Source organism: Corvus hawaiiensis, chromosome 3, assembly GCF_020740725.1.
Source record: "Corvus hawaiiensis isolate bCorHaw1 chromosome 3, bCorHaw1.pri.cur, whole genome shotgun sequence".
Classification (NCBI taxonomy): Eukaryota; Metazoa; Chordata; class Aves; order Passeriformes; family Corvidae; genus Corvus; species Corvus hawaiiensis.
In genome coordinates, this window is record NC_063215.1 from 78,904,812 (window position 1) to 79,048,990 (window position 144,179).

General features: G+C 41.8%; 2 long non-coding RNA genes across 2 annotated transcripts; one reads left to right on the plus strand and one right to left on the minus strand.

The window, feature by feature from the left end:
• The first annotated feature begins 18,475 nt into the window (after positions 1-18,475).
• Positions 18,476-24,994, plus strand: LOC125323968. Its single transcript, XR_007202731.1, has 3 exons — positions 18,476-18,806; positions 20,460-21,216; positions 22,384-24,994. It is a non-coding gene; the product is annotated as an uncharacterized LOC125323968 (long non-coding RNA).
• A 25,847-nt stretch (positions 24,995-50,841) lies between these two features.
• Positions 50,842-86,790, minus strand: LOC125323817. The gene is made up of 3 exons (XR_007202655.1): positions 86,696-86,790; positions 60,142-60,260; positions 50,842-51,658 (listed from the first exon to the last, which is right to left on the minus strand). It is a non-coding gene; the product is annotated as an uncharacterized LOC125323817 (long non-coding RNA).
• Positions 86,791-144,179: the final 57,389 nt, after the last annotated feature.

Genomic DNA, 144,179 nt, shown 5'->3' on the forward strand with positions numbered 1-144,179 from the left:
GTAAGATCAGCCCTGTACCAGCTATGAGGCTCACTTCAGTAAATTTACATCTGGCAAAATTTACAATCCTTGTCCACACTGTGTTTTTATTGTGGAATAATTCTTGTGTATGGTATAAAAACCACAGCTTTTTATGTTTAAAATAGAAAGGTCCGTGGCTATCTCATACTAAACACAGGCTCCCTATTTCAAGACAGGATTTAGCAGGGAGGTATTTTCACCACATTAGCTGTCTTCTGGATAAAACCAAATCAAACCTTTATGCCATAGCTTACAAGGGTAAAGACAAACCCTACCTTTTTAAAAACTATCAACACGTGCAGAACCACGTGCAGTCAGCCTCAAAATACAAAACTCTCTTTTTGACCTCATGAGGCTCCTCAGCTCCTGAGGTACTTCTGAAAGTTCCTGTCACAAAGACGGTCCACAAAGCATATTTCTAACCAGTCTTATCAGATAAGGTGAGGGATGTTTATTTCCCTGAGACAATTTTTCCACCTCCTTCTTTTCTGTAAAAAGGCTCCAATGCCATATCTTTTTCTGCTTCCCTTTAGCAGGGGACCTCAGGTCTCAGATCTTGTCCGTCTAGTAAAACTGAAAGAAAATTTTAGAAGGCTGTGATTTCTTGAGTCGTTTAGGCCAGTCTGTGGTTAAACTGCCACCAAAGGGGCACACAGCCCTGGACACAAGTTGTGCCTTTGCTCATGGAGGGTAAGCTTATGATTCCTGATGGCAAGACAGTCTCCAATGAGCCTCCACTGACTGTGAACTCCTCCCTTAGCCATCCTTTGCTTCCTGGGCTGGTGCAGGCTGGTGCGAATAACGTTAGTACGAACATTCCAGCTCATTATAAACCAATCCACTGGCTTCAATAAACTTACGCAGTGCCATCAGAAAAGTTCCTTTACACACATTTCAGCCAAAATAAAAACCAGCAGGACTTATACGGGTGTTATACGGGTGTTTCAATATCATCAATCGGGTGGACATGCCCACTGAGAACTTATGTGGTCTCTGTGTCTCCACAACTGCAGGGACTGAGATGGTAATTCTTTGATCCTGGTACCATTAACCTAAATTCTTAATCCACTGGAGATAAATAGGTGTTAAGAAAAGCACCACTGGAATTTTAAACTGCCTGCCTGAGGTGTTTCTGTCCTCAGCTTCCCTCCACTTGGGTCTTCTGTCTTCACCATTTCATTAGTTCTCTTCTGATCTACAATATGTTTCAATGAACAATTTAAAAAAGATTTGTCAATTTAAATAGTTGAAAAATGAAATTACTTTTCAGGCCTTTTTCTATAGAGTAAAGAAAAAAAAAGAAAAAACTAAAGGGCGCAGCTATTTTCTTGGTCACCTCTAATTTCCTACTCTGGCTCTATGTATAATGGACCAGGTGCTTCTAAGGCCTCTGGAGCCCCAAGGACCCTCGTGCAAGGCCCTCCTCTGCCTCCCAGCCCTAGCTGAAGTGAGCTGAGCCCGCACAGGAAGAGATGCTCTTTCTTGGGTAGAAACGTCTCTGAGGTGAAGCTAGATCTAGGTGATCTTTCCTCAGAGAAGGATAGATCACCTAGAAAAAACACTGTTTCCACAAACCCCTACAGAAAACTATTTTGCTATGTTTAGAAGGCCCTTCTCTGTTCGAACAGCCTTGGGTTTTCCGCATAACTGCTGCGATGTACCAAAAATTCCCTACCATGGCACTTAGGAAAACCTCTACTCTGAACCTGTGAGGTGTCATCTGCACCAGATACACTGCTGTGCCTCAAAGGCTCCAGAGACATTCATTCAGTTTTGGAGGTGTGAATAAGTAGAGGTTAATTTTTGAAAATTTGAGTTACAACAAAAATTTTCACAGAACTTTACTGCTACATGAAGTTTCAAATTTTATATTCTTTTTTTAAGTCTTGATTTTAGATGAAAAAACATGTGGAGCTGTTTCAAAAGCCTGGACAGAAGGTCCCACCTGCTGTCAGCTCTGTTTGAAGGTTGTCTGTAGGTTGGACTGTCTTGTCTGACACCAGGCATTTAGTAAGCAACCAGCATCACCATTTTCTTTCACTTATCACAGAAAGGTTCATACCACTATGGAGTTCCAGTCATTTAAGATATTGGTCTAAGAAAAATGGAATGTCTCAGCTAAATTTTAAACAGCTCAGTGAAATAGCCCCCAAAGTTTGAGTTGGATAAAAGTCATAGGAAATAAATAGTTATGAAGGCAGAAGGCCAAAACAAGATTTAAAAGGCTTTTGAACTCTATCCAGACAAGATATGGGGAAATTAAAATGATTTTCTAAGAGCTGGATCCTGGCAGGTATATTTTAAAGTACTGTCTCCTGAAACATTCCTTCTATGCTTCGATCTCTCACAGCTTTGTTATGAATATGGTTAATGAAGTTTTGGAAAGAAAATCTTTAGGATTATAACCTACCTTCTTTCCTAATGTAACATTTCTATCACTTTGTATCTAAATTCTTCACAGACACTGTTAAGTTTATTCTGTCTCTCTTCCTTTCTTTACCCTCTGGGAGCTGAAGAAGTAGACTTTCCCAATTTTCCATTAAGAGCTATGAAAATCTCCTTCTGGCAAAGATTAAGTCTCTGTCTGTTGTTTGTGGTCATCTTCACTTACAGAAGGCTTTTCTCCTCTCCCCTTCCTGGTTTTGGCTGTGGTGGAAAAGTTTGACTTCCCCTCTACGTCTTTCCTCCTTCCCTTTCCCATTCTTTATCCTCTACACAACACTGTAGCTGATACTTCTTTTCACCTCAACCCTTCTTGCCATCTCTTATCCCTGCAATTCCTCTCCACCAGCCTTGCCCTCTAATTTTAGCTCTGGATTATCTTGGTTCTTTTCATCTCAATCTTTCATCTGAGACATCAGCCTCAGTATCAACGAGCTTTCTTGGTTTGCAGCTTCCTGTGTTGTTCCCTCATGTTTTTACTAGATTTGTAGCTCTTTCATAACTTCTCTTGCCCATGGAAAGGACCATCCACTTTACTTCCTCTTAGCCAAACACAGTTCTCAGCCAAACACTGATGCTTCCCCTGCTCTTACAGCCCATCTACCTGCTGCAGATGTTTCACTTCATGACATAAACTCTTGTATGACCTTTCTCAGCAACTTAGTCTCTTCTGACTCCTCTTTCACAGTAATTCTTAGGACAAAAAAAAAAAGAAAAAATAATCTTGACTCTGCTTCTCCAACCCCTGCTTTCTCATTACCCTCCCTCTCCTTTTCCCCTTCAGCTTTATTGAATATACTTCTTGCAGTCAACATAAGAAGTCCTTTCCTCCATTTCTGCTCTAGACTCTTTCCAATACCTCCTCTGTCAGGTCACTAAAAAAAAAAAAAAAAAAGGATTTTAGTAATCTCATAATTGTCAAATATTTCACCCTTTTGGCTCTCTCAGGTGACTGCAACATACCTAAAATCCTATTCTCCCTTGGCTTTTATATCCCTCATCTTCTCAGTCTTCTACTTTTTTCTCTAGAAACTTCTCATTTTTGATAAACTTCAAATCTCTGATATTATTCCTCAGATCACATTCTTTCCTGCTTCTTCCGAGTATACTTGGGTAATCCCAGCTACATCAAATTTTACAGTATTTTATGTTGTTTCTCAAAACAATCTGAGATGCAGATTTGTACTGTTATTGTCATTGGTGCTGCTGTGTTGGTGCTTTAATGTAAGTTAAACTCTTTGGATAATCCACATTCAGATCAATTTTCTGTGGTAATGCAAGAATGATATAATTGAACTAAACCAGAAGTAATGTTTCTCTTGATTTCTCTTGTTCTCATTCTTCTTCTAATCTTTGTCCACACAGACAGTACTCTCGATGCACAGAATTCCTTCATTAAGTCCAAAATCTAGTTTAAGGCTCTTTGCTTTCTATGCGTCTATTTTTCTACCTTGTATGTGTCTTGGTCTCTGGAAATACCTCATTCCTTGTACAAATATCTCACTACCAGGTTAAGGTCTTGCTCCTCTTTGATCTTTCCATGGCACTAGGAGTACTCCTGAAATGCTTGGCAGTTAATAGCTGATCATTGATTTAAGTGGGAAGTGAGAAACCTGAATATTTTATCGGATCTGGGCCATGGTCCCCCCTTAGGGAGCTTTTATCCACATAAACTCTGAGCATCTGTGTAGAATGCAAAGGTATCTGGCTGTGCTTGAGAGATCTACAATACAAATACTGACAGACAATGTCTAGTTTCATATTATATGAATAGACAAGGAGAAGTCAAGTCAATTCTGCTCTCTTAAGAGCTTCACTTCATCTTTGGAGTAGAGCAAACACCAGACTTCCTCCCTTGCCCCAGGGTGACACAGAGTGATGCAGTCCCTCTGACTCTGGAAAACCCCTAACCAGTCAGCACTGTCACTCCATGCAGCAGTCTCCCATGGCTCCTACTTTGGAGCCTACTCATGTCCAGGGCAGGGTGTGCAGATTAGAGCAGCCAAGGGCTTACTTCTCAGGCACAGTGGAGCTGGGTGATAAGATTTCACACTGTACCTGTTAGAAACCCTAAATTCATCTGAAAACACACCATCTCCAGCAGTACAAAATACTACTTGCATGCTGGGTGAGAGGCTGGAAGATGATGAGATTTCACTCTGCAGTTTGCTGGAGAGTGCCCTGACAACCAGGCTGTAGCCTAGCTTTGACTATGTGGGTATGAAAGCACTGCCCACCGTTGCTCAAAATCAAGTTGTGTCACTGTGCAAAAAGTAACTTAAGGTATTTAAAACTTAAAGCCTTGCTCACAAGTAAATAGCCATGAAAATAACAGGAAAGAAAGATCTTGACTTGGTAGGCCACCGAAAATGCAGGGATTAAGGGAAAGGAAAGTTTTGTTTACCGTGTGTGCTGGTTTGGGCAAATTTGGAAATATATCCTCTGAGAGAAGGCAGGTTACAGCCACCCCTCCCCCCACCAGGTTCGGGAGAAAATAAATTTTCCTCAAAGGAAAGTGAAAAAGATAAAAACCATTTATTTGAAAAGCACACAGGAAAGGGATATTAATGCTAAAAAATGAAACCTCTCGCTCTGCTGAGAGAAACCTGGGAAAATTTTGGAGTCCTTCCTTAGTCTCTCTCTCCCCCTCCTTGGAGCTGTGACGGGGTGGTGGGCCCACCTCCAGGGCCTCCACCTTGGTGGAAAGTACTCCCAATGTATTCTGATGTTGAAACAGTCCAGCAGAGAAGAAGGGAAAAATCAGAGTCCCAGGAAAACAAAGTTCAACTCTCCAGAGGAAAAGGAGCTGAAAAACTAGCTGAAAGCTGGCTGGAAAGAAAGCAAGCCGGGTGCTTCCTCCTGCTCCCACCGCTGCTGCTAGAAGCAAGAGGAGTCTGTATCTCTGTCTCCTTGAAACATGAAAACAAAACTGCAAAACTGCTTTGAAGGGTTTGCTCGTTTTTTCCTCTCCCCCCTCTTGGGCTCAGTTTAAAAGACATAGAAAGGCACAAAATTAATTTCTGGGCATAGGGCAGTGATATGGGATACACATCATAAAGTCACCTCAAGACACCATGTAATGGCCTCAGGCAAAAAGCCCAAGCTGAAATACTGTAAGTCTTTCAGTCCTTCATGAGGACATGAAGACGTAAAGGCATGGTACCAATAGGTACTTTTGGTTGAAGGGTCAGGGCTGAAGGATGTTTCTGTCTGGGGAAGCTTGTGAACAGAAGGCAATTCACAGCACCCAGGGGACCCAGTGCTCACTTCCCTTGGGAACACCCACCCCAAAATAAGGAAAGCCAGCTTACTCTGATGCTGAAGCAAGCTATCAAGCACATGGTACTCTCTCTACATAGGACTGTGCTACAACAATGGAGTGCAGTGCAGGGACACCCAGGACAGTAGCAGGACTAGACTGACCAAATTGAAGTAATTGCAAAAAAACCCGTTCCAGTAGACATGCTCTGAAGGTGGAAACTGCATGGACAAATCTTCAAGAAGAATCAGTTAATACAAGACAAGCAACAGTTTTTCAGCTGCCTTGGCTGTTTCTCTGTTTTTCTTTTACAGCTGGAGACATCGTTGATAAAATCCCTTCTCACAACATACACCAGATTTCCAGCATCCTATACGTATGATTAGTTCTGGCAGGATGTCAGGGCTAATAATTTCACATAAAAACAAAAAGAGTGATCCAATGTGTTAATATAATATTTGTCACACTATTTAGAGATTACCATGACATTTCACCAAATCCAGATTTATATTTATCATGTTTTCTCTTTGTCATTTAGGAATGGTATTCCCCAATTTAGTTCTACCACTAAAAAAAACCCAAACCCCGTGAGCCACTCCCCTCCCAACTTCAGAGGGAGAAAAAAGGCAGAAATCCTGAGTTGAAACACGAAAAATTTACTGGAAACAGCAATGAGATAAGAAAATGAACAATAACAGCAACATACTAGTAACAAAAATATACGAAGAGAGGGTGAGTTACATGCAAAATGCTCACCAAGCCTGGGGTGATGGAAAAAAATGGTGGACAGACCCTTTGCCTGCCACGCTTTCCCATGACCGTAAAGGAATGGTCATGGGAAAGTTTAAAAAAAAAGTTTAAACATTAAAGAAAATCAGGCAAACCCTTACTCCATGTTTCAGTGCTGAGAGTGGATTTTTGAAGTGGTAAATGCATTAGAAGCATCTAGAGAAAGCACTTTTTCTCATTCTCTATGTATTGGAGTTTCTGTAATTCTGTGTGATGTGGTGAAACTTTGCTGATGACCTGGAAACACCAAGAGCTAAGGTTTCAAATGTGTGTGCCTTCAGTTACACATTTCAAGACTTAGGTGGCTATCTCAGTTAGTTTGGTCCCTTGAGCATGGGAAATGTAAATGAAGCCAGTAAGATTTTTTGATGGTCATCACCTTTGGAATCCTTGCATCGTTTCAACGTCAAATGTCATGTTGCAGTCTAATTTTAAAAAAAGCTTAGAAACAAAACTTAGTCTTGTGACACAATCATATTCATCCTCAGGGAATCTTCCCAGAGAAAGATTCAGAGTTCATAAACCATGGTTTCAAAAGGGATGAATGAGATCCCAAATTCCCTTTACATATGCAGAGGAGAAACCACTTTATTCCATTCTTATGTTTAAAAAAATTGAGATTTTTTCTTCATCTCAGAAAGTGTGGTCACCCGTCTCTTTCTCTCCATGTCCTTTGTACTCCTGCAAAAATCTGAGAAAAGGAACAGGAGAAGCAGAGACTAGAAAGAATCTGTCCCGAGAGGGGGACAGAAGGGTGGGAGGTAAGACCAGGCAGGTATGACTTGTTTACTCTCTGGTATACTAATAAGCTGCAAATCCAAGAAGACACACAGAAGTGAAAAATCTTAGTGAAAATGCTATCAACAGATAAATTTAGAACTGTTTTCAATAAGCAGGGCCATGAAGTTTCAAATATATGGGACTTCATTGGGCAATGCAGAGAAGGCTAAGCATGCACATTCTACAAAGCAATGCACGCTACCAACCACATTTGACTGACAAACCCTCTCAGTAGAGTGAGAATATGGTGTCACTTAAATGCTCATAGCAACCTTTTCAAACAGGGCAATATAAATAATTGTGGAAAAGAATAGATGGATGGATAGACAGATTAATGTCTCATGGCTATAGAATTAATTACAAATTTGGATAAAAAAGCATTGCTTGTACAGGTAACTTCAAGCAATCCAAGCCAGCCTGTCAGATGGAGAAAACTTTTCCTTACTGCTTGCTAAAATACCCTCACCAAACCAATTATCCAAACAAACAGAAAAAAACCACTTTTTCGTTATTCTTTCAGGAACACATAAAACCAGCTTCTGATTAGAGGCAAGCCAAATGCAGTTAAACAATGTGTATAATATGAAGAAAAAAATGTACCTCTCTTTATGCTGACATAATTAACATTGCCTATTAACTAGGACAACAATATATTCAGGAAAAAATGAGGCAAAATCTCTTATACAACAAACAATAACTTATGAAAATGAGCCACAGGTGAGATAGGAGAAAAAAAATCCGAGCAGTGAATATAATATTTAATGCTCAAATTTACAGTGTTGGAGAAACCATTACAGTTATTAGCGTGAGAAGCCCAAGGAAGGCAATGACAGCAAGATGACACATGATCCTCATGAGTCCCATACTGAGGTTTGCATTTTAATGCTGCAGAACACACGCTTGAGACCCAAGGAATCTATGCACTGGGAATGGAGTTTTATGTGATGCAAGACAAGTAGACTAGTGATGGTTTTTGAAGAAGTTCAGGGAGCAGAAAGGCTTTTAGTGAGATCTGATAAAAGCCTCCAATTTAAATCCTTCAGATTCAATGGAGCAGAGAAAGTCCCTTGGCTGGTGTCAGCAAAGAACTGGTGGTGCTGAGGAAGTCAAGTAGCCATTCATAACTGTGGCACGGGAGAAGTTGTATGAAGGATGAGAAAAGCCCTCCCAAGCAGCCCGAACCCAGGCAGTAATTACATCAGGCATTCGACCCACTGAAACCACTATTAGCCTCTAACAGAGGCACAGTTGTACAGCCAAACATTCACAATCTTAGTCATGTTTAAATAGCTTCCAGTAAAGATGACACGGGTCTATTAGAGGAATTTGCACATTCCCTCCAGAATTGATGGGATTCTTTCAAGTCTTTGTCCTCAAACCTTAGCTGCCAACTTCATCTTTATAGTTCTTATCCCTTATTTCCCCTGAGAACCTAATAAATGGAGTATTGTCCCCAGAGATGTGATTTTTCCTACTAGGGGAAATATGGCTTGGTGAGGGTTGACTGGCTTATGCTATGAGTTTTCTAAATGGTTGATTTAAATATGTATATTTAAAAACTTGTCCATGAACCTTAGTTTGGGGTAGAAAGGAAACACTGTTCTCCAGTTTTTCCTTTAAGAAAAATAGTAAATGTCATACAAAATGCATCACTAATCCCGAAGAGCTGATGCTTCACCTTCTCTTTCGTTTAGCATTTCTTTGTGCAACTCCTTATATATGATCCAGGGATGCTGGGAGAATAAAATCATCCTTCCTCACACAGGAACCAATCCTGTCAGGCCAGGCATTCTCTCTGGCTCTGAAGCTGCCTGATGCCACTGAAATCAATAGAGTTATCATCACTTGCAGCAATGGCAGGCAGTGTCAGGTCTTTCCCTTCCTTGGCAGTCTGCAGCTCTGGCTCAAAACCATAAATAAAGTGGCTTATCCTATGGGCAGCAAACTAGCACTGCTGCTGGACCATTGAGCAGTGGGACCAGCTGGAACCCAGACAGGCTGGAAAGAGATAATGCAGGGACTTCCCCACCCTGTCCCCTCCCTCTCTCACACACACAGAGACCAGAAAAAGGTGACAAAAGCATTGTTGTCAATTTGTTGATTGGATCATTTTAATTCTTAAGAGCCAAAACCACTAAAATGAACTATTTAAAACCAAAAAGGATCCATAAGATTTTTACAAGAGGTTTTTTGTTTTTTTTTTTTTTTAATTACTACTCTATCATCACCAAATAACTTCACTGTATTTAGCTGAAATCAGTGGAATTATGGCAGTATGAAGTGGAATTTATCTGGTGGTGAATCAAGTCTTTCAGGAATAAAGCTCAAAACCAGGGGTACAGGAGATACCACATATCTGACTTAACAGGAGTGGGCCAGAGACAGAAGTAAACACAGTCCTTGTAATTTCCTAGCTGAAGGCGCAATGATAACTGTAGCAGCAGTTTGTCCTTCTCCACTTCATACTCTGGTATTTTATAGCAAAATGAAACTGATAAATTAGTCATTAACTATGTTCCTACGATTTTTCAGAAGTTCTGTTTACAACATTTACCTGACATCAGAGACCTTTTAAGGTGTTTCAAACAAGATTTCAGGTAGACTGATTTTGCTCCTTCCCCTATTATTCTGGCAGCATCTTTTTATTTTCTAGTAGAAGTCAAGCAAACACTGCTCACAAAAGCATACTGGAAATTAACACTCCTTATGTATATTTTCATGAAACCAAGCTCACTCTATATCATCTATTCAATCCTATAAGTTTTGGTTAATCTTTATTGGTCCCCTGAATTGTGCCCTGGGTACACACAAGTAGACAAGAGTCACATTTTTCCTGCAATACTGCATTGCTTTCAGAATAATCTTGTGTCCAGTTCCCCAAAGACATCTTTATGATGTTTTAATTAAATCCTGACCCCGCAGCCGTGAGGTGTTGATGAGGAGTACTGTTATGCAACAGAAGAAGAGTTATGACTGTGGCACTGTGGGAGCAACAGCACCAGTACACCAGCTGTACCTTGGCAGCCAAATGCAGGTTCTACAGGAAAAAATTGTTGAAAGGCTATCACATAAGAACTCCACTTTTAAAATGACCAGCCCATGCAGCCATGGTGTGTCGGCTTCTCCTAAGCATTCTCCTGAGAGTGGGCATTTAACCTAACCATTGCCAATCCAACCTCTTCCTCTAGCAGGGTCAGTTTTTCTGCTCCTACAGTTTCCTTCATACAAGCTGAGAGGTACCACTGACCATCTCAAGAGTCAGGGGAAAATTGAAGTCTTACATCAATTCCTTAGCTCAATGCTTAACCAGAGCCTGCTACTATCCCTGTCCCCACTCCTTCTCTGTAGCTGTACAGCACTCATACAGGCAGAGCTGCACTAGTTTAAACCAGACAGCTTGTGTACCCCTAATGGTTGAAGCTGATACAGCATGGATCTGTGTGAGTTACTTCAGCCTAAGGTGCAATCCATGCCTTGCTGTATTCTGCTGCAGCTGCACTGAGCATCACTAGAGCTTGGTATTGTGAAGCTAGTGTATCTGTGCTACCTACAGTAGTAAGGTAAATGACTACTAATGAACATGGTGTGCTTTCCTAGGGACATGGTTTAGGGGTGGACTTGGCAGTGTTTGGTTTATGTTTGGACTCAATGTTCCAACATAAATTACTCTATCTTATGATTCTATATTGCACAGAAGTCACTGAGGCATAAACTGGTCTTCACATTTCCCTGTATGCCCCTTATCACCACCATCAAAAAGCCTATTGCTCACTGTGTCTTGTGGTGCTGAAGCATCCTCAGCAACTCATCTGCCCTGGAAGATGTGGGATTTGCATGCAATGGCAAGCAGACCCCAGCTAGAGACTAATGGAAGATCTGAGTTCAGCAACAAGATCTTCTGAATGAGGAAAGAGGGTCCTGATATCACGGGCTGGAATTTTACAAAAGGCCCTGAGCAATTTATGAATGCTAAATTTCATTGTGTCCTGTGAGAAAAGCACCAGGAGGGAAAGAACTTGGTAAAATGTCAAGCATGAGTAGAGACCTGATAAGACTCCTTCTATAAAATTAATTTGGAATAACTTTGGGTTTCATTTCAGTGCAGAGAGAAGATTAGGGTCAGGGGTTTTTTTTATCTTCTTCTAAAGTGATGCTGTTATTCCTTCTTACATTTCTATAATAAACTTCTATGAATTGCAATAAAATAATCACCTGCAGGATTCAGTTTTATTGCCTAAGCCAAATGCATCATCTTTACTCCAATTTAGGAGAGCATTACAGCCATGTGTAGCAGTTCAGATCCTCTAAAAAAAAAAAAAAGGCAGTAATTTAATTTAACAGCAAGGCTTTTTTCCATCAAAAGGCTAGATAAATCACCATTATCAAGGTTAGTCCTAATCACAGTATATGACATGAAAAATTCTATAAATACTAATGCATATGCTGATGTTTGGAAGTTGCTATCTCCCACTGGATATATGTACCTCAAAAAATAATCTAGTAGTAACTCTGGAAAAGGAACTGAAGCATTATCACACCTCAGGCACAGTCCTTTCCCATCACCTTAGGACCCTTATACAGGCAATGAGCTCCAGTTTGATATTTATACCTAAAAGGGTTCAACTTCACAGCTCCCACTTCTGAGGGAAGACATTTAGCCATCTTCTCTAATATTAAGTTTATGAGCAGGCCTATGTTATGGAGGCCACCAGAATGTCACTTAGGTACAAAGTGACTTTTGAGATGAAGCTGCACTCATGAACTGCGCCATTGACACTGACATAGCCAGTATCCTCCTCATGGACAGAGTAGAGAAAATAGGGAGAAAAATGAATGGAAAAAATGAATGAGGTTTAATTTTTATCCCTGCTGGAAAGTTTTCTCCCTTGATTTTCCATCACACATATCAAGACAGTTTCGCAGGAAGAAACACAAAGTAATGTTTTGTATCACCATGTAAGATAAAAGCCCTTAAGAGGTAGTTTGAAGAGGTGAGGCAGTGTGCAGTTCCCTTGCTTCCAGCTCTCAGGCTCAAATCAAGTTTACAGTGGCCAGAGTTTGTGCCCTTGTGAGGTGCTCTAAGTGAAGGTCCTGACTACCTCTAGGTCTAGCTGGGAAGGCCTGCGGGGCCACCTTTTGCATGTCAGAAAAGTATACTGTAACATCTGGGCCATTCACTTAAGAGCTGGACTTGATGATCCTTGTTTGTCCCTTCCAACTCAGAACGTTCTGCGATCCTAATCCCTTCTGGGATCTGTGCATTGATCAGGTGGCTCCTCCACTCTGGCACACAGATGTAATAGTTTCCTGAGAGTGTCAACAAAGACTCCACAAGTGTTTGGCAGCACCAAGACTAAATGCCCAACTCCTTTCATCCCTGTTCTGTTTGACATTGGGTGCGACAGGCTCTTTGTCTTGTTTAAGCCCCCAAATACAGTGCAGCGTGCTTAGACCACAGTCATTCACTTGATGCACACACTTTATGTGATAACAGCCTATTGCATTGGGAATGGAAGAAGTCTGACCCAAAAACCCCCTTTCCACTCTGTAGGAGAAGGATTTTAAGACTTCCATGTACTGAAATCTGAAATGCTCACAGAGCCCTGAGGACAAAGCATCAGATGTCATCAAGAGGAATGTAGGCTGCCATGCTTTATGCAGTATCCTGGCTTTACTAAATCTGCCAATAATGCCTCTGGCACCACTGTAGAAATTCCCTCTGCAGACAGAAAGCCCATGTTATATTGGCCATCCTGAGCTCGTAACTTTCAAGATTTGTCCATGTTTCCAGGACTGGACAGGGGGACATAACTTGCTTATATATCATTCAGTTCAAATGTTCATGAGGCTTTTCTTTTTGTACTGCTTCTGTTCAGAATGAATTTGGTGCTTTCAAAGTTGGGCATTAATTGTTTCTTAATAAGATATCATCATAAAACATGCAATTTAGTGCTTCGTTTCTTCCAATTTTGATATCGGAATGCGACTCTGCTAAATTCGATCTTTAATCCCCCTGGCCCTTCATGTAACTGGTGCTATAGACTATGAAAGGTTACCGACCCATAGCAAATAAATTAATAAGCTTGCGTAATTATATTTGGGTCATTTTATTTCAAACCATGAAATCAAATGCTCTGTTCACATTAGTGCAGGAATTGCTCTAACTAGCCATTGGGGCTCCCTTGATATACCATCTGCAAATGAAGCAGACTGACACATGCTGGACTAAAGAATCCACGCTCATAAATTGCATACATGTTTTTTTCCATTACCTTTGCTGGGCATCAGCTTTGAATCCTATTTCTATCAATTTCCTGTCTCAAAAGAGTAATTCTGCCTTACAGCATGATCTTTGTCTTTTGCAGTGAATAAATTGCTGTCTCACATCACTACGAGGTAGGTCAGATTATTTATCCTCCATCTGTCTTGGGGTGCAGTGCAGAGTGTATTGGCACAGACACCAAAAGAGGACTCCTAGAAAGCCTGGAAAGCAGGGCTCTGCTTCTCATGGCAAAATGTGTCGTAGCACTGTCACTTATCCCATTTCTGTTGGCCTCCTGTGCATCCTCTGCTGGAAGTACATGCTCTTAATGACACCTGGAGTCTTAATGACACCTTGGCTCTTCTGGGCTCCATTTCACCTCATGATCACCCTAAATTGGAGGCCTGTGAAAGTTCTGCAGCTTGAATTGCTGCAGTCCCCAGGAACCTAACTGAGCTTGAAAAGTAGTTCTAACTTCTATACCTTGTCATGTGGTCACAGGATAAGGCTGGTAAGGTTAACTTCTAGGTTACTGTGAGCATCGCAATAGCCACCTTGGCATCCATCATGGAGAGATGTCCATTACACACAGCACGGAGCCATGAAGAGGGATCTTCCTGCTCCTGCTGTATGCTCAAAGGGCCAAAGCAGGACCGTCACTCCATGCATTTCCCCACTGCAGAGACTCACTGAATACTATTTCTGCCCATAACTAACAACAATACGGACAGCCTGTGAATTGATTGACCACCTGACATCTCTTGAAAAAACAGCTGCACACAGCTGTCTTGTGAGGTAGGCCAGCTGCCATCCATAGCTGCATGTGCATTGCTCACACATACCATAGTGAAGAAGAAGAGGAGCATGATAGGATCTTAGTTGAGAAAATAGAATTGGAATTTCCTCCAGAATGGGAGATTAGTTCACAGCATTGCTTGTGATATATTAGTCAAATAATGGTAGAGACAAGCATCTACAGCTGCATGGAGTTCACAAAGTTAGCAGGTCTACAGGTGAATATGTATGAGTAACAGGGCAGCTTTTAGACACTGTGTTAGTTCATTGGTGGCTATAAAAGTGACAGACCTTATCCAGCCTCTCCATAGCAAGTCTCAAATATGGTGGCTTCTGGATAGTAAGAGGATGCACCAAAGGAAAGATCATGCTGTATGTGCCTTGTGCTTATATACTTTCCCTAAGCATCTGCTAGGAGCCCTGTCAGCCTAGTATACTGAGATGGATGGCCCTCTAATCTAGGAGGAGAGTTCTCATGTCCTTCTAAAGGAGGATCTCTGGGGAGACACGTTATGGTAGTAGAAAAAATGGCACATCTTTCCCAGCTGCTTTACAGCAGAAATGCCTCAATTCTGCCCTCAGTATGGTTGTTGAAGTTCCCGCCCACCACAGTGCAACTTGTATTTGAATAGCTGAGGGTAGAACTTCTGAAATTCACATTTCTGTATGTTTGATACAACCTGAGAACAGTTTACCTGTCTGGAATTTTGAATGCAGCTATTTCATACAAGGGCAATTTTTAGCAGATGTAGCCATTTTATACTTATAAAGTTAGCAATGATTTTAGCACAAGAGGTTTTGTGTGCAAGAAAGCCACTGAAAGAAAATATGAATCAGAAATGAATGTAAATCTAAGCAGAATGAAAGCAGCTGCCTGCTTCCAGCACAGCACTCCAAAAGTTTAATTGTGTAGTCATCACCCTTTTAAACTTAAACCATACAGAGTTTGGCAAGAGAAAAAACAGAAACAGAAAAAGGAGACCCGCAATACTTTATGTCACATTAAGGGACACACAAAAAGAGGATTCTGTAATTTAAGTGATGACGTCCTTTGAACATCCATTTCATTTGTCCCCAGGCCTTCCAAGTACTGCACATGGGGGATGCCAGGTCCATGCTGACAGATGGGGTGGACCAGCCAACAGGGGGCAGCCAGAGGACAGGAATGAGCATCAGAGGCTGGCACCCCTTCACTGGAGAGCCCAGAAAAGCAACAATCACCCCACCAGCAGCCTGCTAGCTGGTGTCTAGACCGATTCATTAGACAGACACCTCCCTCCCTGGCTCATCATTTCGTTATGACACAGGAAGATGTCAGCCTTTCATGGGACAAAAGGACATTCTTAGGAATGCAAAGGACTGAAATATCATCTCATACCCTGGCATGCTTCCAGGAGACCAAGGATGTGCGGTCCCCTTAATCACAAGTCCTTTTTTGGTCCTGCTGCATTTTAAGAGACTAGTCTGACTCAAAGATGATATCAAGTTTGCCTGAAGTAGCCTGGAGGATTTGCATTTGAAAGCCATCCAGCCCAAGCTTTACCAAACTAGCCTTTCTGAAATTAAAAGCAGAAAGAAGGGTCTTCCTTGACAGTGATTTTTTTTCATTCTGAGCTTTGTCCTTAGGAGAGCACACTGCTTTCTGCCTCCATTATAATATTTTTGGATGGTATGCTCCTTTTATTTGGGCAAGGTTGTTAAGCAGACCGCCAAAAGGACAGACACAAGCTATTTCAGAAGGCTGTGCTTTCACTCTGCAGATGTAGTCATACAAGTGCACCTCTGCTTCATAGCACTGTTCCTACACCGAAAGCCAGTGTTCATGGAAGATCAAATTAAACTGGGCAGCTTGGCATTGCAACTGGGTTGGTCGCTGGGTCTTAAGGGAGATTATTGCTATGGCATAATGTTGTCAGAGCATAAAATTAGAGGCCTGACAAATAAGGATTTCTCACAGGATCCTATATCTGTGGTGGACTCTGGAGCCAAACATAACCAGCTCTGACTTTCATCTCACACGTGGGAAACTTAAAAATAAATGAGAGATTACCCTCCTCCCTGTGAAACATGAGAAGTGAGGAAAGGAATGTTACCCAATGAAATCACTACAGCCTAATCTTTTCAGAACACTGCTACTGAACTCACACTATTGTCATTTCTTCTTGGCTGCCTCAACTTTCTAGAGCCCTTTTTCAATTATTTCCTACTCTTGAATTTTAAACTCAAGTCTTCTACCTCTGTTTATGAGGTACAGTGAAGTTTCTCCCACATCCACAGGACCTCCCTCCCTCAACTTTTGCATCCACCCCCGTTGTTCCTTTCAAGGCACTTTATCTATTCATCTATTCTTGTCTATTTCTCTTTTATCAGCCCCAATTTTCATGCAATTTTATATTCTTAAGTAAAAAGATTTTTCCACTTCTTTTTTCTTAGACTCAGTGTCAAAAGCTCACTCCTACCCCATAATACTCTCCACTGCTGCACATTTCTTGTCATCTTCTAGCTCCGATATTTACTAGCAGACATGACAAAGAGTGGGAGCCATGGGCACATTCAGAAACACAGTAACTGGAAAAGAACATTTTAAGATAGTGGCATTTCAACATGGATGTTACTTCAGTTCTGTCTTCATCATTAATTCTAAAGGAGTCTTTCATCTCTATGTTATTGTATTTTCAAGCTCTATAAAGGAAGTTTCTCAAAATTCTTAAGCAATTCAGAGCACATATTCTAGTCAAAAAGCAATCATGTCTTTTTTAAAAAAAAGCTGGTGGATAAATCATATTTACAGGGTGGTTTCCTACATTCATTGTTCAAATTGCTACATGCTAGCTGGGCCATGGAGAGATGTCAGCTTCTCAGAAACTTTCTTTGTAAGCAAGTCCCATTGCCTGCCTAAAAACTGTTCAATCGGTTAGCAAAAGCCTTTGTTCCACTTCCTTTCTTTCTCGAAGTGACACAGCTGGCCCCCTCCTATGCTCCCTCAAACACTTTGGATTTGTGAATGGCTACAAAGAGGCATGCTCACTAGATTCTAGAGGCATTTGTTAGCAACATTAAGCAAGCAAGAACAAGATACTGAAGGTCTGCCAACACATGTGAAAGACTGAGATGGCTCTAGCCCCAGATGAGCAAAATACATGTTTCTTTACACATTATTTTTCCTAGTCAGCCCCAATTCATTGTCCATTAAAGACAAAGACTGCCTATCCAACTCAACGGGTCCGCACTGCACCCCAGATAACATATTTCAGAAATTCTCCTGAGAAAGAGCAGGAGTGTTAGCAAAGCAGCACATGAATTAAAGCAGGCTTGATCCTCTTTAATGTATGCTCTGAGCTTGGGGCCCACTAAGAACCTTCTGATCACTTAATCTGCCTATCTGGAGGATCTGTATATATATGAGATAATCCCGGTAATCAAGAGTGTAGATAATAGCATTATTATTTTATTCCCATAAACATTTGAAAATAAATGTTTTCTTCTCCAGTGCATCTGATAGGCAAAATTCACACACTCTGAAAAGGAAAACAGACCTGCCAGAAAACTGTGGAAATGTAATAGGAAAAAAACAAGGATAAAATATCTCAGAAGGCAAAACACATTAAGTGTAAACATTTTGACTGGGTACACATTTTCCAGTCTTCAGTTGTAATCAGAAATTACTGATAAACAACATACAGCTGATCTGTTTTATGAGAGGTGTCAGAAAACATAACCATATTTACATACTGTAGTTGTGTACCTGGAACCCTTGGACCATGACAGGCAGGAGCAGAAGGCAAAAGGAGGCTGAGGTATGGCTAAGACAGAAACTGACAACTCCCTCTATCCAAGGGATGGGGATCTGGGAATATTGGGGCAGTGGCGGACAGGAGAGAAAGTCCGCAGCCAGAGAAGGGCAGTCCAGGTCTGGCATGCTGATGAGTGATCACAGCAGTTGCAGTCCTATTCTGGTGCCCCCCTAGAAATGCAGTATCTGCTTGAGCCCTACTTAGCCCATTATGTCACTACTAAAGCCAAATAAAAATTTTGACAACTCAAAGACGGGACTGAAGGATGGAGTGTTACTGATATAGTTCAGCTGGTAAGAGTGGAAAGTCCAGTCCTCCCACAGTGCTGTAACAACAGCAAAGCAGGAGCATTAACTCCTGTTAATGGGGTGAACTGTTTCTCCTAGCCTTTGCATCTCTGAAGAAATGGACTCTTCATCTCTCCTGGCAGAATTTCCTTCTGATCAGAATTTCCTTCTGATCCTAAGGGAATTGTAGCAAGGACTAGAGGTCACTGCTATGACAAAGCATAGGTTTGGGAACAGCAGTTATTGACAAGCTTCTATCCAGTGAGCACCAGAATAATCCCCTGAATCATCAAGGGAAACTCAGGTCACCTTCCATTCCACACATCTCTAACTGTGGTTTATTAATAGACTGAATACATTTGCTATTTCTACATAAGGTTAGTCTGTTCTATTGAATTTGTTTTGGGTTTATTTTGTTGGGGTTTTTGGGTTGTTTTTTTTTTTTTTTTTTTTGGTTTTTTTTTTTGGGGGAGGCAGGTATTGTAAGATGAATTATGCTTATTTTGTATCACTCTCCCTGAGAAAAACCTCTGCAGTCTAACCAATTTCCCAAACTTTTGCAACCTTGACTCACATGGTGTAGATGGGGCTTGGAAGGGAAGAACTTCCTCTACAGCCAGGCAATCCTGTTTCTCATTGGTTTTAAATTGAAAATCTATAATGAGGGATACACCTAGGAAGTGACTGGATTTATTTGAAAATTAACAGTGTAAACTGGCTTCTCAGAGTTCTTGCCATTAGACTACAGCAAAACATTTTGTGATAAACCACAGCACTACAGTTTGAATTGGAATTGAAAAATCATCTACATCATATGCCATCTGGAGAGCAGGAATTACTCACCAGGAGCTCTTGAGCTACAACAAAATAAATGTATGCATTTCTGCCAGAAGGATTGTGCCAAAAAGAGCAGACTAACCAAGAAATACTTTTTGCTACACAGTACTTACACAATTGTTATCACTGTAGACCCCCAAGTGACTCAGTTTGCCTATCGTCTGGAAAAATATTCCGGATACCAATATGATTCCTTATTCTTATTTCATTCATGATAAAGTTTTTGGGATTTTTTATTTTATGGTTTTGGTTTGATCCACAATAAAGACAAGAGACTGTTTGCAAAATCTGGATTTTGCTTTTCAAATTCTCATGACATTCAGTGAAATCTTAATCCAGCACTATTGAAGTCAGTGGAAGTTTTGCCAATGACTTAACTGGGAACAAGAATTTAATTATGCACTAGTGAGAGCTGTCAGCATTTGATTCCAGTACCTGTAAATACAAAATATGGGCCTAAACAGATTACAGTTGGTCCACAAATGGAAGTACCATGGACTAAACCCAACTCAGGGGTCTTTTTTTTTTTGAAAGAGGAAATTTTTTCTAGAATCCCAACCCCAGGAGTTTGCCTTCCGTTTCCAAACTATTTCCTTGATCTGCAGGAGACTAATACCCATCCTCCTTTTTCTGTAGGAGCATTTTTTGTGAATAAATTTTTTACAGATTCACAGACTATTCTGAGTTGGAAGGGACCCCCAAGAATCATCAAGCCCAACTCCTAAGTAAATGGCCCATACAGGGATTGAACACAAAACCTTGGTGTTATTAGAACCATGCTCTCATAACTGAGATAAATCCAGGCCACTGACTTCATAGGATGAAATAAAAAGTTATCATTGTTCTTCTGTCTGATTCCTCCAGGTTGACTTCCCAAGCCTGCAGTCCCTTCCTCCCCAGCACCACAGGAGGATTGCTCTTATGCATGGTCTTCCTTCCCTGGGGAATCCCCACAAGCACTGTTCAGATATGGCAGGTCTTCTTTAGCATTTATTTCATTAGGAGATCAAGTCTTCCTTAAATGTCAAGTGATTGTCTGGTTTTTTTTTTGTTTTCCCAAGACAAGATGTTTACATTCCTGGCTTTCACCTGGTTTTCCAGGTTATCAAAATTTCTGTCAGGTAGGATATTACTTTTTGCTGCTCCCTTGTCTCCACACAATTATCTAAAGTGCTTTGTGTTTTCCCACACAGGGCCCACTTCTGATCTCCTCCAAAGAAGGTTTTAATCTGCCTGATTTAAATGGAGTTACTTCTAATTTAGTTCACTTCAGTGAGGAATCACTCCATGATCCTCTGCAGAGCTCTTCTGGGCTTCAACTTTTTAATTGTGCTGCATAATGCTTTTATCTTCCTTATGGGGCCTCCTAGCCCCAAATCCACACCTCAGCAAAAGTCCCACCGTAAGTCAGTCTTCATATCACAGCGTGAAGGGGGCAAAGAAACAGAGCATCAGGATCACAGGAAGAGGATACAGCATGGGCTCTTACCTTCCACTCTATTTTTCCTGTTGTCTGGCTTTCCTCTGCTGTAAGAATAAGAAGACAAAGGAGTTTTGCCCCAAACCCATTTCTGCTGATGCTTACACTAAGTTGAGACATTTTAATCTGTCCTGTCCACAATAACTCTGCTCATCCCATCTGGGTCTTTCACCGAAAGACTAATCTCACCTGCTCTAGAGGTATTTGTTGGTTTGTTAGAGAACAATCAAATCTACTAAAGAGATTAAAGAGGTAGTTCCAGAGACAGATGAGATACATGGAATGGTTTCTCCTGGATCCATCAATCTTGCATCTAGTTACAGTAAATCAGCACCACAGTGAACTCAATCCATTTCATGAACACATGGGCTAAGGGTTCATTTTTACAGCCAAGAGTAGTTTATTCCCAGAAGTTAACACCCTACAAAAGAAGAAGAAGCAGATGAGAGATACCAAGCTGGAAGTCAAATGTCTGTGTGCATGTTCTGTATTAAAGAAGTTTTCAATATTTGCATTTTGCAAGCCTTAAGTTAGAATAGATATTGTGGCTAAATAAATTAAGATTTAAACAGAGACACCCTATTACTAAAATCTGCATGCTTAATATCTGAGACAACCACTGAGGCTTCTTCTTTTTGTTGATTTACAAGCTAGTTTTACAATCCAGTCTCTAAAACAATACACACATTTTACTAGTAGGATAAAATGCTCCTGATATTAGTATAATAAAATATTTTACTTGCAAATAATCATATAAAAGTTTTCCCAAAGCAAGAGCAAAATGTGGCACACATGTAGTGCAACTTCAACTAGAATTTCTCTACATAACCATTCCTGGTTCAATCCACCACCCAAACAATGATTACATCTTAGAGGAGAGATTTGACAAAATAATAGTGAATGTTTTTGAGAGGAAGAATAACAGGATAAACTGTCTGAAAATACATTCAGATAATGTAGCAAATTAAGTATTCCAGAGCTGTCTTTAAAAACATCTTGTCTAAGAAATGTTGCTGAAACTTCTTAATGAGAAATTACTAATGAAGGTGTTCTCTCTACAGGGCAGCTGAGATAAGGTCCATGAAGAGAAATATTCAGAGCCCTCCTCTGGAGGCAGGGCAATTCACTTTGAAGCCAATTTCTGCTTCTGAGTAGACAGAGGCAGATCAGTATTTTGTTCATAGGCTCTCAATAACTGACTCCACATTCATCTGTGTAATCAGTATAAACAGCTTCATTGACAATATCCAAGTGAAAACTCAGGTTAACTTTCCCACTCTACGAAAAAAACCCTGTACGTATCTTTTAGCGCAGGAGGCTTGGAATCAGTATCATCCATTATTGACTTTGTAGCTAACTAATGGCTTTGCACAATGTTAGCATTACTAGTATGAATATAGCTAATGGATATTTACATGATGTGAAAAAGTGGTCGTTAAAACACTGTAAAATGCATTGGGTTAATAATTAGCAACTCTAAAAGCTTAACTTCTTAACTAATGCATTTATTTCACATATTTATAATTGCAAAATTATATGTACTCACTTTTATAAATTATAGTGTCAAAAGAAATGTGCTCAGTATAATTCAAATATACATTTTTATGCTTCCTTTCTTTCTGTTTTGCATTTTATAGAAAGTGCAAAGGAAGAGTTCAGCAGAAACTCAGTGATGGCAAGTAAGCAGATGGAGCTCCTGGAAAAAAGAATTCCCCAAACAGGAAAAGCAAAATGCCACATGGAAATGTTGTGTTCTAGAATGGACTCCAAGGCACCCAGTCCTCTCTGTCCCAAGCGTTTTCTCTTGGAGAAGCCACTCAATTTACTGATGTGCTCAGGATCTGCTGGATGAGCATCATGCATCGATAATGAGCTTCATCAAAAGTTTAGCTTCAACACAGAGGCTTTTACTTAAAAAAAAAAAAGTGCTTCCATTCTCAAACACCATCATGGTGGAGATCCAGTTTCCTGCTACAGGGAATCTCCAAGGAAGTGGTTGAATTTATCATGTCCTACAGGGGAAAACACTCAAACTAATAACAACCGGAATAGCCGTCAAAATAAACAACAACAGAAATCTAGATGAGATAAGCATAAAAAACAGAACTGAAAGAGTGTTAGAAGAGATTAAGGAGATGAAATCCCCTTAGCAAGGCCTTGGCTGGGGAAAAAGGAAAAAATTTCAACAAATATCTGCTACACCTTCATATTGATTTTTGATTTTGACCAAACTAGAAATGTAGTTACTTTTTTTTAGTTTATGAGTGGGACACGTGAGACCCCCTGAGAACACTCTGCCAGCTGCAGTAACACTCTTGAGGACCTCAAGCAGAGGTCTACTGACTCCCTGGATGGTTTCTGTCCAAGTTACACGACCCCTTGGTAAGGGATGGTCAGCCCAGGCACAGTAAGGCCTGGCAGTTGTGGCCGCTTGACTCGAACTGCCCAAGAAGAGAGGTTTCAGCTTGGCTCATCTAATCCACTGTGCCTCTGACACTGCCTTCACCCCAGCATAGAGAGGCTGCGGCTGTGTTGGCTGGGGCAGAGTGTGCTCCTGAGCTGCTCCATGGCATGTCAAGGCTGCTTATATTTGTATATCATGAGCACAGAGACCCCCTAAGTGGAGGTTTTCCCCTGTTTTTCACAACACCCTTTACGCAACTCTTTGGGTTCCTGTGGAAAAAAATCTCCTCAATGCCTTATTGAGCTCATTTGAAATTCCAAAACTAATGAGGCTTTTGTCTCCCTCTTAACCTAAGAGCTATTGTTACCTCTAAAAATAAAAGAGATAATCTGTCAAAGAGCTAAAAATACTGAGCTCTGAGAGCCTTTTCAGACCTTTACATAGAAGATGATTGACACCCTTGCACCTTTAATCTTCACAAAGAAAATGGTGAGGCAGGAGCTCCTATGCCCACCTCACCTCTTTCATCAGCTGTCTGCCAGTTGTTCTTCCACAGCTTGAATTGATCTAGCACAATCTGGGTAGAAGGTTTGTGCTCAGAAAGCGGTATTCATGAAGAATCTACAGCAATCACCCAAGGGTGCTTGGGCAACACTGTTTTAGGAAAGAGCTCTGTCTTTTTTTTAGTAGGAAAAGCAGGGAATGCTTTCAGATAGGTATGCCAAGAAGTCCAGCTATGTGCCACCTGCCCAAATCCCCATGGCTCCAGCACAAACAAAAGCTTTCCTGGAACACAGTAGGACGAGGGGTGCAGGCTGGGTAAGTCATTGCATGCTTTGAATTGAACAGGACAGTAAAAACAATTAGACCTAGTTACCAGTAGCAAAAAAAAAGCTCTCCTGTTTATCATGAAGAAGTCTTGAATAGTCACAATGCAGTGAGCAAAACTGTCCATTTTCCAAAGCTTACTGGTCAGAACAGACGAACATTTGCTTCACTTTCCTAACTGCAAAGTTGTGTTGCATGGCCACAGCAAGTTGTTGGCAGAGGCAGGACTACAGGGGTGAGTCTGAGCGAAGAGATAAGGAGTTGCCCCGTGGCAAACACAGCACACTCCAGCTGGCTCCACCAGACCCACTGCAGGACACAGACTGAGCCCATCAGGTGATGCCTCTATGATAAGGTAACACAGAGAGAGAGGAGAACTAAAAGGAATGAGAAACAGCAGAGAGAACATCAAGGTCAGAGGAGGAGCAGGTACACCTGAAAGAACTGCAGCCCATGGAGTGCCCAGGAAGCAATAGATATTTCCTGAGGGACTGCAGACTGTAAGGAGAATCCACATCAGAGCACAGGGAAAGTGCGAGAGGAAAAGAGTAGGAGAGAGAAATCACTAAACCTCTATGTTCTGACCATAACTGCCCCCCTGCCCCTGCACCACCGGGGGAGCATGTACAGGAGTCTGGAGAGGAGAAGAGAGGGGAGAGAAGGGAAGGGGATGGGAGGATATATCTTTGTATTTCTTTGTGTCTTACAGCCAGATTCTATTCTAATTGGCAATAAATTAAATTAATTTTCTCCAAGTCAAGACTGTATTACCTACAACAGTAATTGGTGAGAAATCTCCCTGTCTTTATATTGACTTATGAGCTTTCTCATCCTATTTTCTCCCCATGCCCCACTGAAAGGGGTTATGAGTGAGAAGCTGGATGGAAATTTGGGTGTTTGCCAAAGCTAACCCACCACAAAAGTGAACCCATCACAATGTGCCAAAAACTCAGCAGTACATGGACTTTCTTGGCCTGGAGCCTCTGCAAGAGGATGTATTTGGTTCAATCAAAGGAAGTACTGTGTTGGGGTCCCTCCCCCGCCGTGTAGCCCTGGGAGAGGGGCCCTGAGGGCACAGACACGGGGCTTCCCTGCCCCTGCTCAGCCTCGTTCCCATTGGTTGGTTTGTGTCCCCTGCGCGGGCAGAAGGACCCTTGGGCCCGTGACTGGAACAGTTCCTGGGCAGAGCCCCGGCCATGCGGCTGGAGAAATAAACATCTCTGAAACAGCTATCAAGAATCTGTCTGTCCGTATATATTTCCTTTCCACGGGACTCCTGGTTTGATATATGCGTGTTGCAGGATCCCCACTGCAACAAATGGTGGAGATTTGTGAGCAGAACGATCCCCAATCCCTAAGCGACTGATTTGTGTGAGTAAACCCTGGAAACTTTGGATTCCTCTTCTTGGTTTTGCTTTGCTATTCCATATCTAAACTATGGAGGAACCGTGGGAAGACTCTTGGCTCTCAGAGCCGCATATGGACATTTATCTTAAACTTAAAATGATTCTTGAACAACGATTTGTAAATTTTAGCTTGATTCAAGCTCAAAAAGAACTGAAACACTTCCTGGCATGGTTGTTTAAGAACTTTTTCTATGTTTCTTGGGATTTAATTATTACCAAGGGCTTTTGGAAAACCGTTTGGACACAGTTAATACTGGAGTCAAGATATATGCCGATGGAAGAATATTTTCGTGAATATTATTTAGTTACCGAGACTGTTGAGCAGTGTCAGCTGTGTCCTGGCGAAGGGAAGCGTGGCGCAGGGACCGTGCGGCCCAGGCCACGTGCACCGAGCGCTCTGAGAGCAGCAGCGAGGCAGTTCCCGCGCGCGGGCGGAGCCACGCGAGCCGCAGTGTCGGTGGCGGAGCGAGGCGCGGTGGGAGCGGCGGGACCCGGCGGTGCCTGCCCGGTCCTGTGCAGCGCGTGGTGGAGCGAGCCCCGGGAACGCCCGACCGAGAGGGGCGGCGCGCGGGTGGCGGCTGGCGGCGATGGCGGTGGAACGGAGCCGCGCCCGGCCGAGACGCGCGCTGGAGCGGGGCGCGGGGGAGTCCTCGCTCGGGGGCCCGGCCGAGACGTGGGTGCAGCGCCCGGCAGCGGCAGCGAAGCTGCGACCAGAGGAGGCGACGCACGGAGAACTGAGCGGCGTGGCCCGGCCCGGCCCGCGCAGCCCCGAACGCGACCCCGGGAAGAGCGCGCAGGCACGAGCAGCTCCGACAATTCCAACACGGGAGCGACCGAAGGAGAGAGCAAAGACGCAGCGAGACAGAAAACAGCAGCCACTCGGAAAAAGGAAAAGATCATAGCAACTAAGACCTTAGGGATAGTAAAATGGTATAATGTTAAGCAAAATTATGGTTTTATAACAAGGTATGACAACCAGCAAGACATATTTGTGCATAGAACTGCTATTAAAAAGAATAACCCTGAAAAATGGATCCCAAGCTTGGGAGATGGAGAAGTGGTGGAATTTAATATTGTACTAGGGAGAAAAGGGTTACAAGCATCGCAGGTCACTGGGCCTGATGGTGTTCCTGTAAAAGGCAGTATATATGCAAAAAATCGTAGTCATGTTAGACAGTATCTCTATTGTAAGTCCCCCCTACAGTCTCCCTTTCCTAATCCCACCTTTCCCTTTTACCCTATGTCCTATTACCCCCAGTGTATTCCCAATCCGTTTTTTCATCCATGGTTTCCCTCACAAAACCATGCTTTTGCCAATTGTTTCCCCAAAAATCCCTTTCCAATGCCGAGTGGGGGATGAAAAGGGGGAGGGAAGAAGTTAAACCCTCTCCTGCCTCAGTTTCCCCACAAAGCATGCTCAGAGAATTCTGTCTCCCTTCTGTCAGCCCTAAGATGTTCCAGAGAATCTGTTTGGACATTTAAAGACTCAGGAGGGTGGCTTGTTTTGTTTTGAAACTGTTCTTGTTATGTTTATCCAGTTGTTTTCATTCTCCTTTTATTAAAATAAAACGGGTGAGGTGTTGGGGTCCCTCCCCCGCCGTGTAGCCCTGGGAGAGGGGCCCTGAGGGCACAGACACGGGGCTTCCCTGCCCCTGCTCAGCCTCGTTCCCATTGGTTGGTTTGTGTTCCCTGCGCGGGCAGAAGGACCCTTGGTCCCGTGACTGGAACAGTTCCTGGGCAGAGCCCCGGCCATGCGGCTGGAGAAATAAACATCTCTGAAACAGCTATCAAGAATCTGTCTGTCCGTATATATTTCCTTTCCACGGGACTCCTGGTTTGATATATGCGTGTTGCAGGATCCCCACTGCAACAGTACTGGGAAAGGTAAGAGCTACTTCAGAGTTCATCTACAGACATAATAACAAATACACAAATAAAAAGATTATTGCCTAGGGGAAATACCAGTTTCAGCTCTTGCTAACCATTTGGAGGAAGAGAAGGTATCTGAATAATCCCTGAATCCTCAGTCCTGCTGTCCTTTCTGTTAGAAACAAAAGGGAGAGTGGAGGACTCTTGAAGATTCTCCAGCAATGACACCTTATAGAGGTTCTTTTTGATTCTAAAAATATTTTGTTTACTGCAAGTTGTTCTTTCAAGCAAAAGATGCAAACCTGCTTCCAAGTCCTGATTTAATTTCAGTGGGCATCTAAAGATATAGCAAGCTTTCCTGGCTCTAACTACAATAGGGCATTTTGGTAATTTTGCTCCCAGCAGATGCATAATGCTGAACCCTCTTTATATGGCCAGCTGCATTAAGCTACTTTTAGTCTGCAGTCTTTGAAATGTGAACAAGTCTTTTTCCAGGGTTCTGAATTCTTATTATGACACGTTTTCCATAACTTGCAGTACACAGAGGAATGTCCTTCAACTTCTTCAACCTCTTTGACAACAAAAAGGCTGCAATGGAGAGGACAGCGAAGGAAGAAAGATTCCTTCCCCTAAACACTCATTCTGGGGAGTGAGGAGAGACTGAGAGGACATTTCTATTGTCCAGCAGACTGCTTGTGCTGCGGAACTATTTCCAACACATAGAATTCCCCAAGCCTGTACAAGGTGCCATGAATTAATCTCTAACTCATTTGTACTCTAAAATGTTTCCATCCATTTAGGCTATCAAGGGATTCACTATGCTACCAGTGTGTCATTATAAAGTCCTTTAAAATATTTCAATCCTGTTTTAAACTTAGACTCCTCAAAGATCTTTAACTGTGTGGTATAAATTTATGAAGACCATATGAAAGATGTCAAGCTCATGATAAAATTCAGAGATAATCTAGAAAAAAAAAACAGAGTTCTTTTTGGACTACAAATTAATCTCCAGTGTTTCTGTCTGTTCCCACTAGAAGAAATATCTCCAGCAGTGCCCCCAGGACAAATCTCCTGACAGAATCAGGCAACCTACCTCACGTGTCTGTGAATATTCTGAAGTCAATGGTCACTTCCACAAAATCCAGCATTAAAGCCTCTTCAACATGATCCTGTCAAGTTTTACAAGATGCACAGGGTTTGGTCAAAGACCAAACTGTCTTTGAAAAATCTGGGTTGTTTCTGCAGGTCATGTTCTAACTGGAGGAGCTCTGCCTTTTTGACCAACACCAACTCAATGGCAAATCTTGTCTAAGGCTGAGCACCAGAGCTGTGCCTTTTTGCAACAGAAATTCAAATCAAGTTTTGGTTGTTCACAGTTGACAGACTGTGTAGCACTTATGCAGGAGTTGTAACATACCAGCTATGACCTCCTGTTTAAACCTACTTTGGGTAGTTGTACTCCAGCTAGTCATGCTCCCTACCATCTCAAACCAACAAAATAATCTCCATACTTGGGGACACTGCTGTGGGTTGACAAAACAATCGTTCTGGCTATTACCAGTATGGCTACCTGACATACATGGAAAAGAACATTTATAAATGTTTTGAAAGTGCAGGATATTGGTCAGTGTATAATTATTTCCAAATCTAGGATCAACACTATTTCTGTTTCTATTTCTATTGTGCTATCAGAATTGTAATAAAGATTAAATCACTCACTGAAGTTGCACTTCACTAACATTGTAACCTGGGCTTTGTAATCAAACGAAAAAAATAATTCTGGCTTGCTTCTCGTATCCTCAATCTGATGATGATTTAGGAAAAAAACTTCAGTTCTACAGAATGGGAATGCATTTCCTCAAACTCGTTACTTATCTCCCAAATCAAATATTTGTTCTCGTTCTCGTACATGAATCATGCAAATCCCTTGTTTTCCTGATTCATTCCCTGTGGACTTCTCTCCATTAAAGGAAGCTTAGATGGGGTGGACAGGACACCTACAGTACTTCTAGAGCAGCAGAGCAGGAGTCTTTCCTCAACTGGTTACTGAAATTTCCATGAGCCTGTCCTCTAATAGCAGGTCTGTTGAACATGAGTTGACATGTGTCCTGTAGTGTCACCCTTTACAGCTGTCCTGAGTCTTTTAGGACGTTCTTTGCTGGCCTTCAGGTCCTCTTTAGACCAACTTCCAGGCTCACATCAGAGGAATGCTGTTCTTTCTCTTTCTCTCTCCAACTTATGATTTTTAAGGCCATCCATTTCACTTTGCATTTGACAGGAAGGCAAGGAAGTACATTTTAAAAAACACCTATTGGGAAAGTAATAAAAGCCTTGAGCCATTAAATTCATAAACGTTTTTCCTTAGCCTTTGCCAAGTTATGTGCAATAAAACAATTTGACTGTCCTTGACCACACTTGATTGTTGACTATCAGAGTAGCATACGATATCCCTCAGACAGTCTGATTACATTATGCAGTGAGATTATATTAAATGTGTCCTACATTTTTGGCTCGGACGATGGCTAACCGTGAAGATAGTGAAGCCTTTGATTGTGAGATATTTCCTTTCTCCACCCTATTTAAGAGTAAGATCTTCTGCAAATTCTTAATAAGATCTCCTGACAGCTCACATTTATTGTTTTCTTTAGCCTACATTTGTGTGCAGCTTATGTGAGCAAACCTGCCCCAGAGTGACCCATGCTCCAAAACAAACTGTTTAAAACATCATGCTGCTGGCTCTGTGAAACAGAGTCATTTCAATGGGCTTGCTCAGTGACAAAAATCCATTTCACATCTTCCCTGGCCCAAGTAATTTTCATTTAATCACTCAACAGAGTGCAAAGGGCTTATATGATGCATCCCGAGGAAAGGAGCGCATACTTACACCCTTCTTGATTTTTATTTTTTAGATGCTTTTATAAAAATAAGCCAAGCCAGCTATAACAAAAAGATCTTTCATTTGACATTCATCATTCACATTCATTTGTCATTAAGTTAGTGACATTGAGAACAATCTCTGGCTCACAAAATAAAGTAAAATTCACCTTAATAACATCCGCAAAAAAAATTGTTTCCCTACTACAAGGTCTACATGCACGTTCAACTGTGGGACCCAAACCATAGAAGATGTAGACATACTTCTGATTTTGAAAGACAGGAAAACAAAATTATCTTCTTGTGCTGATGAAAAACTCAGTGAATTTTTTTTTAATTTTTTTAATTTTTCTTTTTTTTTTTTTTTTTTTTTTTTTTTTGAGATATGGCCTTCAGGGAATCTGGGAATCTTCATTCATGACCAGCAAAGAAAAATAGCAGTAATGCTGAAGATGCACACAGAAATTTGAAAAGGCCAAGCCAGATTCGCCTTGGAGTTTGCTGGAGATATTCTCTGATAAAGACCATCATAGAGGAATTATGAGAAAGAATTTATGAGGGCAAAAAGTAGCTCTTCCCCTACCACTGCCACATACACCTTCCTCAAGTCATACTTACAGACATCTAAAAGGGCCAAGACATTCTGGAAAGTGGGCAGTGTCTGCTGAAGAAAGAGTTCTAAGGGAAAAACAATGTATAGAGCATATAAATTCAGTACATAAATTCAGCACATTCCTCTATAGAAACTTCCCATAAAACCTTGAAAGTCATTGCAACTGAGAAGATGTGACAGGACAACCACCTCTGGCTTCCCAGAGAATGTCCCAAGTAATCCATCGGTCTCCTTTGGACAAGAAAACTTACTTTACAGCTTCCCATACTGACATTATGACCTGACCTACTGGAATGACTGAAAATTTTCCTGTTGACCCCAGTGTTTACCAAAGGGCCTCCTATCTTCATTGACATATTCCTGTTAATAAATCCTGCAAGCACAGTGTTTCTTTCATTTTACCAAGGAAGAAGTCAAAGTAAGGTTTTTGGTCAAAGGTATAGAGAGTGTCCTTGCCAGGGCTGGATTTTGGAAGCTTAGTCACTCTTCATCTCATCTTCAAGTGAGCCGAAGCTCTTTTCTTAACAAATTTTCTAAAATCAGTGCAATATTAAAAGCAAAAGGTAGCAGAAGACATCTCTCTTGACAGCATCCACTTCAGTAATGGATGTATTGATAACCTAAAAAAACCAATTTTTAAAAAAAATCCCTCTAGGTCCATTCATCTCTGGTGTGTCTTCCTTACTTTCTTGCCTGGAGTTCAGTCATATAAAAGTAAGTGGAAATTAAACTAATAAGTTTAACAAATCCAGAATAAATGGTGGCTTGGCTGTTCACATTTTGACTGGAAGTGATCAGTCTTTAATGCCATAATGTCTGAGAATCAGCTGGAAAGAGAGGGAGGGTTTTCTGCCCACTGATACCTGACCTTGCAGTTTTGGATTGCCAAGTAGGAGCTGAAACCTGACAGTTCATACATTCCCAATGCCCAAATTGTATAAAGAAAGGACTTTGCAGTAAGAGTGGGGTTGACAGGCAAATTGTACATGTGGAGCATTACACTGAAAGGGCATGCAGCTCATAAAATAACAGTCTCTTGGTGAAGTAGCAGACAACATGTATCTCTGCTCTATTTTACACGTGCACATTTTAAATGAGATTGTACCATTTTGAGCACTTTTTTTTCTCTCAAAGACTCATTATTACCACCATATCCTTATAATTTGTTCCAAAATGAAATCAAATATTCACTAATGTTCTTCATGTCAGAGTGACAGGGGGGAATAGTACTTAACACCACAGCAAATTCCATTAAGTAGAAGAAGAGTTTAAAGTCTTGTTGTGTTTCTCAAGCTCCCATTTTTCATTAGATCTCTTGTATCCTTATTTTCCATGGGTGGTGGGAACCCTTAAGAGCCCAACATATCAGGAAAAAGCACAAACTTACTCAGAGCCTATGGCTTTACTTCATTAATACAGAATAGTTACATATCATTGCAGATATAATGCAGCATCTGGACAGTTTTTCAGTTTCTTTCACTGTTGTTTCTCCCCTTAGCATTAAGAAATAGCATTTTCCTTTTTAATTCTTCATCTAAAATGTTGTGTACATCCATATACCAGCTTCTCCTCCTCCCCAAGCACTCTAAAATGAGGCTGCTTTTGAACTGCAGGCCCAGCACATGGAAGCGAGCATTTTTAATTTTATTTCTGTTCTACTGGTGATGGGGGCTGCATTTATCAAAGCTGAAATATACAAAAAATACCTTTCAGAGATGATATTATATAAATTCGGATTACAAAAATAAAAAGAGGGTATTATTTTGCCTTGCAGAAGGAGAGTGAAAAGGCAAGCTAGAGTAACTACTGAGAGATTGCAGTGCTGCAGAAGCTTTTATGTAATGTCTTGAATCAGCAATGCTTTTTGCGGCAAAGGCCAAGATACTTAGCATGCCTTTGCATTTAACCATTACGCTGTCCATCACATCTTCTTTCAAAATTGTATTTTAAAGAGATAGTTGAGCTTAATCAAAAGCTCAATAATTTAAAACAAATTAAAAAAAAATACCAAAAATCCCCAATGCAAATACGTAGGACTTTCATCAGTACTTTAATTTCAGTTGTTGTGTGAATTCAGATTAATCACCTTGGCATTTTGGAGAAGATGATGCTAATGACAAAGTGACTAGATCTTGCACTGTGCAGTGCTAATGCTTCAGTGACCTCAGGACGCAAGCTAAGCCAACACAGCACCATGCTGTATCTGAGATGTATTGCAGTGCCTCAGGAATCACTGAGTCATCATCACTGCATGGAGCAAGCATGCTTCTGGACATGGAGAACAATGGAGACTGCAGGGATGAAGCACAAGCCAAGCAGAAAGCCATCTAAGTCAATAGAAATAGCCAGAAACAGCAAAGTAACTGTGAGCCCTGCTTTGCCTACACCCAGGAAATTCATGCTCCTGGTGTGAACAGAAGGGAAGGCCAGAATGCCTATGATGGCAACTGCTACCGTGTTGGCTGGGCAGGAAGAATCAACTCTTTCCTTCTGCTGCCCTCAGCTGTAGTAGCATCACCAAAGCAGTTTCAGAAAGGTTGCCTGGCTCTCGGTTTTTCACCGCTCTTGCTCTCAATCTGTCTCCTTAGAACAGAAGAAGATAGCCCAGGCCACATTCCCTACTAGAGAAAGATGATAGCTGAGTTTTTCCCAGACAGCAGAACTTGAGCAGAACACAACCAACTAGCTCAGTCCATCACTTTTCAAATCCTGTTTCTGCCATGGGAGATACTACTTTGGCCCACCTGGAATAGGAGACACAGAATTCTGCTCCAGGAAGGCACAGATGTTGGTCAGTTCATGCATGTGGAAATTGGAACTTGGCGGTTGTGTCCTTTGTAGGCATTATCTTGATTAAAACAACTGAGGTAGAAACAGAGTGAGGAAGATGGCTGAGGAAGACCCAAAATGTCTGCACAGTAATTTTTCAAAATATAAAAGTTATACAAGTTCCAAATAACTAGGATCAAGTCTGAGGGAATAAAGGGATCAGAATCACAACCAGAAGATTCCTGACTGTGAGGATCCGCAATCCAGACATCCTCTCTTTTCATTGGACACATATGTTAAGGAGACTTGCAGTGCTGCAGTCTCTTGAGCCTCTCTGTGCTGCACATAATTACAAACTAATATGATTTTTTTTCTTATTTTATTGTACGGACTGGCTAAGTGCTGTTTTGTGTAATGCAGGGAACCAGGGGTCTAGTTAAGCATGTGTAGCCATTCACTCTTACAATAAAGATCTGATCCCCTCAGTCTGCCATATATGAACTTAAATGACTAAAAAGAAATCTGCCTTCAGCTCAATTGCTCCAAATTACAATTTGTTTTGCATTATCGAGGAACACGCTGAGGATCACCTGGAAAGAATAATAATTACCTCACTGTAAGCAGTGCTCTCAGAGCTCTCTACCATGTGGTTATTTTGTCTTATTTGGTATGCATCATTTTGATCTAAAATAATTTCTAAAAATACAGTCATTGCCTTTGGCTTTCATTCCACTTAAACTATCACATAATGCTGCACATGGACTGTTTTCTTTCATTATCCCCGGCCACCCTGAGCTAGAGAGCATGCATTAACACTACACCTCCTATAGTGTAACACATCTAAGCCAAGGACTAGAACACAGGACTCAGAGTGCCAGCAAATGAGCCATATTTGCATTTGTATGCTTGGCCACAGTGATGCAGGGGGACGGGGTAAACAGAAGCTGCCACTTGACTCAGTCTCTCTAAATAAATGGAGGCAAAAATACTTGATAAATGCATGATCAACGCAACTGTATAGTGCAAGAATTATGGCAGGGAGGATAAGGAGGAAACAGACATGTCTATTTGTAAAATGCCATCCTAACAAGGAGAGAGCAAGAGTTATAAGATCACTCACCTAAATACCTCCCAGGATGTCTTCTCTGATTAAGGATTTGTGAGAGTTATTGAGTTTTGAATTAGATGCACTTTAATAAAACAGTAGAATGTTCTTATGTGATTGCACCTGTATTGATTGTGTTAAAGAGGTCTATCCTCAGATCAAGGTAAATGATTTTACATAAACTCACTAGCTAGATGGAATTGCTAGCAGTATTTAGGACTCCCATAGTATGTCCACCCTTTCGACATATGATACCTACCTGTGAAACCTAGAACTGGAATGAACTTAACACTCTTTCCGTATTCTTTCTGTCTTCTAGCAGGACAGTACTTACTCTAATTAAAGTGTAAAACTAATTTGGAAAAGACCACTCATGCTAGTAAACTCTCTAGCAACTCTTACCAGCTAGAATAGGAAATTTTACACATATATTTAAACAATGTTTCATAGACTTTAAAGCACCCTTGACCATTTTGAAATGCTGAACTTCATGTAAATATCCTTCTTTAGCCAAGTAAAATGGCACATTAATCTGATTCATTGTTCCATTGGCTTCAGTAGAGCTGATCCAGCTTTGTACTGCGGTGTTATAATTTGGATGGTTTCTGAGTGATACACTCGTAGTTCTCCTCAGTAACTGTCCATAAATATTTTATGTATGTATGTATGTAACTATATGTAGAGAGAGATAGATATAAAGTGTAGTACATATAATTATGAGCATGTATAAAACTTAAAATTGCACATACCCACCTACCCACTTTTAGTCTGCTGGCTTACCCTGCTTGGGACCTGTGTGACGATCTAGGAAGGAGTACAGCTGGTAAAGACTTCCTGCCAGTCCCCAGCTTGATTTTGAAGCAGAAAACAAGCCTTCAGAGCTTAACTAGACCAGGCAACTACCACAGTGAGTGAAGGCCCTAGCAGGTTGTTCAGGTTAGCTGTTAGTAGTGCATGACTGTGCAGCTGTACTTCGTGGGGTTACCTCAGCTCCACCATCATTCCTGAGAAGAGATCAGCAATGCTCTTCCAGAGGTGGCAGAGGAACTTCCTCCTAGCCACTCTCACCTAACCTCGCAGAGGATGAAGTGGAGGAAGAGGGTTGTTCAACAGGCTGCTTGGTGCTAATGGAGACGCACAGCAAAGCAGAGGTGATCCTGTGCCTTTGTATGGGCATAGTGAGGCTGCACTGTAGCTGGGAAAGGAAAGAGGCAGCCCTAAGCTGCCCCCTTCAAAACTCAGACTGAAGAAGTACTTGTCATGTGAGTTTTGAAAGATAAGGGATGTCTTGCTCCCTATGAACAGGTGGGGAGACTTCCAGGTATATCTGTATCTCCTCAAATGTTGCAGGAACATTCCTCACTTTGTGCCAAGTAATGGAAACTGAGCAAATAGAGAAGTCTCCTGTCACATTTATAGGCTGGAAAAAGGACTGGCCATGATCCGAAAGCTGGTTTCTGTTGGTGAAGCTGCTGACAGACTGAGGCAGAGAGTCTGAAGGGAACAGCTGCAGGGGAAGAGATGGGCTTACTGTCGAGAGAGACAAGGGTGCGTCAGTGGTGCAGGTGTTGAGGCTGCTGGAGGCCCAGATGGCGAGAGATTTCCTGAGTAATATTTCCAAATGTCACAATTGAAACACATGAAGGGGAAAGGGATCCCAATACCCATGAAAAGCAAGTTTTGCTCGTGACAACATGAAGTCTGTCAGCAAGGCAAGGAAAAGCTGCCACCCCAGCTCCAGATGGAAATACATCTTGTCCACATAAAATACCGCTCAAGAGCCTGTTATTTTTTTTCTTAACTACCCTACTAGTTTTTCTGTGAAAATTTCAGTCCCAGCCACAGACACAGCAGGAAAGCAGGATTTAGGAGAAACAAGTTTGCCAAGGGCATCTGGAGCTTTCTCTAGAAAGTCTCATGCTTCTGCATGTCCCAAGCTTCAAAGACCACCTGGCCAAGATGACAGGCACCCAAAGGAGGAAAAAAGCAAAGCACTCGCTGCTGTCTTTGAGCCAAAAAAATCACATTTGCTATCTATGGCTAAGGACACCAATAAGGATCCTGTCTCCTCTTCAGCTGGCACATTTTCATGAAGGGTGGGATTTCATTTGGATGATACACTGACTCCCATCTGTTTGCCTTATTTTCCTGGTGCTGCTAAGTGCTGGGGAGGAGTGAGTGTGTTCATTTTTGAGTTTCCTACTCCCTGTATCAGCCAGTTAGAGTGAGAGCAGAAGGGAATTAGATGGTGCTTCTCAGCCAGTAGGAAGTGGTTCAGACAGGACTGTGCTCGAGCACTAACTGGTCACACAAATTTCCCTGGATTCTGTTATCACGTTTGCCTCAGCAGCTGAATGTTCTCTGTCCATCAGCAGGTAAAACACACTGAATTTTGCTCAAAATTGAAACAGGGAGAAAACACTTATTTCTTATCATTGACAAGTCAAATCCCTTCTCCTTGCAATTCCACTGAGCTACTAAGATACAAGATACCTAATCCTTTTCTTTCATGCACTTGCTACTTGTTTCATTTCTCACTAATTAACTTAATGCACGAAAGAATTCATAGGTTTTTGAACAGGCTCTGCTACTTGTTTCACTGCTGTAGCACTTGCACGGTCTAATAAGGAAGGAGCTCCTGATGCAATTCCAGGCACCAACATTGCTCTTTTACTGCTGCTCAGCACAGACTTTGATTTTCTCTCATTTGGCAGGAATGAGCAGAGATCTCCTTCCAACAGCAGGTAGTTTGACGAGAAAGGTCTAAATTCTGGGGCTTAGAGGGAGGAAGGAAAACTAAATGAGCAAGAGAGGCAGTGGCTTCACAGGAGCACAAGCCATGAGATCAATTCATTAAATGAAATAGAGCAAGCATGTTGCTTTAAAAGATTTGTACTCTGGCAACCCCAAATTTTTAAGGTTTGGAGTATGATGTTTGCCATTTCTCCTAGCCTCATTTTCACTTCTAGAAGCTGTAGGAAAGAGGTAAAAAAAGGTGAAGACTCACTGTCTTCTCATCCTATGAGACAGAGACCTTCATTTGTGGGAATCATCAATTATTTTGAGAACTTGGACATGCTGGCTTTAAATGAGGAGGCATGGGGCAATACCTAGGAGACCCCCACAAACGCTTAGGCAACGTACAACAGAGAGGCAAGAGGTAAATTCCTGAGCTACTCACCGGTGCCAAGTGTCCTGTTACAGGAGTTGCACTGCCGCTGCTACCCATCCTCGAGGATTTTACTCTGGCCCACTTTTACCTGTACAAGCTGCCTTCATTTTCAGAGCAGTCAAACCCTGCAGTGCCCTAAAGGAAAGTCAGAGCAGCAGCCCAGGTGTGTCAGGCAAGAGAATGCAATGCTGGAGAACTAAAGCAGGCTCTTTGATTGAGTTTCTATAATGACAGAAGCAAGGTCTTTAGTGCCAGCAGATAATCACACTTGTCCTTCTCCCCTGCACTACTCAGACAATAGGATATGGTCAGGGCCTTTCTCTACTAAGAACAACATCTGGGCTGCCAGAGAAACTCCCTGGGACTCCAGTGCTCTAGAGATGCAAATATAAACCAAATTTCCTTGTTTCTTCTTTAAACAAGGCTCAAGGAAAGTATCCCAAACCTGCTAAACCCAGCGCTCAAATAATTTGCCTGGCTGGACAGAAAAAAGGGAGCAGGAGTAGGGGGTGTCAGGCACAATTTTGCTTTAGAGTTGGCAAAGTTTGGAATTCAGATTGGGTGTCCTTCACGGTTTCATTTCAGCACTTTCAAGCTAGTTTAACCCAAAAAATTGCAGGTACTTATTTTCTGCGGCCTTCACAGCACAGTTCTGCACACTAGCATTGTGGGTAGCTCAAAGAAGGGCAGAGAAGTGAGGGTGAATAAATGATGACTTTTTAGAAGTGACACAACTTTCAGTCTCATCAAACAGTCTGCATTACGTATTTGTGTCTGTCTCCACAACTAGTAGGGCTGGAGACATGCCTTTTTTTCTCCTTTTTAAATGAAAGGGAAGACAGAGTTATCCCTCAGGATGTCTGTCGTCAATCAATAGAGATACAGCAGTAGGCACTGTGGTTGCAATAAGCCAGAACTAGAAATAACAAACCAACTAAAATCAAATATCTGTCAAGTCTTCCCTAAACTAGGAATGTAAATGTCTCCAGTTTCTATAAGCACACATTGGAAGCAATCACCTTATGTGGCAAAAAAAATTAGTCTGAAGCCAGTCAAAGAAAGTTCAATGCATGTGCATAAAAGCAAAGATCTCAGATCTCTCCTTGAAGAGCTTTCAGGTGTGAAAACATACAGCATGCTTTCACATCCAAAGCACTAAGCTCCCATTCCAAAAATCAACATCATCCATGATGTGCTCTAAGCAGCCCAGTTGAAGAGGCCAAGGACACGCAGTGCTTGCCTGCCCAAAGGATGTCTCGTCTGGCCTCCGACATTGCTGTGCTGTCTGTATCCATTGAGCACTTGTCTCCCAGCAGATGTTAAATGGGCTGGCACCTTTTGTCGGCAGAGACTTCAATATGAAAAAATCAAAACACACTCAAAAAGAAAAATAGAGGAAACTGCAAAGCACAGTAAACTCCATCTGGGACAGCAAAACATAAACTGGGGAGAGGGAGGATTAAATTGAAGCCACTGCTTATGTATGAAACAGCAAATGCTTCCAGGGCCACATGTTTTACCTCTGCTGCAATAGGCTTGCTTTGGTTCAGGTAACAAAGTTCATAAATAAGACATACACAGAGTTGTGCATAGTTTGCTATGCCTCTCCTTTGCTAGCATGTTTGCACTTTCCCTCTCCTATTTTAGGAGTTGGCATACTCTTCCAAACACAAAGAGGCAGAAATGGAGTCATCACAGGCAGACGAGGCAGAAACCTCTAGACCCAGGGGACTGGGACCCAGTCTTCCAGCTGCTCTACATCTATACAACCCTTGGACATAGCTTTATGCCATGAGCCACCTCTCCTACCTTCATACCTCATTCTCGGGTGAGTTAGAAGAAAGGAGACAGAGAAGCACTTCCAAAGGTTGACTGAAGTCTGGCAAGGATAATCAGACCAGGGTTTTCTATAGTTACAAGGGAGAGACAGACATCCTCTAAAGCAAGATTTGGAACAGGAGCCCAGTTTGGCTGATTTAAATCAATTTCCCTTGTTTCAAGCCTGATTCCTCTTCCTGCCATGTGGCCTGTGGGAGAAAACTGAATTGAGAATGAGACCCCATCCAGGAGGGAAAGGTAGAGAGCCAGGAGAGAAAGTTACAGAGCCATCATCACTGGGAACCTCCAGCTGCTCCTGGAGCTTTTTATACAGTTTTGACTAGGTTGTCAATTTGTGCTAGTGGGCTGCCTCCTCCAGCCTGCATCACGGTTTTCTTGGAGCATAGACATCTTTCCCAGATCCTTTTTCTCACTTCACTTTCCCTCCTTTTCCATTTCAGCTTCACTTCTCAGAAAATCTCCTGTGTTCAGCCTTCCACCAGCCTCAGTGCCAGCACGCTGTTGTCTCCCACTGTGAGCTCTACATCTCCCTTCTGCTGCCTGTGGCCAGGCCAACAGCACAGCTCAGGCTGCTGTGCAGAGGGCAGGACCTGTCTGCTGGCTTGACTCTGCAGCACCTGGGTCAGTAGAGTCTGTTCTTGGCTGCTTGTAAGGCATGACTGCAGCAAACAGGATGCCCCAAGAGAGACATATGCAGAAACCCACGCAGTCTTCCACTTGAAAATAAGATTGTGCCAGGCCTCACAGTCCCAAGAGGATGCCTAGAGTCTGGGGAAGGAGATGTGAGCATTGAACTGGACACCTTTTCAACTTCACTTTGTACACGTTCGCTTTATGAAAGCCACACACACACACCCGATCAATTGTTTTCTTCATGAGACTCAGATAAACAGGAGGTGATGCTGCTTTAGGTCAGCAGGAGTGAATAAGAGAGATAACAAAGGCGACAGGATAAGGAAGCCCACATCAATAAGATGAGAGCATAATTTTTCTACTTTCTGGAGTTCTCTCACTTTAAATGCCTTGTTTTCATTGTGTGTGTTAATAATTATAAACCAAGAAACTAACACACCCAGTCTCTATGCCAAGTTAGCTCCTTAGGAGTGCATTTTTAAAAAAAAACTTTGAAGTTATGAGACATACAGATAGGGAGACAGTGTGATCTGCTCTGCATTTGTGGGATCAAGCAAGATCAGCATAACTTCCTGATAATAGCACAACTGCATTGTACTAGGGTTTATATACTGCTTTCAATATATTAGTTTCAAGACTAAATTTAAAGCAGTACAAACACCGCATGTAGGCAAACCCTTGGGAGTACGTTTTTGCTCTTCGAAAAATTGTAATCAAAGGAACAATGACCCCACTGCAGTCACTGGGAGTTTCACTAGACATTGTTTTCAGAAGTTCTTTCAGCTCCTGGAGAAATTTCTGTTAAATCAAAAGGCTTTCATAGTGCAAACAGCTTTTCGAGGTTAGGAAAAAAAAAAGGGGAAGAGAAAAAGGAAATAACACCATCTGATCAAAGGCAAATCTATGTCTTCATCGCCTACATACACATTAACACCTCATTAACACTACTTGTACCTACAGAAGAATTCAAGCATGGGAGCTTCTCTGGCACAAAGTAAACAAATCCTAGGCAGAAAAACTGCTTTTTTCTTACCAGAAGTAGTGGGTCCTTGACAGGAGTAGCTTAATTCTTACCATTTATAAGAACAGAAATGAAAGATTCCAACATTAAGTGATAAAGAGTTCCTATATGAGAACTCATAACAATCATGATAAAAACAACAGCAGCAACTGAAGAGAACAAGATAGGTTTTTTAAACATAATATTGATTTACAGTATGGTAAAAATGTCAGAATATTCATTTGGAGAAAAAAGCATCAAAAGGGTCATAAAACATTCAAAATGTTTCATAGCCCTGAAGGCAAGACATCATTAGAAATTGTCACATCTCAAAATTCTCCATTGGTAACTCTCAGTTCTCCTGGGATTTCCATTTTCACAATCGAGTGCCACACCTCTGCCAAGAAGCAGAGCTGCTGCTTCCTCTTCCTACCTCCACCTGCTCCCAGCCACTTTCTTTGCTATACCTTCAGCTCAGCCATCTTTGCAAACCTCTTCAAAACACTAAACTGGCAGAAAACACGTGCATTAAAAGCACATAGTGGAAGACCAAGATGGTTTGCTGCCTCAGTGGCCTGGGGGGCTGCAGCCTGGGCCGGCAAAGTTAGCAAGTTCTTAACTTGCATCTGGCTTGCTGCTCCCAAAGCTCCTCCACTGACCAGCGCAGTCAGGATGAGGATGTGCTTGTGCACGTGTACAAGTTGCCAAGGAGAGAGTCCTTCATTCAGGCAACCATCATTATCTGCCTTTCTGTATGTTTTGTTTTGCCAGGGCTTAAGATTGGGATAGAATCTGCTGAGGCTGTGCAGGATCTGGGGTTTTACTAGGATATCCTCTAACTGATCATTAGCAGGCAAAAAGAGAAAGCAAGCCTTCTTTGGGCTCATGCTGAATTTGCACCCATTTCACTTCTCTAAAACCAATTTTGTTAAACCAGATCAGATGTTCTTATACTGACTTAGCTAAAATCAATTCCTAATTGATTAAAGCTAACTTGAAATAAAATTGCTGAGGCTATAATAAAGGGTGACCATAGCAATTTAACTGACTGGATTTAAAACAACCCCATCAATTAAGCAGCTACAACTGCCGAGCTTCTCATGACAGAGTTTGCTTCCTCCTCTGTGCTCAGGAAGCATTAAGTGCAATGAGGACCTAATCCCAATTAGTGCAGCAGAGCACTGATGTGGGAAAACAGTAACAAATCCAGAGTGAAGCTCATCACTGGGCTGGAGAACTGAGTTCTGCTTTCAGCTTTCCAGTTAGCCACTTGCAATGCCTCAGGCAGGATATCCTCCCTCCTTGAAGGTTATGAGTGTAGTGATTTGGTCCAAAATACTCATTACTGTTTACCTTCTGTGAGATAAGAATTAGGAGAAACACAAAGCAGGCACCAAACTTGAAAAGAATATAAAGAAGTTTATTAATAGACCTAAAAGAAGAAAAAAAAATCATACCACAGCTTCAGAACACTTCTCCTCCCCCCACCTTTCTCCCTTCTCCCACTGACAATGTAAAAAGACAACCCTTGAGGTGTTCAGTCTGTTTACCACTTCCATAATAACCTTGTTCAGTCCATTTAGGAAGAGGAGTCTCTCTTGCCCATGCTATGAAAACATTATCACAACGAGACAGTCGCCCGGGTTGATTCTCTGCTCGCATGTGAGTCCCTTCCCATGACTTGCAGCTTTTCCCACAACTGCTTTCGAGGGTCCACTCTTGAGGTTTTGTGGGGCACAATTTTAAGGTTGAGCCATTCAGAAAAAAACGTTCTCTTCACCCATCTCTGGGAGCATTTCATCTCTAAGAACAGAGACCCTTCTCCTTCCCTGGGAGCAAAGGGTCTTCCTCATCTTCATCTCCAGGACTATCTCTGGGAGCATCTCTAGGAACTGAGGTTTTCTCCTTTTCCATTTGAGCAAAACTCTTCATCGCTTCCATCTCTCCCTGTCCAAACTTCTCATGAAATTACAGCTGTGTCAGCATCTGCCTATCTCAGCACAGGTGCTTTTGCTCACAAGTACAAGTTGAACGCTCCACCCCCCATGCCTTCATGAAATTACAACGGGTACTCCGATATATCACAGCTTTACAACAGAATTTCAGCTTTAAGCATCTCCTCTTTCTCTTCCCTCAGGTTTTCAGCTCTTCACAGCACTAAAAGGGTTAATGTCACCTAGGCCTTGCAGCTGGAATGCAGCTTATCGCTGTTGGTCACATGATCTTTTGCTGGACAGTGGTGGGCAGCTTTCGGCTGAATCTTGGCTGCAGTGGAGGGGGGGGGGAGCCAAGTCGCTCCGGCTACCCACAGCAGGGCTGTGGGGGTGTTCCATGGGTGGAACAGGTCCATCAGCTCCAGGATGGCCGTGGCCCGGCCCGGCCTGGCCTGAGCAGGGCCTGGGCCAGGCCCGCTGGCCCCCCCATGGGGCCCGAAGCCACCTGTCCCAACACTGGAAATGAGACAGAGCTGTGGGGGGGTTGTCTATTCTTAACTGTGCATCACAGAGGCGGTCACAATTTTAAGTGGCTCAAAGAATTGTCCATATTCAAACTGGCCAGCTGATAGGTTCTGTTAGGTCACAGAGGAAGCTGTAAGCACCCCTTTGAAAGGACATCACTTCCGGGACTATGCTTGCTAACCCATGACAATGAGCAGAGAAGGCAAATTCCTGGAGACAAGACCAGTCTCATACCTTGCATTTGCAGCGCAATTTGCACCAAAGGGCTTCAGTCTTGTCCAGGTCTTTGGAATGCTGGCATTAACCAAATATCTGTCTTTGTAAACTGAACACCAGCCTTGTACTTTCTCAGCAGCTCTGTCAATTTTTTTTTAAACTTATATAAGTCCATAGGTAAGAGACAAAATTAAGCCAAAGTTTGAATTTCTCACTTTTAATGGCTTATATCCTGTTGCAGCGGGGATTTCTGCAACGTGTAGAGACAGCGAGGCCCGTGAAAAGAAATAGGGACCAATTCTTGATAGATGTTTCAGAGATCTTTATTCTCCAGCCACATGGCCAGTGTCTTGCCAAAGAACTGAGCGATCATGGGACCAGAGGGTCCTCCCCGGGCAGGGGAATACAAAACAACCAATGGGGAACAGGATTGACCAGGGAGCAGGGAAACCCCGTAGGCCCTGCCTCTGCCCCAGGGCCCCTCTCCCAGGACCACATGGCAGGGGGGAGGAACCCCAACACCTCACCCTTATGTTTTAACTAAAACAGATTTAAAACTTAACATTGGAAACAACTGGATAAACATAAGATAACAAGTACAATTTTAAAAGAAAACAAGCCACCCTCCTGAGTCTAAATGTCCAAACAGATTTTTTCTCTGGAACATCTTAGGGCTGGCAGAAGGGAGACAGGACTCTCTGAGCATGCTTTGTGGGGAGACTGAGGCAGGAGAGCATTTCCAAACAATGACAGTTAATTTCTTCCCTCCCCCTTTTCATCCCCCCCTTGGCATTGGAGAGGAATTGTGGGGAAAGGGAATTGTATAGGGAAGCCATGGGTTGAAAAACGGATTAGGAATAAACTGGGGATGGGGTAAACATAGGAAAGGGTTCATATTGGGTATAGGGTAAAAGTGGAAAGTAGGTTGTGGGTAGGGAAGTTGCTGGTATGGATATTGTTTACAATTTTGTGCATAACGGCTGCCTTTGACTGGAATATCCCCAGGCCCTGTCATGTGGGCTGCCTGCGGGCCTTTTCTTCCTTGTACTATATCAAATTGTACAACTTTTCCATCTCCTACACTCTGGAGGTATTTTTCAGGGTTATTCTTAATGGCAGTTCTATGGATGAATACATCTTCCCCTGTGTCATCTCGTGTTATAAAGCCATTGTTGTTTTTGACATTGTACCATTTCACAGTTTCTGTGATTTTTACTGCTACAACTTCTCCTATCACGTGCTTGCGTCTGTGTCATGGCTGCTGGTCCTGCGCAGCTGCTGCTTCATCAACTCCAACATCTCGGCCGGGCCCCCGCGTTGCGGCTGCTCCGCGCTCTCCAAGCGGCGCTGCTCCAGCGCGTGTCTGGGCTCTGCGCGGCCCCGCGTTGCCATCGCCGCCAGCCCCGCGCCCTGCAAGCAGTTCTTCTCCGCCAACTCCACGCTGCTTTGAGAGTGACCTCGTTTCAGCTCGGTGCTGAAACACTGCGCGGTTTCTCGTGTAAACTGCCCGGGAAGGGGCAAGAGCAGTCCCGCGTGCTGGTTCTCGGCTCCTGGCTGTTCGTGGGGGCTGCCTCTCTGCTGCACGTGACCCATGGCACCCACGGCACCTGCGGTGTCACTCCCTCACTCACTGTCACATGGCAGGGGACTCCGAGACAGGGATGGGGTCCGCGATAAGGCGCAGGCTCCCCCGCCGGCACGGGCAGGGGAGACCCAGTGGCTGCTGTCACGCACCCCGGGGATGGCCGCTGTGCAGTCTCAGCCATGTGATGATGGTCATCTTCTGCCATAGGGGTAATGGGACCATGCACATGCTTCTCAAGAGCTTCATTCATTACAGGAAATGCACGGAGAGGTTCTATCATTAGTACATGTTTTGATTGAGCCATTATATTATCCAAGATATGGACCAAAAATCATAGAGACCAGTTTTAGGAGGACTAACGTCAAAAAGTAAGTCTCAAGAAACTAAGGGAGATTTTTGAAAAGCCAGTCAAAAAAATGTTCTAGATCTCCCAGAGCAAATTTCGTGTTTTGCTGTGCCAGGATTTCTTTAACTTCCAGATACATTTCCTTCTGTTGTTTAGACAGCCCCATTTCCCATGATTCCTCCATAGTCCAGAGAGAACAACCAAACAAAAGCAAGAAGAGAGATCTAGGGAGTTTCTTTACTCACGAATTTTTGGGATCTTCAAAATCTTGATTGTTTCACAGTCACCGTCTCCAGGGATCGATATGCTGCCCACATTCTCCACCGTGTCCCACTCTAAAGTCACATCCATATGGAAAAAATTACACGCATAAAAAACTGCTTCAGCCACAAACCTGCTGATGAAATTTGGCTCCTGTGATTTAGTGTGCTAACGACACATTTGGATACTCTCAGAGGAAGAGTCTGCAGTACAGCAGAGGTTTAGCACCAGCTTAATAAAGAAGGGTTTGGGGGGACATGTAACACTTGGCTGCTTTCTCTGTTTTTCCTGTGTCCATTGGAGCCACTCCCGCCAAGCTGGAACCAGCACCAGGTTCAGAGCACCCCAAGTTTTTAGCAGACAGCTCTATTATGCTCCTGAATTATGTAAAACCTCTGTAAATAGGTGTCTGAAGCTCTGAGCACCAAACAGCTCCTGTCTGTGAGACCAGCAGCTTCTGCCTGGTACACCAGTCAGTACTGGGAATGAGGGTGGCCGAATGCTGCTGCCTTCAGGGAGCTGCATCCGTACAGGACAGCAAAAGTTAAACAAATAATCTCCTTCAGTCCTCTGTGCTGCATATCTTTTCTCTGCCAGCCCACAGGGAACTGAAAAATACCCAAACTGCTTAACTGCTTATTCAGAACAGACATGAGCCAAAGCTGGAATGGGTTATGAAAACTATCCTGAAGACTAGATTTTCTGGTAAAAAAGGATTCAAATCCAGGCCACTATGTCTTTGTTTCTGCACAACCAGAAGTCAGACAGTGATTTTTCTCCAAAACAACCAGAATGTTTCTATGTCTACTTCATTTCCACATTTTGATTCCCTGGTTTGCCATCCATCCCACACAACATCCTTTCCTTCCTCCTGCCAATCACTGCTTCACATTTCCAACATTTATTTACCTTGCATTAGCCACATAAAGTTTTCTTCTTATTGCAATCCTACTCAACTGAAGTCTATATTGACCTCAATACAGAACAAAGAAAAGGAACTAATAAACATTTTAAAATACACTACTTACATTTATGTCTAAAATCTAGTTCATGGGCAATGAGAGAAATTTTCCAAAAAACTGAAATTGATTCCCTTGATTTGGCTTGGTTTGGTTTTTTCCCATTGATGATTACTTCAGCTACTCAAGAAATTATTTAAAAACTTTAAAAATTTGAATGCTCTTTGAGGAAGCAGAGTAAACACTGATGGAATTCTGGTCAAAAATATATAAGTCTCTTATTATTACCAAGTATGACACTGAAGCAAGATATATACATTTGTGTGGTTATGTATCAACATACATATATTGTGCCTATATGTGCACACACATGTACACGTGGATTTACGCTCTTTGCACACAGAATTATCTATGGATTTGAAGGAGATTTAAGTTGCACAATTCAGTCGAAATCCAAGTTTGAATCCTCTCAAGATTCAGAGGTATTTGGATCTAAGCCTGGTTTTCAATACTTAAAAAAAAAGGATTCTATTCAAATTTAAGAATCCATTTAAGGCTCAAAAGTTTCTCACCAGTAACCTTTCCCAGAGTGGCAATGTAATTTGAGCATTGCAAATGAGACAAGGTCACATGAAAAATACAGGAACATTGTGTCTCTACCAAGATGACATAGCAAGATGGCATTCGAATAAGCAATTTGGACTTCTGCTAGTGTAAATCAGTATATCTATATGGAAATCAATATACCACGCAAAGGAGCACAACCATTTCAAAATCACATTTTTATCCTTTGTTATGAGAGGGAACAATACTAAGTCAATAAAATAAAATGACAACTCTTTTAATCTGATTTCTTTAGGCATTTGACAGGAATTTCACTTTTTCCTCTGTGTAATCAATGAACTGCCTTTGTGTAGGTTTTTCACACAGCAACAAAGAACTGTGTACACGAATGTGAATAAATTATGAGAAGTACTCATGAAAAAGTCAGGAATAGAAAGAAGGAAGCCTAGAAACAAGTGCTACATTAGAGACATCTTTTATTTTTGCAATTGACCACATTCCAAGTTGAAGTTAATAGAAGTTAAAGTTAAATTAAAATAAAGTTAAATTATCAGCCTTAATAGAGATTTATCCTAGTTGCAGTTCCAACACTTTAACACAATAAATTGTTATGCTCACCTGCTAAAACGCAGTTGTATTAAATGGCCTGCCGAAGACAATTAAATCCTTGTGAAGGCATGCAGAACAAGATTCTGGAGAACATTATTGAAAGGTAATCCTAATAATAATTGTAATCAACAGAAAATATGTGTAATCACAAAATGTGTGCAGCTACAGGCAGCATGTGCATCTAAATCTTTGAAGGGGCAGTGGTGTCTCATTTTCAGAGAGTGTCACCATGAGCAATACCCATTCTGTGTCTAGTTTAGGAAGACATGGTCTCCCCTCTCACTGTTTTCTGCTGGATACATATCCACCTACAAACCTCCTAAGGTCGTCTGGAGCTGTCTTCTGCTCCTTCTTGGCTGTCGAGGGCCACCATCAAGGGATGCACCAAAACTGCTGGCTGCACTACTGCCCCCAGAGGAATGCAATGGATGAATGGAACAGTGGATGAATGAAACACACACACCACCCTGACTTTAATTAATCCAAATGTAAGCCTATTTTTGAGTGTGTGAAGGAGTCAGCCTGACCACTGTCCGCCAATTACATGTTACCAGCACTGAAGAAAGAAGACAACGCCTGTGCAGCCAATAGTCAGAGTTGCTCTGTTGCCACGGGTAGGCATTTATAGCGGACACTTTGCCTAATTTAAGGATGCTGGCTACTATTCTCTTCCAGCTCTTGCCAAGGCCTGGGCAGACCTGAGCACCAAGGAGGCTGAATAGTTCCTCACACCTCATCACTTAGGGGCAACAGCAGCCATAGTGTCAGCACTCGGCTCTACAGCACTTGGTGTGACAGCCAGCCCTCTGCCTCCATCAGTTTGATTTGCAGTTTACCACAAGGAACTGCAATAGTTTGCACTTGAATAATAAATACATAAATAAACTGGAATGAATAACACTCCTGGGAAATCAGCAATGAATTTCCAGGTCTATTTCTTACTAGGAAAAAAAAAGGGAGAGAGAGAAAGGGAGAAGATGAATTACTGGGAGAGAATTATGCTGCAAACCTTCCCTGGTCACGGAGTATTGACAGAAAAAGAAGTGCTGAACTGTGGGCTATTTGGAGATGCATTTGTCAGTCAGTACACAACTTCCCCAAAATCTGTACTTTGTATTTTCTTAATCTTATTAGAGGTGAGAAAGACTTTTAGGAAACTGAGAGATGAAAATTATATCTGAAATTAGTATTTCTGTTTTTCCTTCCTCCAGGTTATTTCTACAAATCAGATATTGTGAATTGTTACCTTGTTCCCAAATCAAGTAACTCCAGTGAGTGGCAAAGGCAGGGTTTGAAAGAGGAATCTCCAGTGGTCTGTGCCTCAAAACTGCGGTTTATTCTCTTCAACTTTGAGGCTGCTTCATTAACTTGGACTTAGATTCCAGCCTCAGCTCCCGTTGTGGAGAGAAAAAAAAAAGGATAAAAGAAAACCTCATCATGATCCAGCCAGACCTTGAAAAATTAGACCAATAGAAGAAAAGAATACAATCGGAACTTGCAAAGACATTTTTTTATTGGCCTTGTAATTTCCTCACTAAACACGCTTTTAGCAGCCTACCCCTCTCAGAATCTTAATTATCTGGAGGCCCCTCATAATGGCCCCATTCATGGTTCTGCAGAGCAAAAGCACTGTGATATCACAAACACAGGAACTCAGAAGATACAGCATGTTCCTGAGGAAGGGCTGCACACCCACAGATAGCTGGCAGAGGGAATTTACTACTTGGAGAACATAACATAATACACATATGTAGATTTTTTCCCTTTTTTCTTTTTTTTCTTCTTTTTTTTTCCTGAAGTGAGGAAGAAGAGATGCTGTGCCTGAGCTGTGTAAAAAAGAAAAAAAAAAGAAAAAGAAAGCCCTATGATATACAGTTCTGAAAAAAAGTAAATATTATAGGCTCTCCATCTCTCTCCTCCACCATTTCTGACTGTTCATTGACTACCATAAATTAATATGACGTGATATATTGTAAAGGCTGGAGACATTTTATGAGCTTCTGAAATCTTTTCCAACAGAAAATGTGAAGCGTCACTTACAGTTCAGGGCTTTTTTGGTTTGATTTGTTTGGAAATGAACCACATGCTGAAAATACTTCATTTAAATCAAAACTAAGAATAACAAGTTGGTCAGCATCCTTGAGAGCTGGACATTTTTAGTGGTTCAAGTACATACTTCTACAGACCCTTTCTATGATAAAAGAAAAAAGGAAAATACTACTCTATCACTAGCTCTGAGAGTCTACTACTTCTCAAGTTCCCAGTGATTTATGCTCTCCAGGTACTTTTTGTAATCAGTTTTGCTTCTTAAATTCACAGTCTGACTTTGTCTAAAAAAAAATAAAATAAAAGAGGAAATAAGAAAAAAGAACAGAATCCCTTCCCCACCAAAAAAAAAAAAAAAAAAAACAAAAAAACAACACAAAACAAAAAAAAAAAAAAAAACTTTGAAAGAAATCACATGGTATGCAAAATACAGTCCAGAAAACAATATCAAATCACATTAAATAAAAATCTTGCCAAAAAAGTTGTAACTTCTGTAATAAGTAATATCAGAATTTTACTAAAATATTCACTGTTCAGGGGAAATATCAACTTTGTATGTCCATACTTGTCTTGGGATGACAGCTTAATACATTTGATGTTCCGATAGAAATGGTCCCCTTTACTTCAGGATTTGCTGTCTCAGGCCTACTCATTAAAGATTGACCAAGGTCCTAGGGATAACTTCAGGAATACCTACCAATCTTTATTTCAGTAAATGTGCTCCCTCCAGAACTGGTGGGCTAGCCAAACACCATGGCCATATTCCTAGCTGTAATGGCAAAATAAAAGTGATCCCAGAACAATGACAAGAATTACGGGTGGAGAAAAAAAGAGATAGGAAAAAAAGAGAGGAAAAAAAAGTTTATGTAGAACCCTTGCAAAGGAAATTTTAACTTGGGGTCCAGCTCATCACACCTAAAATTTGTATTTTAATATTAAACACGTTGTATCTACTATGTGCAGATGTGATCCAGGTCAATTTACGTATCAGAAATATCCAGATTAAAAACAAAGCAAGCAAATAAAAATAAGAAGCCCACCCACAAACAAGGATACATAGAGGCATTTGAACCTGTGAGGGTGAGCATTTATAGATAACACCTCCCTGAAGGCTTCTCCTCAAGCAGTAAGACAAGTTAAAAACATTACAAAATTGGGTTTCGGGACCGTACTCCTTCCCAGAGTCCTGTTTTTAACCTGCAGGGAGGCCACTTCAGAGAGAACGAAAAGCCAGAGGCTCCTCACGTGCATCCAGGAGCCTGCACAGGAGCTGCTTTAGGGACCAGCTTCAGGCTGGTTGTGCTCCAGGAACCCCATCAGGAATGTGTGCCAACCCAGCACCACCACATAGGCACCTTGAAAGAAAGAAAAAGGAACATAAGAGAAAGAAACAGATGTTTTCAGTCATCTGGAAAATGTGTCCTCCAGAAGAGGGTGAAGAGCAGAGTGTGTGCATACCAGGCTACCCAACTGCACCTGCCCTAGACTGGTACAGTAGCATGTCTCCACATTTCATGAATAATAAATTCCTGTGTTAAAGGGAGGGATCACTAGAGAGAGTACATTGAAGGAAAGCTTAAGTTAAACAGCTAGAAATTCACCTGATACCTGCATTTACCAGCTGAAGCCCAGAGTTTTGCATCTCTAGGCAGAAAGAACAAATTGACCTCTTCACAGAAGCAGTGCACTGAACATGTTTAATAAATTGCTTCAGAGGCAGAATCAGTGCTGAACTTAACACAGGTGTCTCAGGGAGGAAAAAGGCACATAAAAGCACTGTGCAAAATGCTGACAGCACTAGCTATGTGAGAGACAATCAAGGTACTTAATGTTTTAAAACACATGCCCTGCATAATAACCAACACTTCCAGAAGCCTCTGTCACTCTTCCAAGAACTGAATTAAGAGTCGCTGTACCAGGATCATAAAAGATATCCTTTAAGCCTCTTGCATAAATGCATGTGTTCTGAGATGGAGAAATGTGAACTTATATTCTTCATGTATCCAGGGGCCATTTTCCCCCTGAGAAGTTGAGGGGAGAGGGAGAACAGGGCACCACACTATTGATTTTCTACAAATACATTTAACCTTTAGCAGCTGCTGTCAGCATTTCCAGTGCTAATACCAACAGTGAACAAAGTAGCTGGAGGAGTGCGGAGAGCTTGCGTCAAAGGTGAGGCTTAGGAAATGAGAGAATCCTCTCTCAGCCCAGGGTGAATTGCTTTAATGGCCATACCAGAGAGGGTATGGATGCAAGAGAGAAAGGAGGAGGAGAAAAGGCGAGGTGCCTCCACAAGTTCAGGCAATATTTCCTGCAAAAGTAACAAGAACCTGTTCAGTAATTTCCCTGAGCCATCGCATCTGGGTCAACTAGTAAGACTCACATCTAGAATGTTCACGAATCTTCTAGTGAACATTTCCCTCAATGACTGCTGTGCAGCATCAAAGAAACAGTGCTTAGGCCACAGGTGCTGGGGGCTGCCACTGCCCAGCTTCCAGGCCTGTTGAAGGCTGATGGAAGCAGGGTGACAGGAGTTTTGCAAGAGGAAGTAGTTGAAAAGGCTGGTAATAACTTCTGTAGCCCTTCATTTCTGGGTCACTAGGTCGAATGCAGAAGCACACGGAAGTCAGATTCATCTCTCTCACAGTCACACAGTGCCTACATGAAGGGAGGCAGTGGTTTCAGCCTCGCTCCTCCCTAGCCAGTGCTTGCTCCCGCTGTGAGCCCAGGCTGACTCCATCTGGGACAGTCTCCCAAGGAACACATAACAGCAAAACAGCATATAGTTTGAACTGCTTCCTGAAACCTAAAAACCTGATTTATGTTAGGCAGGTGATGTGTCATCATCACAGTAACTTACAATTGTCTTGAATTCCTGACCAGCTTACCCCCACTCAGGCCATTAATGTACCTCCACCAGGCATACTTCACACACCCCGCTGCTGCAGCTGCTCTCTGTAAAAGCAAACCAAGCCAGCAGCAGCACAAAATCTCCCTATGTCCCACACAAACGCATACTCCTCAGCAGAACAGATCCATGTTCAGTCCTAAAGTAAAAGCAGCACCCCACTGTCACAGCCCAGAGATGGGCGAGTGCTGAGCCCCTTCAGCAGAGCACCAATCCGCAGCACTTGCTCCCCTCTCACTTGGCAGTGGGGCCTGAGCCCTGGTATGGTAGAGTCATGACTGAGTTTTCTAAAATGCACTGGTTGCTATTTTTTTGTTGTTATTACCTCCTCCAACACAGTTTGGGCTTGCAATATTAAGACAGCTTGGGTTTACATACAGAGGAACTAAAAATAGCTTTCCTGCTAAATAAGTGGTGAAAACACACCATTCGACGGTGCTGCATGGCTCACAGGATTTATGGTCTTGTGTTTGGGATGAACAGTGCAGTTCTCTTGTGCTGTTTCCATTATGAATAATGTGGCCACACTAAACTCACACTAATAAAACCTGAATGTATCACTGCATTGTTTGGTACTCAGTATAGGAGAAACCCATCCATTAGTGAGGCAGGCACTGAAAACTCCTTGTGACAGGAGCAGCACAGGGACAGCTTCACAGCAGCTATTCAGAGCCACTTTACAGCTTCCTGAGCAGAGCCCAGGTTGGGCTTCATGCCAGCAGTGTGGAAAATGGCTGGCAGAGGCTCTGGCCTCTGATTTGTAGGTCATGTGAATCCCCAGGGGAAAAGGGAACAGGTACTGAGAGCACCTGTTAGAGGGTGCTTGCAGCATGTCACCACCCATCTTTAACATTTGTTTCAGTCCACCTATTGATGATTCCTCTGACAAAGCAAAATGACTAAGACTCTGCAAATTGGACAATCACCCCACTGCTTCAGCTGCTACACAAATATTGGTGGCCACCAGAGTCTGCATGGGCATCAGAAATGTTCCAAAGAAAGCAAAGCAGGCAGTGAGAGGGACAGTGCATGCTGCTGAGGCAGTGTGCTCAGAGGGGTGCTGCCTGTTCTCAGGGAAGGAATGAAGGCACTGCAGACTTTCTGCTGTCACCAGCCCAGTCGCAGGGGCAGAGCCGATGACCACAAAAGGTATGACTACCTCCAGGTCAGAGGCGAAACCAAAAGCAGTGAGATCATCATCTACCAGCAACACCATCTGCTTCACAGCCAACAGCCTCCAGCTTTCCTTGATAATGGCTGACATATGCTGCTTCCTGCATGCCCCATCACTAGGCTGGCCTCCTGTGTCCTGCTCCAAACCACCTTCATTTGATGAATCCTTTAACCTTGGACAGATACCCAAGAATGTACTAACAGCATCCCTTACATTTCTTCTGTATGAAGCCCGTAACAAATGTCTCCCTAAGTTGAACAGCCTTCCTTTAAAGAAACTTCGCTACTGGATTTGCCTTTCCTCCAAGCAGTGGTATTTAACCTTGCAAAAAAGCCCTGTGAGTTCACCCAACTGCTGTGGCACAAAGAGAGTCCTGATGAAAAAGTTTAAATTTAACATCTTTCAGCAGATGACAAACCTTGGCCTGCCTGAAGCCTTTGAAAGGCCAAAATGCAATGCAAATTAAAGTTCAAGGAGCCTAGAAGAAAACTATTTTAGCTTTAGGCTTTCAACCAAGCAAAAAAGAGTTAAAATTTTATTTCAAACAGCAGTTCAATCATTCACTTTCCCAGTATTAATGAAGGCCTCCTGCATGTTTCCCCAGATAAGGCTGTGATTCACGTAGCAGGCATACCCCACAAACTCAAAAGGTCAAAAAGATGGCAACAAAGCATTCTGTTAATATTACCTAGAATCCACTCGGTCCCTTTGGCTATTTTAGTATCAGTAAATAAGTCCCTACATTTTCTGACCTAAGCAGTTCCATTTGAGAAGGTTCCCAGGCTAGATGTTTCTAAAACGTTACCAAATGATTAAACACAAATCCTCAAGTGAAGAGAGCAGGTTTTATTAAATATCCCAGAGCAGTGCTGTCTGCCCACACTTATGCCCATGTCTGGCTGCTGGCTGATAAACGCCTTGGCTTTAAGATATTACTTATTAGCATGCCTGTATATTTCCACCTCACACAGTCACCCAAGGGTGATTGCTATCTGTTAATTGAATTCCGTGCCAGCAACTGTGTCTTTGTGTGCCTGCCATTATAATTTCGAGGACTGTGACTTCATTTCCTATTTACAAGTTGCAGTGATGAAAAAGTGTATTTATTTATATATAAATAAACTCAACATTTTTGTAGCTATATGGCAGGAGGTGGGTGGAAGTCACAAGTGAAATGCATAGATGTGTCTGGGTTTTTGCCTTACTTTTTCTCTTTCTGTTTAAAGGCATTCTGCTTTCTCCCTGAAACAGAGCTGGTGTGATGGAATATATCTCCAGTGATGGAAGAAGGGGTCAGGGGAGCAGAATGAGAGTCTTAGCTTAGAGCAGAGCAAGCTGAGACTGTAGAATTGCTTGGGTTGGTGCCTTCCAGCAGTGGACTCTATGGTGCAGCCTTACCATATTTTAGTCAAGCATCATCGCCTTCATCAGAGTGGTTTATGCAATGTTGCTCCCATTGTTTTAGATGAGAAAATGTGATGTGTACATTGTTTGGCTCTCCTAGTCTCTGTGAGACTGAGGTGGGAGTAGGAGGAGAAGGAAGCCAGCAGAAGAGATAGGATCCCAGTGACATTTCAGTGAAGACTGACTGGTCTGAGTTCTGGCCCTGGATTTTTGCAGCAGGAATCTATGCCTCAGTAGCTTTTGCTGGCCTCCAGAAAGAAGTGGAAGCTTTTGAGAACCCATTATTCCTTTTGAGTTTGGACAAGTCTGCTTCAGCAAACAAAAGAAACTCCTGAGCCACCAACCACATTTGGCTGCTGCTGCAGGAAAACTTGGTCTATAATACCTTTCATAAACACACTGAGATCCACTTCATAATCCCTCTTGGCTTTCTTGCCCCTCAATATGTCTGTAGGAAAGTTGTTCAAAGATCTCAGTCCCTGGAAGATCAGAAGCTGATTTCTCTATTAAGATCCCCAACAAGTGGCTAGTAGAAAATTAAATGTAAAAAAGCTTGGAAGGGGTTGTGGCCACCTCAGGCTAAGGGTCTGTGGAAAACCAGGGTGATCTCTTTTACCCAACCAATTAATGTTTGACAGAAAAAGCAGTCAAGCCTACAGCCAAACAAGTCCTTGTTACAGTGAGCTGTATGGAGGTGGATTTCTTCCTACCCACGTTACACTTCTGAGCACGCCTGCTGTGAACACTCCTATTTCCAAATGCCTCCAAAGGGAGCAACTGAGAAATGAGTTGAAGAATCCCAATCCGTTATGTCAGACACTAGCCAAACACTGTTTATTTAGTAGGAAATGCTATGAAAGCATTGCTTTTTAATAAAACTCTTAATATTTCCTGATACTTGCCTACGTGAGAGTTTCCTTCATCACTGTTTTGCTTTACCTTTTTCCATAATCAGAATGTAGTAGACACATGTCAGTTAATACAAACGCCCAGGAAGTTACAAAATGTTTTGTGAACTGAAACTAAAAGTTTGGGGATCAGATTCATTTAATCATCCTGAGAAATCTTTATCCAAATATTACTGTAGTCCAACCTGTCTTCAGTTTAAGATAACTTCTATTTAGTCTGGTTTTTATTAGGACAGTATAAATATGCAGGATATGTATTGCTATAAATTAGCTTTAGAAAATTTTAACTGTAGGCAATTGTACACGTTATATTCATCAATGATTCAGCTAACACTAAAAAACTGCCTTCAAATATCTTCTCTTTGTGCTACAAATTCTCTATAAATGGTATTATTTTAAAAATGATATACAGTTTGTGTTTTAAGAGTACCTTCCAAGGACAAATTGTTTGCAGTGTAATAGATGGAACAAAGGTTGCCATCTATTATTGAGATCACTCAATAATCTTTAGATTTATTTTGGCTGTTCATAACTTAGGAAAACTTTGTCCACTTAAACAGATTTTATTGGGTTTTTTTTTTTAAGTTGGATGTCATCCTCATAGCAGTTATAAATTCCATTGACATTAAGTTTCTGGAATTTGTTTTTTTAAAATATAGGAAAGCACTGTGCATGCACAAGGGCCAATAAACATGTAATTGTTAAACCCCAAACTTACTGAAGCCTTCTAATAATCAAATCAATCATTGTCAGAATTAACAGGATTGAAATGTTTCAAGGACATTGTGCAGGGGATTTGATAATATTTAATTCATGAATAGTAAATATAAATAATATATGCTCTGAAACCAAAAGAAATGAAGTGAGGACTACATTGAAACAACCAGCAGTGAGAAAAACTATCTTCATATTTTGAATAGCTCACATTTTTTTCTGTCAAAAATATCATCACAAACAAAATGTTCCTATGAAGTGTTTCAATTCTGACAAAGAAGCATTTCCTGGTGGAAGATATTCTGGTCAGGAAAACCTTTCAACACAATGTACTTCAGGCTCAGTCTTTGATTATATGAGAACACAGTGCTCTTTCAAACGTCTCAAATGCAAAATTAGTCCTGCTTGGTGTATGGCTCCAGCCGGAGAGGTGAATTAGTGCAGGGAGTTCTCTCGCTGCAAGCTCTTGCTGTTGGAGTGGGAAAATCAGAAACATGCTCGCTGAGCCAGGTCAGTTGCTTAGGTGACCAAATCCAGGAAAGAGTCCCTGCCTGGGAAACATTATAAATTTGCCTTGGTCTGATCCCAAGTCTTGGCTGGAGCCTTGGTCAGAGCCTTGGCCTGTGACACAGTGTGGGACACGTGCACTCATCGCAGCTGAAGGCAGCTGGGGGACAACCAGGGCATGGCTAGTGAAGGCCATGCTACAAGGCACATGTGCATAATTGGGGGTTGAAACAGGATTGCACCTTACCTCTGATGCTCCATAAATTTGAGTGCTTGACTTTGCAATACTAATAATTTTGAATCTGTTATTTTTGTTGTATAATTGTATATAGTACATAATTACTCATAATACATTACTGCACATGCGACTGCAGACAATGTTTAGACATTAAATCTTAGCTCAGTGATTGAATAGAGGGTACAGTAAAAATAAATATCCATGTATTTTGTAAATATTTGCATAATGAGCTATTTAAATGCAAGAGATTCTAACATATGTAAACAATTGGAAATACTCTATGTGTGTAAGTCTAAAGTGGATGTAAAAATATACACAACCTCTTGTAAAATCATGTGATTTAGTAGTGAGACAGCATATTTTTTAAGGCTTTATATATAACTATTACAGATTGTAAATACCCATTGTATTAAAAAGACATTGCTTGGTACAATTAGTCAGTAAACTGTATGACTGAAAGATTCGGATGACAAAGTGCAGTAAATGGACATTAGTGACTGTCCAGTTACAGTCAAAGCTCTTTGGGGTCTGCAGACTTAAGACATCCAGACGCTTACAGGACTCAGTGTAATCAATCCCACTGCAACAAGTAACAGAGGACATAATTTCGCTCTTGTTAAAAAGCCGTCCATGTAACATGCTGTGGAGCTTCTCCCACAGAGCTTTCTCCCAGCTCACTGTACAGCAGCCTGTGCCATGGGAACTGAGAGGCTACCTCAACCCTCACCGCTTGCTTTTCTGGTCTCAGTCCAGTCTGAGACTCCTGAACCGGTGTGTCAAAATAGCACCTTAAAGAGGCCCCACAACCTTAGCCACAGTGTAATGTGACTCAGCATGGTTTTTGCAAAGGAAGTGTAGCAGTGGAGGATGGAGGGAACAAAACTAATTTCAAAGTGAAAGCTTTTCTTTGTGTTAATAACCAGCCTGAGCTAGCTGTCAAGGAGAGAAACAATGAGCATTGTACTCGGTAGCAAGGCTGCCTTCTGACTAATTACTGTTCCTGCAGAAAGGGCCTGTGCTCTCTGCCTCTGCACTAAGGACCAAGGCCGTTAGATCATATCCACAGTCACACCTCTGAGCTCACGCCTGATTAAAGAAAGTGAGGAGGGGATTGTTGGTGCCATCTCCCTCAGGCTTCACGACTCAAAGGGACACTGCTACAAGATGCATCCCACCACCTATAGAGCACCCCATGTCTCTGTGGCAGAGAGGATGAGTAGAACTTCCCCTACTGTGGGAAACACAGCTCTGTTCCCAGGTGGTATCCCTGCTGCCTCTGTCAGGATTCATCAGTGACCACCATCAGTGTCCTAAACGACTTCAGTTGCAACATTTCAGGCCCAGGAGCTTCTTAACATGATGAACTCCTGGTTCCTGAGCAGTTAATAAATGTTTGAGTCACTGAGGAGCTAATTTAAGATAGCCCACAATAACGGGGTGTGGCAAATAATTGGCGGACTGAAGAAATGGAAGATAATACGAGATGCCTGGGTGTGGGTGTTTATGTGAGGCATAGGGAGCAGTTTTTGACTCAGAGGCTAAGTTATCTTTGCCAGATTTAAGGCTATGGAAACTTCAGTATGAATTTTGGGGAGGGAAGAAGTTAATTTCATTCTGTTCTATGGGACATTTAGTTTCAACATTAAACTCAAACACATTTTCATTAGTAATGCTCACAGTCCTCAGGCAGCTCTGAATTTTTAAAACCTCCCTTTCAGACTCCTACATTGCATTCCAAACAGGTTGTGTCCAACTCATGACAAGCCCTGCACAAAAAAAAAGTATTTTCTGCGCAGGAATTCCACATGCTTGGAGGCAGAAAAAAGGGGTTTCTGAAATGCCACACACAAGAAAGCCATTTGTGTTGTGGGGGAGAGTCTCTCAGTGTGCAAACCACAATCACAGTCATATTTCTTACACCTTCCAACAGTCAACCCACAAAGCTAACACTCCTCAGAAATGCTTTTCAGAGATTTTCTACTCACCTGAAATAAAGATAACATTTACACCGCTCTCTCTCATTGAGCAGCTATTCTTAAAACCAAGATGTGTTCTTGACTAACCCATTTTCAAAGGAAACTTGAGCAGCTAAAACCCATACCTCCTGCAGACCAAGGAAAAAGGACAGTCAGTTAGTATTCCACTCCGTTCTCAGTCTCCATAATATGAAATGTTATTATTTAAAAAAAAATTATTAAAATAAAATTTAATTAATATAGGGTAATGTTATGGAGAAAGAAATCTCCCTTTTCTTTTCTCCACCCCCCAACAAAAGGCTCTGAAATTAAATTGTTTTGTTAGAGGAAAGCATCCCAGATCCTCATCACAGACAAATGTGTGAGCAGGAAAAAGATTTGAGAAAGCCTGCATAACAAAAAAAATTCCCATTCTATATATCAGACTCTTTTCCAGTCTCCTCTCTCACTGCCCTTACTTGTATGACTGGTATCTGCCTCAAACCAAAGCTCTTTTAAGAGCAAAAGGCTAAGGTGGACTCAGCTTATGCCTAAATGTGTGGAAGATGTGTGTGTCCTAACAAAGGGTGTTTGAAGCTCAAGGGCTCTCACACATCTCCTCCCATCCATGTTCTTCTCGTGTACTCCACCACAGCACTACATTTACAAGAACTTGCAGATGTGTAGCTGAACATGTGCACTCATGGTACACTGTATAGGAAAGTTAAAAATTCTGACCAAACTAAGTCCCTCTCATCCCACAGTCTTCTTCCAAAGTACAGCTCCCCAGAAATACGTGTGAAGAATTAAGCTATTGCTGTCATTTGCACCTTCACCATCATCACTGGGACTTGAAATCGTTCAACAAACTTTCTCTCTGGGTGGAGCAGTGTTCATCTCCACGGGATGGACACAGAAAATGGACACTGACATGCCTGAATCTTGGGGGGCTGGCTTCAAGCAAGTATGTGTCCTCATGTGTGTGAAGACAAGTTAAGGCAGGCTGAAAACAATCAGACATAGCTTCTTGTTCAGGTAAGGACAGACACCTTGCTTTTTGAGTCTGAAGAAGGAAAGGTAGTGCATTTTAGAGGCAAATGATCTGGGTCTGCACTAACAGCCCTTCATACTCCAGCAATGGAAGGTCTAATTGAGGCTGTATAATTATCTCCTCACAATATAAAATGAAATGTGCCCTCCCTTGGTGGATATCATTGACAAAAAGCCAGTTCGGGAAAAGGCTGAGATATACGGCAGGATCAATTTTATTTCTAACGGGTTTTAACATTTCATCTATACATTTAACAGGCTGAAGCAGGGGGAAATAAATGTTATGTTAGTGGCTGTGTCATGGAATGAGGCTTTGCTTTTCATTAAAAAAATAAAGGGAAAACAACCATCACCATTTTATGGCTATCATAATTTGTTTCACACACATTTTTTCAGTACTAAGGTGTGCTAAAACATTTAACTGTTAAATAAAAATACCTATAGACTTGTAAAGAGATCTTCAGATCTCCTGGACAAAGACTTGAAGAATGTGGGTTTATTTTATGTTAATTGCCTTGTAATACTTACATGAGTCAATATAAAAAAGATAGATACATATATATAGTAACACATACAATTATCTCTTTATCTATGCATTACTTCCATATAGCAAAAATGTACTAAAAATATTGATCTCAAATATTATTTTGCATTGCTCTGTTTCTTGTTTTATTGATATTAGCAATGTTTGCCTCCACATAAAGTCTATTTTGCTGATTTTAGTACCACATGGTGTAAACCGAAATCACAAACCAAGACACAAATTTGCGTTCAGACACCCATCCTAAATTCCCCCCTACAGAGCAGTTTAGGCTTCCTGCTTAAAGAACTAGAAAGATAAAAGCTTAATTAATGCATTTTTTAAATTTTAATATATGGTATAGATGCACCAAGATGGAGGCAAGAGTGCAACATCTTTTATATGATAGCATATAATTTGATCTCTTAAATATGAGGCATCAATACCATTAATGGTGTAAATAAATAAGTCAAGCAAGATGAAGTAAAAATCTGACATGCATCATGTCTAGAGTCTTTGGTTTTATTTTGAACCTATAAACCTCTGGTAAGGATCAAGACTTTTCTACTGAGGATTTTACCCTGTGGATGTTTATTTTTCTGCAATGTAATTTGATGCTGCTGATGGTTTTGGCATCAATATGTTAAAAGTTAAATTTATGTCAGCTCAAACAGATCAACTATCAGATGTTGCTATTAACTTTGACATCAAAATCATTAAGAAATTGCCATCATGTAAATTAATTATCAGAACTGTATTGGCATGAATGCCTAATGATATTACTCATGGAAATAATTAAAGAAAATGCACAGTGAAAAATGCATTAGAATAATGGCACAAAATGTCATTATTCTGGCTTCTTGACAACTAAATGCTATTAGTTTTCAGCACAGTGAACTTTAAGGTTAACTGAAAGAGGCAGGGAAATCCACTGCAGACCTCAAGCCACTCTTATTTGTGCCTTTATTTATTCAGTAGATGAGACTGAATAAATAGGAGTGAAAACTAACTTTTTTTAACTTGTCAAATAAAGCTTTTTTTTATCACTCTGGAAGAGATTAAAATAAACAAACAAATCTAAATTAAAAAAAAAAAAAAACACAAAGCAGCAGAATGAATTATAACACTGTTGTCCAAATATATATGTTCTTTTGTAGTTGTCAATGTCAGGTCTCAAGGGACCTTAGGCACAGCAAAGTTGTTAAAATGTTAGGACTTTCCTGAGCACAGAGGAGTAATAATTAACACAAAAGTAGTTAGGCTATCACCTTCCACCCCCTACCCAAAAGGTCACTATTACTGATCAGTGCTAGGGGGAGAGAGTTGTGATTATGGGGCATGTGTATGTTCTCTTAAAGCGTAATGGACTCAGGTTTTTTTATCAACAGTAAAAGACTGTCCACCCTCACAGAATAAACATTACTAACGACTCAGTGGTGCATGCCAGCTCACTCATCAGCTGGACATGTTTCTTTTAAATGTCTCTCTCCATTCCCTCTCAAGTCAATGGAAAAGCTCTCTCTCTCTATCAGTCATGGTTTTGTACTTGATCCAGAAATTATATTATAGAAATAATGAAAAAAAGGCAGTAATTTCTGGGCTTCTTGCCTTCCAGCTCCCATCTTTACTAGACTAAGCACACATCAGTACGCCCCCAACATAGAAGTTCACATCCTAAAAATAAAATCCTATGTTTTAAACAATTAAAGTATGGAGGCAAGAAGCCTTATTTATCCTGCTATGGAAGGTCAATCCTGATGACACTCAGAAAAAGAGGAATATTTCCAGGATATAAGTGGAGGGCTACGAAACAGGACATCTCTGAGCTGTTTATGGCCCTGTCCTTGTTCTTCTACCTAACTACAGGCAAATCAATTAAACGACTTGCCTTAATTTTTTCCCTGTTGCCAAAGTGCTAACACAAAGAGAAAAGAAAAAGATGTGACAAAGAATCCACAGTTAAAATGCCAAAAGCCACTCCATAAATTAAAATTAGTCAAGCTACCTAACCAAGCACAAACCAACCCTAGAAATGTCTCCAAAAATTTGCAGAAGAGTAGTTTGTGACCTAACGTCCAAAGTCTTCATCTGAATCTGCCAGCATAGACTCCTGCATGTCTGAGGAGTCACTTGTAAATCTCTGTTTGGAGCCTTATTGTCACTGCACTCCCTAGTCTTGACATAATGAATCTCAGCTGAGAAATGGGGCACAACAGGCAGGCAATCTATGTGTCACTGATACCAAAGGTTTGGGTGCTGTCGAGATCTCCTGGCAGTTCAGAGCTTACTTTCTCTGGTTTTCTTTTGGGGGATTGGGAGAGACACAGATCAAAATGTTTTAGGGCAGACAAAGTTTCTGGGAGAAATTTGGATCATAATAAATATGAAGGCAATGGGTTTAAAAAAATTAAAAGCAATTTTTAAAAAATACTTGAAAGTTATTTATGGATTTCTTTAAAATTTGTAAGTTGCCTTGGGGACAGCTAGCTTTTGAGGTATGCCTTGACTTTTTATGGTGAAGTACAGATATTTTACTTGAAACAGTTTGTTTAATGATGCCTTGAGCCTTTTAATTCTGCTTAACAATCTAAGCTTTGCTTCTAATCCATCAACAGATAGGTCAAACTTGTACCCATAATTTAAAGTTATGTTAATAAGATCTATGACATGTCTTGCAACATTTTATTGATAATATGTAATTTATTATAAGTATCATGAGCTTGCAGAGCTGCTGTCACTCAGGGATTTTGCGTATAAGGTATTACATCTCCAAAGCGCGCTGCTGCAGTGAAAAAAGGACTTTAAATAAATAGGCTGGCACAATTCTGCCTTCAAAGGGACAGTCTATAAATTCACAAACAAGATTTACTGTGTAATTCAAGCCTGAATCAACACAGGACTTACACTGTGTAACTAAGAAGGGACACACCATGTGGTAGGGTGTTTATAGTGCGGGCAATATTGTAATGCAGAGGTTGTTTTTCAGGCACATCTTTTCTCTTCTAATTACATTGATTGACACCTCCCATTTTCAATCACATACCCACACAGAGATTAACTGCAAAAATTACTACATAATAGATTTATATAAGGAAAATATAGCTCACCTATTTAGTGCTTTTTAATGTAATTTAGCAGCTGGGGAAAAAAAAAAAGATGGCAACAGCAGCATCATGTGACTTCATCAATTCTCCATGCAACATGGCAAAGCAGCTTCTGCACTACATCTGTGTGACCTTGGAGGTACAGTAGCTGCATCTGGATTAGAAAGAACATCTGTAAATGCACTAAGTTACTTACAGTTTATAGCCACATTTGCTTGTGTGAGTTTACTATGTCCTACAGATGATATTTTTCACTCCCCTGCTGTTTGTTGATGGTATAAAATCTTCCTGGGAAAGGGCAGACAGTACATTACTTAGGGAGCAATAAAACCCTGCAGAGACAGTCTTTGTGACATCATCTGAAGATGTAATTCACTCAAGGAGTTGCTTCTTCTCCACCCAAAAATTTAGCAATGCAATCTACTAAGAATCAGCTTGCCTTTTTCATATCTACATAGCAAAAAATAGTTAAAACTAAAAACAATACAGGATACATTTATCCAGTTAATTCTAGCTTTACAGGGGTTGGGACCCCCAAAAATAGAACTCTCTCCAAAGGGTTAATCCATGTCTGTGTTATGGCACCAGTATTTGTTGTTGTTATATGATCAACAGAAGTCCTGGCTCAAGTCACCCACTCTCAGAGCTATCCCTGACTTTCAGAGGTCAAGATCATGTTACCTCTCATCTTCTCCCATATGAGCAAAGGAAATGTGTTCTCTCCAGCTCCTTTGATCTCTGCCTACAGAGCTGTTGTTTGACAAGTAAGGGTGTACTAAGAATGTGATTTGCTAACCACAGATACAGCAAAATCAAATGTTACATCCTGCAAGCTGAATTGGAGTTGCAATTCATCAGCCCTCTTTTAAGACCAGAACAGAAACACACAGCCCAGTGTTTAGGCAGCTGGAAGAAAAAGATGCATAGTGTATCTGTCCTTCAGAAATACTTCCTGCAGTTTTAGCTAGTGTAACTGGAAGATTTCTGACCTGAGTTGATTTGGAGAGCAACACTGCACTTGCTTTCCTAAGAGGCAATGTTACAAATTATCATTTGCTACTAACTGAAAAGAAGGGGTTATGGACAAGTGTTTGCAGTGGCCCCTTAAGTACTGCAACTCCTTGGTCCTGCTGCCTGCTCAGCTCCGCATCTTAAGTCTTTGAGCAAATAATTTTAACCCTTGTGCACCTGAGACTCCAAACCTGTGACACAGTTACTCCCACAGGAGTGCTGAATTTAAAGACTTATTTTTAAAGAGCTTTTTGATTTGCAGGCACACCCTACACTAAACAGAAGATATCTTCTGGCCAGGCTCATGGGCTGTGAGATAGCAAGGAAAAGAGCTAATGCTGAATGGGCAGCAAAGCCACTAATGTCTGTAGTGCTGGGGACTCCTACAGCTACAGTTTGTTCTTTTAATTAACTTCTCCAAACACACGGAGGGTGTCACACATCCTCACTGCTCCTCCTATGCTCATGCTGTCCCAATGTGATCTCAAGGAGAGCCTGACTGCCTCAAGATGACCCAGACAGGCCCATGGTGAGGGCCAGAGCCCTTACGATGTTTTGTGTGAAACAGGGATGGAAGCAGCCTCTGGGCTGTTAGAAGAGACTACTGGGACCTGGAGCTGCTTTCTTTACTATGATTTTTTTCTATCCAAATCTGCTTTTTCTTCTCAGTTCGTATTGCATGAGTGCTACCCTATTCAAGAAGATTTTGAAGAAGTGTGCTTGAAGTGATGAGCTTGGCTGTGCTGCAGAGCAAGTGGGCCAGAGCCCTCTAGCCCCTCTCATCTCCCCCTTGCACCACAGCATGAAAGTGGGTTAACAGGCCCCTTAAAATGGTGACTTCAGCCATTTCACAGCTCCTCTCACCAAAGCCAGGATGCTTGCTTAGTCCTTCACCTCAGTCCTCCTTGGCATGATTTCAACGCAGCAGCAACATCTGCCAGGTGAATCCAGGAATGCCTGGCTGCCTGGCCATGCTGGTGAGATGGGGTGGCATGGGATGAAATGGGATGGAAAGCAGGGTACCCAGGTAGCAAAGATCTCCTCATTTTAGACAGAAGGATCCTGATTTACACAATCAGAGACAAAAGCATAATCAGCCTTGCTCTGATCAATTGCAGTGGAAATGGTAAAGAGCTATCAGTGCAGCAGCCAGGAGAGCTTAAAACTAAATATAACCTGTAGGAGGGGAAGAGAGGATGAGACTTTGGAAACACTTTTCTGACGTGAAACAGGAATCTAGGGAAGGTTTTACTCTCTTCTCCCCACTCTCCCAGTCTGTGCAGTGAAATGGGAGTTCCTGCCTTCCCTCTCGGATAAAAGTGCCACTCACGTCCTTGGGATGAACAGCTGGGACCATCCTGCTATCACCTCCCTGCGCTTCCTCACCACTTTAAAATTAGCATCACTGTGATCAGGCAGCAGCGGAAGGAATGCTCACCCACTGCTTGCCATGGCATTCAGAGCTGATCGCTAAAGCAGCACCTGCCTCCAGGAGCCGGGGATTTTGCAACACCCCATATCTCCAGCAGCTCGGGGCCGGGACTTGCTGTGCGAGCAGAAGGCTTTCACCCACCAGAGAGCTCCTGCTGCTGCTGGCACCGCCTCACGTCTGCCAGGGCTAGCTCTGCACTCGGTGTGAAGCAGCCAGGGAGGCAGAAGTGACTCTCAGTCATAAATAGAAGAGCCGGTCTGAGCTGAGGAAGATGATTCAATGAGATATTTTGGTTGCATTTTTACAAAGGCAGCAAGACTCTCTATGGAAGTTATTTTTAGTGGGTTGAGCCCCATGATATTCATCAATAGGCACACACACTGCCAGGGCAGGAAACATGTAGAGTAAAACCACCCTGATGGTTATCCAGACTAGGTGGTAAGTGCAAGTCAGAGAAGAGCTTCTTGTAAATTCTGAGCTCCAGAAACTTTATGGAGCAGATTTCACAAAGAGACCTCAGCAACACAAAAAGTCCGTTCAGCCCTTCCTGGCCCATCCTGATAAATGCTTCGTTTCTGGTTTAACAGCAAATTGAAATTGATTAAGCCAGCGTCGATATTGTCCTACAAGGTACAGAGAAGCTAAACTCATTTGGGATAAATCCCAAGAAAGAGCAACATTCATGCACGCAAACAGACACACACCATTTAAAATAGATTCATCTGGGATGCATAAAACCTGAAAAACATTCATTAAGACTGGAAAAGGAAACACTATTAATCAGCTCTAGGCTTCTTTTTACTCAGTGGAAGAAAACTTCAGTCAGATAATTTTTTAAACACACATAAACTCTTAATATTCTCATTGGAAGAATTAGCCAGATAACTTGCTGTAAATATAAGGAGGTGGGAAAAGAAGCAAATGAAAGGGGTTGGGGGCCAGATTATTTTTATTTTTTAATTTGCATTCAACAAGAGAAAGATTTATGCATGAGATGCAAATTGCTATGCATTATTTACACATCTGAAGAAAAACAAATCTTGAATGTAAATGCTTAGAGGGCATATTTTTAAATATGAAAGTGGTAACATTATTATAATGTTTATAACTCCCACACTGTTTAAAGGAGATTAAATTGGGGAAAAATGAGCCCTTTTATTTAAATTATAGAGTCCTCACTAAATATTAGGGCAGAAATCAAATACAAACACCTGTGTGATTCTATTCTGGAGAGTCTTTTAGAGCAATTTGTTCACCTTGCAGTTGTCCTATCCAGAATATCCCAGTGGGTTAGCAACTGGAGAGGGCAACAGCCAATTGCAGCATTTCTGTTTCCATTGTGAAATATTATGCATGCCTTCAAACAATTAAGAAATGGAAGTACCGTTTAAAAGCAAGTCCACTCCATAAGCAGTCCAGATTGGGTAGTAGAGTATATATAACCTGTAGCTGAACACTCTCCTGAGAATGAGGTGAATAGCACTGAAGCCTGCAATGCATGAGCAAACAAAGCTAAAAAACAGGAAGAAAACAGCAAGAATGTGAGAAAGAAGAGATAAGAGCAAGTGATGGTACCTAGAAGATACAGCATCGCTTACCTGACCCGTATCACTGAACTGTGCATTTTCCAGTTCTCTTTGGAAAATTTAAAGGACTTCTACTGTACTAGCACTGCTCAATCTTTCATATATTCATTTCTGGAGGCAAAAAGCTATTATATGTGGTTTTTTACCAAGAGAAAATCAAGGTAATGAGACCTGCGTTATCAAATCCATATAAGTGCTTGACCCCTGTCAGCTTCTAAAACCTTTGATTATCTGCACCACAGACTCATTAAAAAGCAAAGATGTTTGTGTGCCTTCATGTCCTTGCCACTTTTGAAAAAGCGACTCGCAACACTGCCAACCTGAGGGGCTCAAAAGCTGTGAGACTAGAGTGCATAAGCTTAAAAATAACTATAGAATTGCCACTTTAGCTTGCTTTTTGACTTTGTGAGAGCTGCATGGAGGTTGTTCTTTTCCTTCAGCTGCCCTACATGAGATGGACCTTAGAGTCACCTTTTCTTCGTCAGAGCACACCTCTCCAGTGGGCATGCTAGAGTGAGACCTGAGTACACTGGAAGAAGTGTTCTTGTAACACAAAGCAGTGACTGCCCACAGCAATCACTCTCAGGTAGCCCTGCCCACCGCAGAAAGAAATCAGTGGGAGTCCAGACTGTCCTGCAGGAGAAGGAGCCTTGCAAGCACATGTTTCGCAAACTGAATCAAAACTTTGATAGAGAACCCAAAAAATTTAGCAGAGGGCTTAGAGAAGGAATGAGGGGCATTCCCTATCCTATTTCCTATTAAATCAGGCAAGGGAATTTCTAGTATGATTAAGAGTGGTCAAAATGAAAGGAAACCAAATCATTAGTCATGACCACTTACTTTTTGAATGTCAGTTCATAAACACATTAAAACCAAGTGAGAAAGCACCCATGTTTGCAGCCAAAGACGTGGAGCAGGGTTTTGTGATTGTGGTTTTTATGGCTATCCCCATGGCTAATTCACATCCTGTTTCGTTGATCTTTTAATATTTATGTCCAGATGCCACTGTAAGCTTCCAGATGTTTTGGCACAGACATCAAAAATGTTTGCATAGCAATTACCAAAAGAAAGTTTGAGGCATTCTCAAAGGGCTGAGAATGACAAAAAACAAAGTGGCTTTTGTTGCTAAAAGATTTATTTTTCTCTTTTTCTTCTCTAATTTTTATTCTATTATTACTATTATCTATTATTGTTATTATTATTACTTCTTTATAGACCATTTTTCAGCCTACTAACCAAAAGCAGAACCCAGTCCATCTACTCTGAGTGTCCTGTTTAGGTTCTGCCTCCGAAAATTTTAGATTTCCGATGTCAGATGACTCCTGCATTTTCTAGCAAGTACAAATATTTAAATACCTTCACAGGTGAGGGTGGTATATCCATATAACTAAATCACCCATTCATTCTCCACTGACCATAGACGACTCTATTCCTGAAGTTTAAGCCACAAATATTCCTCTGCAAAAGAGAAGAGACTGAAGGAGCAGGAGCTAGTATGTGCCCGCTGACCTTTTGGGTTCAGTCTTGAAGCAGTGGGCTCTGCCTTCCTGCCTGGTGACACAGCATGGTCCCTCAGGAAGCTTCACAGACATCCCTTGGGAAGGAGGTGGAAATGAGCTGCCTGTCCATCTCCTCTTTCACTGCACCACAGTTCTGGCTCACAGAAAGAGCTTGTTGTCCCATAGCATCTGCTTCCAAAAATAGATGGGCAACTAAAACAGAGCCATCGTAGCACAGTCAGGCTAATCAGGAAATTATCTAACACTTGCAAGTGTCCACAGGGAAGAGACTCCTAGGAAGTCAGTGCTGGACCACAGACAGGGATTCTAGATGAAATACAGACTGTATGGGTGGGAGTTAGGTGGACTTAAACTTTTCAAGTTATGTGTTCTGGCAAATATAAAGCAACCTCATGCTTCCCTGTGCTTCTGTACTGTGTTGGGAAAAAAACCCCAAACACCTAAAAGCAAATGTATTCCAAGTGCCAGGTGTGGAGGAAAAGAAACAAAGCCTACCTTAATGCTGATATTTATATCATATGCTAGAACAACACAGTGAAAAAAGACCTGTGTTCCTCTAGAGTGAGATGACACAGGGAGGTGATTTGTTTAGCACCAATGCTCAAAGTGACAGTCCAGCTGCCAAGTTTGGTGGCTTCTGTGAGAGAAAACAGGCAGTCTTGTTCTTTATGTGCTAAGTGTTTGCTGCAGTACACATTTTGGTCCCAAAAATAGTCAACAAGAGTTTTGCCAGTGAGTTCAATGGGGCAAAGTTTTCCCTTTGGCCAGCAGCAGCTGCAGCAGCTTCAGCCAACCACACTGCTCTTGTGAACTGGTGTGTCCCTGGATTTGCCCACAGAGCTCCGCAGAGACAGAGGTGGGTGGCAAACACAACTGCATGAGTTATATTTGTATTTAGCCAGCTATAAGTGAAATTACACCATAATGTACTCAGGGAAGGATTTTTCACAGAGAAACAAATATTAAAGTGTGAGAGTGTTTGTCAATATTTTCTGTTAATTGACTAAGGATTGGAAACATACATCTACATCCCAGACAGCAGTGTGGAGATAGCCAACCACTCTAAACTGGCTTAGATACCAGAAGAAATATGTCCATAGCAGCATTATTTCAAACTCCCACTCAGTTAGAACTAGCTCAGGCATCTCCCTCAGTTACCTTGTAACCTGCAGTATATTCTGATGCTATGACATAGAGAGAAATTGCAGAGAGCAAACAGCTGGGAAAGCATAAGGTAAATTTAAAGTTATTTTTCAGAAAAATATATCAGAACTTGCTAGAGAAATTATTTCCTATGAACATCTTTCCTAGTTTCAGCTCAACTCTTTAGCTCAAAAATTATGTTAAAAAAAATGAAAATGAAAAAGAAAAAAGGATTAATCTGATTAGCATCAGGAAATCCATGCAGACATTATACAACACTGCTACTGTCAAATGTCTTCTTAAGTCCATAAAGCCAAACACAAAGACCTTTAAATTCAATCTACGACCTTTAAAAGGCAAAACAAAACTAAACCATGTCTGAAAACTGTGGGTCAGGTGTTCAGCTGTTGAGAAACACTGTGGTTTCCTTGAGTCCAGTGAAGCAAAGTTCCCCCACATCAGCCACAAAAAGCTGTAATGAGTTGCACCAGTTATTGTATTCACTGAAATAAAGGAAGCTCCTCACAAGCCTTCCTGGAACTGGTGATTCTCAGGCAAGTCAGGTGTCTTACCTAAATGATCTACCCCCAAAATTTAAGGATTTCATCTTTCAAACACAGCCACCCCTGGAAGCTGCACTGACTGTAGCTACTGCCAACACTGACCATGAAACTCCATTTTATGATTCTCAGCAGCAGAATCACCTATTCACCTTCTGTTTCTTGGCATTTGCTTATGATTAGTCCAGAGTCAAGAGAAATTTTATTCTCATAGCACTTGCTTGAAGCAAGTTGCATTTTTGTCTCTGTTTATTACAATTATTTTTTTATCTTCCCCTGCAACATCAGACTTTGATCACTGTCAGGGACTGATTAATGAGCAAGGTGGACATGAGATGTCCTCTGGGAAGGCAATTCTTATGATTCATTTACAGTGGTGACATCTGTTTGCATCCTACTTTAAGGACTCATTTCATCATACTGTAGTGGCCAAGAGGCATGTCCCTGGAAATCTGTATTTGCCATTTGGGAAGCAAAACAAAACTTTACCTCGTCAGACTGCGAAGGAAAGTGATGGAGTTTAACCGTGAACAGGGTGGTAGTGCTGGGTTGACAGTTGGACTAGATGATCTTGAAGGTCTTTTCCAACCTAGACAAATCTATAATTCTATTTATGACTACTCTATCTTCTTTGGTCTTGCCCAGTGCTCCTAACTTGTCATGGCAAGCAGTTTGACCAAGGCTCAAAATGAAGGGCATGCGCTTATGCTGAAAGCCTAAAAAAACATGTGAATAGTTCATTTAGTAATGTTTTCTTCTTTTGTTTTGTAGTGTTTCTGATAACAAACGGTGTTTAGCAATGAAAAATACGTTGCACTATAGCATCAGTAACCACAGAATTAAAGTGATTGAAGCTCCTTTAAATAAAGGACACCAAGGAGGTATGGGCTCATCTGTAGCTGTGCACCAAAATTACCCAAATTATTCCTCTCCTTTGCCACTTCTAGTCAGGCAGGAGGTCATAAAAGAGGCCAAGGTGTACTTGGTCTGGTAGGATAAAGCTGCCTGGACAGTCACATAAAGGAAGGGAGCCACACCTCTAGCCTGCAGTTGATAATCATGCCTCTTTTAATCAGGAGTCTGTCCTGGCTGTATCACAGCATCAGGGTCTCTCTTCTGTGCCGTGACCCTCAGGAGTCTTTCACATGTGTTGAGCCCTGGCAGTACAGCTCAGGGGAGGGACCACAGCAGGGTCCTGTGCAAACACTGGAGGTATAGCCCAGGGCACAGCAGGTCAAGGGGGAAAGGACTGTGCAGCCCTCTGTTACAGCCCTTAACGGTTTATCTCTTATTTTCTTGCAGGTCCAAACAGGCATTTTAAAACCTTCAAACAGGGAAAAAAAAAAGAAGGGATAAAAATAATTTTAATTGCAAATAGTGGCATAAAACCTGTGCCATTCAGTCAGCCTTTTTCTATCAGGTAGTAGCTTAACTGGCTGTTTTTAAAAACTATTGCCTTGCCCTGTTAGATTCAATATCTGTCACATGATTAATGTGCTGGTGTCTTATTAACTGCTGTGTTAGAGGAGCTGCTGTACTCACCACCCCCCCCTTCTCTCACCCCTTTTGCAAAAACCTCAGTGCAATCCTGCTGCTCTGACTGGAGGGTACTGCACCTTCCGACTAAACATCATGAAGAGCAAAGAATTACCATTTCCAAGTAATCCATCCCATAAATCAACCCTCACATTTTGTTCTGAGGTGGTGAGGGACTGTGTGAGTTCTCCCTGTGTTCACATTCACAAGACTGTCTGTCTTCAGAAAGAAGAATAGGAAAAAAGGGAGCGGGGGGAGAAATCAGCAATGGTTAAATCATTCCAGCATCTGATTGATCTTATCTGGACCTCCCTGGCTGCAAAAATAATTTGAGACTGTTGAAAATTGCCACCTTATCTGATTGGTGGTCTTACCAGCTGCTACTTTATCAGTGCCCGGCTGGATGAGGAAAGCAGGACGTGGCATAACCTTGGTATCTCAGCGCCTGACCTCAATATCTGATCAGTCGGGTGTCTCGCTGAGGCTGCCTCGGGATGCTGTGCGTGTCCCCTCTGGCACCAATTAGTTCAGAAGACATTTGCTTCACACTGGTGTTAGCCCCCAGCACACACGCACAGAGCACATCCCAGCACAGAACTGCCCTGCCTGATGATGCTGCAGCACCTGAGGTTTAAGATGCTTTTCTGTAAAGCTTTGGCAGCCTTTCTCCCAAAAAGCTTAGTTTGCAGGACTGCAGTCAGCAACATGTCAGCATCCTGCTGGCACTGCAGCCAAGGCAAAGCAAGGCCCCCACACTGCTTTCATTGGCTTTGTGTAAGCTATCCAGTAATGTCCGTCAGCACAGGGAATGTCACCGGCAGAGAGGCGCACCACAGACACTGCCACAGACTGTAATAGGGAGAAAATGAGTTTTGCTCCTTCAGACTGGGAATTGAAGGGAAAGTTTTTACCCTAGCTCTAACAGCCATTAGCTGCATATCTGGGGAAGGCATTCCACCTCTCTGTGTTGAGACAAAGACAGAATTACACTTGTAAGAATCCCACCGAGGCAAGGTTATAGTGCTTGTTACACCAGGGCTGTCCCTCAGTGCTGGAGAAATTCCCCATCTATTCCATTGGAGGGGCAGGGTGTCTGAGCAATACCTGTGATCCTCTATCTAAAGGAACAATAAGTGGGACAATATCCAGGCCTTCACCAGCCCTACTCTTCCTTTTCTCCTTCACTTTTCTCCTTGCTGTGTCTGCAGGAGAGCCTCCATCCTGACAAGATCCTGCAGGAAAATATGTTCTTTGGGGCCAGTCCCTGGGACACAGTCACTTCCTCTCCTGGCTGCTTGATCTTCCACCATGGTGGATGCTGCTTGAGGAATTACCTCTCAAAACAGCAGTCATTGCTCTGTGCTGCCCTGTTCAACAGGCAGAGTACGAACAGCATGCTGGGGGAAAAATCTGGGCGTGACTCACCTGAGGTATCATAGACCAACAAGGGAAAAGGTTGCAATAAGTGAAACCTGGAGCACAGGGAAGTTAACCATCCAAGGAAGATCACAGTACTCTAGCATGTCATTTCTAAAAAAGAAAATTTATCGTTTCTGTTTCTGTTTATAGCTTTTAATTCCTTTATATGTGTACATTTGTTATACAGATTTTTTAAAAGGTTGAAACTAGAATCAAAGATTTTGATTCTCTTAAGCCTTTGGTATGTCCTTAATTTTCTTTTCTTTTTCCTGGAAATTACTATAAGTTTGTTTGTTCCTGTTCCATTCAACAGAATTTAATGCAGAATTTCTCATAAAACAGCGACTTCCTTCCCAATTATCTCTGCCCATCACCTCTGCTGCATTTGGTGACTGCCAGTAGGAACCTTGGACATGGTCTTTTCACACCAGAACTGTGCACAAACCCTGGTGTTTCTGCACGCAGGAAGTAGAAGAAAAAAGGTGTCAGTTTTATACCAAAAAAGTCTCTCACAAGCTCTCACTCTGGGGGTAAATTTCCCTGCACAGTGAGTAGGGACTATAGCAGGGGGGTCCATGAGGATTATAGCAGGGGAGTCCACCAGACAAACTAATGGACCAGTGCATTCTTTGACCAAGTCTTTGTTTGCTGTTGCTGTTCCAAAGTGCCAGAACATTGAAAACCATGATGTCTGTGGCAACCTTGGAATTTAAAGTTCAGGGACCTATGTAAGTCTTTGCAGAAGGTGCAAAGTTTATTTTTAATGCTGCTGTAATTTTCTCCCTTGTTCCTTAAGCTGTGATAATAATAATAATAATAATAATTATGAGGATAAGAATTTCCTATATATTTTTGTTCCATTTGGGCTTTACTTCCACTGTGGCTGAGCAGAGTCTTAGGGTCTGCTGTCTCCTAAAGCCAGATTAAAATGCCTTTAAGGTAGAGCAGTTGCAAAATAATCCTTACTTTATTTTGACAAACAAAGAATATTTAGTGTATTTGGAGTCTGATTGTTTACTAAAAGAAACAGAGTGTGACAATACTTGTGGCTTGCAGTAGCAATCTTATCAAGCAGGGCTGCCTGCTGCCCCCCGACTGCACACAGAGCACAACCCTGGACAACATTCCTGCACTCATGAGGACATTGCAGCAAATTCCAGTCCAAATAAAGCCTCAGAACAGATAAGCAATTTCACCTCAACACACACAGATGCATATGCACAAAAATGTCCCCATATCAGGACCTAGATAATAAACCCAAGGATGCAGCCAAGTGCGTCTTGATTGACAATAGGTAACAGATTGCCTTAGTGTATTCTTTAGGAGAAGCAAAACATACAATTAAATAAAACTTGTTATTAAAAGCAACCCCCTTCCCCCCCGAAAATAGATGTCAAACTCTGACTAGATAAATGTGGTATTTCAGGTGGAAAATTGAATGGACTTAAAAGGAGTAATATGAACAGTTGGTCCTGGAAGAGCTTATAGACTGTAAATATTGCTCACTGCTGATGCTAACACAATGATGAATGTATCAAAATATTAGTATCAAAAGACTGCTGGAATAGATTGGCAATGTTGTGGAAAGCGTGAAGGGAGGTAGCTGTCCTTCCTGTGGCTTTATATTAATCTGGGTACTGGCTGATAGCAGGGGCCATGAGCACTATAATTAGATTTTGGAAATGTATATGGGGAGGAGGAAATGGAATAATTAAGGTAAGCTATCAGATGCCTGTCCTCGTCCTTTTTAAACAAGCCAGAAATATACCCTGCACTCGTTCAGCATGCAACCTTCAAGGGGAAAGGTGTCAGACGCTGTAATTGGTAGAACTTGAATGCTGCTGTACTGGTGTCCCTTTTTTAAGGAAACCTATTTTCCACACTATAATTGATCCAGCAGGGTTGTTATCTCATAATGCACACCTAGAGAGGTACTAAGAGGCCTGAAGGTAGGAAATAGCAGGACACTTCCCAGCCTCTGTGCTGCACCCTCTCTGGGGGAACTCACTGCCAAGGCAACAGGCTATGTAGTGAAATTGTATGTATATGTATATGTATGTGTATGTGTATATGTATATATATATGTATGTGGAGAGTCTGGGGTTTCCTTTTAAATGCATGGGTGAGACATAAAAAAGTGCTAATGTGATGGCATCTGGCCGGGTCTGACAGCTGAACCAGGTGAGCATTTGCTTCCCCTTCCAGGGTGCTGGTGGGCGAGAGAGCACCTGAAGGGCACGCTGGCTTTTATTTAATTATCCTGCCCTCCTTAAACAACAGAGAACAGCCAGGGAACCTCAACAAACACACAAAAAAAGAATAATTTTGGTGTGGAAAATTATTTGACATTATTCTTAAATATTTAAAGGACACTGCCTGCTGGTTTGGAAATGCAGTGAATAATTTAATACTGTTTGACAGAATCTCTTTGGGTCAATTATTCAGTAAGTGGATTAATATATTCTGACTAAAACAAAGCACATTGCATTTTGGCGGGCATATCTCATTACATCACATATTCCATGTCACATTGCATTGCAGAGGATGCCAGCATAATAAAATGGGGCAACTTGAATTAAACAATGCAATCCGAATAATTTCCAAATATTTTTCCAAACTTTTCTGTTCCTGACTGTTTCTCTACCTGATCTGTTTATATTTATCTGCTGAAAAAGGGCAACAACGCCAACAAGAGATCTGATCAATTCATTTTAAAAAAAATCTTGTTGGAAACTGCCAGCAACTCTTAACCTCATTACAAGCCTAAGCATCTTATCTATATCAAACACTTTAATTTTAGAATAGCATCTTTAAAGCCCCAGGGGAAGAGAGAGAGCATCTCTTGATGCTTGACAGCAATTCTCTAACTCTGACATAGTCCAAAACAGAAATTCTTATCAAATCGTTCTGAGGAAAGCAGCTGTAATATAGGATCTCAAGGGCAGTGGAGATACAATACAGGTTAAAAAAAGAAGGATCCTTAGGATTTTGAGAGATACGTAGAAGGCTTCAGAGGCAACAGCTGTCTCACATCAGGGAGGGTTTTGTAGATAAAATTGGAATGCAGGGTCCTGCTTATGTTTCAAATCGCCAACAGGCATACCTCCCTCTCCTGTACTTCCACTTTTCATTCTTCCCCAACATGCTCTGAAGAAACAGGTGGGACTTTATTTCCAAAATCCCATAGTGCTAGGTGTGGATGACATTTATTTTAGTAAAGCTAATCAAAATTCGGAATTTTTTATTTTGTGGGGAATTCTCAGATTCTTCAATGTTCCTTCAAGTAGAATGGGGATAAAAAATCAAAAATCTCATACCTTTACTGTGAAATAGAATATTCCAAAAGCAATTCTATGGCTATGCATTTTTTATAATTGTAGTATGAATATTGCAACATGGTGTAAAACCCAAAACTATGCTGTAGAGGACAAACACTCAATATTGTGGGAGTGATCTGAGTATAACATGATGTTTACTTCATTAAAGTGAGATATTTCTAAAAACGGCTTCCATTTCCTGCAGTCAGCATGTTCTGACCAAATCCCTTTACCAGCTCAAAATTGTAAAGACAGATATGCAAATATGCATATCTGAAGGTCTAAGTAAAATCAGAATAAAAATTGTTACAAAAATAAAAGCTACCTGCTCCATTGCTCTCATGGCTGCATTCAGCAAAACCTACTACTTAGAAAGGCTAGGATGGCACTTGGCCTTGCCCAGCAGCTGCTTTAGCAGAGCAAAGAGCACATCTAGGGAAAAAAAAAAAGAGTTTTCTTCTGAACATTTCCTGAGGATGACTCTACAGGAATTTTTCTTACCATACTTATGAATGGGAACAGGGATGAGGTCAGGATAAAGGCCCAGAGGAGCTTGTAAGATTTGTTATGAGGAGTCCCTGGATGTTTAATGCAGACTAGCACCAAAAAGTCCCCACTTTCACGTGCCTCTTTGCCAGACTATCTGAACAATCTCTTCTCCAGAGCTGTATGGCAACCTGTCTTCTTCAGGTCTCCAGCATGAGGCCAGGAGTCCTTCCTGCAGTCCCATTGTCCAAAACTGCTCTGGCCTTCTCACACTCTTCAGGATCATAATAAAAGAGGGTCAAAGGCACTTCAAGAGAAAACACAAAACTTGAACCAACCTTAAAAGCCCAAAAGAAGCCGGGATGGGAAAATGGTCAGGCTTTTAGACTTTTCTTACCCATTTCTTTTTGTTTTGTGTTAGGGATCACACTACAGCATAGTGATGCTGCATGCTTGTCATTTTGAACGTCCAAAATTGTTTTTCCCATTCTACTAATTGGGAAATGGAGGCAAAGGGAAAGTCATTGATCTAAGAGCTTAGAGGTTAGTGTCACAAACTTACACAGAGCTTGCAGCTTTAGCTGTTGGCAAGGTTTGAGGTTGGACTGGCTGACATGAAACTCTCAGATCTACACTGACAGATGGCAGTGCTTCCACAAACAAACTTCCACATTCCAGATGCCCCCCAAGGACCTCCTTTGCAGCAAGGTAACTAGTAGCAAGCACTGATGAAAAGATACAGCCCGAGTTCTCTTTCAGACTATTCAGTAATAAACATTAATATTGAAAACCCCATAACCACCTAAAAATGCATAACATCAAGGCCTCCTATCCTTGACTTTTATGCACATAACTTCACTCTGAGTCAGCCTCATTAAGCCTAGCTGAATAATTCGAATTCTCAAGTGTTTGGAGGGTTGAGAATTGAATAAACATAGCAGAAAGCTCACGTATCCTCCCTACATTTTTAAAACATGTACTTCCAAAGAGATGTTACAAGAAATATATTAAAGACAATAGTTCAATAGGCTGAGATGAGAAAACATATGCTACCAGGAATCTCGCCTGATGTATGAGGGGTATTAAAGTATAGGGAAATGCAGCTGAACTAATTTCTAAATTTTCTAAATTCTATCATGTCACACTGAAAGCAGACAGAAATTTATTACATAGGGGGTTAAAATACACATGCATACATATACATTCATACACGCATATATATACACCTTGAACGGCTCCTGTAGGCAGAGGCAGAAGGTGCTGTGTGGTCCCTCTGACATGTGGAGGGACAGAGGCTAAGGTGGGGTGGGTAAGGGAGGTGGGACTGGGGGCTGGGGGAGCCCAAGGGTCTGCAGTTTTTCGGGGTCTGCAGTACTATTCAGGGACATTTTTGGCAGGGCAGGGAGTAAAAGGATCACTAGCTGCAGCACAAGAAAGCCTAAAACAGGATGGTCTGGGCTCTGCCCCAACATGAATGCTCCAATATAGGAAGGAAAGCATTACCAAGAAATAAAAAAAAGATATATGCAGAAAGGAGTTTTTGGAAACCTCACAGGTACTGGATTATTTTAGAAACACAGACACTCTCCAACCATTTCACACAGGCAGCAGAGTCTTTTTGCGAAGACAGGAGAACCAGAGGGAGAAGGGTCAGAATCAAAAATGAAAGTGGTCAGGTTAGATGTCCAGATTGAGCTGTTCAAAATGCCAGCTGTGAGTGATGGCATTAGTTTTTAAAATGTGCTTTTTAGGATTTATTACTACTATAATGTCTGAGAGAAGCCACAGAGATGAGCCCAACTGTTTGAATTTCAGTGGTGCAGAGAAAGCCAGCAGTGACTACATCCAGCCTCTTGGATAGCACAAGCAAATGGTCTCCCCAGTAATGCGTGCTTCAGACTCTCATTACAGCTGCACAACATCAGTTAGAAGGAGTTGCTGTCCTGACAAAGGGTATATCAGCTCTAGAGAAAATAAGTAAGGATCTGTTTTTTCTTTAGTAGATGTAGCGGGCTCAGTAGACATGATTTTTTTTTTTTAATAATGAAATTTTCCAGTTAGAGAAGTGAGTATTTTCTATGTAAGTAAATGTTTTCTATACTCCTGATTTGGGAAACTGAGTGCTTTCTCAAATAAGGGGTGGATTTGAAGCACTCATTGAAGGGCTATTCATGAATAGGGATCTTGTTTCTGAACAAGAAATGAAAGATGAAAGGGAGACCAAAACTATTTAGTGGATAAGATTTAATGCAGAGTGATCTACCGAAATGAGGGGAATCACTTCTGTTTTTCACTGATGCACCAACAGAATTTGGGCTCCAGGCTTACTGAAAACAAAACAAATGATGCTCTATTTGAAAGTAGAGTTACAAAGGAAAAAAGCCTTAGGAAGAAAAGTTCCAATTAAAAAAATATCTAGGAAAGATCAAAGAAACATTCATGGTTTAACTGACACCTGTAGCTCTCTCTCTAGGTACAAGGAAAGAAGGGTTACATGAACGGGGGCGTGCTCCCAGAGGGAGGAAATGTGGCATTTGACAGGTGCAAGAAGCCAATAAATTATGGGATATATGGAACAGAAGGGGCCATCTATTTCATTAAAAACTGTCAAGGTTCAGTCTGCAGAAGATCAGAAAGAGATGCTTAAGATAGAAGTTAAAGATGAAAATGCTTTTTTTTTTCCTTTTTTTTTAGAAAGAGGATAAGAAGAAGGAGGATATCAGTCAGAAAAGTAACTGAGTGGGAATGTAAATCAAAATTTGCATTCCAGTGCTATAAAAGTATGATGGGACATTCTGTCTTCATGTTAATCATGTAAATTAGCTCAGGGCTGAATTCTGCTCTTACAACCAGAAATGTCTATAATATAATATTGCATGTGTTCTGAGCACCGTGGGTTGTATAGTCTGCTGGAATTGTATAAAAACACCAACTTTCTTACTTGTGTTTAAATTTTATCTCTTCCACAGAGGAGGAAGAAATAGCCACCAGCCAGTGAATGTATGAAAAGCTGATAGCAAAAGCAGCAGGAGGTTCAAACCTGAAGCACAGGTGTCCAACAACTGGGGCTGCTCAGCATGGCGTTCAGGCCCTGGCCAGGCTGGAGGCTGCCCTTTGTTCACCCTTGCTCTTGGTTTGAATCTGGTTTCTACTTGTGCTTCTGCTGTTCAATGGTTTGAGCAGAAATACTTCATTGTCTCTTTTGCCGTAGGCAAGTGTGGCTGAGTGCATGTGTATTCCCATTAAGTCATGGGCATTAACTGTGTATTACTAGCAGCGAACTAGGAAACTGCTACACAGTCTCCAAATTGTTCTATTTCTTTCCTCCCATCCTCCCCTTAGTAGGAACGGATTAAAAGTACAGACTCTTTGCTTTTTCCCTTTTAGAAAGAGGAGGAAATGGCAGCTTGAAGCTGAGAGCAAGACTTCCCCATAATATAAAACAGTGCACTGCCCCTGATGTGAAAGGAGCTACACTAATTTACATCCACAAAGACTGTGGCTCTCTAGCATACTAAGTATCCTGAGCTAGTGCTGCACCAGGTATTCAGCTGAGATATACAACTGTCCAGTGCTGACAGTACTGTGGGGAATTGGTTCTCAAAAAATAAAGTAGAAGCAGGCATAGAAATGCCTTGTCTTTCATTATGTGGCTCTCACAGTGAAGACAAAACCAACATTCCCATCAATGTCAACAGGATCAGAATATGGTCCTCGGAGAATATTTTATATTGTTACCTCCTTTCATGACTCAAACAAAATTTCCTTCCTGGGTAACAGCCCTGGTTTATGACAGGAAATAAGTGCTCTGTCACACCCTGATAATTAGTACATCACAGGCAGAATGTAAAACCAGGCAGTAAAATGGCATTAAGTTTCTGGCAGAACTTTGAGCCACATATAAACTATAAACAAGAAGACACAGACAAGATATGGTTGTACTCCTTCCTTTCAGAGAGGCTGATAATAGAAAGGTCATCGCCTCAGGAGAAAAGAGAATACTGAAAATGAGCTCACGCTGCAAAGCAGTTACAATGCCATTGCCCTGCTTCATATTCACACAGAAAAAAATCTCAGCACAAGCAACTTTGGCTGTGTGCCTTTCTTAGCATATAAGGAACTTCTTAAACACATTGGGAGCTGAAGGGATCACAGCGAGGTGACTTTCACTGACCATATGTGATGGAGATGGAGAAGGAAGAGTCTGCTGTGAAATGCTGTGAAATGTGGTGGGGGTTTAAGGTTTTTTTTTTTAATGGAGATTATCATTTCAGTGTCCTGAAAAGATAAACGCAATTTAATAACCACTGTTCTGAGAAAGGGAAATGAGGGGAGGGAGGATATACAGCAAGAACAATACCACACAGGTAAAAATGAAGACCCTAGACAGCAGTGAAGAAATGGAGACCCAGGTTTCTACCCATTGCAGCAGAAAACACATTTCTCACACTTCACATCCGTGAATCATTATCTAGAATGAAAAGACAAAACTTTAAGAAAGTAAATTAGAAAACAATTTAAGGACTCCAGATAGATTCATTAAACCAAATTGACACTCATATATTCAGGAGGAGAAGAACATGCAGCTCTTTTCAAAGACTTTTTTTAAAAATGCCATGGAAATTAATTACTCGGTAACAGGAGTAGAAACCCACTGCAAACTTGAGTTTTTTGATTTGAGTGCAGATCCCAAATGTGCAGAAGGCCAAGGAAACCCACATTAAATGGATGTGTGGTCTCTATCCCTTTCTGGTGAGCAGGTGTCCATACCCCAAAAAACCAGGGTAAACTGAGAAGCAAAGAGGCTCTGAGTCCCCCTGCCAAGGACTCTGCTGTGACCATTCACCCACACACCAGCTGGAGGAGAGTTTGTTTGCCAGCAAGGCTCAGGAGAAAGTTTACAGCAAAAGTGCAATGGGAGCAACACACAGGACTGCACTTGGGCATACACAACTTCAGTGCCATACTGCATTCCCACAGTGGTAGCTCCAATCCACGAGTTATTGCTAATATTAACTTTTTAGCTGAGTTTCCTAAGGAAATGAGGCTTAGGCAATCATTTTTTCTGGCTGGTTTCCCTAATAATTTTGAGCCTACTGGCTGATGTCAGCCAAGTGGAATAGATGGACAGACAATTATGTTGTTATAAATTTTATAGAAACAGATGTCTGGAGAGGGGAAAGGGAGAGCAACCAAAATTTATTACCTGCTAAAGGAAAGGCTTCAGCATGAGATCATCATTTAGATATCAGAGGATCCACACAGAAGAAGTCCTCCTTTGGATGGAAAAGCTCTTCTGTAGATGCTTATGATACCAAAAATTCAATGGGCACTGACATTTTTAGAGACATCAGAGTCAGTTGGCCCAGGTGGAAGCCTGCAGGAGACCTGGCTTCATTGGTTCCAAGGCCTGCAGGACCACTTGTGCTCCATCTAAGCACTGATTCATGCTGACTCACACTGGACATTTCCCATATGACTCTACATCCTATGGTATTTCCTAGTCTCAGAAACTCTCCTCACAAGAGGCCAAACGCAAAGGATTTCCTTCAGATTTCTGAGACTATCTTCCTTACTTATTAAAAGTTTGTTGATAATTCTCCTGCTTTTCAGCCCACCTTTCAGCTTTTTTGATACCAGTAAATAGTTGCAACACATTATAACACTGATACCATCAGCAACACCCCTGTAACACCCCCTTTGAATTCATTATCTATTTAGTGTAGGAATTACAATGACCCATATCTGCTACATTAAATGGATAGGGCACACCTCTGTGTATTGCCTGTGTAGGTAACCCATTGCTACACCTACATCAGCATCTAAGCCTCAAAACTAAAAAAAAAGCAGACCTGAGGATCTGTACTGGGTGGTGCAAAAATACATCTGGTGGATTCCTTTGAGCTCACTTACACTTTCTCTCCTGAAGAGTTAAAATCCAACACGTGAGGGCAGACTTACAACATGAGTTTAGCAGCCCCCTTTTTCGAGAAAGTGTATGTTCCACTTAAAAAAAACAAAACAAAAAAAAAAAAAAAAAAGGGAGAAACAAAACCTCATCAACATCTTGACCAACTCCTGTTGAAAAATACATCTCTTTGAGAAATCCAGGACATTCCTCTTTGCATTAATTGACACCTTATTAGTGGAATGAATGTTGCCAGTCTTTTCTCAAGCTGCTTGGAGGTGAAGAGACTCTTTCTTTCCCATTACCAAAAACAACAACAAAACATCCCAAGAGAGAAGAAAAGAGAAAAAAGGAAAGGGAGCTGCTTGAGAGCCAGGCTAGTTATTCATCTTTGAACATTGGTTTCCATGGGAATAAGTTTGGTTCTTTGTGGAGGCTGAACAACCCCATGCAGTCTAATGCTTCCAACATTACATTTGTGTGGTCAGCTTTCCTTTGGCCTCCCCTTGTCCCCTTCCTCCTCATTCCTGCTCAGCAACAAGACTGGTGTGACAAAAATGAAGAAATCATTCAATAAATTGGCTGAATTAGGTTTGAATCAAAGCCTCCTGAAGCCATTCTACTGCCACCAGTGAAACTTGGATGAAGCCCTCACAGCATAAAGCACACTGGCTTCCAGTCAGCCTGTCAAAACTATTACTCAGCCTTTGTCTGCCTCAACTCTTCTCTTTTGATGGTTTCTGTCTCAGTTTTTATCTTTATATTTGGGTGTTTGGTTTTGGGGTTTTTTTCCCTCTGCAGTTCTTCATTGTTTCTTAGTTTTGACAGATTGTGTAGAACATAAAGCTCTGTTCATATTAATGTTTAAAAGTGAATGATTATCTGTAGACCATGAAGGGCACAGGTTCACCAACATCAGCAAAAAGGACCAAATAAACTGAAAAGTGATTTGGGATGAAACCTCACTTAAATCATGAAGCATTTTTCCTACAGTAAGCTCTTGAGAGATTCACTTGCTTTACTCTGTTTTAAGCAGAGGTGAACAAAAGCAACATGACATTCCTGTGAGAGAGGGAAACAGATGAAGACTGGGTGATCTCAGTCAGGATGCAGCAGACATTACAGAAAAAACTCATGGACCATGTATTCTGTTTGAACTGACTACAATAATTTCCTAGTCTTCTTGTAATCTATTTTGACGCGTATTTTTTTTTTTTTGAAAGAAACTGTTTATGAATACATTACTCAGAGGCTGCCATGCAATACATTTTCATACATTAATCCTCATCATTTTGCTAACTGTCATGATTTTCTTCTATTAAAGGAATAAAGGAAAAGCATGTTATCGCAAATCACTAATAAAATATTTAGCACTTCCTATTGCTCCACTTTAAAAACTTCTCCTTCTTAAAAGCTTCTGGAGTCCAAAGTTTTTTCAAAAAAATGAACAAAAGAAAAATATATTAGAAATTCATGAAAGCCATTCACAGGGAGACTGCCAGGACTACAGGAGTTTTCTTTTGTAAGGATACCTCTTCCTTACAAAAGATTTTGTATTTTCAGATTTTGAAATGTATTTTCTTTGCAAGACAGAGACGCTGATGGGTTTTCAATTCTTAAATCTAAGATTATGTCTAATTGTCTAATTTACTTTACCTACCCCTTAGAAAACTTAGCTGAAACTGCAGCATTTTATACAGTAAATCAGGATGAAAGAAGCTATTGAAGCACAGAGAAATTGACCAATCATTTGATTGTCAATTCACACATCAGTGAATGACAGGTAGAACCATTTTAGTCGTATCATTCCTATAAGGATGCTAGCAATTCAGGCCAATGAAGATCCATTGTGATAATGGAAGTAATAAAGAAAGCTGGAGCTTAGACCATTCACTAGCACTCATGGCAGTACATCTTCTTCCCTTATTCACAATAAGATTAAATACGAAGGTTGTTAGAAACCCACAAAAATAAAGCTGCCGTAAAAACTACCTTCTATGGATCCAGGTTTCAGTGGTGCAAGTGCATTTCTCTTTTTCTCTTCAGTTTCAGTTTAGCTGAGGCCTTCTCCCACCTTCCTACTGCATTTCAGTCTAGGCCAGAAGTAAAGCAACTGTGAGAGACATATTTTCTTAACATATGTGTTTCAGGAAATCAAATACACCAGGTTATTTCTCCAAACAAAGGGAAACACAAAACTAAGATTCAGAATTTGTGAGGTCTTACGTAAAACATTTCAGACACCTACTAAAAAAGTGGGAGTGCACAGCATTACTCAAGCTAACTATGAAATGTCAGGAGAGTCAATTTAGACCAAACTGAGCAAGTTTAAGCAAAACATGAAAGAGCAGTCCAACTTCTTGCTCTGAAGTACATCTGGCATGGAAATGTTTGTTGATATATATCCTTTAAACCAGGGAGAAGACCAAGTTTTCTTCAAATCATACTTCTAAGACAAAGTGAATTGACGCTTTCAAAACATTTTATCAGAAATAACTAAAATGCAGAGGATAACTGCAAATTTGAAAGGCAAATCACACTTCTGTTACTCCTTGTCCTTCAACACATGAGAAGCATGAACATTTTGTACAGAGAGAGCCATCAGCACATTAGTTTCAGTTCAGCATAGACTGGTAGATTATAGGAGGAGTTAATATGGTCTGGTATGGGAAAGTTGTAAAAGCTAAAGCAAACCCAGGACCTTCAGAACATGAATTTTGATGAGAAGCCGTCATTGAAGACTGAAACAAAGTTAAAAGTCTAATAGAGAACATTTATTGATTTTTTTTTGTGGAGCTATTAAGTTATCTGGAAAATATGTGTATAGCAAACATCAGGTATCTTGCAAAGGAAAGCTGTTTTGGTTAAGAGTTTCACTTACTTTCCTGACACTTTCAATTGGGAAAAAAAGAAAAAAAAATGATGCTCAGCACAGCTGGAGCCAGAAGACAACATGTGCCTCTGTCCTGCTATAAACACTGCCTCCCCAACAGAGAAGGTCCTTCAGAAGTTCCTGTGGGGATGGGAACCTCTGATGAGGAAGGTTACAAGGAGGTAGAGCCGTGACCTCCTAAAACAACCTGGATGGAGGAAGGACCAGGTGAGTGTGCCTGGTTTTAGAAACTGGTTACCTTTCCAAAAAGAACAAAGAGGAGTTGGATGTGATGGTACTTGTTCTCAGACTGCTACTTAGCAATGTGAGGGTTGGGGTGCTGCCCCGGAAGGGGAGCCCTCCATGCAGCTCCCTATTCTGTTGTGTTGGACACGAACAACTAGAAGCAATGGTGTTGGGGTCCCTCCCCTGCAGTGTAGCCCTGGGAGAGGGGCCCTGAGGGCACAGACACGGGGCTACCCTGTCCCTGCTCAGCCTCGTTCCCATTGGTTGGTTTGTGTTCCCTGCGCGGGCAGAAGGACCCTTGGTCCCGTGACTGGAACAGTTCCTGGGCAGAGCCCCGGCCATGCGGCTGGAGAAATAAACATCTCTGAAACAGCTATCAAGAATCTGTCTGTCCATATATATTTCCTTTCCACGGGACTCCTGGTTTGATATATGCGTGTTGCAGGATCCCCACTGCAACAAATGGTGGAGATTTGAGAGCAGAACGATCCCCGATCCCTAAGCGACTGATTTGTGTGAGTAAACCCTGGAAACTTTGGATTCCTCTTCTTGGTTTTGCTTTGCTATTCCATATCTGAACTATGGAGGAACCGTGGGAAGACTCTTGGCTCTCAGAGCCGCATATGGACATTTATCTTAAACTTAAAATGATTCTTGAACAACGATTTGTAAATTTTAGCTTGATTCAAGCTCAAAAAGAACTGAAACACTTCCTGGCATGGTTGTTTAAGAACTTTTTCTATGTTTCTTGGGATTTAATTCTTACCAAGGGCTTTTGGAAAACCGTTTGGACACAGTTAATACTGGAGTCAAAATATATGCCGATGGAAGAATATTTTCGTGAATATTATTTAGTTACCGAGACTGTTGAGCAATGTCAGCTGTGTCCTGGCGAAGGGAAGCCTGGCGCAGGGACCGTGCGGCCCAGGCCACGTGCACCGAGCGCTCTGAGAGCAGCAGCGAGGCAGTTCCCGCGTGCGGGCGGAGCCACGCGAGCCGCAGTGTCGGCGGCGGAGCGAGGCGCGGCGGGACCCGGCGGTGCCTGCCCGGTCCTGTGCAGCGCGTGGTGGAGCGAGCCCCGTGAACGCCCGACCGAGAGGGGCGGCGCGCGGGCAGCGGCTGGCGGCGGTGGAACGGAGCCGCGCCCAGCCGGAACGCGCGCTGGAGCAGGGCGCGGGGGAGTCATCGCCCGGGGACCCGGCCGAGACGTGGGTGCAGCGCCCGGCATCGGCAGCGAAGCTGCGACCAGAGGAGGCGACGCACGGAGAACTGAGCGGCGTGGCCCGGCCCGGCCCGCACGGCCCCGAACGCGACCCCGGGAAGAGCGCGCAGGCACGAGCAGCTCCGACAATTCCAACACGGGAGCGACCGAAGGAGAGAGCAAAGACGCAGCGAGACAGAAAACAGCAGCCACTCGGAAAAAGGAAAAGATCATAGCAACTAAGACCTTAGGGATAGTAAAATGGTATAATGTTAAGCAAAATTATGGTTTTATAACAAGGTGTGACAACCAGCAAGACATATTCGTGCATAGAAATGCTATTAAAAAGAATAACCCTGAAAAATGCATCCCAAGCTTGGGAGATGGAGAGGTGGTGGAATTTAATATTGTACTAGGGAGAAAAGGGTTACAAGCATCGCAGGTCACTGGGCCTGATGGTGTTCCTGTAAAAGGCAGTATATATGCAAAAAATCGTAGTCATGTTAGACAGTATCTCCATTGTAAGCCCCCCCTACAGTTTCCCTTTCCTAATCCCACCTTTCCCTTTTACCCTATGTCCTATTACCCCCAGTGTATTCCCAATCCGTTTTTTCATCCATGGTTTCCCTCACAAAACCATGCTTTTGCCAATTGTTTCCCCAAAAATCCCTTTCCAATGCCGAGTGGGGGATGAAAAGGGGGAGGGAAGAAGTTAAACCCTCTCCTGCCTCAGTTTCCCCACAAAGCATGCTCAGAGAATTCTGTCTCCCTTCTGTCAGCCCTAAGATGTTCCAGAGAATCTGTTTGGACATTTAAAGACTCAGGAGGGTGGCTTGTTTTGTTTTGAAACTGTTCTTGTTATGTTTATCCAGTTGTTTTCATTCTCCTTTTATTAAAATAAAACGGGTGAGGTGTTAGGGTCCCTCCCCCGCCGTGTAGCCCTGGGAGAGGGGCCCTGAGGGCACAGGCACGGGGCTTCCCTGCCCCTGCTCAGCCTCGTTCCCATTGGTTGGTTTGTGTTCCCTGCGCGGGCAGAAGGACCCTTGGTCCCGTGACTGGAAGAGTTCCTCAGCAGAGCTCCGGCCATGCGGCTGGAGAAATAAACATCTCTGAAACAGCTATCAAGAATCTGTCTGTCCATATATATTTCCTTTCCACGGGACTCCTGGTTTGATATATGCGTGTTGCAGGATCCCCACTGCAACACAATGGAGAGAAAAAAATACATGATTATGCCTATACTTCTACAGCCCTGTTATCAGGGCAGTTACCTGAAAGACTGAATAACTAGGGTCTAGTCCATGGCCGAATGACAACTCAGGGTAAGTCCTGTCACCGTTCCACCATGGCAAAACTGTCCTTGTGCAGGTAATAAACAGGGCTATCCATCAATGAGCTTGTTAAGCCTTATCTTTTTCTGTTTTTATAAATAATTCCAGTTCCTAATGTGTCATATAGAAGTCATAAATTGGGAAGGACAGAATCTCACACTCATTTTACAAAAGGAAAAACACTATCTCCAAGGACGTAAAATACAGAAGAAACTCTGTAATTGGAAGCTTCTACTGCCTGTGCAAATTTATGTCACAGAGGAAAAGATTTGGACTCTCTACAAGTTAGAGTTAAAATTTTAATACCTAGGGTTTGTACTTTGATGATGGTGTCTTGATTCATCATATTTTCTCTCTGCAAATACCTTGTAAGCTAGAAATTTCTGCAAGCCTGTCAACTTTCTCAAATAAATCTTTTTATTTATCTTATTGATTTGTTTTCCGGAAGTATTTTGCCTTCTTTCTAATGTTTTATTTATCTAACAGTGTTCACATTTTTATCCCTGGAAACCTTTTCATTTGCTTTTTGTTGCTGTTTATTTGGTTTTTTTCCTTTTGTGTTTTTCTGCAGAAAAACAACTTACCTTTCAATGGCAATAGTTTATACAGCTGAACATCCCAAAGTGCTTTACATTTAATTACACTCATAGCAAAGAGACTGTAAGACAAATGTGGCCTTTGGGATCTCCAGAAAAAGGAAGGAAGGCAAGTCTTTCACAATCAGACCATCGTGCACTCACATGTGGCACTCTTCTTGCAAATGAGCACCACTGCAGCTTTGATATGTGATGCACAGGAGACAACAGTAAGGAAATGGAAACAAGAATGGAAAAAACACACACTTCTTGTTTTTCCAAATTAAGAAAAGGTACCAGGCAGCTTCTGTAATTCAGTGTCTTATCCTAATTCCCATGAAGAAATGTAGAGTATTTCTTTTTACCTAGAGTAATAGAGAAAAAGACACGTAATAAAAACCATGCATAGATACCTTGTATTTATTTTGTTCAATTTATAGCATGCACTGTTCTATTCCCTTCTTCATCCTTTTGTATGTGATATTTTCTTCTGTGGCAGTTTGCAGAATATTTTGCTGCTCATTAAATGATGAACAAGAAAACAATCCATAAAATTTTTGCTGCATAAAAAAATATATATTTGGAAATCAAACTGTAATTTTAATAATAAAATTGTGTTGTATCTCTTATTTAAGGAAAAAAATTAATGAGGAATGTAACTAAGATGCATAAATTTTATGACTGCTGCAGAAATTTTCAGTGATCATGAAATTGGTAAGAGATATTTTTGGTCATATGATAGTTTTGCAACCAGTTGTTCAATAATTTAAACAAATTATTTTAATTTCTCATCCAGGGGCATTCAACATTCTAGCATGGTCAGCCAATTTACATTACGCGTGTGATGTAATGTAATAGCTTTCATATCTTTGGTCAGGTTTTTCTGAAAGTCATTTTTTGAAATAAGTGAACAAGATAAAAAATTAACCTGAAACTGTTTAGTAAATATGAGTAATATTCATGGATTTGCCACAAACTGGTGGGATTATCATTCTCTTTTCACAGATAAGAAAGCCCTGGCAAAGTGGTCTGGTTAATTTTCTTGGACAAGTTGATGTAGAAATTCTACAGCAGTGCCTAGGATAAAATCCCAGCCCAGCGCTTTATCCATCACATTACTGTTTCTCAATGGTGGATTGCAAGTGTTCTTGCAATGTGTAACATTGAAATTGTTACATCTGACTAAATGAAATAAAATCTAGTTTTCCCATTCCATTATGTTTAAAGGTCACATATTCGCTAGTAACTATTCAAAACACACATCCACACCAAAAACCTGTAGCTACAACTAACATCCTTAGCCAGGAGTTTTGGTTTGATTTGGGTTTGTTTCTGACTTTCAAATAAAACCAAGGAGGCAGGATCACAAAATTGCTTTTCCTGAGACTGAATGTTGCTATATTGAACAGAACAACAAAACACTGCATTGGGACCTAGTGTTCCTTCCCAAATATTTTGGCTTGTTGGAGAAGGCTGAGAAAAACAAGCTCCTTTCACAGAAGCTCTGTACTGAAAAGGAACCTAAAATATCCAACCCACAGCACACCCCAGCTACTGCACCTACACACAGCACTACCACACTGTGTAGCAATGCATAGTCCTGAGCAGCTGGATTGCATTTTGACCATGACCAGTTTCTATACATTTCTAGATTTAGCTCCATGCCTCAATACTTCTTAAAAACATGTCTTGAGCCTCTGAAAGCTGAGCAAACAAAATAGGCAAATTGTTACAAAAACAGTAAAGGCTATTTTCAAGCTAAAAAGAAACAGTAAAATGGATTTTTTAGTCCACAGCTGATCTCAATCTGTTCACTATTTTTAGTATCATTCTCTTTTGTTGGTATTTTTTTTTTAATATGAAAGTCTTTTCACTCACAATCTATCCTCAAGCCCAATACGTGATGCCGTATGCAACAGCTTTGTAGATGGGTTTCACTGAATTTTATGTCTTCCACTCTTACAGCAACTGGCTAACATTGTACTAAGACAGTGAGAAAAAAAGGGTTTATAAGCACAGGAGAGTAGAGTTACTCCATGCCCCTCCCTCCTTTAAAAAGTTACAGTTTTGACACAAAATATTGTCCAAGAAATCAAACATTACTTCATAGGATGACATAGTTTAAATCGCAGCCCACAGTGCAACACCAAGGCAGGTGTAAGCCAAAACCCTCACAAGTGGTGGGCCTTTTGAAAGTCCCTGGCTCCTCTCAGTCAGTGGAAACACTGAACTATTTTACACAGAACAAAATGTAGAAGTGGTTATGGGACTCAGATTTATAATATGCTTCCAATTTTAAAGCTGAAGTTGGGCATAGTTTTGTGTTCAGTGTGAATGGTATCCCAGCATCAAGGACCATTTCTCAAAGCTGTTTTCCATCTTAGGACACTTGTCAATCTAAACTAAACCAATTCTCCACTCACATCGTATAACTGCAAGCTTCCAGGGCAGTGGGAGCTCGGTTGTCAATGCGCTAGAGCTGGGAGCAAGGAACTTGGCACAGCAGCTAGTGGCCATCTCAGACCAGGAAAGGCCAATTACAAATCTGTAACTCACAACAGCAGTCAGTCAGTGGCTAACTGGACACTTACCAAGTACTTTGGTCTCGTCACCCAAATGAAGAGACATTCTTCCTTTCCCCCTTCCACCCTTCTCTGTGGCACCTCTCTGCCAGTTTCATGCAAGTAGACTCTGTCTCTGACCTACAGTCCATAGACACAAATTCAACATTTGCTGTTTTTGATTAGTTTGACCCTACTGTTTCCTCTCCTGATAACTGTAATTTCCTTCTTTCTTTCAACAAAACTATAATTTCTGCTTCATTTCATGTCCAGTTTACAGCTGCTCTTTCTTCTAGCTATTTTTCCTGTCTACTCTCCAGTGATGGGTCACACCTGTATATTTGCCCCCCCATGTACCAACACTATTCAAAAGGAGTTATCCAATTTCTTTTATACCTATTTTTTTTTCTGATCAAGGCACAGAGCCAAAATATTACTTAACAGACAGAACAATATTTTACTAAGCTTTTACTTATATATTGGAAGTTAATGTAGCAAAAAAATTGCTTTGCTAAATGAATGCAAGACTGAGTTTTCCTGGCTTACTCTAGTATAAGAAAGCTGCAATGAAGAGAAGAAAGATTATATATTCCAAATCATCTTAGCTACCCTCTTTATCATTATTATTGCCTCCATTTTCTACTGCATTTTAGAGTATATTCTAAATGGAATATTAATATTAATTTCTTTCTTCTTCATGAGAGTTCAGATTATTTGGGATAATTAAGGGAGAGAGGATAGGAGAATCCATTGTGGGGTTATAAATCTCCAAGGAATGTGTTAGTTTTGCATTTTAGTTCTGCTGAAAAATGTAAATGCTTCAATTAGTGTAAAAATCAGAGGCTGCCTCACTCATTAACAATGAGGCCTCTAACCTCTCACCTTGCCCATATCTGAATCAGAGGAGTCTGAAACAGGAAAGTTGGCCCATTTCCTAAATACAGACATTGCCCTTAAAATGAGTAACAAGAAAATATCCCCCTCAGTCTCCCTCCCATAAAGAGCTAATTCATTTCCAGAAAAGGCCAATCTGGAGAAGTTAGTGTCCTGTTGCATATGATGGCGAAGCTGGTGTGCTTGTGGATAGCATTAGAGCAGACTTCAAGATAACAGGGTTGGGCGTCTGCAGTACTGGGATAAATCTCCTCAATCTAAATATTCCATGTTTCATAACAAACCTGTCAATAAGGGACGTGAGGGCAGTTTTGCTGCTGTGCTGTGCTATCCTACAGTTAACACAGCCTGAAACCTCCTAAAGGCTGATTGAAATCGATTCACACGCAGGTGGAATGCTACAGATCTCTCTTCTCAGCCTTTATAAAGGGAGATTTAGTGGGAGACTTTTTATTTATTGAGAGATTCGTATTATACCAAATTCAATATTCCTCCAGTCCACAGTTACCCAGAAAGATACACTTAAACAAATGCCTGATGTATTCAGCGTGTATGGGACCAAATAAATCAGGGGGAAAGAATATAGCTACTACCACACACATCCATTCTGCACACATTTATTTCTAAGCTAGCAGCTGGGAGGCAAGGAGGAAAGCACTGCCTGGACTGATGATTACATTTCCTCAGTGGATAAAGCCTACACGTGCAAAACACTAATGCAAAATTACCTGCTCCCTTTGCATAAAGAAAGTTCATCTGTAATGATTTGATTAATTGAAGAATTAGCCTTTTGCTACCATTTTTGACCTGAGGTTCTTCTGCTAATTTTCCTTGAGGATCTTCTAGGAAGTATAGCACAAGTAATATAGCATTACAGGATTCCAGTACATTTTCAAGATCATCAGCCCTGCTCATAACTTCTAATCCTTAATTTCTATCATACGTTAGTCCAGTTAACATTTTCTGAGGTTTGAATCAGTTTTTAATATATGAACTGCTTCAGGCAGGGGCCCAGTTGTCCAAATGCCTTCAAGATGTTGACCTAGTTTGCATAGAGGCAGCTTTGTTTGCATGAACAAATTAGTATGGAGAAAGGTCATATTAACTCCTCATGCCAAAATATTGCTTGATCACTCTTCCAATCCACTCTAAGTGCTGCTACCAAAAATTACCTTCCTGATCCATCATTTCCTCTCCTCTGCTTGTTCTCAATACTGCCTGCAGTCACTCTATGGTATCTTACTGGTCCCAGCTCTGTTCCTACAGTGATATTAGCCTCAGTCATTCCATCTCCACTCTACCCTCTTTTCCGACCTCTGTTTAAGGAAATATTTTGAAGTACTCAACTGTTATGGAATTCTGATAAATTCTGTAACAGTTGAGTGCTTCAAAGTATTTTCTTAAAGTTCTTCTACCATTTTGCCTTCAAATCAATCCCATTGGCACTGGTACATGTACCTGAGCTGTCTCCTTATCACCTTAAAATCTTTTCATCTCAGGATTTCAAAATACTTTGTATCATGACAGTTAAGACTATGTAGGTTCTGGTACAAATTTTCATAGAAAAATCAGCATTCAAAAGCAATGACCATAACATACTTAGATAAAATATCCTCTTTGGAGTATCAAAGTTAAAAAAGCCACCACAACTGGGCTAAACTTTGAGAAATCGAAGTAGAGAAAAATGAGGAAACTTGTTAAAAAAGAAGCTAAAAGAGATATCTGAGAGTATGAAATCCTTACAGATAGCACAGGGACTACCAAAGAATGTCCTACTAAAAGCAGAGCTTCAGTGCACAGTCTGTTTCTCAAAAACAAGAAACAATAAAAAGAAGCAGGCGTGATGAAGCAGTGAACTAAAGATTTGGGAAGTAAAAGAGTTTATTAGAATTTAGAAGGCATCATTCAAAAAGCAGAAGCTGTATCCAAATGAAGAAAATAAAAAGGATCATAAAACCTGGCAGATTAAATGCAAAAATATAATTAGGCAGGCCAGGGGAAAAAAAGAAGTTTGAAGAATATTTGGCTGGAGCAATCAAACATAACACTAAATTCCTCTTCCACAGGAATCATCAACATCAGAGCAAAAAGCCTGCCAAGCAGTCTGTGGAGTCCACTGACAGGTTGAATACTCAGGGTATTGAGGCTGTTGCAGAAGCGCAGAGTGAGCACCTGCATTACTGCGGCCTTCCAGTACCCTAAGGGAGCCTACAAGAAAGATGGTTTTACAAGAGCATGTGGTGACAAGGGAATGGCTTCAAACTGAAAGATGGCAGGTTTAGATTAGATATTAGAAAAATATTCTTTGCTGTGAGGGTGGTGAGGCACTGGAGCAGGTGGACGTTCCATCGCTGGAAGTGTTCAAGGTCAGGTTGGATGGGGCTCTGGACATTCTGGTCTAGTGAAGCGTGTTCCTGCCCATGGCATGGGGGGTTGGAACTAGATGATCTTTAAGGTCCAAATCCAAATCATTCTATGATTCGATGGTTCCAGGATCACTGTAGAAGAAACTGCTGGTATTTCCTTACTAGAAGCCTTTTTGGAAGGCAATGCTGCAGAGGATTCATCTGAAACATAACTGACTGTGGAGAGGCTGTAGTAATGTTAACACAAGTGTTAATGAGTTACCTGGGCTGGGTAGTATTTAGCCAAGAGTTCTGAGAAAACTCAAAGAAGTAATAGCTGAGTCACTGATAGGGTCGACTCCCATGTCAATTTTTAGGCACTGAACACTGAACTGAAGGTTAGCAAATATGATGCCAGTGAGGATCTGGAGAGCTACAGGCCTGCAAGCTTGTAACTCTAGCTCAGAAATTTGTAAAGGCTACAGTAAAGGACAAATACATGTCTGAATGCAACTTATATGGAAGAGCCAATGTCAGCTCTGTAGTGGGACATTATGCTTTGTAAAATCCATTAGGGTTTTTTGAAGTTAGTTAACATATAGGTCAGGTGAGACAGCCAAATAAAATACAACTGGATTTTCAAAATTCTTTGTGTAAAGTGTCCCATTAAAGATTTTTAAAGAAACTGAGCAGCCATAGCATAAGTGGGAAGGATCTGGCAGGGACAGATAAAGGGCCAAAAGACACGAAATAGAAGATCTGCACTTACAACAGAAAAAATGCCCTTCACAGTGAAATAAAATTATGGACTCTGAGGTGGCAATTACCATTTGGTAGCAGGAGCTTGAGGTTACAATAGACAGCTCCGTGGAAGCATTGGCTCTGCTCAGCAGCAGTCAAAAAACCAACTCAAATGCCAGTAACAACAGGACAAAAACATAATTGTGACTCTGTTCACCTGCACGTTGAATATTTTTCAGTTAAGATCCCTTCATCTCAACAAAAGGACACAAAGGACACACTTGAGGTGGAAAAAGCTGAGAGAAAGACCAACTATGATAAACTACTGCATGGTTTATACAGTTCTGAAAATTCATGATGGTGTGGAGTCAGTGGATAAGATATGACTTCTCACTGTCCATCCCCTGCAAGGAGCAGAAAGTGTCAAATGAAGTTTGTAAGAGCTAAACTTAAACAAAAAGAGATGACCTTTTCAGAAGAGGGATCTGTACCACTTAGCATATATTGCTCAATATCTAAAGAGTTTGTTTTATAGAGCAAGGACTTCATATTGTTCTGTATCTACCTCTTCAGGTCCAGAGTCCTTGAACTGGACTTCCTGGGGCTACTGGTACAAATAATTAATCATATTCCGCCTACATCATAACTGTTCTTAGGAGTCAGTTTGTAATAGGGAAATTCACTTGAGCAAAGCACTAGACCAGTCATAGCTTCCTGTTCCCTCTTTGCACAAATTCAAAGTCATCTCAACGTATTGGTCTCAGTTTAGAACAGGAACGGCAAAGGTAGAAACAAATGATAAAAAGATGAGCCATAAATCCCTGTAAATTCTTATATCACAAGTAATGCATGCACGTCAATGATGGACCTGTGAACATGAAGAAAAGGCATGTGAAGTAAAAGTATTTGAACTTTGCTGAAGGTAGCTGTTTCCAAGATGCCTGCTTGGTGAGAAGCTACTTTCATCCTGTACAGAGACTACTTTCATTAGGTCTCGTTTTTGCGTTATCCTCTGCACTCCAACTTCTTGTATCATCTTTCTGTTGTGGAAGATGTCATGGGAAGTCTCTTCCTCTACTGGTTAATGTACAAAACAACTGGGAGAGGGAATCTGCTCCAGATAAAATCCCTACCTAAAGGAAATAATTGACTTTTCCTAACTCAGAGCTAACAAGAGAAGTTAAACAACTGCCCCATGGGACTGCACTTCTGCTGAAGATTAGGAGAACTCTCCAGAGAAGAGGGGAATACCCTCTAACATCCACTGACACAAATCCAGAGTCATGCCACTGATGTCTTGCCAAGATTTACGCTGATGCAGTATTCTGTCCTGAGAGCCAGTTCTGACTGATTCATCCGCACCATAAACTGAGTGGTGCCTGGGACTCTCAGGCAGTTTTCACTACATTTAAACTGGAGCTAAGGAAACCAAGATGGTGACAATTTCACACAGAAACATAGTACAGTACATAAGCTAAGACTGGTTTTATCTGCAACACAAAAAATGTCAGGTGTCTTAAAGAAAAATGAATTTTTTTTTCTGGTGTGATGGTGAGAGCTAGCACAGCTAGGCCTCATATATCTGAGACAGCATAAGGAGGCGATATCCTAGCAAAAGTGCTTTCCTAGTGAGGGAAGAACAGGCCATTACCTACTGGTTCATATAGCTGAATTATTTAACACATTAAAAAATTAAATAAATTTTATATTAATTACATTTAAAATTGTATATAATGGATTCCCCCTTTTCTTCTCTAATAATTCAGATATACAAGCAAGATCAAAAGCTGTAGTCTGGCTGGAATGAGCATACCATTTTTTACTGTTAAATTTCCTATACAATATTACTGATGATTAATGATTTTTCATTGTTTTAATAGAAAATTGTTGTACAAGTCTTTCAAATTTCCTCAGTATCCAAGCTCCATATGAGCACAGGTTTTTATTTGGATATGTCAGTTCACCATAACCACTTCACTAAAGAGAGCTTTACCATAAGAGTTTCCAGTTAACAAAGAAAAATAAAATAGCAGGTGTTAACACTGGAAAAGAAAATTGTGACAGAAAATTAAGGTTATTAGGGAAGCTGAGAATTATAAAAGGGCCAACAGGGAGTGATTTCAGAAATCACAGTTTAGCAGCAGAGCAAATAAACAAGGCAGCCTGTGACTGAAGTCATCAAACTAGAGGATATTTTAGCAAAATAATAAAATCAGAGTGTCCAAATGGAGCCTGGTTACCTAACTGCTGTATTCTTTCACTTTTGGCTCATGAAATACAGCCAGCCTCACTACCTTGCAGGGCTGAGCCCTGGACAGGAAATCATCCAGATGTTCTTGGGTTTGGGGACTGGATTGAGGTTTTGACACAAAACCTGTCAGGCAGCACCTCACTGTGTGAACTGTGAGGTGTTACTGGGACCTATTCATGACTTTTTCTCTTACCTGAGGATGCAGTGGCTGACACAGCAACGTGAGCCAGATATTGCACTTATCCCTGTGCAACTCCAAGGCAGCCATGCTCATCTGCAGAGCTGGGAAAGGAGACACCTCTGCCTTCGCCTTCCTCACTGCTGACTGAAACATTTGCAGGCAGGAAACATAATGACCCCAGAAAGACTGCTCTTGCCACTGCCCGGCTATTGGCTGCAGGGGTGAGCAGTGCACGGACACCAGGACAGCACAGGGACACTCTCAGGACAGACTACATAGAAGAGCTGTACAGGCCAAAGGGTCTACTGAGAGGACGAGGGACATGTCCCACAGACATGAAGTGCAAAGAACCATGTCACTGGTGTTCTCTGTCCACAGAGGCTGTGGCCACAAAAGTATTGTCACTACAAATATTTAAAATGAGATTTAAATAAAGCAGTTTTTATGAGCTCAGAGCATAAGACAGACTCTCTGAGTAGCACAAAGTCACAGGTAGTGGGCAGAAGAAAGAACAAAATGTCAGCATTTCACAAAAAACCAAACCTGTGTTACAACCCCTAGGCTGTAAGCCAGCCCCGCTGAAGCAGACAATGACGTAGATCTTAAGGGCAGCAAGAACTGCTACAACAATCACGTAGCCTGACCCCCTGTGTAACACAAGCCATAGAATTTCATCCAGCAGTTCCTGCAGCAGTAACACCTACTCTTCCCTGCTGCAATGAGGCTCCTTACAGCCCACTTTCAAATGAACGCTCAGCAGGACTCCAAAGGAAATGGACAGATATTAGACAAAAAACTTGTTTGTTTGCTTTTCCAAAAGGAGCAGCCGGGAAAGCAGTTGCTAATCGCTGATGTAGGAGTGCATCACTGGTGCCCAGTGGGCATGAGGCAGTCAGGCTCCAGCTGAGCGGTGAAACCAGGGTGGCAGTCACACCACGCTGCAGCAGGACTATAGCTCTTTCCTACTTCGATGATATTCATGTTGCCTTCCTCTCACCCACTGAGTATTATCATCACAGAGGCTGGAGTCTGAATGTGTTTAATGCTTTCTTAGCCACAGATCATTAGTAACCAATTCCACTTTCCACTGTCTCAATTGTTTTTATACAATACAAGACTCCTTTTTTTCCTCTCCCCTCCCTCTTCTTTCTTCCTCCTTTTTCCAATTTTCTTGTGGTAAAACAGTCCTGCCTGAAAGCAATAAGCTCCTTTCAGAACTTAAAACCCTAACGGCAGGCATTTGGAAAAGAAGCTCTAAAGGCACCATTATTCCTCACTTTGGCTTCATTACTGGCTCGCTGTCTACATGCATAATGCCGAGCTTTTTCCCACAAAAATAGCAGTCCTCAGATAGCCACAAATCCATGTTAGCTGCTTGGGTTATTTATTCTGGAGGAAGCTAGCAAAGTGACAACTCTTAGGACATTTGGGAGGCCACCATGAAGTGGTGAGCACTCAGCAGGTGTGGGAGGAATATAAATGAAGCAATGACTTAGGTAATTGTACCCACCAGGAACAGCTATTCATGCTTGTGGGGTATTCCCACTCTGCTCATGATGTTCTCTCCTCTTTCTCTACCAAAGCTTTTCTGGTTCACAAACTCTCTTTCCACAGTTCTGCATCTCAGTGCTCACATAAGGCCTGAAACAAGACTGCAACTTGTAATTGCTTTTCCTGTTTCTGGGGGGCTGCAGTGTCCAGAGCAGGAAAAGTCAGGGGTCCACTCCCAGTGCTATTACTTGCTCTCTGTGCAAATTCCAGCCATTCATAAGCTACTGACTGGAAGCAGGCTGGCTGGAATAGGCAGCACCTCTCAATAAAATGCTGGAGAACAAATAGGACATTAACAGCAAGGGGGAACCTGCTACTGCTCTGGGTGTGCCAAACCAACAGAGGCCATCGAGTTTTGCCTGCAAGACACACATTTGGAAGTCTCCAAACAGAAATGTGGATTGGACTTGGGACTCAATTTGTGGCTGCAAGGGACAGCAGGGGACCTAGAGACTAAGAAACCTAGGGAATTAGCCAGATGATGAGTCCCTCTTCCATCGCTGTCCTAAGGAGAATAAAGAGCAAACAGCAGGGTTCACCCATCCCTGGCGGAACAGTGCCAAGTACTTCGCCAGAGGTAAAGCGCTCAGGTTGTTAGTCCCAGGCAAAGACAGGACTGCACCGTGCCTCATCACTGGCAGTCCAACAGGCACTTTAGGATGCAGTATCCTGCCACTGGGATTGTGTGTGGAGGGTAAGGAGATGTTGCCTCTCTCACAGCCAGTGCTATCATAGACTCCTGTGGCCAGTCCATTCCCTGTCACTAGGGTGGAACCACCACATATTTGCTGCAATTGGCTCTGAGCAGGGGCAACCCTTCAAAGAGGAGAAAGGGGGAAAACCCAAAGGCGCTAAATGTCAGTGCACATCCTCACACTTTGTGAAGAAAAAGCCTGCAAAGCTGTGGGTCCCGCTGCACAGTCTTCAAGCCTACAACTCAGAGCTTCTCATGCCTTAAGCCCAGCATAACCCATCAGAAAACAAGGGGTGTACCACTGCAGTGGGGCATTTGTAGCTGTTCGACTTGCAATCCATCCCTGAATGAGAGAAACTGTGCAAAACCAAAAACAGTTAATACATCCACACCCTGGCACTCAGCAAGCCATTACCTGGGGAAGGCTCTGCACCCTGTTTGACTGGACAGCCAGGGGCGCTCCTAAGCCCCAGCCCAGAGCATCTGGCACACGGATACTGTCAATCCCCAAGCAGCCACTCTCTGCCTTTGCCATAAAGAGCAATCCTTGTGTGCGGGGGGAGTGGGGCTCCTTGCAGCCCTCACACAGCTGCCGGGTGCCGGGGGGAGGAGCGGGGCCATGCCCTCCGGCTGCCAGAAGGATGGGGCGAGAGGCGGGCAGGGGCACGGGGATCTGACGGAGGCACGTGGCCCAAATCCTGCACACCTGCTGCGGTGCGATGCCAGCTGCAGCCCAACAAGGGGCCCTATTGATCCTGCCCGTGTGGTGGGTTTCCCGGTCTAAGCACACGCGGCTGAGGAGATCTCGTGGAGACATTTTCATCTGTGGTTTGCTAAGGGTTTCTCCCCAAAGAATCATGATTTAATTGCTGTTATTATCTTCATAAAGCTGTCCAGAGTGTTTTTCCAGTGGTTATTTAAAGCTTGTCTAAAAGATATTGATAGGAGTGGAACGCCTGGTTAAAACTGCATTCCTGGTATGCCAGTAGCAGAGTGTGATAAAAATAGTAGGTCACTTAAATCAATCATCATCTTTCTCTAATTTATTGTATTGTTGTATTTTTGGATCCATGCATAGCACATACAGAATATCATTATGAAAGTAATGCAGTTAGAAGCTATATAAACACATAACTGCAGACTGAGTTACTGTCAGTTTTCTGTGGGAAAAAAAAAAGATAATTTGGCAAAGAAAAAAAAACACACATTATAATTTTTAAAAAGATCTGCTGATGAGGAACATTGCTGTAGAAAGTGAACTCTCCAAAACATGTCCCTAAAACAGTGTACACGTTGCTGATGAAAAAAATTATTTTAAAATCTCTTGATCAGTAACAGCTTCAAAAATAACAGTATGAATAATATGAATGTCTGGTGGGAACAAACAACTGCACAGGATATCATTAGGTATATAGTCTATACATATTTTTTTTCTATTTTGATTTGCTGTAGAGAGAAAAGATAGAAGAACAGAAGCAATTAAACATGTTTTAAAAAGATGGAAGAATTTTTTATTTAATGCAAATCCCTTGTTTCATCATATCGCTAGTGACTCATGCATAAAGGCTTAGAAATCTGTGGAAGGAGATGAGAAATCTCAGAAACAGATATGAACAAATAATTCACTACAGGAGAGTTGTTTTCTCTTTAAATCAGCTCTGGTTTTTTATTTAAAGAAATTATTTGCAAATAGGTCATTCTAACTATGAATTTATTCCTGTGTTTCTAATCGCCTCAGGGATTGTTTCTGAAAACAAATTTTAAACAATGAATTTACAGATGGATCATTCAAAAAACTTAGCTACTGTGAGTTGCCAATCAATTGGTATTAAAAATCACATGTATTTTCTCTACTTTGTAATTCACTCCCTGAATTGCAAAGTCAAAAAAGTATCCACCAGAGTTTTGAATCTCTCAGGTTCACTTTGCATAATGAAAAGGGATAAAAAAAGTTGAGGAATTAGATGTCACTTCATGTCTTTTTATGCCCTTCTACACAATCACCAAAACCCCTTGTCACGTAGCCTGTTGCCCGTAGTCCAATCCCCAAGTAGTGTATCCCTTTATAACTCGTCACAGAAGAAGGGGCACATTACATCTTTGGACTAGTGGCTTTTACCTCTCTTTTCCCCTCACATTCTTCCCAAGTCATTTGTGTTGGTGAGCACCTGTCTGCCAATGATGCAACCTAACTCTACTCTGGCATGTTTAATTATCCAAGTTCCTGTGCCAGAGCTTTGGAAGAACATTAGGAGACCTCCCTCTGCCTGTCCTACACCATGCAGCACCACAGACCAATTCACATACCCATCCGTGAATGACATGAACGGTCCTGGATGGTCATCCTCCTCCACCATCTACCATCTCCAGAAATCCTCTTTAGTAATTGATTTGTGATTGCTTGAGTTCCCTTCAGCTCTTAAATAGCTTGGAAAAGGAGTTGTTGAATGTGAGACAAGGCTACACAGACCTCCTCCAAAGATGGGCAACTCTCTGGGCTGAAAGACTGTCAGGAGCAGGCAGTGGCCCCTGCCCTGATTTTTCTGTGAATAAGCCAAGGAAAATCAGACTTTCTGCTATGGGTATTATCAAAAATGAGGTGGCAGTGTATGGAGTAGCAGCCACAGTTGGTGATGATTTTTAAGATTCATTGCACCAAAACTGGGGTTCACCATTGCATCTCCTAAATGGCTTCCATAGTCCAAGATTTTTGAGGCTTTTCCTCTGGTTTCCTGAGCCAGCTGTACCCAGCTTAGCTTGGGTTTATTTCTTTAATGCTTGGCTTTTGCTGACTTTACAGTGACTTTTGTCCATGCCCTCTTCTTTAGCAATTCAATGTTGCCTATAGTTCTGTGCACCCTGCAAAAGAACTGGTGAAGGGTAAAAATGCCTGTGAAGAAATATTTGGATGTAGTTACTCTAGCGAGAGTTGCTGCTGCAATATCTGGCATACAGAAGGAAGTATCACAGAAACATTTTTCCCCATGGAGCAGTTTCATTACCCTGCCAAATCCTTTGTAGCCAGGACAATGCCTATGCCACAAAACTGAGACTGATATTATGCTAGCATCAAATCTGGGCTCGTTACTATGTACATCTTACCCCAAAATCATTCTTCACATAGGGTCCCCGTGCTTTGTTCTTGCAATGGAGTATGCTAAGGAGGTGAAACTGGGAAGCAATACAGGACATGAGATTAATGCTACAAGAGCCCACAGATCACCATTCTTCTTGAAGGATGGCATATATACCCCACAATAACATTGGGAAGTGAGCAAAAAGTTCACTGATCCCAGACAGACCCATGACATCCCTCCTTGAAGAGAGATTTGGGACTTAACAACAAAATTATAAGAAGAAAAGAGTTCTCTCTACCAAGAAATAGATTCCTCTTCTAATACATTGAAACAATTAGGTAATTTCCGTCTCCTTCCTTGCAAATTGAATCTCTCAATAGCTCAATTTCTTCAAGTGCCACTGTTTTCTCAGGCACGACAAAAGTAATTTTGCTGAGCTTCCATACTCTCCAAGTACCCAAGCATCTCTAGCACCTGAGTGTTCAAATGCTGCAGCTGTTTCTTGAGTACTGCTTGGACATGTTTCAAGTTGACATTTTAGATTGCATAACTCCTGGCGCAGCACTGCAAAGATGTCTCCTCCCATTGCATCAGAGAGTGACCTGCTGTGGCAAAGGCTATTACTTCTTTTGAGATTATCAAGTCTGTGGTGCCTCATCGAATTATACAGATTCCAAGGGGAGGAAAAGTAATGCTGCACGCTCTGAGCTCTGAACTTTTCAGTGCAACACATCTGGAGAGCCTTCATCTGCATATGCGTCTCTAATGCCACATCTCCTTGATGAACACTGCGTGCATTGAATTCTGCTAACATAGAGTGACAGACAAGTAACAATAGGAGCTACGTTGACTTGGTGCTTGTCCCATCCTAAAATAAAATACTGTGTGACGGACTAGCCACAGCTGCAGTCTTACAAAGAGCAGTCTGTGGCTTCTAAGCAAAGCAGCTGAGAAGTTAAAAAAAAAAAATCACAGCTTCCCCCTCCCCACTCATCTCCACACACATGTTAGATTTAAGGCCAAAATCCAGTGACTAAACTAGGCATACAACCAAGAGTGACCTGATTTTGGGGAGTTACTGAGCACTGGTACTGCCCAAGGACTTCACTGCTTCAAAACTGTGTTTCTTGGGGAACACAGAAGCTCAGTTCCTCTGAAAATTAGATACACTTAAGCAGGTGCCTCAACATTTAGGGTTTTTAATGGCTCAATTTAATTTGTTCGTCTGGAAACTATTTCATTTGAGAGTAAGGGCAAATGAATACTGAATAAAAATCATTTAAAAAATCAAACACTACAAGTCTGGTTTCTGTAGCTACGCTGAGCACCTCTGACAGGGTGGGAGCAGCAGGCTGTGCAATGGCAGGACCACTTTCCCATGAACGTGGCACAGACCAAGCGCTACAGCAGGTAGTACAAGTAGGGAGGGCAAAGGATGACTGATCACACCCAAATCTCAGAAACCCCAGGTGAGCAGTACTCTCACTTCTCCAGGTAGCTCACTGACACTAAAGATGGTAGCTTTTCTAGTCAGCTTTGATTATCCAGGAGTCCAGGGATGCAAATGAGCAAACTTGGATCCATCTGAGACAGAGAGGGTGATGCTGAACCCATAGGGTGAATTTTCCATCTTTTACCCCACGTCACTCACTTTGCTTGCAGCAAAGGTGGCAGGAAAAGACTAATGCTTGCCTTCAAGGGATTTGAAGAGAGTTCTTAACTGTTTAAAGAAAGCTTAAAAAATTGTAATTCTTGAGCGACTTTCCAAGGCTGGTTGCTGAAGGTTACACAGGGCTAGGTGTATAATCCTGTTTTTCGAATGTCAGCAGGAAAAAAGTAAAATTCTCCTTTTGGCTTTCTCCAACCCCTGAGTAATCTGATGCAGTATAAATCAATATGTTCTTGAGACAGCATTCCACAGAAAATGTAAATTGTAATGTTGTCTGATATTTGGGTTGTACAAACTCAGGCAAATTGCAGAAACTATAATCCTGGGCTGTGAATCACTGCTGCAGATCTAATCTCTACCAGTCTCTTCTGTCTATCAGCTCCACTGCCTGCAAAGCAGTGGAAGTATGGATTACACAACTTGTACTTTTCATCACCAGCATGCCCTGGCGGTAAGAAACTGTAGTGTGACCAAACACTTAATCACAATCAAACCCTCGTAGCTGGTTTCAATCTCCTGTGTGCAGATATTCTCACCTCTCCAACAGGAGCAGGTTTGACTGCTTACAGCCAGTACACATCTACCTTTACTTTTTAGAGCAGAAACCATTCAGAGGAGCTCACTGTTTAGGAGCTGTAATTAGAAGGAAGCTCTCTAATGCAACAAATGGTCGAGCAGACAACACAAACCAACAGATGCCAAACTATTTGAAGCCTGATACAGAACAAAGACCTCCCTCCTCAAATGAGGGCCAGGGCTGCAGAGCCCAGACAGAAACACATACCAGCTGGCCAGCCATGCAGAATGAAATCTCCCAAAGACCAGTTTCATCAAAAGCAGCAGCTGACCGATCGCAATTGACAGGATGGCTGACAAGAGGGCTCATTCCTGGGGTTCCTCCCTCCCTCGCTCTCAGTCAACATGAGCCACCACTTTTGTCGTGGGAGCCTGTGGTATGTGTTTGCCTGGCACAAACTCATGTTCATGAGGAATCAGACTTACTGTTTGCTACAGTCTGCCACAGGGCAAGTAAAAACTCCTGTTTCAAGTTGGCAGAAACCAGTGAAGTCAAAATCTCCTCGCAGTGAAGTGCATACTGAGCAAGTCTTTAGCTGCTTAGGGAACGCAGGTAGGTCTGCCCTGCTTCTGCTGGGATTGAGTGGTGCTTTGACACATAGCCCTTACCCCACGTGATAAACACACTGGATATCACACCTCTGCATTATTGCTCACATCTCCATCACTGCCACCAAAATTTTAGGCTGAATATTTGTCAGCAGATACTAAGGCCTGAATAGTTGTACCTGTACTTTATTAGTGTATTCACAAGCCTTTCTAAGCAACGTCTATAGACATTTTGGTGGTTCAAAGAAGGAAGTCTCACAGCCTGTGCACAATATGAGACAGGAAAGCAGAAGATCCTGGAAAGAAAGGAAAGGCACAGACCAGAGAGAAATTTCTGGTGAGGTGAGGACTTTGAAGAGAGAAATGCAAAGAAAGCATCTGACGTGAACTCTTCTACAGAAAGCTGGCAGACTTCTCCAAACCCACCCAAGCTGCTGATCTAAAGAGAGCACCCTGAAAATTCCTTGTGAAGCAAATGACAGGATGAAGGAGGATACAGGAAGAGAGGATGTCTGAAAGAGACACACAAGTAAGGTAGGGACTCTCAGCAGGAAATTCCTATTTTATATATCAGGTCTAACAAAATTAGGAGAGTCACCCAAAAACCTCCCAGCAAACAGAAATTTCAGCATCCACATGCTTTTTGGTTTACTTAAGTGCTGTTTATAGCTCCATGTTTACATACAACCCATCCACTTTCCTCTTCAGAAGACCCATGCTTTTTAAACGGTTCTGTAATTATATTTCTTCATAGTAGCAGATAGTTTTAAAAAGAATATCAGACAAGCCAAGGGAACAAACTCTTCTTGGACAGTTTCCCATCACTGTTATTTTCATTAAAAAACTGGGTGCACCGAGACTACAGCTGTTTGCACTATGTGCCTGACTCAGGAAACAAGCAGTTTGTTATTATGGTTATTTCTGGCAATTTAGGCCATTTCTGCTCTGAAACATAAAGAATTCCTATTTCTTAAGTACTAGTCTACAGATTCAAAAAGCATGTGCTAAGTCTTAATCTACAGGGTGTCCCACCTGACTGACTAGGAAATTAATCCAAACAGAGCACAGCAAAAAATTACAATAAGTTGCCTGCATCACTTCAGGCCATATTCATCAAGTGAAGGCTTATGAGTGCTGCATACTGAAAACACACAGGAGTTGGGTATTACAAATTCTAAGCGACTGCCCATCATTTCCCTTTACCCCACAAGTTCCTTAAAAAAAAAAGCCAGATCCTTGGCTGCTGTCAATTAGCAGAGTCTCATTCAAGCTGATGCTGAATTAAACAGGCTAAAGATGTGTGCCCTGACTCAAGCAGAACAATCTCTCCCCCACAATTAAGCAGAGAAGCTCATCTTTGTTTAAATATTCAATTCTACAAAGGCTTTCAAGTCCTCGTGCTCACAAAGTTTAGGAATTTTGTGGGCAACAGTGTAGGCTGTGTGCACAGGATTTGAGAACATTTATGTAAGTGGCTCCTAAGAAGACTTTACAACAAACTGGGAAGAGTGTGGGGGCCAGCTTGTGGCTATAGCTCGTGGCTATAGCTCTGATCTCTCCCTCGACATTTGGGTCTTAATCACCTAAAGCATCCACTAATTTTTGAGAAATAAAATGGGAATCAGTATTCTTAAAATCAAAATTTTAAAAAATATGGGATTTCCACTGCACTGTCACAGCACTTCTCTGTGCAGCTCCCCATTTATCTTTCATGTACACACTCTTCCCTCTTGCCACATTATAACCACTTCACTTGCAGGGCAAGGTAGCAACTTTCAGACAACCAAGGAAGCTGTGAAGAAAAGGGTAAGGTGTGACTATTTTCCATATTTCAGGCTAAAAATTGACATGATTTATTAAAAAAAAGACCAGGGAAGTTAGTAAGCCTGTCCTTTACCACAGGATGCAGGATTTCAAGCTAAAATATGGGAAACCCCATATTAAAGGAGAAGTCTGCCAACCCTAGGAGCTCAAACATAAAGTGGATTATTCTGTGCAGTCACAGAGGTTTCCTAGACTACTCGTTTTCACATGAGCTGATAGCTTAAGGGGATGTTCAGACACTGCTTGATGCTTTTGAACCTGACCTACAACCAGCCAATGTCAGTTCAAACCTGACTGCTGGCAGAAAGCATGGAAAAAATGGGAAGAGGAGAGAAGCATGTTGTCATGGTCTGCCTCTATCGAAGGAGTTTGTAGATTTGATAGACATCAAACCAACAGAGCAGAAAGCTCAGATGGCACTGAAGCTAAATAAATAGCACATATGGTGGGGATGGAGGAGAAGTTTGGAGCTGTGTAGAGAGGCAGGGGAGGTCTGGGAAAAGGGTAGTGGGTGGCAGAGGAGGAGAAAATAGACAAGACATGGAGTGACACAGACAGGCTCCCAGTCCTAATGAGGTCCAAGGCAAGTAAACAAATGCCTCCTTCTTCTCCCTGCCTCTTCTTTGTCCTCAGTGGGATCTGGGCAACCCTTGCCCCGAGTCCCATCTCCAGCGGATGGTGACTGTCATTCCTCATGGGAGCCAGCAATAGGGCAGACCTTTCCACCTTCCTAGTAGCTTCTGCAAAACACAAAGTGCAAGACTGGAAATGCCCTGGGTCAATGCTTAGCACAGCATCCCAGGCACTGACAAGGGGTTGGGAGGGGAGGCACTGACTGACATGAAAGGCAGTTCCCACCCCTCACATCTCCTGTGTCTCTATGGAGGACATTTGCATTCAATAGAGTGTACAGCTCATGGAGATAAACAGGTTATCTCACACCCCTTAAAAAAATTCATTCTGCTTAGAGGTCAGGAGTCTAAAATCTACACACTCAATTGGATTTCCTTGATACTAATAGCACAACATAAATTTGCCGTACAAATACATAAACTTGCCATCACCTGAGTGATTTACAAAATGCATTCCTAAAAACCAAAATTAATAGCCTTCCTGCAGGTTGAAAGATTGTTCCTGGGGGCTTTTCTTTGGAGTCAAAGTGGGTCCAATCAAAACACATAGCACTCAGTTCCACAACGTCCATCACACCTGGTACATGGTGCCTGTCACCTCCTTGGCAGACAGTGAAGATCAGGGAGCTTGGCAAAGGCTTCAGATCTACAAGGAAGATCAAATCTCCCCCCCAGATGGAGCAGCCCTAGCAGGGTATCCACTGGGATTCTCTGGTTGCTTCCCCATGTCAGCTGGGGAATAGGGTCTTGTTCTCATAAGCAGACCTGGCTAATTATCAGTCTCAGGATTTGGGGGTAGCTAGCACATAGAAATCATTCTTCACTCTACCCTGTGCATGTGCTGGGGCATGGAAGGGTCCTGATCTCACTTTCTGCTGTGCTCAGCAATGGTCTGAGGGTCAGCAAGAGAAATGAAGCTGAAAACCATAAGAAGTCAGAAAATTTATGTTAAAGACACAGTCCCCTCTTCCCCCTTGGGACAGGAAACAGACTAGAGCAGGTTGCTAGGCTGGCACGGAGGGAATGTGATAAAGCAAACCTGGTTGAAATTGGTGCAGGGAATTTCACAGATGGGTGACATACAAGGAATGCAAGATCTGCTCATATGTATAGTTAAATAACCCCAGAAGCATGCAGAACTCCAGCAGGCAGCTGCCTTTGACGCATATACAGCAATAGGTACCAGCTGACAAGGAGTTATTGGCTCCTAAAATACTCATGGATTAAGAAGACAGGAAAGGAGGTAAGCTAGAAGTCCTAGCCAATAGATATGCATGGCAGAGGTTGGAAAAGGAAGAAAATTCACATTTTTAATGTGGGGGTTTTTGTTACATGGCTGTTACATTACAATTTGTGGAGCTAGACCTGCTAGATGGTTCCCCCTCTCTCTACACAATAGAGAAGACCTCAGCACTTATCACAGTGTGACCAAGTGCCAAGGAGAAGGGAAGAAGCACGCAGCCACACAGCCTCCCCATTCCAGCCATACCCATGTTTCAGCTGCCCCTGTAGTTAAGAGTCACAAAAGTGGAAATTTCACTTCCAATTCAAATATTTATCTTGCATTAAAAGGCAAATAAACTGGATGAAGACTACTCACACATCATAAAGTTGTGTACATCCAAGATGACCTTCCTGCTTTGTACACTTTGGGGTCAATTTGAACTAACAATCTAAAAGGGAAACTTTCCATAACCAATTGCCAGCTACTTGAATCAGTGATTTCCAAAATGTGGGCCATAGACAGCTGGTTGGTCATGTGTGGCTGGCACTCCTCCTTTCTCATTGCTATTTCAGCCTAAGTACTGCTAAAAATACACCAAATGGTTTCCTAATATTGCATTCTCATGTGATCACTAGCTAGTGTTGAAATGGGGATGTAAGAAACCCAAAGATGTGAGAGTTGGAAGAATGGTGCTCCACACATCAGGAGATGGTAAAGGGAGGTACGGATGACTTCAGAAGAATGTGAGATACAAAACCAGACTCCCACTTAAGAAAGAAAACAGATAATGCAAAACCATGTGACGTACTGGAAAACTGTATCCTTTCAGTTAAGGCTGTTGAGAAGTATGTAGATAGTTTTTATGATTTGTTGGGGAGTTTATGTTTTCTTCTGTCTGTAGCTGTAGCCTCATCTTATTCCGGGACACCCGCTGATACTCTGCACCAAGGAGCGTGACTCTGCTCACCTGTCAGGGTGAGTCCTGGGCCCCAGGACTATGGCCAGACACTCAGTGGTACAGAGGTAGCTTTGGGATATGCAACCAAACAGCTGTGCCATCCAAGCAACACACCACTGCCATTTGGGCACCCGAGCTTGTGCCAGAGCAAGGTGCATTTTGCTCGCAGTTAAAACTGTCCACCAGTGCCCCAGACCTGCAGACTGTTGTATGACCCAAACACTTCTGACTCCTCCTGGTCTCAGGCTGCATGCCAGCCATGCTGCAGGTAGGGTGCAATGTGGTGCAGCCATCTCAAGAAACAGATGGATCAATACAGAAGCCACTCCACTCTTTCCTATCACCAAAAAACGGGAAAATGGAAAAGCAGGCCTGAGTAGTTTTCACAACAGCATAAGGGATTCCAAGGGAGGGCGGGGGGTGTTATGGGAGTGTGTAAATATGTTAAAATAATTTTAGAAAAAGGATACAAACCAGTCAAGCCTGAGTTTATGTCCCCCGCTTACATTTGTTCTCCTTGACAAAAATAGGTGGCTCTGCATTGAAGTCCCAGGGAGCCTGGAGCCTTTCTCAGGCAGCCCATTTGAAGCAGTACATCAAAATGCAGGCTGTAATGCCCTGCAGATCCTTGGCAGTGGATTCCAGAGAGTTCAGGATCCTTTGGAAGGTTGCACAGTGATATCACCCACCTCCACATCGAGAAGGATCTGGGAGCCTGTTCCAAGAAGATCTGGGGTTGCAGGCAGGACAGATAAAGCTCTCACATGCTTTTCAGCCAGGCAGCTGCATGTAGTTCAGCCGGAAACTCTTTGTACTATGTGACCAGGTCACAGACACAAACAAAAGGGCACTGAGAGACTGAGTCAACAGCTGGTTCTCATGTCCCTCTGTGTCATACTCATGTCTCTAAAAATCAAAAGCTCTTAAGAGGAATTTGACATCATATGTGCATGCTGTAACACTTGCTATAAAAGAAATACTAAAACATTCCCAAAAAGTCATGCAGTTCCAAAAGCTTTACTGCTACTAAAACAAAGGTTGAAGACTACATTTTCAGCAAGCAGCAGAGAGGATTTTAACCATGCTGCTTACACTAATTCCCCTGAAATTCCTCCTTAAGAGAATCCAGTACTGAAAGTCCAAACCAGCCTATTCCTTTTAAGAGAAAGAAACTGAAGAAAAAAGTTAAACTTGAATAGTCACCTGAAAGAAATGAGTAAATGCTGCTTCTAGAAGAGACTTCACCTACCATACTGGATTTAGCTATTAAACCATTGTTGAAAAACATGGGTTATTGAATCCTCATAAGGGTCTGAGAAAGTTGGAAAGCAGGAAAAGTCACTGTAAAATGACAACAATGTGCTGTGCAGAGCAGAGGGAGCAGGGTCTCAGCAGCATCTCATGATGCCCAGCATTACCACTCATTTGCCTTCACAGCACAACAATGAAGGGAAGGAAACAGACTGAAACATAGCTTGGAAGAGTCTGTTAAATGCATTATGAAATGTATTACTGTAAGACTGTAGTTTAATTTATCCAGGTTTGTGTTTCATTCTTGCAGGAATTCTTCTCTTTACCAATGAATAAATCACCATGAAAATTTTGTTGATCTGGTAACAGCACCCTTGAAATAAATGATGGGATTTTTCTTCCTTAACTAAGGAGAGAAAATGGTCTTGTGTCACATCCCTGTTCTTCTAATTTCAATGACAGAGTAGTAAGGCAACAGCTTCTCTAGTACAGCACTCAATTTTTCTCTGTTGCAGTAAGAAGAATAGAGTCCTCTCCCTCCTCCTTGCTGTTGGAGGCCTGCACAACTTAGGAAATCTTCCCAAGAAAATAAGGGGAAGAATATAATGGCAAATTTGGCTGGCTGAGTCAGCAGCATCCTGTTTGAGCAAGCCTACACAGTGCTCCAACACAGAGGTGGGAGGATTTCTTCCTACCACATCCTTCTGAGGAGTGAGCTGCAGAGAGCATCCTTATAAAAACACCCTCTTGCAGGTGGAATTGCAACTCATCTTTGTGGACAAAGCATAGGTTTAAAATCTGACAGAAATTCTGTGTGTTGTGTGAAAAATGACCTGAGTGTGTCATCTGATTGTCTTCTTGCTGTTGGAATCATCTTCTATTTCCTAGCCTCAGAAATCGAGAACACAAGGTGTTACCTAGGGCAGGAGATGGCTGGGGAAAGGAAGCAGTCCAGACATCATGATGAGCCATAGCACCATTGCTTGTGCCTTGTGAGGGAAAAAGAAGAGAACCAGCTGCTCAAGTGGCTGCCCTCCATCTTTTCCTGTCACCAGATTCAAACCAGGGTGGTCTCCTTCTGCAGGGAAGAAGCTTGCAGTATATTTCTGCTTCTATAGGAAAACTGTTCTCTGAGTAGAGCAGCCTGTAAATTATCTTGTGCCTATCCTGAATGGACAAAGTTTTTCTGGGCACCCGTGTCCTGGTTATGCATGAAATGGCTTGCTGGATCATGTTATGGCAACTGTCAATCCCAAGACAGTTACAGACCGGTCCTTTCATCAGCAGAGGGTCTGAAATTCAGGAAGAACTTCAAGCGACCCGCCTAAGGTTACTGGCTGCCCTCATGTCAGCACCAAGATTGGAATACCAGACTAGTTGGCCTCAAGTCAGAGGTTCAGCCCCACCTATACTATATATAGATTATTGTATCACATGCTCCCCCTTATTGCTATGCAACTGGGTGTCAGAGCAAAAACACAATTAAACACTGGTGTTGGGCCTCATTGAACCAGATGTCAAGAATGTTTTTCTCCATTGTGCTTGTCTAAAAGGCAGCTACATTCAGTAATCGACACTCAAGCTGATTTTTCTAAAAAGCCTTTTGACCCTGACTTCTTAGGATGGGAATTTGCCACAATTTTCACTTTGAAAAATCTTGAGTAATTTGATTACAGTAGGAGCTGATTAGGCTTTCTGGTATCAAAGCCAAGTATTGCATCAAGCTGAGGAAGAAACCCGTAAACATGGTTGTTTCATAGACACTTGTAACTCTGCCTAAGAAAAAGCACCAGTTCTTGCCAGTGAAACCCAGCATCCTGTGCTCCTACTGCCGTCATCTAGATGTCAGCAATCCCTAAGGAGTGCCCAAAGGCTTTTCTCAAGGCTTAGGATGATAGCACCTGTTTTATACCTGGTCTAATCCTCCCTTATAGTTCCTCAAATTGGTAGTCAAGATCACAGTCACTGAAACATTACTTTTATAAATATGAAATTGTTCTGTACAACAGCATCTTGAACACACTGACAGTCGTTTATTTCTGATGTGCCCTAAGGCAACATCCTGGCAATAGTAAATCAACAGAAATTTACCAATGACTTTTCTCAGGCCAGTTTTTTTCATCTTAGGGGCCTTGATCATCCTCATGACAAATAAGGGAAAAATTTGTTCCAGGTTGGAGACTTGGTTTCCACAGTCTTTTTTGCTTGCCTTATTAACAACAATGAGCAAAACCGAGCGATAAATTCACTCACCGAAGGGTTCTTCTTTCTCATGTTTTATGCTTTTGATCCATACAAGTACCCAAAGAAATTGGTTTCCAGCTATTGATTTAGCTCAGTTTCTTCAGAAACATAGCAGGGACTGCCACACCACAACCACCGGTGAGGAACAGGGCCTGATGGTGCCATACTGCTTTTCTGTTGATATATTTCCCCCTCTCTAATTTTCAGACATATGCCTATTTTAACTGTATATACACAAATGCAGAATTTGTCTGTTTGGGACTTTACATTACTTTCATTACAAAACTGTGTAAAAAAGACAGCAAATCAATTTCATAGTCAGTGCTCAAGCAGCAGGAGACAATTCATACTGACATCTGATACCTGCTGTCTGCTGCTTCCAATTATGCCAGATGCCGGAGAGTGGGACTGTCGAAATAACAGTGTCGATGGTGCAATCAAACTAGTTAAGATTCTGGAAGTGTGTTGTGCTTGGTTCAGTGCATTGTCAAATTCCCACCATAAGCAAAATAGTGACACCTACTCCTTTTTTGTTAACTTCTTAACCAGCAAAGAGATACACATTAATTCAATGTAAAGTTGCATCCTTGGATATATAGCTGAGTCTGCCCCAAGGCTAAATATCAAAAGATCGAATGGAATGTGAATGAAAAGTGAAATAAACACGATAAGTATTTATAATAATACATCCTTACTAGATTCTACTACAAGGCTGCATTACAGCCCTCAAGGCAAGACCATGTGCAGTGCCTGTTCAGTTCCTTGCAGCACCCTAGGGAATTCTCCTGTCATCAGAAAAAATTTGGTGAGCCTGAAATTGGCAGGAATAGTAGGAGAATAATACGACAGAATATCACTGAGGCATTAACTGACCCGCAGAGACAAAGAGGGCTTCTCTTTGTTTGGGGCAGAAAGCAGAGGACAAGTTTGGCTGGATACACAGAGCAGCATAACCATGAAATCTGCTCTTATCTCCCTAAAACACTAAAAGAAAGCAGAAGACTATGGTGTTGGCAAAGCAGATCCTTCTTCATACTGACTGCCATCTCTCAAAAAAGCCAATCAACTGAAACAATTGCACATACGCACAGAGAAGGAAATCATTGGGTCCACCCCTTCCATTTCCCTGTCTTCCATGAAAAGACCTTTTGGAAGAGATGTAGTCAGTCCTTTCTTTTTCTTTCTCTTTCTTTTCTTTTCTCTTTTCTTTTCCATTCCAGCAGCCTTCTAGCCAAGGCATCCTTCAGTGATTGGCCTCAGAGGTCAAACTTCTCAGGCTCTCCTGAGCAAGTTGCGACATAAATCACATTGTCCAATGAGATGAGAATAGGAGCACAGGGCATCAGTTTAGCACAGTCCAAAATGGGACACCACCAACAGTTCCAGTTGGCCTTACCTTGTCAATTAGCATTGGCAGAGGCTTTCCCCAGCAGTTACTTAAAAGAAAATTATGAACTACACATCACTGATAGGTCCCCCAAGGTTTAATTACGTTCCCTGTAGAGCACAGAGGATGTTGCTGAAGCAGGAAAGTGGGACTCCCCAGGCTGAGCAAGGAAGTTGCAGCAACTTTCTGCATATGACCACTTCAATTGAGCATTACCGTCACTATGTGTGTGCAAATACACAAAACACCTCCTCACTGGAGGCTTCCAGAAGAGACTGAAATGTCTGTTTTGAAATAACTTTACAGGGAGACATTGCTTGATGTGCATGATCTCCACAGTCAGTGCACAGTTACCTATTCCATTCACAGACCAGGAAAGTGACTGTATGTCTGCAGTAACAGCACCTACAAACAGCTCTGAAAAGGCCATAATTTAAACGTATAAAAAAGCTCTATTGATTTGGCTGGCCATAGCCCCAGAAGCATACTGTTCTGAATTGGACAAAACCTGCTGGGCTTATAAGTAGATGGTCACACTAATGCTGTTATTATATTTACAGTAATCACGAATGACAAATGATGCTTTGCAATGTTTTCATCAAATATTTCTAAATGTACTACATCTGTGCTAATCCTCAATTAATACGTTTTTAATATGCCATGGGACTGTTATTAGCAGAACAAATAAATTTCATATTAAACCTAATCTAAATACAGAGTTAGGACTCTAATTTAAAAAGTTACTCTTTAATCTTTCAGACAACAAGACCTATGGCTAAATGAATCCCAAATAACACATATCTTTGGCAATAATTTAAAAATGCTTAAAATGCACAAATGCCTCACTCTTAATTACATGTCAGAGTACTTTAACCCAAAAAATGGAGGAAGTTCAACAAAACTTCAGCCTCTCAACCCAGGTATCTCTGCCTACCTCAGCGAAAAATTCAAACACAGAGGAGAATGCACTGAATCTTCAAGTTATATCCAGTTCTGCTCATTGACTTGGAGGGGATAGCGTGCCAAAAGTATTTCATTAATTGTGGATATCAAGCACTGTATTAATGGCATCAGGTAGAAGCCATATGTCAGTGGCAGAACGTAGCATACACATTCTGTGAGCAATTCGTTGTGATGGGATAAAGAACAGCATATTTAGTTTAAATACCTTGACTGAAAAAAAACCTCAAGCATGGTTAAATTAATTACTCACCTAATTATTCTTGTTCCAATAACAGTCATTGACTTGCTCCACATTACTATGTATTTGAATTTTAGACTTACTGCTGCTAATAAAATTAGTACTTAGCTTAGATCTAATATAAACAGAATTAATGCACATCCAGGAGATATTCAGCATTTAGCTATATTTTATTTTTAGAGCATTAATCAATCGTCTGGCTTTTTTCTTTCCAAATTAGCTATCACACTGCCTGCAAAATCACAAATTATTTCTTCATAATATTTCCAACCCAAGTGTAACTTAGTCAAAAAATAGTTGGGAGTGGGGAGAAGAGGAGGTGATTTCTTCCATGAAAAATGTACATTACAAAATCTTGCAAGAGACAATCTAAAACACAGCGGTTGACTTATTTTCCTAAGTCAAAAACCAATTTGCACTTGAAAAAAAATTCATTTCTAAAACACGCAGATATCAAAGAAAACAAAGTATAGATATTTACTGTGTTCAGAAGATCCAGATAGAAAAGAATTAAAGTCAAAAAAAGTGAAAATTATTTCTAACTAGATTCCAGCTGTATTAAAGGCTTGTTCTTCCATTCAAAAATTTTCACCATTTTCAACAGACATTCAAAGTATAAAGTTCTGGCAGGCAGGACTTCGCCAGCAGGAGTGACCAGGGAAGTAAGATCTAAGACTGGGCTGAAAAATTTTTAAGAACTGTTTGCCTCAATGTGTTTTGTTATTTATGCTCAGCCTCTCCCAGAGTTACACTGTATAGAGAGGTGATGAGGAGGGAGAGAAAGCAAAAGATTTCTTCAAAAAGTTTCTACATGTTTTCAAATTTCGAAAAAATATGAAATTGCATGCAGTTCCTGGAACAGTGTTCATATCATGCTTCCTTGTGCGCACTCAGGAATCCCTAGCTCTTACGTACATATTTTCAGAACTCTAAAACACCACTGAACCCTGATTAATTCTGATTAATTGTCCAAAGACTTAATCAATATTAAATGAGCTAATTACAACTAGCTGTCCCTGTTGGACTGTCAGAAGTCTGATAAAGATCAGTCTGTTGCAGGTACAAGCCATCACAGATCCTTACTCTTCCCTAAAGAACTATTTACTTTGACACTAAACCTCAAATTGCCACTGATGGATAACATGCTAAATGTACGTACCTTAATCTCTACAAGAATCATGAAATATTTACCTCCACAATACTGGCCAAAGGAGCACAGAACCACAGCAGAGCAGTGCTTCCTTGTGCTGGTTTCAGCTGGGGTAGAGTTAATTTCCTTCACAGTGTCTAGTACAGGGCTAGGTTTTGGATTTGTGCTGAACACAGGGTTAATAATAGATGTTTTTGTCATTGCTGAGCGGGGCTTGCACAGAGCCAAGGCCTTTTCTGCTTTTCTGCCACACTGGTGAGGAAGTTGGGGGTGCATGGGAGGTTGGGAGGAGGCACAGCCAGGACAGGTGACCCAAACTGACCAAAGAAATTCCAGACCATGTGATATCATACTCAGTGTATAAAGTGGAGGAAGAAGAAGGAAGGGGGAGGTGTTTGGAGTGATGGCATTTGTCTTCCTAAGTCATGGTTACATGTGATGGGACCCTGTTCTCCTGTAAGTGGCTGAACACCTGGCTGCCCTTGGGGAGCAGTGAATTAATTCCTTGTTTTACTTTGCTCGTTTGTGCATGGCTTTTGCTTCCCCTATTAATCTGTCTTCATCTTGACTCACAAGTTCTGTATCTTTTATCCTTCTGATTCTCTCCCTGATCCCACTGGTTGGGGAGTGAACCAGTGGCTGCGTTCGTCTTGGCTGCTGCCTGGGGTGAAACCACAACACTGCCCCTATTGCTACCCCATGAACCACATGGAGTACATGAAATAGGGTAGCTGAGATGTTAGGCCATCTTCAGTCTGTTTCAACCCACAGTGTCTCCTTTGGAAAAAAAAAAAAAAAGATGTATGATAAATGTATACGGAAAAAATAATTTTGAAATGTCATGTCCCAGCATTCAGACAGGGGTATGATAGATGTATAGATTTTCATGTCTTGCACATTGTATTGCTAGTATAAATCATGACAGCAGTGAATTAAGACATAAATAGGAAAGAGAGAGAGAGAGAGACTGGGAAAATAGTCTCATGATGTAGGGACAGTGGAACAAATTCACTGCTGCAAGAACAAAATCAGTGAAGAGAGTGAATGCTTCTTTCAAAGGAGCTTTACCCACCCACAGCACGATGAAGCTTGGTCCATTGACTCTTTCCAGCTTAAAGCAATTCCTAAAAGCCGAACTGCCTGTATGTTCTCTGCTTCCAGGGAAAATGAGAAGCATTAGTAGGAACGGCTTTCTGAGGTTTCTGATACATGTTGAGGGCACACGTACGTATATGACTGTTTGCGTGAGGCATTGTTACTAACTGACATCTTTTATTTTGCAGAAATGTTCAAGTGCTCCAGAGTTTTTAATGATGTGCTTTGACTGTGCTTTTCCACAGATGAAAAAGAGGAGAAGTAACATGAAAGAAATCCTTCAGCAGTGAGAACTGGAGGATCACCTCAGTGGTAGAGCAGAAGTGCTGCCTGGAGAATGCCTGCAGAGCCCCTAACATATCACTAGCCCTGGACGTGCACAGAAACATTTGGAAACCTTTCCTTGCACATTTTTTGCATGCATCTGTTCTCCTTCAAGCTCTACCAGTGTGGAACTATAGTGATAAGAGTTCAAGTTTGAAGACAGTTCCAGTTCTCTGTCACAAAGGTGCTATGTGACATTAAACTATATAAGGAAAAACAAAGGAGTACCATGATTGGGCCTCAGGTTTCATAACTATTGTAATGCAAATACCTACAAGATGTGCACATTTTTGGCATTCCCTTTTTATGATGGATCCTAAATTTTCAGTAAGTTTTAGGCAAGTATTCACAGAATCATAGTATGGATAAGGTTGGAAAAGGATCTTAAAGGTCACTTAGTTTCAACTTCCACCATGGACAGGGATGCCACCCACTAGATCAGGTTTCTCAGGGTTCCATCCAACCTGGCCTTCAACACTTCCAGGGATGGGGCATTCACAACTTCTCTGGGAAACTTCTTCCCGGGTCTTACCATGCACTGAGTAAAGATGATCAGTATAAAGACCAAGATCAATATAAAGATCAAAAATTGCTCAGCAGTAATTCTTTAGAAGAGCCACCCAGTAAGTGAATAAACTGCTGGGCTGGACTCATCACAACGACAAAAAGCTCAAATCTGTAAAAAAAATTATTCACTGTGGTCTTACACAAATTGGGAAAAACAGATGCCTGGAAAAATACAGAATAAAGCTAATTGCTTCATAAAAGCTTCAAGATCCTCGGTTGCCAGGTGCAACCGTGATGCAAAATATTACCGTGATTCATTTGTTCTAACAGCATAAGTGCAGTAAGGAGTTAAGCAAGTGTTTTACAGCAGAGGTTTCCAAATGGCTATATGTGCTGTACTTATCTGGCCCATAACCAAACTTATATTCAGAGTTCATGGTAGCAAATTTGGTATGAATGATTTAGATGCATCATAAAAAGGAAAAATGGGAACATTTACCTACATTGTGCTAAATCATAGCAGTTACACTTATTCCTGGAGAGTGAAGAGTTGCTAGTGCTGTGCAAAGGGTCAGGCATCAGCTATATGAATCCCTCAGTTTTTGCCTTGGAAATGGAAGAAAACAGAAAATGGAAGACTTTTTTTTTTCAGACCAGGCATCCTTCCAGGCTTTTCTGGAAATATACATTTACCTTTGCTCAAGCCAATGAAGCTTCTTCAAGGAGACAAATATCCCTCCTCCAGCCAGTGCAGCCACCGCACCTTTTTCCCTAGTGAGTGCCCCTCCTGCAAACAGAACAGTTCTTGATGCCCCCTGTGTGGTTCGTCCACTGGCAAGTGTGGAGCAAGCAGGGAAGAGATTCCACTGAGGACTGCAAATCAGAGGGAATGATTTTCTTCAGCTTGTTTAAGGATTTGAAGACTTTTCCCCAGAGCCTAGTTATCGAGAAAAATAGCAAGAAACAAGAGATGCCACAAACACTTTGTCAGCTTCAGATCATTCTGGTTTAAAGATGTTAAAGAAAGCTGTTTCCAGCCAGTGCAATGGTTTTATTGCTAGACTAAGTAGGAACAATCTGTTGCAATTCAAATGCATTGTGTTCCATAGAAAGCTGGATTTTGCACAGAATAAATCTTATAGGGGAACATTTTAACTGCATTAAATAACACCTAGTATGTCAGACTTACCAGCATGTGCTGTATTTCCACAGGAGTAACAGTTTGGTTTGTTGATGTGGCTGGTTATTCACCACAACCCAAAACCTCTTCAAGATGTGCTTAGAAAGCATAGAATAATCTGTCAACATATATAGTTTTCTGAAAAAGCATAGTTACTGTGGTGCAGACACAGGGTAAGTATTTCTGCTATGGATCAAGGAATCAAGGTGCAGCTTGTGAATTTTGAGATCACAGAATTTTTGTACCTTGAAACTATCATGGATATTTGCTGTAACTCCTTGCCCCATATTTTTTTTCCTTTTTTTTTATTTTGAGTAGTGTCTACATCTCTGTCTCAGAATAGATTGCTCAGTGAGAACTATCAGCACCAGCACTGACCCCGACTAGAAGGAACAAACTTATAAAGAGACATTTTTTTCCAAGGGCTTTAAAGAAAAGGATAGGGAAAGCAGGAGATTAGATAAATCTCAGACAGGAGAGAGCGATCAGAAGGCATTGGTTTGTATTGCAGGGCACCTTTTTTTTGTGCAGGAAAGCTAACAGAGCTGGTCATGGAGAATGCTGGGCTGCAGATGTTAGGAAAACAAAACTCCATGTTTGTAGGATCTCATCTTATAAAGCAGTCTTGCAAAGACTCCATGTCACAAAAAAACATTCCTAGAAACCCAGCAGGAGCCAATCCCTCAACTCTACCCTGATTAAGACAACTTGAAGGTACATGGCTCCAGTTTGGGGGATACACCTAGAATGTGCTGACGCATATCCAAGAGGAACAGGCTGAGCAGGCTGTATTAATATGTGCATTATTAATAGCTCTTACCTTGCAGCATCTGGTAAGTGCTTAGAAGACACTGGAGACTGAACAGTGCAGTTTCCACAGCGAAGATCTGATCTTTTCCCTCAGTATTTTACTCACAAAATAGTCTAGCATTTCCTAGGTACACGTCCCTCTGTCTTTATGCTGCATGCCAGAAAGCACCCAAGTAGGAAAAAGCAAAACTCCAGGAAAACCCTTGCAGCAAAATATTCAAGCCTCTTGTTTACTTTCTCTTGCTTTCACAATGTGAATGAAAGCTAGTCATGCACCACACAAAAAGTTGTTATGGTTGTGCGGATACTTTCCTCCATGTATTTCTGCCCATCAAACACAGAGAGCTCATGTCAACATTTCCATTATATGTCAGTGGGGGAAGTAGGCGACATCTTATTTTCTACTTGGTCAACAAACTTTTCACTTAAAGGGAAAGAAAAGCAAAACCCAGCAAGTCTTAGCTAATGAGAGTCCATATGTGTGGCTTTGTGCCAGAGAACATTATATTTTCTGTTTTCTTGCCAATTTTGGCAAATCATTTGGAAGCAATATTTCTGCTTGCTGGTATCACAGTAGGAAGCACTGAAGGGGTGGCTACAATTAAACCCTCTGGAAAGGAACAAAAACCTGTTCCTGATGCATCCAAAGACACAAAACAGCTAAAAATGGAAAGAGGGACAGTTACCAGTTTATGGACATGTCTTTTCTCACAGGCTTCCCTGGAGTGGGAGCTGACATAATCCAGCTGTCCCAGCTTCAGCACAGCCTAAACCTGGTCAAAAACACACTCTTCACATCCAAAACCTTTCACTTGCTGCTGAGCTGGCTACAAGACTCATTTTAAGACCCTGTTGATTTTTCAATCACTGTTCAATTTAGGCTTCTATATAACTAAGTGAGGTTTTGGTTCCCTGTTGCCCAGGTCATGTTCTGTACTTGGTAGATATCGGGCTGCAGCTCATACAGAAATACCGTAGTGCTATAAATCATTAAGTGTCAGGGTCTTTTCATACTATACTCAGCAGTTCTGGAACACATGACTTGTAGACATTCAGGAAACATTAGTTTCTGTAAATACTGTCACATCAAGCTTAAAAGCATATTTCAACAATTTCTTTTCTAATCCTTGTAGTAGCAAGTACTTTGGATGGTCATCATAATATGTCCCGTTATTTTCAAGACAGAGAGCATAGCTTTAGATGTGCATGTGTGTGTTGCAGTCAAAGCTAGGTTGCATGAAATAAAGAGAAAATTTCCCATACAGCCATAGAGTCCAAGAAAATTTCATGTCTGAACTGAAAAGGTTTCCCCACTTTTTCCTGTTCTGGTTTGCATGGTATTCACAAGCAACAACACTCATGGTGCTTCAAGTGCAGAAGCAAATTGTCACACAGGTGAAAGCGCCCTTTTTCACTGTTCATTATGAATTCAAATGCATTGCCTGAGATATCACATGAGGTCATAAAAACCCACAGCTATTAACTTATAGACAATAATTACTGAATCTGACCTAAACACAGCATACAGAGTCACAGGGCTGCAGATAATGAAATCAGACATCTCTGTGAATACAGAAGACAGATATTTCCAAAAACAAACCAAGTGTCAGAGCACATGGGAATGATGTAAAATGAAATCAGTGAGAACCAAGGGAAAAAGAAGACCTCTCCCACTCTCCCCTTTAGCTTGCAGATGGCTTTTCCAGACATGGGAGCAGTGTCAGAGATCTACTCTGAGCTGTGCCCACTCGCTCCAGTCGTGGGACTACAGAGGACACGCTTCAGTCTCAGGACACAGGAGGAGCCCACTGCAGGGACTTCCTTTTTTCTTTGGCTGCATGCCAGCCATTAGGGCTGGCTCAAGTTTTATGCCACATCCAGATACCACGGAGCTCAGAGAAGTTTTTGCATTTCTCACACAGGCTTTTGGGAAAAAAATAGACCCCAAATTCTGTAACACTTCAAACTTCTGCTAGAATTAAGGGGGTTTTTTCTCACTAATTTTGGAAAATCATAGCATGCCATATTGGCCTTGTTCCATTAATAACACATTGTGGGATCCTATTTACTGGCCCTGGAGAAAACAGATATCAATGATATAAACATATTTCCCATTGAAAGCATTGAAGATTCTTCTATGAAAAAGCTAAAAATAAAATTGTCTTGAAAAAATTTTGCTGGGGGTAACATATATACACAGAAAACTAAGAAAAAAAGTCATAGCATCCCTGTCATATAGAGGATTTTCCAACTTAAACTGGGGTGGGGTCAGGGGGGAGGGGAGAAGAAAAAAGAAGGAAAAAAACCCTACTTCCTATTTCATACCTACTTCTGGGAAATCATTTCCCTCCAATTCAGGTTGACCTTCTGAATCATACCTGGATGTGATTATCCCCTCAAGGACCCAGAAGAAACGATATACCATGTGTGTCACACACAGATGACTAGCCTTTACCTGGTCCATCCCACTCAGCTTTGCTATTGACAAAACATCATTACGAAAAAGGTCAAAATAACAAATCACTAGAATAGTAGAAGAAGATATTTTCTAGTCAAGAGATTCATTTTCCCTGCAACATAAACACTAACATATGCTACAACATACTCACAACAAGAAAGCTAAATGTTAGCTTCTACATAATAAAAACACAAACTTGCCAAAGGTCTGTGCACACTTACATAAACTAACAACACGTGAGCCAGGAAACCTCACATAAGTACTAGAGCATATGGTAAATTACAGCAGGAAGGCAGGCAGGCAGGCCATTAGACCTTTAGATTAATTGTGATTATTTACATACTTGCCTCCTATTTTTTCTTTCTCTCCCCTCTCATGCTCTGTAACACTGTCCCAGGCCTATAAATTAAAGCAAAACAAAACAAAAGCCCTGTGTTTTCTTGGTATTGGAGATGGGCTGAAAGTGACCCTGTAGCTCCATCTTTGAAAATCTACTCACAGAAGCCACAGCCCAGCCAGGCCCTTCTCGGCGTGCAGAGGTGACTCTGCAGAGCTGTGGAGCATCGTGCAGGCACCCCCATGCCCCACGAGGAAGGATGAGATTTGGCAGGTTTTGCTACCCCTTGTCAGATGTTGTTCTGGAGCCTTCCACCAGCGCAGAAGGCACAGGGGAAGGGGAACAGGCAGGTGTTGGAGCGCTGTACCCAGCCCCAGCTGTCCCTGCCGCTGGTCCCAGCCCCTCCTCTCCCAACAGAGATGTAACTGGCATGATGGCAGGTGCGCTGAGAAGAGCAAGCAAAGCTCAGTGGAGTTGACCAAGGGGAGTATTGCTGCTCAAAACACATTGGGAGGATTTCTGCAATGCAATTCTGGCAGGCCAGTGTATTTAATGAAGCAGCAGCCCAGAAATTTCTGTGTCATTTGCACTTTCTGCCAGCAAAATGTTTTCTCCATCCCTATTTTTGTTTTCACTGTAATTTTCCTCCTGAGATGTGTGTGCAAGACAAGTGACCCTCGCAGTGAGGCTCCTCAGCTGGCCATAGCCCTGCCCTTCAGAGCAGAGAGAGGCTCATGAGGGCTAATGGGCCAAAGCAGCATCCACACCTGAACTGCCTGGACTGATGGATACATTTCACAGCCACCCCAGCTGCCCTTCTGCATCGACAAATGGGCAGTCCTGGTGCCCTGCCAGAGCAGGCCCAGCTGTGTAGATGTGGGCAGCCCCTTTCCCAGATCCTGTCACTCTTCCATAGCTGGCTCCCCAAGGTTGGCCCGCCACAGCACCTGTCATCTCACATTAAAACCAGAGACATTTGGGGGACAGAGTGAAATTCAAGCTGAAACCTGAGCAGGGCCACACCATCCCTTTGGGCACTTTTGAGCATTGTCTCCACTGTGCTGGACAGGCTGGGCTGCTGCAAGCAGGACATGGCTTTTCCACATGTTCACGCATCCCACCTCTGCAGACCAAATGGCTGGAGAGGACTGGCCTTGTGGCCACCACCAGCAGATTTCAGCTCTGGCTCCTTTTACCCAAACAGTCTCTTTGAGAGGGTAACAGCTCCATTTTAACACTGGCCAGCTCACGCAACCTTAGCTTTCCGTCTCTTTCTTCCTCTCTTCCTTCATACATATATACAGAGAGATAATGGTCTAGATACATATTTTGAAAGCCTACTGATTGAGATGAATGTAGACATAAAATCAATTCCTCAGCCTGTGGTCTAACCACACCTTTGTATGGTTTATAATGGAAAAGTCAGTAGTAAAATTAAAAGTGTTGTTAACTTCCAAATGGCACTTTCTGTTGTTTTATGTTTGGCATAACTGACCAAATGGGACATGTTCACTTTTAATGGTGGTTTTATTTATTTTTCCAACAGTATTTCTTTAGTACTTTTTCCTTTTATATGACATATTAATACATAATTCAGTGGTTTTATGTCTCCCTGCACAGCCTGCATGATTTCTTGTGCTATTGAACAGTACTATTTATGACCAAATGGCCAAAATGTCTTTTTTTATTAATCTATTCTGGTCATGGGTTTGGCTTGTTTGTTCTTTTGTTTTCTTGACGTTTTCTGAGCCTGCCTGAGTGCTTAGCTCCCCAATTTCCCTGTCTGAAACAAGTCACCCCAAAGGGTCAGAATTTGCATGTTTACTAAGAAAAGTCAGCCAGTCCGACGGAGGTTGAAAATACAGCAGAGACATCAGTGTTCACAGAGCTGTTGTCAGTAAAGGTCCTCTTGCTTCTCTGTGACGCATGAGGGGTTGCACGTGAGCATGTGAACCAGATGCCCCCATTAACTCCAAGAGCAGCAGCTCCATTTCCTGTTCCCAAGACAGCCACCCCCCAAGCACCAGTCCACCTCAGTGTTGCTGTGCCACCTTCCTAGGGTACTGAAACCAATGCAGCAGTGCAGGCTGCAAGCCCAGGTCAGCGGGGCAGGTGAAACCAAGCACCACCTCCTTTGTAAAAATTTGTTTCAAGCATGTCCCACTTGGTTATCAGCATCTAGTGTGCACTTTATAATTGAGTAATTGTTTTATCCGTAGGTTAAGCACTCACTGAATCCAATCATTATATCACCATGCAGTTACTACATGGTGTATATCCTTATATGCCGTTTCTGGGATATTTTCCATCTGTACATTCTCCTCAGGCAATAGCAGAGGACATAGAGACTTTCATTAGCCCTCTGATGGACTACAGACATCCTGCTTGTTAATCTGTTATCTAACTGCTTATCAGTCACATTCTCAAGCTCTCGTTATTTTACTCTAACACTGCTGTAATTAGCTTCTGCATTTTTCAGGCACTCAGTCTTGCTTCAGTTTACAGGGACAGATTATACAGAAAGGAAGCTCAAATATTAATGCCACAAATGCAGGCCTTTTAAAGGCATCCTGTAAAGGACTGCTGTTAAAAGAGGCTAAAAAGTTTCCTTTGCTTGCATTTATTTCCTACAGGTATTGGCTGCCTCTCTTCCACGTCCTCTGAAGATTGCCAGGGTGTTACTGCGGGGATTACTGTAGCAAGCATATATCAAACCAGGAGTCCCGTGGAAAGGAAATATATATGGACAGATTCTTGGTAGGTGTTTCAGAGGTGTTTATTTCTCCAGCTGCATGGCCGGAGTTCTCTCAGGAACTCTTCCAGTCACGGGACCCGAAGGTCCTTGGCCACACCGGGGAACACAAACCAACCAATGGGGAACAAGGCTGACCAGAGGCAGGGAAACCCCATGTCTCCCCCCCCAGGGCCCCTCTCCCAGGGCTCCATGGCAGGGGGGAAGACCCCAATACCAGGGAACAAATTCTGCTTGCCTACCCAGTGTAAATAATTTCAGGTAGCTGCTCACAAAAGGTGAGCAGGATTCAGCTGAGCTCAGCCAAGGAAGATGTTTTCTTCCTTGTTCTATTTCTTGTGGATATATATTCTCTTTTTCCATAATTTTAAGGGAGGCTCTCACATGTTGTTCTTCCTTCCAACTTAGAGACAAAAAGGGGGATTATTTGGAAATAGTAGGGAGAAACCCATCTACTGCTTTCTCTGCTCCGAGGTCTAAGTTCTCGTCCCCATAACCAAGCTTATATGATAATAAGATATGGTGCTGGAGAGTCCATTGCACTTTGAAAGGCCTTTGATGGTAATTACAAGTGTGAACATACAAGTTGGATTTTAACTATTATCAATGCAGGAAGAGCCACTGCCTTGAGATCTGACTCTATCCACCAGCAATCCCTTTCATTTTTTATGTGTAACAGTGGAAAAAACTAACAAGCAAAGTATGCTGCTGCTAAGGAACAGACTCATCATCAGCACTGTGAACTCACAGTAAATGAGAAACCCAGTAAATTAAGAGGAGCCATTACATCACACGTACTGCTCCTCTAAGGAAACTGGATTCTTGTCAGTTCTTCGTGGTCCATTCCTAGTGACTTGTGTCTTTCTTCCAGCTCTACTGACTTCTTTGGAAATAATTTCTGAGTTTTTCCAGGATCTCACCAGTTCCCAAAGACCAATTCTCAAAAGAGTTTTCCTCTCTCTGTCCAAACTACCTGCACCCTTAAGTGCATCATGCTTTCTGTTCTCCACACACTGGAGCTCATCCCAATTTATACAATTCTATATGCTGATATTTCAAATTTTTCTCTTCTTATGAAATTGAAGCAATCTGAAACTCATTTCATCAGCTGTTTCACCTTATTCAGTAATAAGCATCTGCCATCACAGAGAACGAGGTGCGGAATGTAGATAAAATCCTGAGATTAATTCAATTTCACCTCTCTGTATTTTAAGAAAATAAATCATATTTATTATTTCATTCATAAAATGCATCCTCTCTACCATGTTCACCATTATCTTTCTATTGTTAATACTATTAAAGGCAGTGACCTATGCCTGGGCATTTCAGCTCCATGTTGCTCAAATTTTAAATGCTTTTTGGGGTTTTATTTTTAATGAAAACCACTAGCATAGCTATAATTGTTGTCTACCAGGGAGGTCTCCATCAAAATTATAACCTCCAGGGGTTTCATCAGACTGCCATAAAAATTTGCCCCAGACTGAGCACAGCTAAAAATACTTCTTTTCCCACACCAGTACTATGCAGAAGCAGAGCACCGGCCCCAGTGTATCACCCCTTCACTTTCAGGATACAGCTGGAGAGCACTGGAAGTAGACCAGACATCAACCCCTGCAGTGTGATGCCCACTACCTCCCAGTCTAAGGTCACATTTACCCTCCCATAACTTTTCACAGTTTGTCTGTCGAGACTTAAGACTTTGAAGGCAAGTTACTGTGTCTTAGAAATTGAAAAGCCATGTTAAAACTTCAACAAAGGAGATTTCAGCTGTTGCCACAAATTACATGAAAGAGAGCAGTATTGTTTTGCTAGTAATTACAGTGATCCCCTTGCATTTCTCCTCCACAGGGTGCAGGATGGCTCCACCGAGAGACCTTAGCTGCACTCTGTATTTTACAGCAGGGATTGGTTGGCTCGACTGAGAGAGAAAAACATCACCCAGGAATAAGAGAGGTGCCTTTTGCTATTACCATGAAAATCCACAGACATTTGGCCAAGTTATAAACCACAGGTGGTCACTAACTGTGTGTTCCTCATTTTCTGGATGCCTGACTTGAAACCCTGGGGGCTGATTTGCAAAGTGCTGAGTGCTGGAAGCTGCAATTGAAGTCTCTGGGAGCTGTGCTTTGAACATATATGGAGCTATAAAAACACTAAGTACTCTGAAACATCAAACTGGGGTCCCAAAATCAGTGGGTCCTTTGACCTTAATCTCCCTGTGACTCAGCTCCCCATCTGTAAAATGGGAATACTGTCACCTTCTTATCTCACAGGGCTACTGTGAATTTGAATCCACATGTGTCTATTAAGTACTCAAAACCTTCTGCTGAAAGCACAGCTGAAACACCCAAGAGCGAATCAATAATTTTGTATTCAGCACACTTTTTGGATGATATGAGGTAAATAAGGCCTGGGCCACACTTTGAATGATATGGCCAGATGTCTCTGAGCATTATGCAGCAGGGGAAAAGAAAATAAATATAAACTCATGTAATTAAAGACTGTCTTGTAATGTGTTTACACAGGGGACCCGAGTTGCGGTTATGTGGGCAACTTTAGCTTTGGCATTTCCAGAGCAAGAAAAATAACATTGCTACTGAGGGATAGTGTACAGTGGATTCTGACACTCAACACTGTGCAGGAGATAGGTGGAAAGTGCAGTGATAAACATATCTCACAAAATGGATAAGTTAGAGATCATTATTCAGGGGCAAAGCAGAGCTAGGACACAGTGGAATGAAGGATGCCTGCAGAGCCTTTCCTCACTGCCACTGCATTAGGATACCACTCTAAATTACATAATTGTATATTTTGCCTTGGGAACCCTTGCCTCAGCACAGACCACATGTCTACAATATTTTGTTTGTATTCTTCTGTGTACTTGCCTAGCTCTTATTTTGCTGCACATTATTCAGTCCCTGCTATGAAGACAGAACTATTAACTTCTGTGTGAGTTCCTTATGGCTCTGGCACTAATTCACAGTAAATTTACTTCCACGGTACATAGAAGCGAGTCATATTAAGCTAAAAGGAATCACTAATTTGGGACTCAATTTGATTTTTCAGAGGGGGTGGAAGGCTTTGTCAATCGATGCAGTGGCTCTTTGCTGGTAGCAGACAAATCCTGAAATTCAAGGACCTGAGGTGCTTTTCCAGGTACTCTGGAGCAGGGAGGGAGGCATTTGCTCCCTTATACGGAGATGACTGTATTTACTGACACAGCATAAGACTATCTGCTCTAGTCTATCCAGCCTCTCCCTCACAATCCCTCTCTGTTCAGCAAGGTCCTTCCTTCCTCCATTCCTCAAGCACTTAAACACAGGCAATTAATTTTTGTCTGGCAAGCCAAGTCCACAGCTCCATCCCCTGTGTATTCTTCAAAACCTGCCTGATCCCACATGTGCTGCCCCAGCCTCCTTCCCAAAAGCATTTCAGCTCCTTTGAGCTCTTCTCTCAGCCTCCCTCTCCCCTCCAACTTTATTTTTCCTCTCCTTGAGACATCTTCCTGTCACCTGAGAAATGTTTATTGAGTTCATACAAGCTGCAGATTTTCAAAACCAGAAGAATTTGGCTATATTTGTTAAAGCAGAGAGAAAGATGCAGAAGATATCATTCTAAAAACAATGTAACACCCATCTTAAAATACTGTCTTTCAATCTTGCCTAGTGACAGTAGGTCTTTGCAAAGAAAAGACATCAGAATTTAGGATGTAATTTTCCCTTAACCCTGCTAAAATTTTTTTTTCCTGAGAATGATGAACTTCACTCTGCAGCAGGCACCCAGCAGAGAAAATTTCAATCAATTTTCCAAAATCAAGGTTTGGGGAATAAAAGTAAACATATTCCATTTAAAAAAAAAAAAAGAAGGAATGAAAGGAAAAGCCTCTAATAAGGAGAGCTAAGCAGAGATTACAACTTCACCAGTTATCTATGTGATAGAACACTACAAGTCTCAACTGTGCTGTAAAAAGCAGATTTTTTTTTTAAGACACTTTTTTGGAGGTCATGTCATAGGTGTGTTGTGTATCAGAAACACTGCAGTGCCCCTTATGAACAGATCCAGTTTCATTACTGAGCTTTGGCATTTTATTGGTGGGCCTGGATCATCCTGAATACATTAAAGGGTGAAAGAAATTGTCTCTTCTGTAAGGAGCTGGGAAAAAAAGAAAACAAGAAAGAAAAAGATAATAACAAGGAGGCATGGAATAGAGTTTCATTGGTAGGTTTGATGTAGCCAGGCAGCAGGAATCAATGTCACTGGAGGGCGACACCAATGTTTAGCCCCATGCTAAACAGATCACACCTGGAATCTTCCTGAATATGTGTCTGTATATTACACTGTATTTTACAGCACCTCTATATTTTCTGTTAGCTTAAAAAAATAAATTTAATAAAGGACCTAATTTATTAACTCAAGAACTTGTCCTCCAGAGGTGATTGTGATCCATATTCAGTTCTGACAGAGCACTATAATACTAGCAAAGTACTTAAGAATAATTAGAGGGGAGAAAAAGAAAGTCCAAATTGTTTTGTTTTTCACACAATGGATAAAAGAACAGTGTGAAACCACACAGGGTTAAACAAATCCAAGTAAAATTTCCTGTTCTGCTCTGGTCTATGAGGAGAAGTCAAGCATCATTTCATCCTTGTTTAAATTTCTCTTTACATTTCCTGTTTTATGTGGGAAAGATTGCCCTCAGATCTCAAAGGGAAAGCCCATCAAACTGCAGATCCCTGAGGCAGCCAGTCCCATGTGGCCTTTGCACATGGGCACAAACCCAGCCAGTCTCCAGCCTCTGCCACTAACTAGCCATAAGGCAAGTCTGCTTGGCACACCAAAGAGGAGGCAAATTACTAGGACCTGGAAGTCTGAGGATCAGTCCTGATACTTCCAGCCACATGAGAAATACTTCATGTGAGGTCTATCTAAATTCTGAGCAATTACACCAAGTCACAAGCTGGGGGCTGGCTAGATTTGATGTTCATTAAGCCCAGCCCTGGCTTTCCCTTATTTAAGCTCTGGGATCACCTGTCATGGCCATTTCTTGAGGGAAAATTTGGGCTCCTGGCAGTGGCCTGGCTGTCAGGATATCACCTCAATGGCTGCTTACAAGTGGTGAAAAGTTCAGGTGGTCAAAGGGGAAACACAGTTAAAAGACAGGAGGCAGAGAAGGAACAGTTTGTCACTTCTGCATTGTGTGATGTGATGGCAGAGAAAGAAATAGTTAACCCCACGACAGATCAGTAAGTCAATTTTTCCATTCTTCTGCTATCTCCTTGGTTTTTGCCTATATTAAGTTTGTTATTTATCCCAGTTATTTCTGCTTGCACATTCCTTTGGTTCAACTCAAGTGATGTCTTATCAGCATTCTACTGCTTATCCAAGTTACAGAAGTCCCACTGCTCTGGGGCTTGTTAGATAGGGACAGAAAGGAAAGGAGCTTAAAAACAAGCTCAATGCAAAATGAGTGGATGCTTTGAGTAACCATTTCCTTGCCTAGTGGAAAACAGTTGCCCCTTTACCCTCCAACTTCATGGCAAAATTTAACCTTGGAAACAAGAAAAAGCACTTAGATAGCCAACTGTTTTGATGCTTCACTTCTGCAGAAATGAGCTGTTGTGTTTGACGTATTTATTACACCACATCTGTCTTCTAAATCACAGAGTAATATTAACATCTAGCTTTTGCCATAAATTATAAACATCTAAGTAATTTTCCTGAATTTTACAATTGAAAATGACACCATCTCAATATCTGTCTTTATCGTGTATACTATTGTATATATTTTACTTCCCCCCCCTGCCCCTCAAAAAGAAAGATCAAGCCCTCAAAACCATTGGAACAAAGACGAGCTGCTATTAACATTATGCTCAGACTAAGCAAAAGTTTGTGATATTAGATGCCATTCCCCTTACCCCATTCTCCACTCACAGAGGTGATACTTGTATTGCAAAAAAAAAAAAAAAAAAAGAAGGGAGGGAAGGAAACACCGCGTCTTTGAGACAAATTTTACGACACTCTGAATGATATGTGCACTTTTTATGTTTATGAAACCACCATCTAGCAAAAAATAGCTGCCTAATATTTTGACACGAAGGTCATTTGAAAGTTTTACTGCCTGCAAGCCCGATCCATTTTGTTGACAAAAGGCTCTCTCAGGGCTCTTTATGGTGTCCCAGCCTGCTCAACTTTCTCTCTGTCTAGCATTTCTATTTCGCCTCCTCACCCCCCTCCCACCTGACTAATTACTAGCTCATTAAGGCTGTCTTAATGAATTATGTTACAGCATTAAGGAAGGGTTTGGAATAAATGCTCGTTTAGGTACGGGAGGAGGGACAGAGAGATTATTACTTGTGTCAACCTTGCCAGCTGAAGCTAACTTGATCTGACCACACTCAACACCCAGACCTGCCTCCCCCCCACAAAATCATAAATATTTCAGCCGAAATGAATTTTAGATTGATATAAACATGCTCTTGGGAGGAATTGCCTTCCTAATGCCACAGAAAGAGAAATGCTTGGGAAGGTTATACTACGTGTACATCTGAGCTTGTGCTCTATGAGCTGTGCTGCCTGGACCTGCAAAAGGCTGAGGGGTAACAGGGGGTGTAGAATGCTCTCCCCTTGCTCAGTGCTGTCAGGCAGAAAGGCAAAGGCACCCAGTGCTGGACAGTACTTATTTATTAAAAGCACTTCTGCTATATTTTGGATAACTTATGAAGGAAGCTAGGCAGGACAGCTTCTGTTCAAGATCACTCCACACTTCATAGCAAAATTGTTCCTATTTCTTATACAGAACAGCAGCATTGGCTCCACAAAGCATTCTGTGATCCAGCCAAAACTGGGAGCTTCAGAGGTGAATGAGGGCGTCCAGCTCTGACCTGTGAACTAGATTCTTAACATGCTGCTTTCTCAGCCAGAGCTTTATCAAAGACCCCTCACCATTTTCCACATTCAGTTTAGACACTTGAAGTGCTAACATTCAAATGTGCCGTTTTTCAAAGGCAAATCTTGTATTTTATTAATATCTTGCTATTCTTCTGTTAAACAGATATATATATTGGGACCTGGGCTTTGTCTCTGGCTCTCCAGAGGGATGTTTATGGTCTGCAACACCCCCTCATGCATGTTTGCTTTTCTTCTCCTTGTTTTTTTTTTTTTTGGATGCAAGTAGCTATAAGTGATTGTAAAAGAAAATTTTACTACAAATAGGCCTGAATTTCCTCAAAATGCACTACCAACATTAGCTTTCACTATATGCGTGTGAAACATATTCCAACTGTGGTCAAGGTAGCAATGTGTACACAGTTTAAAATCAGGTTTGTACCTGATAAACTTATGCTTAATGTACAAATTAACATAAGACAGTGAACATGAGACAGATAAGAACTTATTCTATTCTCTTGGAATCATCTACTTTTTGAGAGATCTAATTACTTGCAGATTTTGGCAAAGAATCATTAAAAGTAGATCAGTTAATACAGTACCCTCTATTATTGTGTTTCTACATTACTTTGTTTTCCAAATGCTTCACCAGAAGGAGACACAGATATCAGAAAATGGTCATTTTTAAGAAATCCTTCAGCTGAGCCATATTGCATTTTAAATGGCTTCATTAGCACCCAGCAAGAGTAAATATACATGCAAACCTATGAGCTGACATTTCCCCACAGACCTCAAAATCTTTTTAGCTGTAAAGGCAATAATTTAAGCTGTCTCTTGGAATAAGAGGCCACACAAATTCAGAGCTTATGTACTTTAGAACGTGTCAATAACTGGTTACACTTTAGGAATAATTAAACTGGCTTTAAGCAGCATCTAAGCCCAAGAGCAGATAGTTTCTGGACGGAAGTGGACTGCAGCACTTTTACTTCTTTTTAAATACACACACCCTCCAGGATTTAGGGGATGCCACAAGCTAACCTTTATTTTATCCCCATTCATCATCTTCCAGTCATAAAAATTAATAGTAATTGAAGGCAAACTTGTGCATACAGCTCCTTGCATTACACAGACAGAAGTACATACGTTATACAGACAAAAAGTATTAGACAGGCATTTTTCACACTAAGAGACAACCTAGCAGCCGAGCACTAGATTATTCTTATCACTCTTTTGCAGTGAAGCAGGAGAGAGAAGGCAAGCACATATATGGCAATTTCTGCCAGAGCAGCAGATGACAGAGCTGTTGCAGGACAAATAAAAAAAATAAGTAAATTTTCCTTTCCCCAAAACATCCCTTTCTCATCCCAAGTTTCTTGACCTTTTTTTTTTTTTTTTTTTAATTCTGGCCCCATTTGGACTATTTCTTTTCCCTTCCTTCTCCTTTAAAAAGACAAAGAAGCAGCTGGTAAGCATGAGGAGGAGAGGGGTGAAGGGAGAAAGCGTCCTTCTCCCCCTTTGGGAGAAGGTGCAGGATGCCAGCAGTGTGACAGAAGCCATCCTGCCCCTGACAGCAAGGCTGGTGGGTGAATTGGGCTGCCACGGTATCAGCTGGGGCCATCGGCACGTCCCGCTGCCTATCAGTGCTGTGCCTGGCAGCTGGGGAGATACATATAGATAAAGCAGCCAGCAATCGTTGATAACAAGTCCCTCAAATGTCAGGCAGCACAAAGGGCAGCATTGATTGCTGCTGTACAGCCCGCCTTTCCTTTTCTTTGGTGCTCTATTTCCCCCCCCCTTTTTAATATAGCAAAGACTCTGACTGGGATAATCTGCCTGCAGAAAAGGCCATTGTGCTACTACATGTATTGTGTTATTCACTAAATAGAATTTATCAATGTTTGTCTGATTCCCTTTCCTTTCTCTTCCCCTCCACCCCCTTGTTGCTACCTAGTCGCTTCTTCACAGAAGTGGGCCTGATCCAGCAAAGGACAGACATCGAGTCCTAGATGAGACATATGGGTTCTTTGAAATCTATGGTATAGATTTCCTCCTCTCTCCCACAGTTTTGGATGGGTGCCCAAACCTAACACTCATCTCAGCTTTCATTTGTTTCTGACACATAACTGACATGGTTGACATTTTGGGGCCATTTCATCCCAAAAGTTGTGCCAATCTGAAAATGAAAAGTATTTTGAATATCAGACATTCAATATGCTCTCTCTTTGAGCTACCCAGTTGAGCCCTGGCAACCTACAAAGCTCAGAGTCAATTCGTTGAGATTTACAGCCACATTTGGCAAAGGCTGCTGCCCTAGCAGGAGATACCCCATCTTCTGCCATGAGAATGAGATGGGACTTTGCAATGAGAAGCAGCACCAGCATAAAACACACAACGTAAAGTAAGACACTGAAGGTGCATTTGACATTAAGGGTTCCTGTGCTCCGGTTGCGGATGCCTCTAGTGGTTCTCTTCAATTTTTCATCCTCAGCCTTTCTTTCCAGAAAATGAAAATAACGTATTGCCTGCTCCCACATGCCAGCCATGGGCTGCAGGAGCCATCCAGTTGGTCTTTACAAAGTAGAAGTCACCAGCAGGTTCACAGAAGGTCAAGCAGTGACACATTTCCAGCCCGCTGTTCAGGACTGTCCTTTATCACAGTTCCCTTCTTCTCAATGCCTGAGAGAGGTAAAAGGGGACCCAGCCCTCAGGCATGCTCACTGTATTCACATCAACACACTCCCCCTCTCTCTATCTTTTAAACTGATGTGAATTTAAAGCCAAATCTTTGGCTGAGTAATGAACAGGCTGTTCCTAGCTATATAAAAAAACATTACAATCCCCAAGATTTTATAATCATTTTAATTATTATAATTTTAGACTTCATACTTCACCAATAATAGGGCTCAAACAAAAAGTGTGGACTCCCTAGAGAGATAAAATGACAATGGGTTTTGTCTCATATGCCTGCTATAATTACAACTATTTGATCTGATGCAGTTTTACACTTTATATTTTCAGCATTGGCATTTTGAATGTAAACCTCTCCGAGGATCCTTCTGAAGGCCTGGAGGATTGCATCTCTCTCCCTTCACAGAAGTATTTCCTATACTCTCCTCTCTCATGCAGAGATGAGGAGTTGGAAGACATCCACCTCAAGCCACAACAGAGGTGACCACAGCCACAGAGCATTCCCAGGCAGCATCTGTTCTGCAGGGAAAGCAGGATGCTCCCTGGGAAGGTGCTCAGCACTAACAACTTTACCAGCTCCTGAAAGCCAAGTGTGCAGGATGAGTCCTCAGGGGGAGTGATGACATGGGCAGGACCATGACATGGTGCACCTGGACTTTCCTTGCAACAAGGAACAACATCTTGTTCCCCACTTACCAGGGTAAGGCAACATGATGTCTGGCCTCAGAGTCTGACACCAGCAGCAGCAGCTGCCTGGGGACAAGCACAGGTATCATGGTATGGTTGGAAGCTCAGAGGCAGGAACAGACTTGCACTTCCATGCTATATTCTCCCCATCTATCCAGAAATTGCACTTGCAGCTCTATTTAGAGCTGCTTAGCAGCCCTTAGTGGTTTTTTTTCCTACTCTTTGCCTTACTCTCTTTGAAGTCAGTTTTACAGTGCAAGTAAAGTTAAGCATTTCCCTTTATAAAAATAAACACTATTTTGATATAAGGAAAAAAGTTGGCAGGAAAAAAAATATATTTTCCCCACGGAACTGAAGGTTGGCAGTTCCTGCAGCATAGTGATCTCTTATACTTTTTCCTTCAAGTCTGGAAGTGAAGGGGACAAGAGAGAGTTTGTCTTTTCAGACACAGCTTCTTTGATCAACGTCATTCACTCTGGAGAATGGAATATTGAATTCCTTTTGCAGTCAGCCTGTACTTAAGCGCTTTTGAGTCTGGCTGCAGTTTGTGGACTTTGTGAAACATGAGTATCCCTCCCACCTCTCCTCTGCCTTTCTTCCCTGACATGGGGATTTTCTCAAAGGGCATCAGACTGCTTGACTTTAGAAATGGGGTGTTCTAAATTGTCCTTGGCCATTGTTCACATACAAATGGACAGGCTGGGAAATTGGGCAGAAGTACTCTTAAATTGGAGGGCTGCGTTCTCACCCCTAGCTCATGGGTAGAAGATGCAGGAGGTGGAATTCATAGTCATGTATGGCCCAGGTATAAATTCATGTGCAAGCTTCACTACTAAAGTACAAGGACCTGAAGCAAAAAAAAAAAAAAAAAAAAAAAAAAAAAAAAAAAAAAAAAAAAAAAAATCTATTAAGCTCTTAGGATACAATTTTTGGCAAGGGACAGTATTTCCAATTATACTGTCTGTTAATGCTGATATAACCAAGTCTGCCAGGTTTTCCATTGCAAACCACAAATTTCAGGAATGTGTAAAACTCTGCTATGCAAATGCATAGCCTGCAGTGAAACTTGGCAGATAAAGCTTCAGCTGGATAAAGGTTTTACAATAATCTTTGTTTAAAACAAAGTTAATTAAATTTGGGTTTAAGCAGAGTTTCAACCATTTTCAAGTTACAGAGTAATGCCAGGACTTAATTGTACCTTTTATCTGAAGATCTTCAAGTACTGAGGCATCACATAAGCTGCACAGCTCAGTTGGGAAGTTCATTCCCCCTTACACTCAATTCAGAGAAGGACCAGCAAGGAGCTGGCCTGGGTCTCCCTCAAACAGGCTGCTGTGCCTCTTGTGCTGCTCTGCAATATCCAGCTGTTTCAGCAGCCACTGCAGACAGAGAGCAGGGACTGCAGAATCAACACTATGGGGGTTCTGATGACTAATTCCTCTCCTGCCATCCTGCCCCAAGCCACAGTACCCCTTCCATCAGGAAGGGTTGCTACATATTCACTGTGTGAAGAGCCCCTGCTCCGCACAATTCTATTTTGCCCAGGTGGAACAGAGCACATGATAAATGAAATCCAGCAAATTTAAAAGGCTCTGTTAAGTTGCACAGTAAATTAAAGACACACACACATAAAAAAGAGAAAAAAAATAAGAACATAGTGCTGCTGTGACTATTAGTCAGCTTTTTACTTGGGAGGGAGATATGGCTCCAGAGGCTCTCATTTTAAAATGTGTCTGTTCCCCAAACCGAAAAGCTGATCAGTTCATCCATACTGCAGACTAATTACTTTTGGTATTTTGTATTGCAGCAAGGACAGAGAGTCAACAAAATACATTTGGTCTATTCAAGAGTGGCTACTCTACTACATGCAACATAGAAAAATTACTATATTTTATCAAAGCATGAAATTGCTTTAAGAAATGGAACTAAAACAACAATTTAGTGCCAAGGGTGAAAAAATGCTCCCAAGACAGGACGGTTTCTAGCAGTCCTTAACACTAAGTCTTATAGGGACACATCCATCTTCTCCCCATTTTATAACCAAGAAACTAGAAGTGATTTTGGTTTGTCTTAACTCAGGGACCTAACAAGTGAAAATTTCAGTTCAAGCTGACCTCAGCCCCATCTCCTTGTGTACAGCCAGCCCTTGCGTGTTATCTGACAGCAGGAACAAATAGTCTGCTGAACCTTTTGCTCTGTATGAAAGACCACAGCCATGAGAAAACCACATGGATACAGCGAGTTTAAAATATCTGTGTTTGCTTATCAAACAAAGAGAAGATAAACACAACACAGAAATTCTGCTTCTCAGGCAAAGTACCAGTGGCCCTCCTGATAGTACAGGACTGCTTCAAAAGTTCGCTGCGGCTGCAAGCCTTTTGCAAGCACACAACCCAACAAAAGCCACACAAGCACCACTCAGCAAATATTGGATTATCTTGATTTTGTGCAATTCCTTGTTCATATGCTTTATCCATGATTCAACTTTCCCTTGCTGACAAAGGCTGAAACAGGCCATTGTGTTCCAGCTCCTTTCATGACACAAGTTGAGCAAATTTAGGTAGGGCAATGCTTTGAGAGCAGTTATTTTGTCCCATCAGGAATACTGTCTGATGATGTTCAGTAGGCATGAACAACAACAATGCCTCTGCCAGGACTTGGACTGTGAGGAGCTCAAAGAGATACTTTACGTAGCCTTATGTAATTACAGTAGGGGAAATTCTTTGACAAATTTTCACCTGGATTAAACCAGGGCAAACCTATTCCTTTGTGCATGGGATGGGGGCATCAATCTGGGAGTGCTGATGCTGGCTTGCACAGTTGTGAACTGTTCCCAAGTGGGGCCTCCAAGCATTACAACACAACTCTGCCCTAACCTCAGCAACCTGTCACTGAGCACCCAAAGGTGCTCATACGACTGAGAACTTGGGCTCATTGCTCTCTGACACCTTTTGCAGTTATTCCAAAATTCCCATTGCATTTACTATTTGGTTGCATTTTGACCTGTGCCCTCTTTAACTGTTTTCAGGCATTGTACCATGGCATGGAAGAAGGCTTGTTGAAGAGCACAGCCATGACAACATGCAAAAAGGGGTCTAGGTTCCTGAGCTACCAGAAGGAAGATAAGAAGCTTTGAAAGACACCAGTCCCAAAGGTCCCACTGATAATATGTAGCAACATCTGGAGGAGCTCACAACATTTTCTTGAGTCTCTGTGGAGTCCTACTGCCAAACGCTGCAAATAGCACCAGTGGCAGGGTCTGAAGTACTGCCACAGCCAGTGCAAGTCACAGAGCTCCAGGGATCATGGAGTGCTACTTTCCCCAAAATCCATTTGCCGCTCACTACCAGCATAGGATGCTCCCATCTGAGATCCCCAGCACAAGGGAGTGCCTGGCCACCTCTGCTTCTTGTTGCTCCAGTAAAACTATTCTAGGTATTTCTTAATCTCAGAGGTGAATTTCACCTTTTTGCCTTGTGTCATCTAGGGCTGGGCAGGATTAGCAGAGAGGGCAGTGAGTGGAGCTGTGCATGATTTACCGGAAGCCCTGCAAAAGGGGTCTTAGACAGACCCCATTACAGATCACCTTACACAAAACTAACCCACAACTCATTCAGCACAACTTCTAAAGCTCAAAGACGTCAGTTCCAGAAGTTCCTTCTCTATGTAGATACTCGAAAGACATAAGCTGTGAGGCCACTTGTAGACTCAAAATATATTAACATGTTAAAAATGCTAATACGAAAGGACAGGGAGGTACTCAGCAACTTCTCCTTTTGTCTTTGAGCTCATGCCATGTGGGGCTAAAGAGAATGACCATGAGAAAAGAGGTAGTGCATTAATCCAGACTAGAGTTCTGAAAATTGTTTAAAAGTATTATTTATGGTCTAAAATTATGTTGGTTCTCAGCAGTAAAAAAAATAAAAAGAAAATCAGTATCTCTATGGGTTATTAAGGGTAGCAATTGGGTAAGAAGAAATGGGAAATTTTTAAAGACTTAACTGGTCAAAGTTGAGTGTTGGAAACTTGAAAGGAAAAAAATCCTTTTTCCTTCCCTAGGAGCAGGATCAAGTAGCAAACAGAGGAAGCAAGGCAGCAAGCTAGCCCAGTGAGGAGACCTGTAATCACAAAGAACCCAGGATCAAGCTAGGTTTTCATTTAGATCCACATGCTTACATGGGATTTTTACTTGGGTGGAGGGAATGCACGAATTTTTGCACCATTTTCTAGTTCTTTATACTGCTCTGGTGCATAAAGTTGCTACAGTGTCTTTGCAGTGACAGCTGGCTTGGGTTTTCCTTCAACATGTCTGCTTGCAGCACCGTTTGAGTAGCTGTCACCCTCTTCATCACTGAAAGGGAACAAATGCCTTCCCAGCCAAGCAGGGATCTGACATTCTATTTCTGTCTCTCTCCTCCACAGGACAAGTGCTAGGTATTGGAAACAAGGCACTAAGATCAATTGTATCAAGACACAAAAAAAAAAAAAAAAAAAAAAAACCAAACAAAAAAAACCCACAGAAATAAACATTTTAAAAATGCAGGAATATTTAACAACACACACACAA